This window comes from Xiphophorus maculatus, chromosome 5 (genome assembly GCF_002775205.1).
Source record: "Xiphophorus maculatus strain JP 163 A chromosome 5, X_maculatus-5.0-male, whole genome shotgun sequence".
Classification (NCBI taxonomy): domain Eukaryota; kingdom Metazoa; phylum Chordata; class Actinopteri; order Cyprinodontiformes; family Poeciliidae; genus Xiphophorus; species Xiphophorus maculatus.
Genome location: NC_036447.1, coordinates 10764679 through 10881582, shown reverse-complemented (window position 1 = coordinate 10881582; position 116904 = coordinate 10764679). Strand labels below are relative to the sequence as shown.

At 38.1% G+C, this 116904-nt stretch overlaps 4 protein-coding genes across 5 annotated transcripts; 1 reads left to right on the top strand and 3 right to left on the bottom strand.

The window, feature by feature from the left end:
• Window positions 1-39050: 39050 nt before the first annotated feature.
• Window positions 39051-43748, bottom strand: LOC102217046. The gene is made up of 4 exons (XM_005809085.2): window positions 43707-43748; window positions 41089-41701; window positions 39721-39857; window positions 39051-39495 (listed from the first exon to the last, which is right to left on the bottom strand). Exons 2-4 carry the CDS (start codon window positions 41691-41693, stop codon window positions 39320-39322), a joined length of 918 nt encoding a protein of 305 aa, XP_005809142.1. The 5' UTR covers window positions 41694-41701; window positions 43707-43748; the 3' UTR covers window positions 39051-39319.
• Window positions 43749-44471: 723 nt separating this feature from the next.
• Window positions 44472-72140, bottom strand: rab11fip4 (RAB11 family interacting protein 4). 2 transcript variants are annotated; one of them, XM_023334036.1, is made up of 14 exons: window positions 71654-72140; window positions 58445-58695; window positions 58033-58218; window positions 57042-57176; window positions 55556-55591; window positions 54420-54519; window positions 53849-53952; window positions 52675-52815; window positions 51837-51918; window positions 51297-51434; window positions 50980-51138; window positions 48827-48907; window positions 48298-48441; window positions 44472-47370 (listed from the first exon to the last, which is right to left on the bottom strand). In XM_023334036.1, the coding sequence occupies exons 1-14, from the start codon at window positions 71729-71731 to the stop codon at window positions 47254-47256; spliced, it is 1752 nt and encodes a 583-aa protein (XP_023189804.1). In that variant the 5' UTR covers window positions 71732-72140; the 3' UTR covers window positions 44472-47253. The 2 variants fall into 2 exon arrangements, with proteins under 2 accessions (XP_023189804.1, XP_005809124.1); XM_005809067.3 differs by lacking the exon at window positions 48827-48907 and having other exon boundaries at window positions 71654-72139.
• Window positions 72141-85984: 13844 nt separating this feature from the next.
• On the top strand, window positions 85985-94352 carry LOC111608521 (alpha-1B-glycoprotein-like). The gene is made up of 11 exons (XM_023333248.1): window positions 85985-86164; window positions 86451-86599; window positions 86716-86878; window positions 88470-88841; window positions 89252-89533; window positions 89617-89640; window positions 89782-89874; window positions 89975-90005; window positions 90226-90275; window positions 90464-90498; window positions 93283-94352. The coding sequence occupies exons 1-11, from the start codon at window positions 86038-86040 to the stop codon at window positions 93364-93366; spliced, it is 1410 nt and encodes a 469-aa protein (XP_023189016.1). The 5' UTR covers window positions 85985-86037; the 3' UTR covers window positions 93367-94352.
• Window positions 94353-96250: 1898 nt separating this feature from the next.
• Window positions 96251-112908, bottom strand: LOC111608504. The gene is made up of 4 exons (XM_023333093.1): window positions 112807-112908; window positions 106863-109252; window positions 104814-104887; window positions 96251-102812 (listed from the first exon to the last, which is right to left on the bottom strand). Exons 2-4 carry the CDS (start codon window positions 109180-109182, stop codon window positions 102717-102719), a joined length of 2490 nt encoding a protein of 829 aa, XP_023188861.1. The 5' UTR covers window positions 109183-109252; window positions 112807-112908; the 3' UTR covers window positions 96251-102716.
• Window positions 112909-116904: the final 3996 nt, after the last annotated feature.

The window sequence follows — 116904 nt, the reverse complement described above, 5'->3', positions numbered from 1 at the left end:
TCAGGGCAAAATGTTCTCCACCATTTTCATAACACAGTCTTTGATAAATGTATCTTCAGTAAAAGGGTTGCCATGTTTAGCTATTAACATGGCCACTTCGTAGCTTGCTTTGGTGGTATTTTCTTTTGACTCACAGGCCGGCGTGAAGAATCGCTGTTGTGATGCCAGTGCAGCTTGGAGCTGCTTCACTTTTTCAGCACGGTCACTTCCTGTTAGCTTGTTGTATGTGTTAGCATGTTTAGTCTGGTAGTGTCTCTTTACGTTGAAATCCTTAAACAAGGCAACCATCTCATTACAAATTAGACAAGCACAATTGCCTTGATTTTCAGTGAAGAAGTATTATAATTCCCATCTCTCTTGAAAGCGGCGGCCCTCACTGTAAACTTGTTTTCTTTGCAGTGGCCATGGCAGAAATGAGTGGAGAGGGGTTCGCTGCACGGAGGCAGAGACTGATAGTATTAAAGTGGTGCTGCCACCATTTGGTGAAAGGAGGAATTACAGTTTCAAGTTTTATGATTTATTTATTCTGTTTGACAGTGGAGGCGGGCCATAAATAATACATTATAAGACCGAAGCTGCGGGCCGTATGAAATCTGACCGCGGGCCGTGATTGGCCCTCGGGCCGGACTTTGGACATGCCTGACCTAAGCTGTGCCACTCTACAGCTACTCCAGAGTTACTTTGGCCTTCTTGGCTGCTTCTCTGATTAATGTTCTCCTTTCCCAGCCTGGAGGTTCGGCAGGATGGCCAACCTAACCCTGCTTGAAACTGCTCCATAAACTTTCTTCCTGACCTGTCTGCCTTGATCTTCATGATGCTGTTTTATCATTAATGTTTTCTAACAAACTGGGCTTATGCAGACCTTAAATAATACACAGATGGGCTCTATCGGTTACACTGGATTTTACTCAGGGTTAGAGTAAATGGAAGTGAATATAAGGTTTTTGTGTATCTATCAAAATTATGCATGTGTCTGAGTTTGTCGGTCACATAAAACCCCAATGAAATACATATAAACATGTGCTTGTTACAAGAGAAACTGTGGACAAGTTCAAGGGTTTTGATAAATTTCATACTGCACTGTAAGCACATGTCTGGCGAATTCAGAGAGAAAAAAATGGAGTAAAGCTTAATATCCAAACTGTCAATCATCCAGCTCATCCTTTTTTAAAAGCACTTGAAAAGCAATTTTGCTCGCTCCACCCAATGTCTTTCCATAAAACTGCGAGCCCAGCCTCGAGGCAGCATTTCCGACATGTGCCTGATCGAAGAGCTGCATCAGGAGGCCTGGTCGGACCGCCTGTGATCCACACCCTGGAGCTGCGCTGGAGGAACTGCCAAGAGTCCTGCAGGATTAGCTAGACCCTGCAAACATGCAGACATGCCTCGTCGCTGCTGTGTTTCTGCCAGATGCTGGACAGATACATAGATTAGTTCAGACAAACTCCTACCCACATGCATTTAACATACCTCCAACATTAGGCACAGCATTTTATGATAAATAAACACAATTAAAACATCTGCAATAACTTGTTTTTATCAACAGTAAACACACACAGCTGTGAGCATCCAGAGGAGCCAGTGAACAATGCTGGCAGCACTGCACCTCCAGCACAAGGGACACATTAACAATAAATAGCAGGAGGAACTGGCCCACGCTCTGCACACCAATCTATTTGTATTAATTGTGAAATGTCCCAACCCTGTGAGCAGGGTGAAAATCTTAGTTAGTCACATGGACTCTTAACATGCCAGCAAATTCTACAAGTGCAGCATTATTTTAGTTTAGATAGCCTAACTGTAACCCTATATTGTTCAGCAGTATAAAATCTCACTAAGTTCAGCTCAGGATTTTTGAAGAGAGGCTATTTTAAGAGGTTTTAAGCAGGTACCGTAATAACAGAGTTGAAAACCCTCTTTACCATTTAGCATCAATACAAATAAGAGGATGATGCTAATTGCCAGCCCACAACTAAGCAGACCTTTACCATCTTAACATAACTCCAGCCTCAAAAACGTCTTTGAGGTTTATGAGAATGCTATTTTGTGAACTTTTAAAACTAGTTAACGGCTATTTACAGAGAAGCTGTTGATTGCTCACAGGAGGTTGGTGGTGGTGTGTCAACACTGATCTTCCTGTGTGGAACATGAACTGAGAGAAAAATGGCTTATGGTCAAAATAACTGTCTGAAACCAAAATAAAGTTAGACAAAAAAGCAAAATAACATTGTAGTCAAGTAAATTAATGGTATTTAATAGACCTTTATACCACCATTTATAACACAATCAAGTAACTACATGTTACCTTCAGTTGTTATAAATATCAAATTTAACTTGAAAGAAATTTGACTTCATAATTTGACGCCTAGAAGGTGGCCTTTGTCTTTTCAAGAAGCTCACACTCTGATACTCGGCCTTCAGCATGTCATCACAACAATGCTTCTCCATTATGCATCGACAACTATTCTTAAGAGCGACTGAGAAGTATTTTGTATGATAAGCTCAGTAGACATGCAGTTCCACCAGGTGTTTGCTTATTGTTGCTGTCACTAGTCTGGAGGAGACTGCAGCTTCAAGGAGGAGCTTTGAGGAAATGGCCTTGCTTTGTGAGACCAAGCGTTTAGGCACCCAAATGGCTGCTGTGGGAGATTCAAGGCTTCCTCAAATACATGTCAATCAAAGCAACACTCCAGGTATGTTTTTGGTGAGGGAATAGCATTACAACATGATATAAAGCTAAAAAAGTTGATTTTACATAATGCCCTTGTCAAGCAAAGCCGTTTTGTTGTAACTAAGGCGTTTAATTCAATCAATCAGGACCTCCAAAGGGTCTTAAATATAAGCCACTGAAACCTGCAGAAACCCCTGGATTAGCCATTAGGTTAAACTTTCAGGACAAACTAATTTGGACATATTCTACATGAAGATGCTAAGAGAGTAATTTACTGCAAGTAAGATGTTAATTGCTAAGATCTTTCAACTCATTATAAAAACTTCAAAGAGTTGAAAAATCCCTTTTAAGTTGCATCAAGGTCATGGCTTTAGTGCTCTGGATTCAAAGGTTTCATGCATGGCAGCTTCTAACTTTCCCATCACACGTCCTCTTGCCTGCGTTGGTGAAGTCCCACTGAGAGAGATGATGTTTCAGGTGCAAACAGAGAACTGCACGCTCGCTTACTTACATGTTCCATTGCTCAAACCTGTTGATCAGGCTCTTCTCTTCCTCAGAGGTCCTGAATGCCTATTTCACTTTGGGCTATTTTCCTCAAAAGTGGCAACTCACACTGATAGCTTGTCTGCCAAGTGCTTGGAGCAAAACTTGCACATTTATGTAAAAATGTTCATAAAATGGACATCTTGCAAGTCACAAATACAAACTTTGTGTAAGCCTTAAAATTGCCTCCAGGAATGTGACATGACAGAAGCACAAGATTTACAAAACAGAAACTTTCGTAATGACATGGGTAAAAGGCCAAAGGGACTGAGAATAAACCTTAACGTCTGTCTTAGTTTTGCAAGACTGGGATATCTCGAGTTACAGCAGCAATCTCCCTCTGGCCTACAGCGACACATGACCCAACGCAGCACTAAGTCAGTATGGGTGGCTGTGAACACGCACAAGCACAGGAGGACCTTCTTCTTAACAAACCATCTTTTCCAATTCCCCAGTGCTTCTCAGCGAGAGCAGACTGTTTTACCATCCCTCTCCCAAAAATAACCGCCCATTAGCACAGCCAGGTCAGATGGTTTTGAAACATCTATGGCAAATGTTGCAGGAGGGAATGGACAAAGAGGGCAACAAGTGCATGGTCTCCTCCCGAAGAGTTTTGAGGTTAGTGGTCATGGGAGGGCCTGGAGCGAAGATTTACACTAAGGTGACAATGAATGTTAAGTAAGGTGGGATTCTGCAGACAACTGGAGGTTTTTGCAGCAGATGGAAAACATGATTCACATGGTTTGATGATAGATATACAATACCTTACAAAGTATTTACGCTTTCAAAACCTTTAGATGTTGTCAGGTTGCAACTTCACATCTAAAATGTGTATTCAGCCTCCTCACTCATGATAGGCCCAAAACAAAATCACGAAACAATTTATTTCCAGAAGTCACCTGATTAGTAAATAGAGTTCAGTAGCCAAATGCATAGTTTGTTTTAATATACCAAAAGTTCCTATCGTGCAATTCTGTGCTTGAGAAAAAAAAACTTCACATTTTGACTAAGACTCCTGAACGAGTTTTGGTAAAAACTTAGGGAAGTAAATAATCATTTCTATGCTTCTGCTCCAGAAATGAAACCAGAAACTGTGGTTTTCTGTGCAGCTCTGGGTGTAAGAGTTTGTCAAATGGGTGTTTTTCCTTCATTGTCACTTGAGACCTGCTTATCATTTGGCACTTCTACAGTAATTGTAATGAATATTATGTTATTAACGATGTGAGATGAACTCACAGTGTTCGTGAGTTTAATTGCTTTCAACACCCTGAGAAGTGTTTAAACTTTATCACTTGTAAACAAAAACAGACAAACAGCAGACTCCAGGCAACCAAGACAGTCATAAATACGGCTTCACAGAGAGCAAAAATTCAAATCAACAAAATTTTTGGAAGTCCCGAACACTATACTTTGATTTATGATGTTTTTAAATTCACCTAATTGAATAATCTGTGAAAGAATTTTCTTTTAGGATGAAACTTTTTGCCAAAGTCTAAAACATTCCTGATCCAAGCAATCCAAAAGAAGACTTCTAGTCATAAAATTAAAATAATGAACCTTTTAATTTCAGATGATCAACTCATGGCACATTAGCTAATCTAAACTCAGATTGTATATCCTGGGTGCTTCCATATGAATTGAGGGATCATTAATAAAATATGGTTATGCTGTGATCTGATGTGTGAGCAGCTTTATGTTGGAAGATGGTCTTTGAACTCTGAAGATTTCATGTGTTAAAAAGGGAAGATACCCGATTCTTCACTTGTAAAAATAAGGATATTATGATCTGATCCCATGTATCAGCTACTTATCGAGACTTTTAGGAAACGATTGTAATAGGAGTGCGTGATTATGTATATATTATGGACTTCTTTGTGTGATAGACCAAAATAAAGAAGAGTATAATTGTGAACTGAACGGAAAAGGATATATTGTTTTGAAATTTTATTACAAACAACAATCTGAAAAGTGTGGCATGCAGCTCCATAATTCAGTATTTGTATCTGTTGCTGCCTCTTGGCCAGGACTCCCTTGCTAAAGAGGTTTTTAATCTCAATAGGGTTTTATCCTGGTAAAATAAAGGGCAAATAAAGTGAAAATGAAATATGTTGCAGAAAAGCCTTTCAGTGCAATTACAGATGCAAGTATTTTAGAATGCATCTTCTAGTTTAATACACATAGAAATTAGAACACATTTCCCGATTCATATATTTTGTAAAGTTGAATTAGACAGAGTGAATATCTGCGATTTTTAAGCTTTGTCACAAATTCCCAACCAGATTTAGGTCTGGACCTAAGACTGAATAATGCAAGAAAGTGGAATAATGTCCTGTTGCCAAATTCTTCCATATGAGCTGTGGACCTTTGAAGAATCCAGAGTAACAATCTGTATGATTAATACCCATCAATTTAATTCTTGATGGGCTCTCACTTGCACCATTTTTCCATTTTCAGACGATGGTTTGAACAAACCAGATGTTCAAAGCTTGGAAACTGTTTTATAACCCACCTGCTTTAAACTTTTTACATATTTCTGCCTGACCTGTCTGCTGGTCTTCATGATTCCGTTTGTTCACTAATACTCTCTGAAGCCTTCACAGAACAGCTGGATTTATAATTTGTAGATTACGTGTCTTACAAAGGTGGTTGTATACTAGGTTTTAGGTAGTTGCATCGTTTACAGTGGAGGAAAACCAGCTGCAGTTCTTAGATTGTGTATCATGTAACATTATAGTTTATAAACACAAATCTGAAAATTTGTATCAACAGGTCACAGCTTCACAAAATCCACAGATAGGATTCTCATTGATCCATCTCTGATAGAATTTATTTAATAACTTGTCATCTTGTTCTCTAGTTTGTGCTGGCCTTGCTTTGAATGGGCAGTATTATGTAAAATTGACTTTTTGAGCTCTACATAATTCCTCATCAAAAAGATACAAGGAGTGATGCTTTGATTATTTCATGCATGTTTTAGAAATCTTAGTCTCCCGTGGCAACCATTCTGTGTGCAGAAACGCTTGCTGTCGCCAAGCACCGCCTTTTCCACGAAGCTTCTCTTCAGAGCTGCAATCTTCAAGCGGAGCTTATGTCTCATAGTGCAACCCTCCACCTCAACTGAGCTCCTTGAGACTAGTGGCAGCAGCAATTAGCAAACACCTGGTGGAAATAGGTATCTGCTGAGCTCATCACACGAACTACTTCGCAGTAAAATGCTGGTAAAAACTTTGTGATGACGTGTTGAAGGCAGAATGTCAGAAAGAGCAGGAGCTTCTTAAAAAGTCACAAGCCCAATTTCAAGGAGTTAAAAAATTTTTTAAGTCATGTTTGATATATACAGCATTTTTATAATAACTGAAAATATCAGTTACTTGATTGTGCTATTATGTGGCATGATGTGCCTGGAAAATACATTGTTTGATGTGAAACTTTAGAACCAAGAAGGTTCCACTTTTTACTATGACTGCGGATGCACTCTGATGCTCAGTGTGTGTGGACTACAGGCAGGCAGGGATTTAGCATATTGATTAATCAGAGCAGCAGGCCGAAGCTTGACATAGCAACAGAACAGGCAGTCTCCTAATGACTTAACCACATCAAGTCTCTCTGCTCCACGCTGTTCACCCTCCCTTCATCTCTCCCTTCAGGCACCAACCGTGGCTAGAACATGGTGAGTCACATTGGAACAAAAAGCTCCATTCAAAGCAAGCACACACACATTTAAAACACACACACTCCTGATCAAACTCTAGCCAGACTGCCTTTTAATAACAACTCCTTCTCCTCTTTAGCAACCTACCAGCTGCCCCCCTCTATCACCAGGCAGAAATTGATCAACCAGACCAGATCAAGCCAGTCCAACAGCTCAAGTCATCATGTTGGTGCCGCTTCTTAAAATACGACTGGAGCCAAACCTCCTGAGGTCTTCCCACCACATCACATGGTGTGCTGTTTGGGCACCTACATCTGAATACGAACAAATGAGGAGGAGAGCGTAAGAACAACAGGATTAAAGATAAAACCATACAAGCAAGCCAAAGATATTTTAAAGAAATATGACTTCCTTTCTGAATCAAGGCCTCGGTTGCTTTTTTAGTCCCACATGACACGCCATCATGATCACTCACTGGCTTTTTTCACAGGCCTACGCTCAGGTCAAAGGTGACATTCACTTTACAGGCTCCCTTTGAATTATTCTGCAGTGAAACTGCTTTTATCAGGCAGCCAAAAAGGCCCAGTTTACTGAAGTCTTTCTTTTTGGCAATATATGATTGTACATCATGAAAAACAATTTTAATATGTGGCTAGAGTTCCTTTCTGGATTAATCAGTCCCAGACAAACTCTCATTCAGGCACCCAGAAATCACCAAGCAGAAATAAGGTATTAGTATCACTTATTTGTTTTAAATTTTGATGTTCAGTGTAGTAGGAAATACAATTTTATAGTAAAACTGAAAGGTGAACTGAATCGGGTGATTTTCAGCCTGATCTACATAAAATCTATGATCAGCTAAGCTTTTGACATCAGTCAATGCACCTCACTAAGCTCTGCCATATTGTACAGACAACACTCATTGGTGTGAAAGTTGTTCCCGACAGAAGACTCAGTTAATTTAAGCCATTTTCAGAATCATTGACGTGTTTCAAACAAATGCACAAATTTAAACTGTGAAACTGAAGTTTATTCAACTTGTCGAGATGACTGGTTTATTCAGAAATCAGCTTCAAAACTCTGATGTGGGAAGAAACTTATTTTATGAAGAGGTTTCTGCTGAAAATTTCAGTGTATTGTCAAAGTTTTAGTGCTACATTTTTTGTCGTTGTATCAGCAAATATTGATGAATATTAATACCAATGTTAACTAGCTGTACAAGCGAAGTTGCTTGGCAACAATAACTTATTAAATTTCTTCATTATACATTTGAGAATCATGTATTTCTGACATCACACACCCATGAGCTGGGCGCTTTGCAACCAATAAAAAGTATAAGAAAAGGTCACAGAACTTCAGACAGCATACAATTAATAGAAAACTTTAATTTTCTATGTCATGTTTTGGAAAGGAATCAGCACAGAGTTATTTTATGAGGTGAATATCTAATGAAATTAAAAACAAAAGACAACAAGGGTAAATCCATAGGCAGAAAGGAGGTAAGCAAGATCATGATCCAACAGAGAATGACTGAAGGAGAGGAGACTAAATACTGGGAGTCCTGATTACTGCACAAGAAACAGATGGCTGATTGGAACTGGTTGCAGGTGAGAAGGAAGAGCAAACAGGTAGACTGAGGCTAAGAAACGAAGCTGAAAAAGAAGTATACAGTGACCAAAGGGAAAAGACTCAACACTAATAATGCACTCAAACACAAAGCGAAAACAAAGAAACTAAAGAAAAAATTAACTGGTAGGGCAAGATATAAAGTTAAGTAAATAAACAAGGACATAATCAAAATACGAACACCAGTGAAAACGTAGAAAAAGATTACCTTTAATCACAGCACTGTAGTATAACTAGAAGAAGAGAAATGACACACACACATGAGGAGAGGTGTAACAGGAACCCCTGAGAGAGAGAGATATCCCAGATTACTAGCTCGCTTATTGGCAAACATAGAAAGCTGTGGCCTATAATTGGGTCACAGCACAAGATGTACCAATGCTTGATGACACATCTTTTGATCTCTTTAGATTTTTTTTTTATGGGACTACAGTGGTCGTCTAACAGTGGCTGGACCCTGTGCCGTTTCAGAAGAGTTAAAGTGTCCATATATATATATATATATATATATATCATTAGGGTTGAATTATATTTAAATGTCTTTCTTTGGGAGTATTCATGTTTTCATGTCAGAATGGATTTCTCTTATTACCCTGTCTTCTTACATGTGAACGTATTTGTGAGTGGTTTTCAGTTTCATGTATATATTTCATGGACTGGTGACTTGGTTTCCAGGTTTCATATTGTGGGTCTTATGTAGTTGTTAAATTCTGACACATTACGCTGAAACCCTCTGGGTCTGGAGTCATAGCCCAGTTGTTAAAGGCAGACAAAAAATTATCATGCTCTACAAGTTTCCTGTAACAGGCAACAGAAACCCATGGATTTGCTTTATATCAAATGCTGAATCTAAAACTGTTTTCTTCTGATGTTGTAGCTGCAGGAGGAAAATACATATTTCATATCAGTTACAATGAAAGGATCATAAAAGTATAAAGCATCTTATAAAAAATCTTATAAAAGACACAGAGTACAATAGACACAACTTTGGTGGAGTGCTCAAGCCAATTTTCTTTGTTTCCAAGTTCACATAAGTACATTTATCTTTCAGTGTGCCACCCTTAAAACAATAATTATTTGTAAAAGTGAATTTCAAGCTCAGCAAAAAAAATCAGGGTAAAAAGATTGCATGAGTCACTTTGGTTTAATGACTCAGTTAGCCCCACGGATGTATTTTATTGGGAATAAAATATTTTCATTTCTTGTTAGGTCCTGCTCTTACCTACTCACCGTGTTGCTTCTAACCTGTGTAACGTGGTTGCAGTATAGAGTTTTGTAGGACTTAGGCCAGTATTCACACAGTGTGTGCCAAAGTAATGGCTTAAGAGTCTGAGTCACACATAAGTATGTTTCCCATGTTTATACTGCAATAATACGTTCATAATGAAACAGTTGATGCTTTGAATTTAACCATTATATCCATCCAAACTTTCAAAGTTCAAAGATTTCTAAGCAAATCTTCACAAACCACCTTTCAATTTAGGTTGGAAATCTGGAAGACAACTGCTGAAAGTTGATGAACTTATTTTTAAACAACTGTCTTTGTTGCTCAATTTAAAAGAGAATAATATCTTTGACAATGACACTTGGATGAAAAAAATGAAACAAGGCATAATGTAAAGGGAAGAGGTAGCTTGTGTTTCATCTAAAAGTTGAGATTATTTGCCTGGAAAATGTTTTTTCTGTGCATTAACATTGCCTTCAGGTGTGGAAAGGCTTACTATTCAAAAATCAAATTGATTATTCAGCATATTTGCCTTGATATTAGGAATCTGAATGCTTGAGGGCATGAATTATCCCCAAGGGAAACTGTCAACCCTCGATATCCTTGGCCATTATTCAAACATATCGACTCTCCATTAATGACATCCATTCCTGAAGGGGAAACTGTCTGTACATGCTCTCTTGCCTCACAATGACTAAAAAAAACATTCACAGTGATTTAAAACACTTTCATATCAACCAGAAACATCAAAGAGCTTCAAATGGGCTGCAGAGCATGTTCTCATTCACATGCATTAGCGCTGTGACTCAGAGCTATTTCAGAAATGTCCCTAACTCCATGAACAGTGGAGAAACAGTCGACTGTGTATTTACACAGGCTAATTTCCAGAAACATTATCATGATCTAGGGTTAAAAAGTTATAGACATAAATTACACTACTGTTTACTGTGAGTTTCTGACCTGGGGCGACTAACTTTTCACATTTTTCGCTCTTTCAGTAGAACTCACATCATAGTCATATCTCAGCTTAGTGCTGCGAATGGAAAAAGTGTGATGGGGAAATATATTGGAGATGTTCTTGCTTGCACTACATGCTGATTTATTCATCATAGCAGAACTTATAGAATAAAACTGATTAAAAGTCTTTAGTTTCATAATTTAATTCGATGACAACAGCCTTAAATGTTATATATTGAGCTGATGAGAAATCGGCATCTTGTGATCAGAAAATAAGTGGGAAGAATTGTCCTTAAAAACCCATCATGTCAACAGTGGATGTGCACACATCCACGGCTGCCTCTGTTGCTCCAGGAAAAGTACATACATTTTTTCTTTCATGAATTTTTATTGCTTTTTGATGGAAAACAGAATAACCTTTGATGCCACTTGAAAGATAATAGACGGCTTGTTCAAGGAAAAACTGCATGACCTACCGCTGAGGAAGCAGCCAACTAACCAACTTTACTGAGCTAAAATATGGGAAATGTGGTGAGTTTGAAGGCAGAGCTGGGCAGCAGAGCCATCATCATGCCAGAGGTTTTTTTTCAGCTCAGCTACAGCTGCAAATGTACTTGTATCATGAACATCTTTCACTTATGGGCTGCCCAACAATAGTCTGATAGAAAAGGTGTACAGACAGTGTTACAAACAACAACAAAAAGAGATCTGTGTGCGACTAATCCATCATATAGTTTTTAACTCGCAGCATATAACAAATATTTTAACACCTGTTTTTGAAATGGAAAAAAAAAATCTCCAACTTTCATTAATCCATACATTTATTGCTTATTTGAGATTAGGTTATTTGGGGTAAAATTTCCAAGAGATAAACCCAGAAATCCCGCAGCCCAGTGATAACATCCCCAGAATGTTCCCCGACAGGAAGGAATATTTTTATATACTGCATATATAGTCTCTCCAGGAAGTATCTGGTCCAGGATTCCCTCAGTTGAATGCACATGCAAATTCGTCTAAGGAAAATCTTCATTCTGTATCCAGATCAGATGCCCAAACCACCTCAATAGACTCCTTCCAATGCACAGAAGTATTTTTATCCCAAGAACCCCTGTTATGAATGGTGCTCCTCACCCTATATGCTGAGTTCAACTTCCCTACAGAATAAGTCTATTTTATCTACTTGTATCAGGGATCTTGTTCTTTTAGTCATGATATATAAATTTGATGACCATAAGTGAAGGTCGGAAAATAGACGGAACAGTAAATCTTCTGGCTCAGCTTTTTCCTCACCTCAACAGACTTAACACATGTCAATCTATCTAAGCATATCCTCCTGCTTCCTCCCACCACTCACGAACAAAACAGCAGTATACCTAAACTCCTAAGGTCAAGGCAGAGAATAAAATCTCAATCAGAGGGAGCAGCCCACATTTTTCTGACCCAGAACCACAGTTTTGGATTTAAAGAGGCCTACTCTCATATTCAAAACCAACTGCCATCCTTTCTATCACATACTGAAAGGTCATGACTTGAGATGGCAACAACTCCACATGATCAGAAATGAGAAGTTCCCAAATCAGACACCATCCTGTCTATGACTAGGTCTTGAGATCTTGTCCATGATCACCACAAACAGAATCAAGAACAAGGGACAACATTGGTCCAATTCAGTACAGAAGAAATAGACAGCCCTTAAGAACAACTGAGATACCCTTGTTGCAGCATCCCCCGCAAAAAGTCCTTTGAGAGACATGATCATCTATCTAGTCTTCTCCAGATGGACAAAACACATGTGGGCTAAACCGCCAAACATCAACAAACTCAGATTGGAATGACATATTGGTTTGATCACCATGGGTGAAAAAATGGATGGCAACATATTTCAGAATAAAATTCATGTTTTGGCTTCATTAGGTTCTATCATTCCATCATGTTTGGACCATCATACCAAAGTTTCTTTGTCAACATAAAAACTTTGGCTGTAATGTTCAGGCTGGAATTTTTAGGCTTCAATCAAAGGACCTGGCTGACTAACAAGCAGACATGGTGGCATTCCAAAATGATCATTTCCTGAGGTCCTGTCAGTAGCACTGCTCAAAAGATAACACAGCAAGCTGTAAAATAAGCCTATAGTTAGTACCACAGTCATACAGAGCTGCACAGTGGGTCAGTGCAGCTTTGACAATGAGCACCAGGCCCTTGGAGAGTTTAAATGTCTGACTCTACATAGTTTCAATGCGAGTTTCCTTGTGAAACCAGAAAGAATTGTCAGACCATTATGTTAGCTTATCTGTGGCAGCAGTTGCATCATGTGCAGTACTGGTCCCAGAGTGATGCAACCATCTTCCTCAGTGTGCAAAAATGATATAAATACAAGCTCAAAGAGCAGGGACACCGGAACTGTTTGAAAAGGGACAACAGCAAAGATATTATCCATTTTTCTTCAATATTTGTGAGTAATGTGTAAATCACTTCTTAGCGCCTAATTGGATCCTGACCCAGATTTAGAACCAGATGCCTGAAGACAACTGTGTAGACCTACAATACAGCGCAAAATGGCAGATTATTGTAAGAATAAGGTGCGGTGTGAACAGGAGCCATGACAAAAAATATGGAGCTCTTCAAAATCAAACATGACTCATTGCCGGACCTGTTGCACCACACCCTACCCCCCACTCTACCGACTCACCCATTCATTGACTCAGATGGGTTGAAGAAGCCTGTGAGGGGAGTTACAATTTCACCAAACCCAAGAGAATTGGCCCACACCAACTCTGAGTCACAGAGGAATTTCCCAGACTGGTTTTTCACCAAATACAGTAATTCTTTCTCTCAGCTTCCTGTTGGAGATTTGTTGAAATCAAGAAATCTAGGTCATGTGCAGAGAGGCCTGCAAGTTTTTGTGTCTCTACAGGCATGCCTTAAAACAACATGAATCATTTAGATGACAACAGTTTGTTTTGTCTTGTGTTAGAATAACTATAAGATGTAGTTTTTGAGTCAACAAACAATTAATCTTCATCTCCTGCCTGTATTAGATATTTATGGTCAAATCCACCAACAAGCCAGCAATCTGACAGACGAGACAACCTGTGAGAGTGTCTTGGAGGAGAACAGGACAGACGCTTTAAGCGGAGGAAGTGAAGACAAAAGCATATCTGCTTCTGGAGGTTTGCAAATTTTTTTTCGGCTGATGTGTGAAGGATATCAGAACAGGAGCGTGGGTTCCTGAATGCATCATAGAGGAAGTTAGAGTCTGAGCTGTATGAGCATTGTGAAACAGTGTGATTACAGGCTGCAGGGCAATGAGTTGAGGCAGTGTTTGATGCTAGTCTTAGTAGCAGGCTTCAAACAAACTGTCAGTCAGCTTCTGTTGAAGGCATGGAAGCACTCTAGAACGCACACACACATTTCTGCCCACCCGCAAACAGTACACACTCCGATGCACACACTGCTTCCTCAGTGTGGTCTGCTTTTCCAGCTCACACATGGAACCCTACCAATATTGACCACCAAATAAAAACTTCTGTAAGCTGAGACACACATGCTGACCAATACATTAAACACTTGTGCACATATGGAGCACTCAACAGTTACACTGAGCATGCAGACAACAGAAATGTCAAATAATTCAGCATGCACACAAAGACACACCCACAGGATGCACATACTACACTTGCCTGTAATCATAAGGAGAGCTGACTAAACGGATGTAACAAAGATATTTCCTTTTCCGCATGAAGAGTTTACCTCCAGCGTTACACACACCAGTATTTTTATTTGTGTTATTTCTAAGATTGACCAACTATCCGTTGGCGTTTCTGTCTCCTTTGGATTTAAGAGTACAATGTGAGTAAAAAATAACTGACAAAATAGCAAATTCAGAAAGATAAAACAAACATAAACGTAAAGCTGCAATCATCATTTTTAGAAGACTTTTCACACAGTCAAATTTGAAGCCAATACATACATACGTTAGGTAAAATATATCAGAACAGCGAAAGATATTTTCAATGACAATAAATACCACTTGCTATATATTCGATTGACCTCTAAAGCTCTAGCAGGCTCAGCAGATTTAAAATGACATAGAATAATGAAGTTTGCAAGTCTCACTATAAAAAACAGTAAATGTTTTTTTACTGTGTCTGGTGCACTTTTGGTTAAAATGTGCTTATTTTTTGTTAGTAACTTTAGGTGAATAGAGTCTCCAGAAAGTGATCTCAAGCAAGTAAGAGTTGAAGAACAGGGCAGTAAAATTATTCCTAGAAGTATTTATTTTCACAAAAAGGCATTCAAGTAACTAGTTACTTCTTCACCCACTTCTTCATCCACTTCTTGGGTCGCTTCAGAGAGGGAAGTGACCCAAGCTTTCTTTGGCAGTGTAGAGTGATGAAACACCATACCTCTCTCTTAGTGGTTGCTGTTCACTGCCAGTCAGTTATCTGAATATAAGCTTTATCCAAGCTAGAAGATACAAAAATGTGACTGTTTAGATGTGTTCCTGATCACTCAAAACGTGAACAATCAATATCTAAAAACCTAAAGGAACCAATCACCCCTACATGCATTATGTCTATAAAGTTGTTGAATGGCCTAAGCAATTTCATTAGAATGAAATATTATAATACTAGGCAGTTTTGTTTATACTTGAAAAAGCACTTTACAATTTAATTCAAATGCACCAAATACCCCAAGATTAATGGCTTAATTAAATAGTTTACAAATTTAGCGAGACAATAAAGCAAAAATGAAGATAATACATCAAATTGATGTAGATAAATTAAAGTAGTTATATAATCTATCCATACACTCATACGGCTTTGCATTCATGCTCTGATACTTATTTTCAGCTGTAATTAGGCAAGAAGCGAGGTAAGCCCTAGGTTTGCCAATCCATCGCAAGGCAATACTGAGAAACTTAACACATAAATTAAGAAATTTAAAGGATGACATCTAAAAGTAAAGAACACAGCAGATTATGTAAAATGTACAAGGGTCCAATGTTCTAACCTTGTGGAACTCCTCCAACTTTTTTCCTTTCTTGCACAACACACCAAACCCTCAGCCCACAACTCTCCCACTTGTAAATGGACTGAACTTATATAGCGCTTTTCCAGTCATTTTGACCAAAGCTCTTTACACTAGTCACATTCACCCAGTCGCACTCACAAACACACACACATTTATACACCGATACGCAGATCAGTAGGCAATTTGGGGTTAAGTGCCTTGCCCAGAGGCACATCGACATGTGGCAGGAGGAAGCTGGAATCGAACCTACAACCTTCTGATCACAAGACGACTACTCTACCATAGAGACACAGTCGCCCCTAAAAAAAATTTTTTTTTGTAAAAATAATCTAGACCATAATTTGATGGTTAGCCCAGTTGTCCTCCTCTGTCAGTGGCTGTGATTTTGCACATGTGCAATGCGATCTCTTTACAACTGAAACCCCCAACTGGGATCTTTGGTGTCACTCTTATGGGTGGAGGCCCTCCAGATTCAGAATGACTGTGTTAAACTACCCAGCACAGCAGTTTGACACCATTCAATCTAATGCTGTAATCTAACACACAGAGGCAGTGCCAAGTAACTCTACCAGCACTACATGAACGAGTAAGCCATTTCTGTTTGACCACACTTCTCATTTGCAATTATGAACTGATCAAGCCTTTGCATAAACTGTACAATGTGATGAGGGGGTAAAATTTCTGACAGTATGATCAGGAGTTTTTACGTGTTTTAAATGTTGTGTATGATCTCTTGTTGTCAAAGGTGTGTAACACAGGAGGACAAAGTCAGCTAGAATGTCCCACAAATATCTGTTTCTATGAGTAATATTAGCGACAGACAGCAGAACATTTGTAAGAGCTTCAGTCAAACAAAAATGGGAAAAAGGAGAAGGAAAAACAGCGATCCGGGTAAAGACAAATACAAATATTTCAAGTTACTGACAACAAACTATTATAGTATTATCCTCTGAGCAAAAGAGAAACACATTTGTTCAGAGGGCAGGACAGAAAAACAGAAGCTGCCTTTTTTTTAAGAGGCACAGATAACAAGAATAAAGAAGCAGCGAGGCTGATGCTTCATTTTGAAACTTTTCATCCAGTTTTCAGAGTAAGTTGTTTTGGACTTTGCCCTTTATTTTCTCTGCTAAACAAAAATACATTTGAACCAGGAGTGTCCTTAAAATTTATATTGCCTAAAATATGCTTTTGCATTCAGGGCTGTAAGTTTTTATTTACATTTTTAAAATATTCCTACATATAAAAAAGATAACATTTAAATATTTCCCAGTAAATATAAATTCAGCAAGATGTTTTAATTGATGATATATTGTTATTATGAGAACCTTAAATTTACCTTTATACCGAAAACACAACAAATTAGAAAACGGTAATAGAAACATACAAAATGTGTGTGTGCGTGTGTGTGCAGGCGTGCGGGGGTGTGTGTGTACAGACCGGTTAGGAGGTAATACGTTACTATTTATTTAACCGGGAAAGAGTCAGTGAGATTTAAAATTTTATCTACAAGAGTAATACACACTGTTTCCACTTTTTCTGACATTAAAACTGTCAGCATAAATAATGAATTAAAATAAAAACTAAATAAAATAAAAAAAACATCTACAATTATATTTAATGACCTTTTCAAATTTTTACATCATTAATTTCTGAAAAATACCCGTCTCGTTTTTTATCAGAAAAAAAATTGGTGAGGTGGTGTGTGGGTGGGCGTGTTGGCATGTGTGTGTGAGGGTGTGTGTTACAATCAGCTTAGAACAGCTTTGTTAAGTTACTAAGATTTTTGATTTTGTTTATTGTGAGTATTTCAGAAAATTTTCTCAAAAATATGACACAATGATACAAAGATAAATAATAATTTATCTTCTTTTTGATTTACATATACGTTTTATCTTGAATAAAATTTTTCTGAAAACTTTTTCGTTTTCTAAAACATCTGTTAACCACTAGCATGATTAAAATTTTAATCTAAATTATTTGCAGATAAAATTGTTATTAATTTATTGAAAATAAATAAGCTCAATGTCACTGGTTATGGCTGAGCTAAAGGAAAACTTTAGAACAGATGCATTCCAGACTTACGCAGTGTGTTGCACTGAAAATTAACAGCACAAATCAACATTATCCTGAAATAAATCTTTGTTTTCAACATATTTTCTTTTTATTAAACTGTTGCACTTTTCTTTTTTTACATTGCTTGGCAGAAACTCTGTGTTTGAAACTGATTCCAGCACAACGACACAGCACATGGTCATGTTTGGAGTTAGAAACATGGATCTGTTTGCTCTATCTTCAACTTATCTTTGTCTCTTATTGGACTTATCGGAGCTCACACATCTGAAAATGCTTACAGTCTTAATCCGGCCAAATTTTTCAAGAGGACTCCTCAGTCTACTTCACTCCGTTTTTATCAAACTAGGGCTTGAGCTTTGGCCACAGGGAATGGCGCCAAGCACATTTCTCTGAGTCATCCCGGAGGGGGAAGAGAGGGCGGAGGGGGAAGAGCAGAAAGAAGAAGAAGGAGGGGGAGGAGAGACAGGAGGTGGCAAGTCCAGAGTTTCCCTCTTGCTCTTGCAGGCAAAAGGCCTACGCTGAGCAGCAACAGGCTCAGAAAACCGTGCTCCATTGTTTCAGGGCCTCTGGCAACAAGAGCCTTCCTGAAACTCAGCAAAAAGCGATCACACACACACACATGGGAGAAATGCCAAAACACTGCTCAGTCACTCAGCTGCCAGGACGGTGGGGAGCTGTTGTGTGGGAAGTTTAGAACTTTAGGAGGAAATGTTGTTTCTCTGCCTAAAGGCAGAAAAATCACTGGTAAAGCATCCCTAGGAACATTTGAAGCTGCATAAAGTGTTTATAAAGCATAAACAATTTATGCTCTATCAAAGATTATGCAGAAGAACCTAGAATTATCAACAATCCCCCATACACTGATTCATGTGTCAACAAATGACATCCTTCACAAAGATTTTCTTTTCTCTAATACCCCTGAATAAAATCTAGTGAAACCAACTGCGTTCATCTATCCCTTTGTGTAAATTAATCATTAGAGAACAAACATGAACCTAAAGGACAGACCAGAAGCTGCAGAGATCCTCAGGTCACTTGGTAGAATCTGCTGACAGGACAACTGTAAGATGTGAAATACACACGTGACTGTTTGGAAAATTGGCAATAAGAAATGGACTGTTGAAGGAGAGGCATCCAATTTAAAGTGGAACATTTAACACTGCACATAAAGCTAAACACACCGTCCCCAAGGTGGAATGTGGGAGAGGCAGCATCACGCAGTCGAGAACCCTGCCTACCCTAGGGACTGATGGGTAGATTAATCATTCTGAATACACTGGAATCCTAATAGAAATCCTGTTGGAGGCCGCAAAAGACATGAAATAGGCAAGGAGGCTCATCTTTCAGCAGGACAACGTGTAGTTTGGTCCAGTCAAAGTCCAAACTGAGAAACAACGGCAAGGCTTCAAAACTGATGTACATAGATTCTCTCCATCCAGTCTGAAGGAGCTTCAGTCCAAAAAAAGAGTGGGCGCAAACATCAGTCTGTAGATGTGTTAAGTTGGTAGGAAAATAACACAAAAAAAGACTTGCATTCTGCAAATGATTGACTCAGGGGGGCTGAATAAAGATGCACGACTCACCTTTTTAGAACTTTATTTGCAAAAACTATTTCAAAACCTGTGTTTTATTCTTCTGCAACTTCACAATTATGCACTACTTTGTGTTGGTTTTTAAGATACTATGCTAATGAAATACATTAAAGTTTGTGATTATTCAAAAAGCTCATGGTTTAGGAACACTTCTGCAAAGGACTGTGAGTTATCTCAAGAAACACATGACAATGGAAGGAAGAAATTAGGAATAGCAACCTATAATTACATAATAATAACCTCCAGTACAGTGAATCACACAACAACAAAAAGAATGTGATGATCACATTTTCCTTCTTCATCTAAACTGTCAGATTTTAGCTCATATATGGGGAGGTGTCAGTGGGTTGGGCCCCTGAGACCCTGGAGCTAAAGGTGCTACCGAGAAACAATCCCATGTGGTTTCTAAGAAGCATCAAAGTCCTTTTGAAGAAACATCGTCGCTTATTTTAAAATCTATTTTCTAGTATCTAACATCTTAGAAAAAGCCATTAAATCAACTTGGCGCCTGTGAGAATCAGTGAGGATTGATGATTGATGAAGTTAAAGTCTGTCGAATGCAGATGTTGGTGTAAATGACAGATAACATGACCTGGGAGGAGATGGAGAATGGCTTAAAATGGAGAAGTGCAGCTTGCAAGGTCTCTTCACTCCTTGTCTTGGACTCTGTTCAAATATCCTGCAGGTTCTCATGACTTCCCCCCCACGGACCCTTCAGGCAGCTCCAATGTTTGTTTTCTACTTCAGCATGGGGACAGACTTGGACAAGGGTGACAGCAGGGTCTATTTTCTTCACCTGGAAGCTTTGGGTCAGAGGGGAGGGAAACTCAAAACTGGTTTTGCCCACTTCTTGGAAACACTCAAGCAAGTGGGAGGCCAGGGAAAGGGGCAAAGAGTGTGACAGGGAGCGCGCAGCGAGACCAAAGCCTCCAACCAGCAGATAAAGAAAATGTGTTAATGCATGGCTGGGCGTGTTTATGCTGTGGCCTGCGTTTGTTTACATGCATGCGACAGAGAGGATAATAGAATGGTAAAGAGCACGTGCTGGAGCCATAGGATTTGCTGATGCCCACGAAGATCTGTTTACACTGAATGCCCTCGATGACCCGCCCTCCCCAAGAGGATGCAGGAAGCAGTGCCAACACTCACACATACACACAAGCCCACAAGGACGAACACATCATCCCAGGCGCATATCTCAGCAGACATAGATACAGAGCGTCCACAGGCACCTGTTAGAAACGTATGGGGGGGGGTGCTCAATTTCACACACGGCGTGCATATACAGTACCTTGCAAAAAGTATTCCTATCCCTTGAACTTTTTCCCATTTCCTCACGTTACGGCTACAAACTCTGATGCAATTTAATAGGATTTTAAGTGCCAAACCAAGTCGACGAGGGCTCTCATGTTTTTACTAATAAAAAGCTCATCTGAGTCAGTTTGTTTTTAGGACCAAATTTTGCTGGAATTACAGCTTTTTATTAGCTTGTCAAGCAAAATATTAGCTTACTTAGCTTGTTTATCTCCACCTTCGGTGTCCCTGAGGAAGACAAACATCCCCAAAGCATGGTGCTGCCACCACCATGCTCTCTACCTTGGGGAGGATGCGTTCAAGAGGATAAGCAGTGTATATTTTCCATTACAGGGTATTTAGCCCCAAAACGTATGGCCCTGGTCAACCATAAATTTAAATTATTCTGGCTCATATGATTCCACTAACTGCTTCTGAAAACTGCTTATAAGAGAGGTTAAAGACATGAACGGACAGGTACAAGATGGGAAAAATCTTTTAGTTCCAATAAGAAACCCCTCAAAGATTATCAAAATCAAACATGTTAATAACTCCTTAGTGCCAACTCGGTTTAACACAATTTATAAATAATTAAATTTGTTCTACATAGACGTAGACATAACCTCCATCCTAATCAAGAAAATGAAATCGATCCATTCTGTTTAAAAAGCAAGTGTGCCTTTCTCTTTAGTGCGTCCAGTCAACTTAATCACATGCCAGCTGAGCACAGATCTGAGACCAACATTGTTTTTCTTCCCTGATGATATGTGACAGACTGCATTCAGCCAACCATGTTGAAAAACAATCATGCAACGCATATTTTACACGAATGCTCCACTTATTTCAGAATGTTGAATAATTTCTGGAAGTGTAACTTCTAATCATCAGAGCATTCTGCACTAAAACTTGTCTCAAGGCTGCTTTCTGCTTCAACAATTTGGACCTACTGGAGTATGAAAAGGGGGATTTATCCAATACAAAATACAAACCTTAGAAAAATTACAAGGAAGGAAGAATAAATGGATGGAGGAGAATGGATGACAAACCAAACCAGAAGATAGTTTCCATTTTTCTTTTTTTTTCCTTATCCAAACGAATAAAAACAAAATCAGATCAGGAGAAGTGTAGAGTTGCACTGGATTTTTGTAGGCCAACAGGAAGCTTATAACTGGTAACTCTGAGAAACTGTGACACCCTAAGAAAAAGTCAAGTGTGGAAGAGGTGAATGTGATGGTGGTGTTGTTCAAGGATAATAAGACAGTGGTGAGGTGTGCGGTGGGAACAATTGAGTGGGTTCACAGTGCTGGTGTGATTACATCAGGAACCAACTTGGAGCTCTTTTTTCTTCACTAAGTTGATTTATAGGTAAATAGACGACGTCAAAAGGTTCAAGGATGACATCATCATCTGAAGTAGAAGTGACAGCATGGAGAGGTGGTGGTACACTTTGAAGAGAATAAGAATGAAACTCAGTTGAAGTCAGATGTGTGTGAACCAGAGTAAGACTGGGGAAATAACAAAGATGGAAGGAGTAAAGCTACTAAAGGTGGGTGAGTTTATTAGTCGACGGGACAATAGTACAGGATCTGAATTTCTAATCTTGTAGGCAGACTAGTTGACATTTTAGCCATTAGAGACGTGAGACCTGAATTGGATTTAACTTCTCATTGACCTGAGACTTCAGAAAAATAATGTTAATATTTCAGACATAGGTAGAAGGGCGAAAGTGGCTATACTGAACAAAGAATGCTGAATATGTAGCTGCCAGGGAGGAGGAAATGAGGAGAACCACAGAAAGAGTTCATAGATGTACAAGAAGTCAATGCAACTATTTTTAGATAACAGTTGCACTGGAACTTTGATCAATTTAAACAAATCACCGACTAAGGGGAAGAGGAACAAATAAAAGAGGAACTGACTAAATAGGAAGTTGCACTAGTAAGTTAACTAAAATAAAGGTGGCTCTACCAGACATGAAACTGCACACACAAGAATGTGGGAGGCTCTGACTGCATCTCGTTTGTCAAGTGGGTGGACAAACTTGCCTTTTCACAGCTCTACACTTTAAATTTACGGCACTGCTTAGTTTGGTTCACCATCACACATGCACAAAACAAGCAATGGAAAACAAAAACGCACACACAAGAAGACATATAGCAGAGAGAAAAGAAAAAAGCTGCAAAGGACTATGGGACTGGGATGTTAACAAAATAGTTGTTCTCCAAAATAAACCATTTAAATCAAAGCAAAAGTAGCTCATTTTACCCGAGCATTTATTCCAATAGTCAAGTTATTACAAGACATGACTCACTGCATGGATACAGTACCATTATCGGTAAACATTAATGCCTCAATCAGCAAAAACAATGTGACACTTCCAATCTATTTACAGAGTAAAGCAGAACATCCACTCTTTCATTCAAACTGTTTGCTATTTTTGTTTTGTTTTGTTGCAGATTTGCAAAGACCAGTTCCATCCAGCCTACATTGCAACATTGTTCTGCTACTGTCACAATAAATGTAGGATCCTGTCGCTGAAAAGTTTGTGGGAACAGACTGAGCTCTGCTGCATCAAAGTGAGCATCATCCCAGCCCAAAGTCACCTATATTAGCAGATCTCTCCTGTTACAAGTCTTAGAGCTAAGAGGCGTGAAAGGGCTGCTATCTGTATCTTCACATTTAGCCTCCAGGCATGAAACCAATAGCCCGTCTCCTCAGTCTCAGCAGAAAGCTAACGAGTGCAGATCCTTTAGCTCATCCGCTCCCCACACATCAGCCCTGGTGCGGTCTCATGTCTGGACAGAAGGACTTTTTAGCTTGTCTGTTATTTTTCGGTCACAAATCATCTTCAGACACGTACAAGTCCACTGACTCACCAACATGCTCGTCTGGCACCGTGATTAGATGTGATCCACCTCTGGCGGCCATCATGGATAAATATAAACTCGTGGCCTCGTCGGATGAAAGAGAAAATACAGTGCCTTGCAAAAGTATTTACACTTCTAGAGTCTTTTGCATTTTCTCACATTACAGTAGAGCAATGATCAGAGCAGCAGCTGGAAGAATCATTGTAACTCTGGAGGAGCTGCAGAGGTCCACAGCTTGAATCTGCAGAAAGGACAGACATTAGTACAGTCCACAAATTCGATCTTTATGAGAGCATGATAAGGTAATCCTCTGTGAAAATAAAACTGCAAGCCATACGGGGGACATGGCAAACATGTGGAACGAGGTGTTCAGATTAACAGAAACTGAGATGAACTTTCTGGTCTACATCTGAGATGCTATATTTGGAGGAAAATCTAACACTGTGCATCATTCTAAACATGGTTTTAGAAAAATGTTTCTGCCACAGCTCTCTTACGGGTTAAAATAAACCCCCAGACAAATATTTGTCAAGAGCAATTAAATTTTTTTTCTGACTGCATAGAGCAGCTCTGCCCTCTCCCCTTCTTTACTGGTTTCAGTGGACTACCATCATTCACCTTTCTCTTGTTGACTAGGGTCTTGTTGACCTTTCGGCAGGACAACAGCATCATCTCACAGGTAGAAGTACATTGGAATGGATTAGAGGTGTTAGAATGGTCAAGTCAAAGTCCAGACATATCTATGTTAGAGTGGTTGGCAAGACTTGAAATGTACTTTTCATTTTGCTCTCACTGAACTTGACCTACTTTCCAAAGAAGCATGAGAAAATATATCTGAAGAATAAACCAAAAGACTTGAAGTAGCAATTGTAGTATAAGGTGATTCTACAAAGTATTGACTCAGAAGGGCAAAGAAAACATCACACTTTGCTTCCATTTCACAGTTACTATGTGTTGGTATAACACATAGCATTTCAATAAAGTTAAAGTTGGTGGTTGTAACAAAATGTGAAAAGGATCAAAAGTTGTGAGTGTGTTTACACTGTACACAAGATACACAGAATATGCAATATATAATATGTACACTAAACTGTAAGTATGAAGGGAGAGTTAAAGTCTGGCCTGATGACTACGCACAGAGGTGTGTTCTATTAATGGCAGATCAGGTTTGTTATTGAGCGTGCAGCCCCAAAATTAAAGAGGGAAGTGCAAGTGGGACAGACAGCATCAGAACAATGTTCATAACCAGCCTCATCTTCTCTCCTGCATTCTCCTCCCTTCAGTCTCCTCTGTCTTCTGCCACCCAGGGGAAGCGAAGGAGGTCACCCACACCTACAAGCACTCAATCAACTGGCAGGCGTCCTTGCTTGTCCTGAATATGGTGCCCGCTCCCCCGTTTGTCTGCCAAGTGTACTCCCAGCCCGCTGCCACCTCCCTGCACCTGGTGCCAGGTTACAGAGCCACAAGCACAGAGGTGGAGCTCCAAGAAAAACACAGCTCAGTCTGTCTCACAGCGAGCTTGACAAACATTTAATGTAGTTTTTCAGATGGTAATAATGTGGTAATAATGTGAATGTGCCTCATTGTCTTCTTTAACTATTCTGGGTTTTGATAATACAACCATGGAGGCATAATAAATGTTAGAAATCTGAGTTTTCATTGAAAATTCATTAAAAAAAATATTTCAAAGAATTTGGTAAAATTGAATCATTCATTAATTTGCCAACACTGTTGGTATTGCTCATCAGTTCAGTGGATTCTCCTATATATCCTAACTATTCGCACTAAATGATTTGTGAGAAGTCTGAATAGCAATAACAATATCAGAGAGTTTAGCAGAAAACCTAGGACCAATCAGGAACACCATCATCTGAAATGATGCACACAACTTAAAGTCAGCTTTTACCTGATAGTAATGTTAAAGTGTTGGAATCAAAAGTGAACAAAAAAATGACTGATGGAGACATTCTTTAAAATCCTTATTTGACACAAACACTAATCAAGCTGAAGCTGGTGGCTTGCAAGTACCAGATACTAAAGGGATGCAAGACAGCTCACAGGAACACAGATATCTCTATCAGCTGTGACAGTCGGGTCACATTCCTTTGTTATGTGCTGTTGTTACGACTCTGAAAGCAACAGCAGAGATGGCTCTGATGACCGCAGCTAGAAAAGGCTTGGACTCAGAACGCATGGGCTGAGGCAAATGAAGGAGGAAGATGGGTTAAAAAGGAAAAAAAGGCAAGTTTTTCTGAATGGATGGCAGACATGTTTTAAAATCTTGGACTTAATCATGTATTAGCCTGTTTCAGCTGGGAGACTGGCCGTGTGTGTCTGTGTGAGGGTGGGTGCGTTCATGTGGGGGTGTGTTTGAGAGAGAAAAAAAAGGGAGAGGCAGACAGAGACAAGAAAGTGAAAGTGATTCATCTTTAAAAGGGCAGATTCCTGGTTGATGTATGGTGTCTGAGTGTGTGTGTTGCACAAACAGGCGTAGGAGGTGTTAGCTGACTAGCTACAACTCATCTTACTTCTCCACAGAGAAATGTGGAGAAAGAGGATTCTAGATTCTGCCTGTTGATCAAAGACAGGGAGACGCTGATGCACAAACATCTCTCTTCCCTTCTAGCCCTTCCAAACAAACACACCAAAGTTTAACGTTAGGCTTATGCCAGTAGTGATCTCTCAATGGACCTCATATGGATCTTGGTGAGCTTAATAAAAATGTCAACTGTTTCTGAGAATGCAGTCTGAATCCAATGTACATCTGGATGCCAAGCATGTCTTGCCAAAGTAATGATGGTTTTCTGTCACCTAGCCAAATCTTATCAACATAAATGTCAAAAATAAAACAAACACCTGTCAGCAGCCATATGAACAGGAGATTAAAAACTGCTGATTAGACTAAGTATTCACTGAAACACTAAATGATTTAAATACTGATCCGCATATTGCATTTTAATTGAAAAGCTATTTACAATCAAATAAAGCAGGATGGATAATTAAAAAAACAAAAAACAAAAAATAAATCAAACTTTGACACAATCATTATCTGATACAAATGAATTGCAACTTGCAACTGAATAGCATAGATTAGTTTTGCCTCTGTGGCTCTACAACAGGCCCAGGACTGTGTCCTCCAAGGCAAGTTGGGGGAAGTTTGTGTATAATGCTAACACAAAAACCAGCTTGTTACCAGTGTTGGTTGACCTTTGCAAGAGCTGACCCTGGCCACTGATGTTGTGTGTGATGGTCATGGAAATCTAAAGGTGTATTTGTGGAGTGGAGATTGTCTGGTTTCGCTTCACAAAGATAAAGTCACTGGGTTTCTTCTCTGCTTTTTGCTGATGATGTGGTTCTATTTTGTATAAAAGTTGAATCCTGTGGCTCTCAACAGGGTTTTGTTTGTGCTGACTTAGCACCGGTTCTTTGTGTTTCCACAACCTCATGCTCTGGCAATGGTCAAGTGGTTGTTTCTTAGCATCAGTTCTGACCTGGCCAAGAGGAAAGAACAGGTTTTTTTTCCATAAGCTGGATGTGGGATGTGAAGACCAACAAAAATGTAAAATACTGTGGGCACCATGTTGTAAACTCTGCAGTAGGTTTGATGTGATCTGCCTTATGTAAGACAAAACAAAAATAATAACATTAATTAAAAAAATATATATATATTAAAAGATCAGATTATCCCTAATAACACGAGCTCACTGAATCTTATTGTCTGCATGTTTATTTTGATTGCATCCATCACAGAGCTTAAGGAAATCAATCATGAAGCTGTGTTTACAATCAGTATTTTCAACTCAATCAGTAACACCATTAGTCTACTATATTCATCAGGTTAACAAATCCTGCTGTAAAACATCTACCTGCTTCTACCGCTGGTGCTGAACAGATGTGTTGGTTGGGACTGTGACGAATTCACAACCATTGCTTATTTGATAGGATAAACTGGGTTTGCACAAAAATTCTGAATAAAAAGAGGAGACTATCACAGAGATCTAATGACATGGTTCAGCGTTGGCTCTACGGTTGTGGAAAACCAAACCAGAAGCAGATAGAACCGGCTCTATCATCAGCTGCTTTGGTGGAAAAAACCCTAAATAGGAATTTGGTGGACTGACTCAGCTGTTCAGGTATCTAGGTGTCTTGTTTTCCAGCGACGGTGAGATGGAGCGGATCAATTGGCAGATAGGCGCCTTGACTGTAGTAAAGCAATCACTCTCAATTTCTGTTTTAATGAATAAAGAACTGGGCAGAGAAGTCAAACTCTTGGTTAGGTCAGTCCACAAATGTAATTATAGTTTAACAAAATGTTTTAACCCAAACAGAATTTATGGCCTGAAACGCTGTGGGTTTTATTTCTTTTTTCTAAATTTCGTGGAAAAGTATAATTAAATGCCTGCTAATGCTTCACAGATTATCTGTCTCATAATGCACTACCAAGGCATAGTGGTGTGTTTTTTTTATATACATATAAAAGTTACATACTGCAGCTTTAAACTAACAATTAGTTGATTCCAAGATTCAATCTTTGTTTTAGAGAATTGGATTTAAAATAAACAAAGTCCAGCTGTTATAGTAAGGTGTGCTTCACCAGAAAGATACACTAGAAAAATTCCCAACTAACCTCTGCAAGGTGAGAGCAAATGCAGTGGAATGAGTTGACAGTCAAGCCCCTTCAGCTAATGCAGAACAGAGAAATTGCAACATAATTTGGACTCATCTGTCAACGGCCGGAAGGGTGTGCTTCAATTCAGCATAAATATATCATAAATATATCATAAATGCAAATTCAACTAGAGGAAGAAACGCCTGCAGGCAGATTCTCCTTTAAGGAGAACCCCACTCCCTCTATCTCTCTGTGAGAATTATGTCATCTAAAAGTCTCACCTTACACAAATCAGCTGCGTGTTTCTGACTGAAGCCCTTTACAGTTTCTCCTTCCTAACTCAGCTGTGACTCTCATCCCAGTATGACACCAGATAACTGCCTGAGAAGGTGTGAGAGGAGATGTCAGAGAGATAGCAGGAGAGAGCGCCTGTAGAGACCCTGGCAGAGTCACACTCCTGCTCCTCCAAAGACTAGCAGTACATCAACATGTTAATTCAATAAAACCCCAGCTACAGAGTGTAAGCCTCTTAATAAGCAGCGAAACTCTCCGATTCCCAGTCTCTTGTCACTCCACAGCTTCCACTCAGCCACCTATCCATCTGATTTAGCTCCTCTTTGCTATGCCAGGATGCCTCCCTTCCCAGGTTTACATATTTTCTCCTACCTTCCTATTTATCTCTCCTTCAGTCTCTCATGCCCGCCTCCTCCCTCCTCCTGTGTTAAGAAGAGAGGTACAGTATATATGGATGGTGTGAGAGCCTCTCTCACACCATCCATAGTCTCGTGTCTGCAGGGTGCTTGTTATCCAGCACCTATCCAGACATTCCTCGGCTGGAAAGCCAGACAGCCAGACACGCAGCCGTGCAGACAGACTGACAAAAAGGGGGCCAGAGAGGAGGAAGGACTGACAACCGGTCAGTTACCACAGCAGGACTGACAGGCAGAGAGGGAGGTGTGTAAGGGAAACAAAGCAGCAAGAAGGAAAATGTCTCAAGAGCCTGTAGGCTGCCCAGGTAGACAGGCAGGAAGTGTGTCTAAACAGTACTAAACATGAAGGATGATAGACACAGGCAGATGAGTAGGGGACAGACAGGTAGGCAGGCGGAATCGCCAGACAAGCAGGTCGTCACAAGCTGCTGGTGCGTTGCAGCCGGCTGAGCTACAAGCCCTGCATCCCAACAGGCCAGAGGGTCAGCAACTGTGTGGCTGATGAACACTGCCTCTGTCTGGGCCTGCTGCAGAACTGCAGGCATCAAATGGCTGCATATGAGTGAACTCGGCATTGGTCCATTTCCTGAGTAAAATATCACGGTTTCACATTGTTTGCAAAAACAAAAATCTAGAACATTAATTAATGTGTGAAATTCCTTTCCTGAAGTCTGGAAAGTGATTCCAGACTGGCACATTTTTAGATTAAGGCTGAAGGAGTGATTTGTAGTCATGGCTAACAGCTCCATGACTCTGTGGTGGGTTTTGTTCCATTGTGGTTTGTTTAAAGTTAATTTTAGAATTTATGTCATGCATGATATTTTATATTTTTATGTTTTTTTTTTTCTTTTAAACTGTTTTTGTTGTTAAAGCCCATCTGGGGACATGCATTGCAAATTAGCTAAGACTATAAATGTTAGTGTTTTGTATTTGTTTATGCTTAACACTTGTCGCAATGCAAATAAGCAATAAAGAAAGAAATATTTGACTGTTGTTAATTAACTCCCACTACTGCTAAAATTTCATTTTTTATGTTATCTACAACATGTACTGTTTTTTTGTATTCTGACACACACTAAAGCAAAAATAAAAACCAACTGAACTCTGTAATAGGTTTCAAGAACTGACCAGGCCAGTCTAGCTTTTTGCTTGCTTAGACAAGGCAAAGTTCGCAGCTAAATGAGAAAGGCTGTCTGCTGACTCCTTGACCAAATGCCAAATGTAGCTTTTGCAAATGTGTAAAAATCAATGCAAATCAATCATTTTAAATAGCACCAATATTTATTTCTTACAAAAAATTTGAGACTAGAGGAGGGAAGAAGAAATGTGCTGACGTTTCAGAAAGTCAGAGAGGCAGAGTGAAACACTAAGGACATGACAGTATTGTTCAGAACCAGAAGGACAAATTACTGCTTCATCAACAGAACAAATAAAAAGCCTTTTTATTGAACTAAACTTTACAGTCAGTTAACCTTCACAAATTTCTTCCATTGTTATCTTTTTCATGTGGGTATTAATCCCTTAATCTGTCTCAATCTGAGGGACATAAAGTAACAGCAAGTAATGATTCATGACACAACCATCATGTATGGATGGTTCTGAAAGCTCAGAAGTAAAAAAATAAAACAAAAAAAATGGCATTCAAGTTATGTCCAAGGAAAACCTTTTAAGCTACAAATTGCTTCCCTGCAGGGAGAGATTCTGGGAAAACCTTAGCGGTGGCACAGAGACAGAGGGCGAGAGACATTGAGCCAGAACAGCTGGTCAACACACCAGCACAGGGTGATGGTTATGAGGAGGAGGATGATAAGGGTTATTAAGCTCAGCTGGTTAAGGAAAATATTAGTCAGGGCAAGTTCACAGCCACAAAGAGGCAATGTCCTTTATACTTATACACAATCTTGGTAAGCATGCTAAAAAAACAGTTTTTGACTGCATTAATATGTCTCACACTGAAACATTTAGAAAAGTCCAGCTTTTACTTTAAAAACATTTACGCAGAAGGAAAAAAGTCCTACATTAAGAAATAGGGCATAACTCAATTTCAACAGAATCAACAATGTTCTTTTATTAATTGCTGTGACGACTTTGAAAACCCCCTTTTTATTTCCAACAGGACAGAAATTAGTCATCTCCTGTAACATTTTGCAAATTTGGAGCATACAGATCGTAGAGAGGGGGTCTTTGATCATTCCTCTGCAGATTCTTTTCAGCTTTTACAGATTTTAGTACAGTTTAGATCTGGGAGATGAGATAGTCATGGAAGAAAGCTCATTTGTTGAACTGTGTGTGTGTGGATTTTACCATATATATTTTGTTAAAAATATATAATTAGTTACACCATCCAGGGGTCTTTGGCAGAGGAATTGGCCCACAGCATCACAGATCCTTCGCCATACCCAGCAGCAGCCATTAGAAGCTTTTTTACATATACACCCCTTGTTTTATACCAGAAACTACCTGGTAGCTGAAAAACTCAAAGTATTGTCTGATCAAACAGGAACAGACAAAATCCCTGTAAAATTTAAAATCCACATATTTATGTTAGTCAAAGTGGGGCAGAAAAGGCACCTAAATAACCAACTTGCATATAAATAACATCTAATAGTTATGATTGGAACTCTGTGACCCCAAATTGTTGCGGTGTGAATAAAGTGTGACCTTATTGTAATTTTTCCACATCATGTAGCTAAAATCTTTTTAGTACTGCAGTGACTGTAGATGCGGGCAAGTTTAGGGAAGTAGAATCTTCTTAACCTAAATGACTAATCCTCTCGGCTTTGCAATGAAGAGAAAAGGGCGTCTGTACGTATAAATACCCGTCCAAATCAGACGTTACTCTACGCAATCTGATCAACATAAAAAAAAAGTGAAGTGCATAATGTTTTACAAAAATTATACAATTCCATTTCCTTCATTGGTATTTTTAGGAGTAGCACTAATTGTGATTTCCCCAAAAAAGAAAAAGCTAACAAAAAGTTATTTCCTAATGTGGGTATTTTTCCACACTGGGTAATGTGCTTAATTAAAAGGTGGAACTTTTTGCCCCTTTAGCGTGAAGGGGTTGTAATTGTAACCAGAGAAGGAGATTGCTTCCAGATCACTATTTCTTTGGTTTTGGAAAACACTAAACAGATCATTTTGAGTTTAGTGGAAGAAAATGTGAGAAACGAAAGAAAGAAAGACAAAAAATATTAATTCCTGTCCTAATGCTCTTCGTATAAAATTAACAATCAAATCTCCCATTCACTAGGACAACAACGTCTCTGGAGATACATTTTGACAACATTTAGACTAGAAACATTAAACTGATAACTAAAATATGCTAGAATATCAGTTAGCATATTTTAGCAGAGTACCAATGCATCATTTTAGTTAAACAGACATACAACCATGACTTTACAACATATATTTTTATTATACTCTAAATAGCTTTTAATATTTTTTTCTATAATCTAAATTTTTAGGCTGGTGGCGTAGACAAAATTTATTCTGTTGGCGTTTATTAATTTTATCAGAATAAAATATATACTAAATGCCAGTTTGAGATTCATTTAAATTTCAAGACTAAACCAGTTACTTAGAAATCTATTTTTAACTTTCTTTAGATATAAATACATTTTTTGCTTCTTAAAATATAAACACTTCTTTCTCTGTAGATTAGTGGTTCAATCTCTCGTGCGCTCTTAAAGTCACTTAAAAGGCACCATTGACTGAGTCACTAATCACATCTACTCTCTTTGTGTCTGTCCATTGACAGTACCTCTGGCTCTATATTTCCCTGTTTAGCTGTGTTTTATATAATTCCCTGTTTAGCTGTGTTTTAAATTCTGTCTAGATGTTTTTTGCACAATGTTAAAATGTTCCTAAGTTTAGATAGATCTAATTCACTCTAGCGAAAGAGGATTTACAGTCGTCACACATTCGAAAACGCATTGTCTGAACCACACAATAACCTATTTTCCCTTTCATCTCAGCTGTGAACATGAGCAATTTATGTGCTGCAGTTTGTTTGTCTTTATGAGACTGGAGATGGGTGTGTATAACTCAAGAGGACAGTCAAAGCGCAAGTTTTCTCAACGGTCCCATCATGTGAGTCATTCAGCAAAAACGTCCTGCAATAACATCACAGTGACAGCCAGGAAGTGAATTTACCAGTAAAAAGTGGGAGTGCAACATTTTCACCATATGGTGGAAACTTGACTCTGGGCAAACGTGTCTCGATTTCGATCACTCTGACTCAGCAGCCTTTCCTCTGCTCACCAGATGTGGCAATGATGCCTTTCAGAACAATCCACCGACAAACACCAACACATGAAGACATAACTGCGACAACCACCAATAAATATGAAAAACTACGGCTCGGGGATTAGGAGGTTTAATAAGGAGCAAGGGCCTCACGTGACCTCTACATTTCATCACAGTTAAGAAACAAATGGTTTGATCACAAGGCCATCATAACCTTTAGAGTACAGTCACTTCTGCCACCTATTTCCACAGCCTCTGTGAACTCTTCCCCCAAATATTTGAACTCTGTATGTTGACTCTTCTCCCATTAAGTCAAGGCAGTGACAGCAGAGTGCATCGTTTCTTCATTTGGAGAAACACAAATGAGTCTGAAGACAGCGGCATCCATTTGTTTTCAGTCCCCTGAATTTATACTTTATCACCTTTTGCTTACATCACTACAACGGCTTTCCTCTTGCCATGCTTCCATAAAGCTCACATTTGTTCAGTATATCACCAACAGGGTTTTCTGTTGATGGATTCTCCAACCTGAGCTGTGGATCTCTGCAGCTCCTCTAGAGTTACCATGGGCCTCTTACCTGATTTTTTGTTCAAAACTCTTTTCCCGGGCTGTCAGTTTAGCTCAGGAGTCCAATAAAGCAAACTAAAGAAATAAAGAACAAAGCATTTCCTTACTTTTTTAGCATTTTGTTCCCTAATATTCACCTCCATCTGAAGTCTTCAGTTGGATTTATATTGAGATGAAAACACACACAGAAGGACTTTATTTACTAATTAGGTAACTTGTTGAGGCAATTTATTGCAATTGATTTTTTTCTCTGATTTTCTGTGATATGGTTCTTCACATAAAATCCCAGTAAAATATATATTGATCTTGAAGGAAGTTTAAGCTCTAGGAATACATTTGCAATGGGCTGTTAAATAAACAGATGATCATACATTTGATCCCCAACAAAACAGCGCAAATATTTCCTGAAAGTGAGAAGAATTAAGAATTTCCCAGAAGTCGTTTAAAGTTGCCAACACTGAGCAAATAAAAAAAACCCAAATTAAATAAATCTGTCATGGGGGCAGGCTAATTGAGGCTTTCCAAAGCCCGGTGCAGTTTCCATCTTTACCAATTTTAACGACTAGACGTCTGCATGCTATGGTTCCAATTTACCAGAAACTTCAAAACAGGGCATTTATTTAGGTTTTTGTACTGGTTAGTTCTGACTATATGCAGCCCACCACAGATTTATTCTGTACTTGCCAACAAGCTGTTGCAAGATGAGTTAAAAAAGAAAGAAAAAAGGCAAAGAATAACTGTGCCGAAGACAAATGGAAAGGCAATGGCAGGAGGTGAGTCACAGAGCAAAGGAAAAACATAAAGTTGTTTTTCTGAACTGGTTGTACCATTTATCATGCACTGTGGGAGGTCATTTAAGGAATAGGGCAGGGATGCTATGATGAACACTGGATAGTCTTTATGGGCAAATGAGCGGGCACAAAGAGGTTTCCTGAACTGTGCATCAAAATGGCTATTTGTTTCAACTGGATTGACACAATGCCTGGCCACTATCAGTTAATACAGTTTTCCAAAGAACTTGGGAAAAGATGTTTCAATTATCTACGTTCAGAAAAATCTGAAGATTCTAGTTTAGGCATGATTTAAATAGAAACTAAACCATGCTAATAATTAACTAAAGATTAAAATGACACTCTACAACTAGGAATTTGGAAAAGTTCTCATGTGAAAATTGTGCTGGATTAAAACAAACTGGTTTGTAACTTATTGGCTGCTAAGAAATTGCTGTGTAAAAAGCTAGATGACGTAGTTCCCTATAAAAGCATTTTATCACATAAACAAAAGGGACAGATCAACACAAAGTAGTTGTGTTGATCTGTTCTTCCATCCCACAGCAGTGGGATGGAAGGAAAAATCAAACCTCTTTTTTTATTAAATAAAAAGTGTAGCTTCCATTTCTATTCAGTCTACTTAGTCGGTTCTTTGGAGAAGCCTCTGTCAGCTTTACACATGTCTAAAAAATTTTTTCATGCTCAGTCAGATTGGGCAGAGGTTTTCGAAAAGCAGTCTTCATTTAAGAAAAAGAACATAATGCTAACTAAAACATATACTGTAGGTGCTGGTATGATGGTCTGGGGCTGCTTTGCTGTAATTGGCGGAAACATAAATTCTGCTTTGGCAGAAAATCCTAAAGAACAATGTCAAGCCATCAGGTCATGACAATAAGATCAATCTCACTTGGGTTATGCTGCAGGACATTAATCTGAAGCACACAAAATGGTTTTTGATGAACGGTATAGTCAAAGTCCAGACTTAAAATAAGACTGAGATTCAGAGGCATGACTATAAACAAGCTGTTTATGCTTACAGACTCTTCAATGTGGCTGAATTTGAACTATTCATCAAAGATAATGTGCTGAAATTCCTCTGCCGCGATTTAAAACACTCATTGCAAATTTTCCCATTAAACTAAACCAAATCATTTGAAAATCCCACCTTGTTTTTGCTCAGGGTCTTTGATATTAAAATCTGTTTGATCTGAAATACTTGAGTATTTTTTGAAAAATGCAATAAGAGAGGTTTCACAGCACCATATAGGTTTATGGGCCTCTAGAGGTGAACTAACCACAATTTTAAGAACAAAGCGCACAAACGGAATAAGTGTGATTTGCTTAGCGACTGGAGTTTGAGCTGACCACAAACCTCCTTCCTGTTTCCAGAATCTCTTAATGTGCTGGACCAAACAGATCATTATGTTGCCAGGACAATAAATGAATAGTCACAGTTGAAACAGACAAAATTGGTGACTCACGTTTGGGAAATGAGGCTTTAAAATCTGGAACTGATTACCATCACCGCATGGGAAAACTTTACAACTACTACATAACCACAGTGCAGGTAGGTCAGAGCATTTTATATAAATAACTTGTCCAAGTCAGTCAGTGTAGTTGGGTTGTAATAAAAAGCTGCATAAGCAAAATGTGGCAGTGAGGATGCAGAGTGACCCTGCTAATTTCAGATCTCCGGTGCATCCGCTTATTTGTTCAAACACCGAACGTGATCTACTGGAATCATACAGGGGTGCTTTCACACGCCAAGATTAAAACATGTACAAGAGGTGGTGTTTCTCAACTCTGGAGTTCTGATACCACCCCCAACAATATGTGAAAGCAGAACTGCTCCAGCTACTTCCAGCACTCCGAGGGAAACCCTTTCGAACCCCAGGGAGATGCACTTTTGTTTTTTATTCTGAATGCCACTTATCAAGATTCATGAACCTAGAATAGTCTTGCAGAGCAAAAACTGAACTCGAGTGACAATCACTAACAGATGGGGTGTGTACAGCCTGAGTGTCCCTGGAGGGGGGTAAGTTAGGAGAGACATTTATGAGGAGAAGCTATAAAATAAAAACTTGTCACATGGATGTGAAAACAGCTGGAACTAACTTCACATCAAAGGAAAGAACATCTATGTCGCACTTTTAATGTATGATGTAGATTACACATTAATCTATATCACATGGATCCATCTTATTAGTTACAAACGTAGACTCTCCTTTAGAGGAGATTCTAATTTCAGGATGTGAAAGATTTGCAAAGTAGATCATCTACAGTAAAATGAAAAGCTCAGGTGGAACTCTGAAAACAAGAGACAGTACAATGTGCCAAAACAACAACAGCAGTCCATGGAGCATGAGAGTACCAACAGTGTACTGTATGTCGTCATCAACCAACAATTCCTACCAATATAAGAAATATGAGGAATAAATAAAAACAGAAACCAGCCAATCAACCCAGTCAGTGTTGATGGGAAGGTGGATGGAGCTAAATACAAAACAATCCTTGTTCTTGTAAACTTGTTAAAACAGGTGTGTCCAATTCAGTCTTCTAGGCATGCTGCATGTTTTAGTTTTCTCCCTGGTTCAGCACACTTCATGGCTCGCTAGCAGGCCTCTGCAGAGCATCGACATGCTAAGTTGGAACCATTTAAATCAGCTGTGTTGGATCAGAGTCATCCAAAACATCTACCGACCCTTGAGGACACTCCATGTTAGAGAAAGCAAAACAAAATTTAGACTGGGGAAAAGGATCACCTTACAGCAGGATGGAAAACCCTGAATAACAGTATTATGGTTTAGATCCAAGCATAATCTTGTGCTAGAATGACCAAGTAATAATTCAATAGAGAATTGACAGAACGACTTGAATACTTCAGAAGTACTGCATGGATGAGGAGTTAAGATGCTAAGACTATCCCAAAATGTGCTGGTTGTAGAGCACCCTCTACAGGGGTCTACTGCATGCTAAAACTGTTAATAGTGTCAGATCCCCTAGCAATTAGGCCACAAGTCAGCAGGCTACCCAAGGAAAAAGACTCTATACCCTAACGCAGAGACATCAAACAATAGGCTCTAAACTCGCTACACAGTACCTACACTACGACACTGACATGAGCAGCTCTGTGACAATTTGACCCCATCCTTACAGCCACCTCTGTGTGGGAGTATGCAAAGAATATAAAATCCATCTGTATCATTTTTATATCATTTCTACTCCTCTAGTCACACTTGCTTGTGACATCAACAATGGAAGCTATGTTAAAGGGTGGAGTAGATCAAAAGCAGTTGAGACTCTTTGATAATCACAGATCTGATGCTGCAGTCTATCTGTTCATACTTGAAACAGCACAGCTACTTAAAATTCTGAGTCTGAACAGAGTGAAGCAGAGAAAGCACAGTTTCAATCCAGTCGTGACATGGCGTCTGTGAAGGTTATTGATTAACAATCATGAGACTGCCTTGATCTGCTCAGGAGCAATCCCACTGTAAGCTGCGATGTGAATTAAAGAACAGGGGGGAAGCAGCATGCAAGTAAGAGCCTGTGCCTCTCAAGCCTTTAAGAGTGAACCCATTGAACTCCCCAAGGTGTGTGGAAGCTCTCAGAAAAATCTAGTCATGCACCGACAGCACCATCTAGCTGCTGGCAAATGCAATCGCTGGCAAATAAAGTGCTCATTTTTCAGAGAAAAATCTGAGGAGTTATTATTCAATTACAAGCTTTGAAATGGAAAGAATTTTTGCAAACATCACAGTTTCAGTTTCTTTGATGGCAACTTCAACTACGTTTAGGTGTATCTGACGAGTAGATGAATTTAATTGCGAATTCAATAAAATGTAGCTTAAATGAAAACAAAAAACTCATTTATGTTCCACCCCTGTCACAATATGACCTACTTAGCTGGTGTTTCTCTGTCATTCTGAATGAATGAGCCGACCTCCGAGCACTGCTAAGTCATGACCGGGTCACCAATCAAGATTTGCACCAGAATCTTATATCCAGTAAATCAAAAAGAAAGGTCAATGCTGTCATACTGCTGGTTTCCATAAACTACAAGCGTTTCTCAATAAAAGCATTTCAAAATAATTAAGTTCTGTACACTGCAGCAAAAAGAACTAAAAACTGAAGTTTGTGGAAAATCTACATTTCTGTCACAAAACTTGTGACTCCAACTGTGTACATCTCAAAAAGCATAATGTGGAGGCAAAAAAACTAGAACAGAAGTCTGAGGAAAATCTTTTATTCTAGCAAAGAAAATTAACAAGCTGATTAGTTGGTGTTACATAAACCATACTCCCACTTCGAAGCTTACTTTTTTGACTATTAAATTAAAAATTAAAATACAAACTACATGTTGTTGATGAACGTGCTATTTTATAAACAATCCTTTGAATTTTTTTCTTAAATGATCCACCATCAACATCCTCAACAGTCTTTTGGCCATTTAAAACAAAACTATTAAATTTATATTGAAAAATATAAAAACACAAGTATGGCAGAACAACAAAGTCTGGAAAACAACTAAAAACATTTAAGACCACAAAGGCAAAAGCTAAATGATTCATTTAAAAACAACAACAAATAAACAAACTAAAATCCTAAAACAAATGATCAGATAAAATATAACATGGAAGAAACTACATGCAACTTGTGCTATCTTATAATTTAAGACGACATATTTGATGTCGAAATTTAAGTAAATATTTACCTTTTAATTTATGAAAACTAAGCCATATTCATGGGAGAAACAAGACCATATGACAAATATTCTATTCACAGCTACTTTCCAGGATCCCCACATAGGGTCAACTGTAAAAAACGCTAAGCACCCACGTCTTATAAGATGTTGGTTACGATATGTGGCTAGCACCTGCCTCACTCCTCGGCGTCTGCAAACTGCTCTGATTGAATGGCAAAGCGGTAGCGGCGCCATCGTATCGGATGTGCGTGGTGCACAGCTGGACTGTAATTAGCCGCCACCGGTGCATCGGCCATGTTGTTTTGCCGAAGTGACAAATCCTGCAGAGAGAAGTGGAGCACATCCTCCGGACCTAGAGAAGGCACATGAAGCCAGTCAGGGCCTAAAAATAGCACTCTTCTGAAATTAATTAGAAATTTAGTTTCGTAATTTCAACTGAGTTTTCTACTTCCTGTGGCATATCTGTTCAGATCTGATACACGGTTACCGTCATAATATTATCACTGCTCTGTTTGTAGAGACTGTACTGTACATTGATGGACAAATGGATTCTAGAGTTAGTAAAAGTCTGTTTTACCATAAGGCACGGTCACTACATTCAACTCCACCCTCTTTTTGAGAGTGACATCTTGGATCTCTTTGTCCCAGTCTTCCTTCTCTTGCAAGGACATCAGGATTGGCTTATAAGCTTCTGGAAAGGTCATGTCCATACCTCTGTAAAAAAGACCCATGGTGTTGGATTCAATATCATTGTAGGTCCTCTTATGAGGTCTGAGTATGTAAACACATAAGTCTAAATGTATTTGTAGATGTTTTGAACAGCATGCACCTAAATGTCTTTAGGCAAGAAAAGGAAATTCACATTTTGGGGAAGATGCTGATCCTTGAGGCCAATTGAACAGAAATCTGTCAGAAGAAAAAAAAAAAAACTGGAAACGACGACAGCACAACATGATATAACTGGCTCAGTGCTTACGGGTCCTGCATTTTTTCCTGGATACGGTAAAGGATGCATTGTTGACATTACCAATGTGTACCGTTATAAATTCCATAGAAAGTAAAATTGCCTCGATGCTTTGATGTTTCGCTGTAATTCATTTCTGAGTTACTGCTGCTAGTGACCACGTCTGTTGTTTTTCTGTCCATTAGAAAGTACACCTGGCTGAGTCCTTTGGTTGAAAGAGACTGCAAAATCAAAAATCCAACAAAAACAGCCTGGACAAAAAAAGAATCAATAATATATATCATAATAAACACATGGTCAATATCAATAGATAATATGTCTGACAGAATCAACAATTTCACTGAACTCTGATCTAGAACCAAACAGCATTCTGGGGGATGTAGGCAGAGGAATGACTAACTGCATAGCCAGCTAAGCAAGGTTGCTGGAATCAACTAACTAACTCACTCACTCACTCACTCACTCACTCACTCACTCACTCTTTGGTTACCTAGTAACTTACTCATGCTTTGGTTACCTAGCAACTCACTCACTCTTTGGTTACCTAGCAAAAAATTGCTGTGTAATATGCAGAGCAGCAGTTTAAGACTTTGCCACTGTGCCTCATGACTGCTTAAAAATAAAAATAGAACGGGGTGAAAAGTGGATAAAACATGTAAAACTGTCATCAGTTTGGTTGTACTTCAGATATTTAAAACAAAAAAAACAAACAATTATCAATAGACTGATATGAAACAATAGTCTGATATGAAAATATTATATTGTGATACATTTTTCAGCCATATCATTCAGCCCTACTTTAACACTGTGTTGTAGTCTACCCACACCAGACACACAGGTGGCGCATCATATTAAAAGAGGCTGTACAATTGCCATGCAAAAGCTAACACTTATGTTGTGGAGATTTGCCTAAAAACGACAGCAGAACTGACTAAATGTGTTCCTCAGTTAACAATGCTGACAGAAGAAGTCTTGGCATACCTTTTCTTCTTGTTTCTGAAGCGGTTATTTCCTCTTCGTTTCTCCTCGGATGCAGAAAATCTGGGGTCTGGTGCTGCTTGTTCAGGCTTATAGTAATGAGTGACACCAAAACTGGCGGCGCAATTGGCCGTAGCATACTGCGGAACATCTGCAACTCTCCATCTTCCAGCTCTCGTACCATTAGTGACAGGTGAAAAAGCACCCTTTTGTTTCCGGGGGTTCTTCGGAAACACAACTTTAGTACTCCAGTCTCTGCGGTCCAGAGAGCCAGCATTCGTACTCTCGCTGGCTCCACGTTGGTGGCCATTGGCTGTAGTGTACCGAGGCACATCTGCAACTCTCCCTCTTCCAGCTGGCGTATCATTAGTGACAGGTGAAAAAGCACCCTTTTGTTTCCCGGGGTTCTTCGGAAACACAACTTTAGTACTCCAGTCTCTGCGGTCCAGAGAGCCAGCATTCGTACTCTCACTGGCTCCATGTCGACGCCTTGCCCTATTAACCCAACGTGCATCAGGAATGTGACCGTTGGGCAGATCGTTGGGCTTACAGTTGTTGTGCTGAACTCCCTTTCGTCCGGACTCGAATCTGAACTCACACTGAGGCATCACGTCACCTGTCACACAAGGTTAAAGGGTTCATTACACATCATAAATAATACATATTCTTTTTATTTCCTTCATTACAAAACCTAAAAATAAAGAGATGCAGGACATCTGCATTAAAATCAGAATCAGCTTCTGTTTGGGATTTTCTTAACATATTGGTATTGATAAGTAGAACTGCTCTGATATTAACAGAAAGTTTATTTGAATCTTGTTAGTGTTTCGGGAGAAGGATATGATCATGGCATATGTTTGGATGTGTGATAATAATGCAGCACAGGATTGTGGGATGTTTAACTGAAGCAGAGAGGCAATGTCAGCTGTGTTTTTCTAATGGTGTCAAAGAAGTAGAGAAATACATATAATAGCAGAAAATATCGGTTATCAGCCTTAAGAGCAGTATTGATATCAGCCCAAATTTTTATATTGGTGCATTCCTATATATTAAAAAAATGATAGAAAAAGTGATCATATCAATTATTGTGAATATCTGTAAAAATGCTCCAATGCAGAAAACTCTCAGAATCACCCTTTTGTGCATACTTAGCAGCTGAAGAGTCAGATCTTTTCATTTTTGGCTTCTTTTTGTTCTTTAAAAGCCTAATCTACTTTATGTTGTGAAACAAGTTTTGTTTAGGTGGTTTCTTGATTCTACAGAATGGGCAGTAGTCGAGGCTAGTGTTTAGATGGCTTGCTTCCCTTCATTTGCTTCCCATTTGAAAACTGCATTTTGTGTTTCATCTGGTTATCTTTTTCTGATATAGGAGTTTGATCATCTGACATTTAGAGTAGCAAAACAGCAGAAATTTGGAAGTGGCAAATAGTTTTTACAGGACTCTAGTATAAGTTCTGCTCAAAAACATCTTTTGAAAAGGTTCAATATTTTTGGTCGCTTAGTCATTTCAGCACACTCACCAGACCTAAATCTCATAGGGAATCTATTCAAGATGAAGATGAGAAAACCCAGACCCAACAACGCAGTTGACCTGAAGACAGCTACCAAAGCAACCTGGTTTTCCATTGCACCTCAGCAGAGCCACACCGTTCTGATGCAGTAAGTCAGAAGTATTCAAAGTCAGTCTTCAGCAGCAGGTATCCTGGATGTTTTAGGTCCCTCCCTGGTTCTAACACACCTGCATCAAATGATTGCTCGTTATCAGGACTCTGAGGAGGCAGACACTCATCTAAAGCTGTTAGGACACGTTTCCCTTGAGAACTGGACATCCATGTAGTAAATCATGCAAAAGGAGCCCCAACCTAGTACTGACTGCAGAAACCTAACACTCGTGTTTTAAAATGTCATTTTTCAATAGGCGTGGGACAACATCCTGCACGTTTTAGTTCTCTCCCTGGTGGTAGTAACAACCTTTTCAGCAACTCAATGTTCTTCTTAGGCCTCCTAACGAGCCATCATTTGATCCAGGTGCTTTAAACCAGGGAGAAAACTAAAACATGCAGGATGCCGGACCTCGAGGACCGACTCTGGGCACCCATGGATTAATGGTATTCTAATGTTCTGTTAAATTAAACTTAAAACTTGCAGGAAAAAAAAAAGACTGAAACTATTGAAATTCACTTTTTCTTAGGTACTGAGATTTAACATCTTAGAGCAAACTTTAACCTACTTTTTTTTGGTGAACTGAACTAGCTACTGTTTTCAATATGAGTTCCTCAGACTTTCTGCGTAGTTTATGTTTGGATGCAGATCAGTGTTAAATCGCGCTTAAAAGGTAAAACCCACTCAGATTCAGCTGGAGTCAGACCGCACCAGGATGGTCTTAATGTGCACAGAAGGTAATAAACTCCCCCCTGAGCTGACTTCAATGTAACCGCCTGGTGTCGGGACGCCTCCATTAGCTAACCGTAGCGCTGCGATTCACTGGCTCCTCGCTATAAAAGTTACCGCGGTAACTTTTATAGCGGTAGGTTAAGCGGCCGGGAAGCAAAAATGATCATTTTAAAATAAAAACGAGTTAGTTATCTTAACATCGGGCTTCATCAGAATATATTTCTTACCTGTAGTGAAGCTGCAGGCAGGCCTGACCCCCGCGAAGAACCAATCGCTCTCCTCCCACCCCAAAAAAAAGTTATTTAAACGAAGTGACAGATAGGTGGCGCCAAGCTACGGAGAAATACATTTACTTCCTTTTCTCAGCTTGACTGTTTCAATTTAGATGTAACCATTTTCTTTTCTTGAGCTTCAACACATCCCATTTTTATCTATGAATTTGTGTAGCATTTTTACTTTTCTTTTTTATTTATTTATTTTTGCTATTTTTGATTCTATGCTTTATTTATTTGCCTCAGCTGTAATAGACTGGTGACCTATTCAGGATGAACCTCTCCTTTCTCTCAATGGCCATTGAAAATAGGTATAGTGGAATAATAATTGTGCCAAAATCCCGACTCTGGATAGGTACCAGCTATAACTCTTATTTATCTACTTGCTTAGTCTTAAAACATTTGGTGCAAATTTAAATTAAACTTTTGTGTTGAAACTGGGCAGTTGACCAAAACATCTGCACTCTTTTAAAGCTATAGAAATATTGAAAGAGAAAATGCATAGCAACCCTTGGAACAGAATACAAAAAACATTTTAAGCATGTTTATCTAGTTATTAGCAAACCTGAGCTGGCCTTTCTTGCGATTTGAATCGAGAGCTATCAATGTGATAAGAATCTGATGAGGCATTATTACAGCCCAAACATCTTTATTGCCAAATCAATTATCTAGACTTCAATGAATAGCCCTTTAAAAGCAACAAGACTTCAGATTTACAACTTGATGTTGGGTTGGATTTTATTCAAATTGAGGATGGCACAAGCAGCTATTGAAAGAACCGATGAGCCAGTATTTGTATAAGTTAATATTGCTCATAATGCTCACAGTTGAAGTAGGAAGACGGTTTACAACCATACAAAAAGTCAGTTTTAAGCAATGTGAAAATTACTCATCTGACCATAGCTAACAAAAAGTTAAAACAAACGAAAGAAATAGAAACTAATTTTAAAGAAAAAAAAGAATTAATCACTATACAGACTAAACAGGAGCCAGTCTAAGTACCATACAAAGCATTGTGCTATACATCCAACAAAGCACCTAGGCAACAAGCTGGTTTCTCTTTGATAAAACTGTAAAAATAGTTTTTTTAGTACCAGTCTTAAAAAGAGTGGTAAGTGGCACATCAATACAAATGATTACTGTTCCAGTACAACATTTATAAGTCAGGAAAACAAGTCTGACAGACACAAAGTGTACCTTGAAAAATGTGTAAGTCTAGAGCAAGTTCATCTTGAAAAAATGTCCTCAGAAGGCACAGACAGAGAAAAATGTAAGCCATGCAAAAGAAAAGAAGATATTTTTTGTGCAAGGAAGCAAAACTCAAGTTTGTGAGAATTACATAATACAGCAGATTTTGATTGTTCCTCCTTTAATGGGATAGTTCAGGAAGTTTGACTTGAGTTCCTGAGTTAAAGGATTATAAGCAGTATTATTTTACCTGTAGTAACTCTGTTAGCATCTTCATTTGGTAAATATCCAGATTAGATGGTTCCTCCAGCTGCAGCTAAGGGCTAGCCTGAGGATGACCAAGACCATAGTGGATTGCAGGGGCTTTAAAATAAAGCCCAACTCAAAAATAATTTATGTCAATAGTATTTTATAAACCTTTAAGCTGTTGTTACATTTGCTTTAAGTGGTTATTTACAGAAAAAAATAATTATTTACACAAACAGAGATAGAAGGATGTGTACCACCAAAAATCGTCCTGTGTGAAACATGCTGGGAAATTATAGCATAGTATGGGTGTGTAAAAATAAATAAAAAAAACAGGCTAATTTAAATCAAAACAAAATATTTTTCTATTGCATTTTTTTGTTGTTTCTATTAGAGATTTAGTCTGAATGGAAATGCTTTACTGTACATATTCTGGTGTCAGTCTATGTTTCACAACGGAAGCTCTGTGGTGGCACACTGGGTCTGAACTCCATTGTCCATGTAAATAATTATATGTTTTTCTTTTTGTTAAAAACAAACAAACAAAAAAACACCCAATGGCAACTGAAGTCTCTACTACAATTTAGCATTATCCTCTGAGACCATCTAATATGGGTTTATACTAAATGTAGACACTCTAGACACCAAGAGACAGCTATTTGCTGCAGGTAAGAAATTAACCATTTGTAAGCTTTTGCCAGAATCTCACCTCAAAAATGTCAACCTATCCACTTAAAGTAACCCTCAATTGCAGTACTAAATACTGTACATGTGTATTAAAACATGTTTTAACCAATTACATTAAATTACAAATGCCTTTTGGCCACACAGGAAGTAAAACATTTAGTTCATTATATTTACAGCAGTTTATTAGTCACACAAAGTAAATCAGGGCTTCATGTAAATGCGTTGTTAGAAGGTGGCAATGAGATTGCTGATCCAAATGGTTTGTAAGTTGATCTCTCTGTGTTTATAGATGCGTCTAAATGGCCTGTTACAGACACCATCAATCACTCAGACGTAGCTACCCCACACATTCATATCAAAACGTTCCTGTGCAACATTGTTTGGGTATATTACTACCAGCTGCAAATCTCTTCCAGCTCAGGCTTCACTTTAGAGTTTAAAGACATTCCTTGGCTACAACTTCTGTCAATCAGTTCAACCCTTCTGAGCCAACTAAGGACGACCGCTCTGATTGACATAGATGCAAAGTTTTTTGGAAGACTATTCTTAAGATAAAAAAAAACATTAAAAAAACCCTTCAGTGTACCTTTCACTGATTTTACAAAGAAACTATTCTCCAGGATGTAGAGTCCAACATTCCAAAGCATTTCATTATTTGTTTCAACTTCCAAAAACATTCCTTCTGTCCTTTCTTTGAGCTTGCTCATTTCTTATTCTTTTCAAAATACATGCTTGTCCAAATTAATGATTACATGCATTCATCATCTCTTGTACACAGGTCAGGCAACATGGCTGCCTTCATGTCTGTCTGGAACAGGGTAACCATCTACTTGCCATCTTTTTTCTTTTTTTAATCTGACATACTGTTTTTCCAAAAATAGACCCTACCAGTCATTTATCGTTCAATAATACCGGAATTACTTTTTGAAGGTAAGACGCATTAGGCTGTTCCAGTATTTATGCCCTTTAGATTAATTCCAGTGCACTCCACTGACTGACTGCGTCAGTTTTAAAAGCAGGTTGGGCTCAGGTTATTCCTGCTTAGAAACTACCAGCTTGTAACATAAAAAAAGTCATAACAATATGAACAGAACAGAGCAGCAGAGTAAGAAAACAGTGCAGACTGAGACCAACAGTCACATTTGCATAACCATCAGTTGTTTAGCATTCGCTCACTGAGAAAAGTCCCTCACAATGTATCGCTGAATATTAGTCCATGGGGAGAAAATGTCCTCAGAACAAACAGCAGAGGGCAAAGCAGGTCCATTTACATAAACCAAGTCCACTCATCTTTGCCGTCCTCCTGTATAGATTCCCAGAACAGATAACTGGCAACCATTTGACATTAGGACTGATGATTTCCATCCCAGCTAGGCGTATGCTAGTTCTTTATCTCCAAAATGGAAGGGTTGTGGTCCAAGATGGACAGAATAACCTTGTCCATATACTGCCGCAGGCATAAATTGATGTCCTCCTGTTCCTTCAGGGCTTCCATCAACTGTGGAGAAACATGAACGTCAAACACATTTTATTATCAATACCATCTAAAATATTACCCAAAGATGTTTACTGGCCAATGGTCTCTTGATTTTATTTGGAAAATCACTTGTGTACCTATGATAGTACCCCTGACCATTATCAGGGGTACTATCATAGGTACACAAGTGTATATTTTTGCACTTTAATACCATAAATAAGGTCTTCTTTCTTAAACAGTCTCTGCTATTGTTGTCGTTCATGCTGTTTACCTCCTTCACCCTACCTGCTCTTGGTTGGTATGCTTGTTTAGTGACCATTTTTGTTTCATGTTAGTCACAATCCGTCTCATGTAATAATGTTACCTATACAACATGCCTGAAATGCGAGTACAGGACCAAAAGAAGAGAACCAAAGGTGTTCCTGACCAAACTACACTCCTGATGCATATCAGCAGATCAAAGTATAAATGCTGTGCATCATTTAGCTAATAGGTTTTTACTGATCTTTGGACTCTGTACAGGTAAATCTCTAATCTTAGAAGACTATTGTTAATGACTCATAAATCAAGCATTAAAACTGTCTCAGATGGTACTTCACTTTGAAATGAAAAATAACTATCATATCTCCAAATAAATCAAATTAAATTATAAAACATCATAAGTTTTTTTTTAGTTTACTGAATAATAAAACCCTAAAGAACTTGCCTTAAGATTACATGAAGTCATTTTAGGATGGGTATGCATTGTTGTTATTGCTATGCAGTTAGAAAATACATAAGATGTAGCCAATGAACCTGTCTACACTAGCTTAATGACTAATGTAACCTTTATCACACTGTCATCCTGTGATATGTCCTAGAAATACATGAGTTCTGACTACAGCATGAGAACAACCTAGAAGAAAGTCAGTAGTTAAAACAATAGAAAATGATGGATGGAAGTTTCACCTGATCTCTGGAGGCGCTGTCTATCTCAGCAGCTAAAGACTGAGCCTTGGTTTGGGTGGCAAACAGGTTCTTGGCTTCATGGAGGCTTAAGCTGAGAATCTGACCATTCAGGTCTTCATTCTGCTCCCTCAGCTTCTGGGTTTCCTAAAAATTTCAAATCATGGTGGGAGGTAAGGGAGAGAAAAACAGGATGAAAAGATAAGCGTGTAGAATAAGCTTTTAAAAGCAGAAACTACTCTATGTTAACACATACACCAAGAACACAACACCTGCTTGCTCATCAGGCTGCAAACACAGCTAATCAGGACATAGCACAGGTTATCTGTGTTAACGGTTTCCCTGCACAGCTTTATGATTTAGTTTGCTTAAAACTGCTGACAGGAAGCCAGTTTGCTGTTCCCTTGTTTTACCTTCAGCCATTAAACAAGGGAGCTGCAGCGCTGACCCCAATCACACTTGGCCGAGATTACTCTACTCCAGTGTTATTAGTTGTTAATCGGGACGTCAAAGGTCACAGAGGCAATTTTACCGTGAGTCCGGGGCAGCGCTGAGCCCCAGACAACACCAGGAGATGGAAGTCAGGGGGAAGAAAGTCCTGGGATGCACATTGCTGGACACACACATACACACATTTACAGAGGTGCACAGTTCAATGTGAGTGTCGGTCTTTCTCATGGATTACAGGAAGGGGGATTATTGGGTTTGATTTGGTACAAAGTTTCAGTCTCTGGCCCATCAGGTGTTTAAAAAGTTAAATCCCTAAATGTTTATTTAAATAAGAAAAAAAAAATTTGGGGGGCGCTTTGGGTTCTTAAAATGCAGAACATTATGTCTCATGAAGAATGAGACATTACAGTCATTACATCAGATTGTCCATCACACTGCTGGACTCTGTTCATTTTTATCTCCACCTTGTTAACTTTTTATGAGTGTGTTTTGTTGGTCATTTCTTTTTCTGCTGCTATTAAATATCTAATTCTCATTACTCAAGGCATATTGTAGTTTTCCATAAAAAAGGAATGAGATAATGAGGCTCTACTGGATCTTTGTGCAGTGTTTTATATCCTTACCAGACCACGTTTTATTATTTTTCCTCAATGGAGATAGAAAATAATAATTAACTTTCTACTTTGAGTTTATTATTAAATCATCAGTTCCAAGTGTCAGCCACTAAAAACATGAAGAAAGAGTAGGAAAATCGATAGACTCTAAAGCCAGTGTTTATGAAGTTATAATGCAATAAAAGAGAATTTAAGCTTGCATACTTCCAGCTGGCAGTTTAGTAACTTTAGATTTTTTTGTGGAGCTGTACAGTGATAACCTGAGATTCTATAAAACACAAGATAATGATCATTATTATAAGATTTTTATAAAGCTAGCATCTGCTAGCCTATGGTTGATGTATTATGTGTGTATAGGGGACTCAGGTTCAGCGGGCCTGACTCAATACTCTATAAAGATATCTGTTTAGAATAAAACAAGATAAACGTATGACCCTCGACGAGGTCCCATTGTTACTTGATGACAGTGATATACGTCTCCTATAAGGTGGAGGCAAGCATCATTATCTGATGTTACTGATTCTGATTCAATATACACAGACACGCTGTGCAAAGGAGCATTTGAGTCTTTCACAGTATCAATAATAAGTTATCTTAAGGACAGATTAATGCTGAAGATCAGGTTATGTCTTAGTCACTAATGTTTGAATATTGTGTCACCTGACCACCAGAAAGAGCTCCGCCTCTTTAACACTGTTGGGACCCTCAGAACTGAACTACACACAGAAAACAAAGAGAATCCCAGAATGCACTACGTTAACCCACTTTCAGTTTGTAGCAGGAGGAATAGTTTTCCAAACCAAACCAATTGGTTTTGTTTGGATATGACTAAATCAATACTTTGGTTTGGTCATATCCTATAGATTTCCAAACTTATATTGGAAACCTATTGGAAATAACAGGTTTCCAACAATTTAAGACTATTGTTAGACAACAACATTCAATATACATATCTGTGCACATCTATATAATAAGCAGAAACACAAAGGTACATTCATTAAAATATACTACTCTCAAATGTAGACTGTGACTTGTATTCTCATAAGAGCCAATACAACACTGTTCAGCCTGACTTAACTCTCTACTCCCAAGTCAAAATATCAGTAATTCATGCAGTGCAGGGCTGCAGTAAAGAAGGGATTTTAAAAGCTGCTAACAGGGGTCATTATGATTTGTTGTCATTCCTGCTGGTAAAACGGAACAGAAATGTACTATTTAACAGAGGAGAAGTGAGGAGTGTGGTCTCTGTAGTCATAAAAGCGCTGCAAGGGCCTTCACTGATTTATGAAAAGTTTGACATTTTACTTCTCTGGGAGCCCAGAAAGCACATTAATTTGGTGGAGAGCTTGCAAAAACACTGAACGGTGTGGAAATTCTCTGTAGAACACGACTACTAATTAAATATTATGATAATGGATAAAATATTTTTTGATGAAGGGAAAACAGAGGGTTTGGATACAGGTACATAAAGTATTCTCATGCTGTAAAATCCCCCAAAAATAATGGTTTGAAAATTTGTCAAAAAAAAAAGCTCATTCCTACACGCCAACACACATCAAGCAGCTGAAGCACTTAGAAATGAAACTGGATTAAAGGATTGTAAAAATGATTTTATCTGCACCTGCTTCAGTCTCTTAACTTCATGCTCGAGCTCCACCTCTCTGCTCCTGCTGTTAAAGTCTGAAAGTCCAGTCGAGGAGCTGCGGCTCCGACCAGGCTTCTCCGCCTCCAGTTTGTACAGCTGCAAATGCTCCAGCTCTCGACGCAGATCCTCTATTAACTACACAACACAGAATTGTCTGAATAACAAAATTATATCATGTTGGAAAGGCTTTTGTTGGCCTTTGAGCTCACAAGATTCTGCAGGAAGAGAAAAACAACACACAACTGATCGATCAGATGCTGAAATTTTAAAGGCTGTTTAGATAATCCTCCTACCTCCTGCATGGCATCTTTTTCTTTCTGGAACTGCTCTCTGTTTTGTTTCAGTTTTTCCATCATTTTCCTGTACAGGTCCATCTCATCCTTCAGCCGCAGACTGGTATCCTCCAGCTTGGCTGTCATCCTTTGCTTCTCCTGGTGATAGACGGACAAAGTTAAAATTTCTTTTTTTAAATTCATAATAAAATTTGGAATGTCTGTTTACATGTGCAATAAAACCTATTTTTAATTTAACATTGTTACATTAGATCATGTAATTAACAACAACAATTAAAAAGTAAACACTACGCCTAAATCCCAGTTCGGTCTAACAGTAAAAGGCAGAATTTGTGTGCAAACAGACACACTGCAAACACAGAAAAATAATTTATTAAATATTAACTAAGCAGTTCTCTACAAGCCATACATCACACTTTCTTAAAACAATCACTCGTCTGTTGTGACAGTGTTTTGACACTAGGTGGCAAGTGCTAAAAATCTAATGGCATTTGTTTTTTATATGGTAGTTTCTAACAAGGAAAAGTAAACTTGGCTCACCTCATCAAGCTTCTCTGTCTGAGATTTGAGTCGAAACATACTAACAGACATCTCAGTGTTCTCCTCTTCCAGATGCTTAATACTGAAAACACAGTTTGGCAAAAATACAGTTTAAAAATGATAAATATGTACAAAATACAAATAAATTGCCTGAAAAATAACCTTAAATACAGTTTTAAAAAGATACTCTTATTCACTCAGTGGTTATTTTTTCTCAGACTGCACAGTACCTCAAGTGAAAACAGGCTCTCTTACGCCAACATTTTGCAATTGTAATACCCAACAAGCATCTTACTGTGTCAAACACACATAGTGGATAGGTGCAGGTGAAAATGTCAGCTTTCTGGATGTTTAAGCTTTTCTTACAAATGGTAGGATAAAGAACACATATCAGATTCTTCATTCCACATAGAATGTACATCCAAGTAGCTGAAGCATGACAATAATAGAAAAACTTTGACGAGAACATTCAGCATAGCTTATTACTGCAGCTTCTCTGAACTGCAGCAAAAACTTTCATTGTATAGGTCCTAACTATAATTATCACTCAATTTTTTCAGACAAAACATCACTTTGGAGAAGGTTTCAAGGTTTCAAATACAATGGTATTATAGTCAAATTTGGTCATCATTTTCTAGGCATGGTATCATGTTTTTGTTACAAGTGAAATTAACTTCAATGCTTTTTCCGGTTTAAGACACATCTGGTTTTGTAACTGAAATAGAAACTGCATGTAAAGTTAATTTCTAACTTTAACATTATATGCAGTTATATAAACTGCATATAAAGTTAATGTCTAACGGTTGCTTTAGTGTGAGAGTGCCTGTGTGTTTCTTACCGGCTGGTCAGTAGCTCTATCTGTGTGTTTTTGTCTCTTTCCATTTTGCTGTAGGTTTCTCTGTGTCTTCTTAACTCCTCCTGGAAATTTTGCTCCGCACGAGTCTCTTGGTCCTTCAGCTGTTCCTCTAGCTCATTTACCCTGGCATGAAGAATTTGTCACAGAATATTACCTTTAAAGTAAAATTTGAATTGAGAGGGGTGTTTTTTTTGTTAAATGCTAAGGTCCACTTCTCATGAGATGAAGACTGATCCACAGTCTCCCTATACTATAAAAAATGGCATGTAAAATTTTATCACCATTTAACAAGAACCGTCTCATTTCCAACTTCAGACCCTGCTATGTGGTAGAATATCACACAACTGGACATCTCATTGAGCTTATCACAATTTATCTAAGTAGATATATGCATCCATCTATCACTGAGTTTAGCCTCCTGAATAATATTACCCCTGCAGCGCTCTTGAAGCATACCTTGGTGGGTGCAGTCACAAGAGATCATACACATCTGTGTGTTTTGAAATGATTACTGTGGTCACGCAGGAGTTGCAATGTCCACACACTCTGAAACTATTTAATTCTTTGGACACTTAAGCCGACTTATTTCTGCTTTTCTATAAATAAATATAAACATAAGCTAAATATGGTTGCAGGACTCTCCGTCTGACACATCCGAACTGCATTCTGACAGAAAAACGTTGCATTCCTCAGTCTCCCAGCAACCACCACAACTGGACCTGGACACAGTTTTCAACTTCTCCCCAGCTACTTCATGACACCTTTAAAGTGATAATCACAGTAGGGTAGCAATGCAATGCACATAACAGCCATGATGCAAAAGTGATACATTATTTGGAATGCTGTCTAGGAGTATGAAGATAATAGCTTGGGCATAAGGTCAGCTACATGAAGGTGCATGTGGGCACCGCAGAACAGACAAAACCACTGCTGTAACCATGGTTCCCCACACACCACCATGACAGTCTCACTTTTGGTTAGACTGTCATGTTTGGTTAGACCGTTCTTAAAACAGTCAGGGAACGCGAGTTCAAACACGAGTGACAGGAGTCCACTGGATCAAAAAAATCTATAAGATTCTTTAACAGAGTCTTCATTTGAAGTGAAGGGTCCTTAAATTACAACTAAAACCTAGAAAACAATAAGTGGACCTTACCTGTGTACAAGTTGTGTGTTCTCCTGCTTCAGTTTGGACTTCAGGTCACTATTCATCAGAATCTCATTCTCGAGTTCAGCTACCTTCTTCTCAAGAAAACTCACCTGGCAGAAACAGGTTCAGTATATTTTGAAAATATACATTCATGATTCAAATATTCAGGAGAATGACTTAAAACAATGTTTTACACAAAAATTAGAAAACTTGTGCAAAAAAAATAAACAATCAAATAAGACACAAATATGAAGCTATTTTTCCCCCAAAAATATGATATGCTGTTTATAATTAACTTAACAACACATACACAATAAACAACTCAGTTCAATTTTCTAATGGGTCCCGGGATCTATCAAAGATGAGGCACTTCACGGGCAAGTTGCCAAACTATCTAAAAAGCCTCCCCTTCCATATATTAAAGACTTGAGATATTCTTGTCCTTCCACTAGGCCATACATCCATAAGCAACATCCTTTCATTTCATTTTCTGGCATTTTAATGCTACATTTCAAGATGCCCAAGCACTACGTGTGCAAATCGCCGGGGGACACAGACGAAACAAATGAACTCTCACCTTCTCGTTGATGTCAATGTCACAGGAGTCGATGCTGTCTCTGAAAAGGTCTTCCGTACTGCCATTGCGGCTGCTGAGGTTGCTGTTCTGGAGCAGCTGCCTGCTCAGACACAAATACATGCACTTAGGGAACATGTAGAAGGCTGGTGAATACTTCAGTATATGCATTTGAGTTCGCCTGGCTGACATTCTGTTGTATGATGTTAACACAACGAAGCCCTTTTAAAAGAGATGGAATAGGTTCTGCTCCATTAGCAAGAGTAATGTAGAGATAGGTGAGAGGAGGAAAGAAAAAGAGAGAAAGAAGAGAGGGAAAACAGACGACAAGGAATAAGAGAATAGATGAAGAGAGCAGTAAAACAGTGGATGTAATCAAACTAGACATGTACAATAAAAAGAACAGGGAGATGGGGCCAAGCCTTATTGAGTACATATATCAGGTCTGACAGGCCATTTTCATTCTGTCACCATAATTCAGTTTGTGTCGCTACAGTTGGGACAATAGCTTCAAGAGAAGACATCTCATGTGCTATTGGTTACCTAGCGGTGGCCAAAAAAGCTCTTGCCCAGAAACCAAAGGCAAGATGGAATATTTCAGAGCCAGGAAACATAAATATATTACAAATATAAGACACAAATAATTGAGGTTAGCTTTTTCACAAATTTTTTAAAGCCTGATAAAATCAAGAACACACTAATAAAATAAGTTCAGAATCATTTCCACCCCATCTTGTCACAACCTGCTGCCAAACTTTTCGCCTCTGTCTGCATGCAAAACTATTGTGTGATTGGTCATAATTTCATGGGCATGTTTCTTTACACAGAAAAGCACTCGGGCAACTATTTTGTGCATTGTGCATCTCGATATCCATTTACCTCCTTGATTATGCTTGTATTTTTGTCTGGAAGCTTAGTTAGTGATTAACTGTTATTAGCAAACACATAAGTGATAAGGAAGCATTGAGTGGCCTTTTTCATCCATTTATTGGTGGCTATGTCAACAAACAGATCAAACACAAGCAGTGTGGAGCATAAAAAGCATAAACACACCACTGACTAACCTTTGGTTCAGACAAACAGCCATACATACTATAGCAATGAACACACAGACAAACATATACGGCAGATTGACCTACCTTCCAAAGGCAGTGCTGGAGATTTTTCGACTGGGACTATAAGATAAGAAAAACAAAAACAAAAAAATAAACATTTTTTAAAATACAAAAAAGTCATACATAATCTGAATAAAAAAGAAGAATTATAATACAGTGGCAGGAAAAACTGATATAAGTAATCTCATTATGCTTTTAGAGCTAAATTAACCTCTTTAGAACTGAGGATAACTGAGATATTTCTCAGTTATCTTCCTTTATGTTTCAGTTACTGTACATCTCTCCTTTATTCTTTCACTTCCATCCCTTCAAATGTAGACTTTTTCCTGTGTCTGATTTATTATTCACAAAATTAATGTAGCATTATCAAGACAGCCATTGTGGATTTCAAAAAGGGGAAAAAAACAACACAAAATAAGGAAGTAGTGACATTAACAACCATTATTCTGCTAATTTAACACTCTCTGATGATTTAAACGAGTTTATCAACTGTCAGTCTGTGCATTACTGCTTTCAGGTCAACAGTACAGATAAAATAAGTGACCATGGATTATATTTCCATAAATAGCTACCCTGTAAACAATGGCTGTTGAGGTAAGCACCAGAGAGACAGCTTTACAGAATAATCAATTAGTCTGTGTGTGTTTATGTACACGTGCAACAGCTGCTCTTTGAACACCTTTGTGACAATATGGCATCACTTTTATTATATTATGGTAAAGAAGCACTCAAACCAAACAGTGGAAATACGAGAGGAAGATAATTGGACATAGAAAAACCTGTAGAGTGCCTAAAATAGCTGGCAGCATCTGTTCCTGTTGACTTGGTGATATTAAGGTGGATGTTTGTTGTCATGCATGATCAAATTATTGTGTTTTATACACCACTGTCACTCTTCCAAATGGCAAAGAAAAACATCAAGATATTTCATAAAATATCAGTAATATCTGTCAGGGCGGCCTGACAGTAAAACTGCCAGTTAATTACATACATTTAAAAACTTTTATATAAGCTTCAGAAGAATCTTTGATAATATTAGAAAGCAAACAGCATCACGAAAACCAAGGAACACAGCAGACAGGTGAGGGAGAAAGCTGTGGGGGCGTTTAGAGCAGAATCAGATTATAAAACAATATCACAGCCTTTCGACATCTCAAAGAGCACCGTTTGAAAATGAAAAGTGGATGGCCCAACTGGAAACCTACCAGGACACAGCTGTCAATCAAAACTGAGAGAATGAGCAGTGAAATTTTTATCCAGAGAAGCAGTCAAGAGGGCCATGGTAGCTCTTTGTGAAAGCTGCAAGAAGACCACACTTCTCTTTGTTTTTCCATATCAAACACACATTTTTTTAATGATTACACTATTTTTTTAAAGTACTCAATACATTTGTACAGAACTACAACTACGATTTCCAACAATTTGGACCTGATAGTCTGCTGAATTAATTTGAGGTCAAAAAAAGCCCTCCTGGTTCCAGAGGTTAGTAATGCAACCTACTGTGTGTTACCTGTGAGCCCTGAGGTTTTTGAGCCGAGCCTCCAGGTCATTGAGCAGGTTGACCTTCTTGCTGCACTGGGAGCAGTAGACGTCCATGAGCTCGCCGGCGTACTGGTGACGTACCTTCCGAGGGGTCTGACCCGCACTGCAAACACAAACACAAAAACTATTGATTTTTCTGCAAAATCTAATTCAGGTGTTTTAACAAGTTAAAGGCATAACAATGAACGAGTGACAAGAAAATAAATGAGACTGACACAAGGAAGGATCTGTGTCTTTTTGGTTGTGTTTTTCTGGTGAAAACATGGTCCCCATTTTGAAATTTAATCCCAGTTCTGCAGTCTTTTGTCTGATTGGTATGTATGGAACGAGTGTGGAGTTGTACTGCCAGTCAATCAACTAAGAGGATTAGTCCTATTAACCATATTGATGAATATTAACACTGCCTGCAGGGCCTCAACTCCTGTTCCTCAGTCAAAACTCAGAAAGTATAACTCCAGTGCATATCCTGGAGATCAACAGCCTGCAGATTAAAATCTGCAAAAAAATTAATGGAGTTCAAGACCCAGAAACAAAACAGCACTTTATATTTTGCCTCATCACAAATTAGCCTTTGTAAACTACACAACACACAAAAACAAAAGAGGGGGCAAGTTACTGTGGCAACTTGGTGATCATGTTAAATATGGCTTTTGTTGGAAAAAAACACAAAGGGGTCGCATATTGATAATATTGATTTGTGAAGCAGTTTTCAAAAATTATTTTCTACACTTATTGTTTTTGTTTTTTATTTTCCCTCACCCTCTCAGCCCCGCCTTTTTCTTTGCACTTTTTACCACTATTATCCTTTGATGAATTGATGAATTATGCAAACAGGTGAAAAGGGAATATCATAATTAGACTAAAAGCCATTATGCCTCAGCAGACTGCAATATAAGAATGATCTCAAAATTAAAATCAAAACATATGACTAAACGTTTTCTTATTCAGGCCTCCATTACCTTGAGGGTACAGATGAGCCGAGGTCGGAGTAACCGTTAGTCCGAGTCTCGTCGTCTGGAGAGGGGCTGCTGGGAGTGTATTCTGGTTCCTCCCCTTCACCGTAGTCCTCAAATTGCTCTTCGTTCAATGAGGCGGAAGAACGTGTGGAAAGGTCGGAGGTTATAGAGATATTAGCCTGAGCACACCTGACAGAGGCAAAAAACATGAATGTTACCCTCTGATTACATAGCTAGCATGCCAATAAGAGAAGGCCAAAAGACAATGTCTATTACAGACAAGTAAAAACTGAAACAAAGCTTGTCAGAACAAACCAGAAGTTTCAATGAATCACTCAGACATTTCCCAGAATGACGACTACAGTGACATTACAGGAGATAAGACAAAGGTTAAAAAGGCTCTAACTGTGCTTACTTGTCCCCAGAGAAATAGAGCTCTCCCAGTGTGTCTTCCTTGTCCAAGTGTCTGGTGAGACCCTCTGGAGAGTCAGACCCCTGGGAGCTTTCCACAGCACTGTCTCTGTCTGACTCCCTCTCTTTGCCCTCTTCTGTTACCCCCTCCTCCGACTCCTCCAACTCGTCAGGGAACAACTGGCACTCGGGGACGGGGTCAGGAGAGGTCCGAGAGCACATGATGACCGGGAGGACCTGCTCCTCCTCGCCAGCCTGGAGAGAAATGAGAAAAAGGTAAAAATAGAGACATTCGCAGACTGAATATTATGTTGCAGTAGTTCTGGTAAGGCACTGTTGGGGTTATTCTGGGACAGTTGAATGCTAGAAGGTAGATTCCCAACATTCCTCCACTGATTAGTTATTCACTAACACAGCAGGTCCTTAAAGATATAGGATGGTAAGGACATTGGGTCAGAAGTCCCACTTTGTCTTATTTGTGTCACGTAAACTTGCCAAAATCTGATCTAATGCATCAGTGGACATCAGTCATCTCTGCATATAAAACCGTTAAAAGCCTCACTGAGCGTAGGGTTCATGATGGCAGAAGCTGCAATAGAAAGTAGAGGAAATAGATACATGAAAGTTGATGAATCTGATGGACAGGAATGAAGGTTATTACTCAGAAAATGAGTAGAACATCAGAAACAAAAAGCAGGTTGTGTGTGTATAAGGAAATGGGCTGTGAAGAAAACATTTATCTATCTGACCTTAGGTTATATTATACACTGATAAAAAACTGATCAAGATTGATGAGTTTATCTTTCAATTTTACATAAGTATGAGTTTCCAACTAAAAAAAAAAGCTTTGGTTAAACAGTTCCAATTAAAAAATGCAAACTAACTGAACTGCAGACAGATATTTCTACAGATGGGTGGATAGACAAACAGATGGAAATATTGATCAATTTGTTTATGGAAGAAAGGATCAATGAACAAAATGATAAATGTATGAATAGATGAATGGATGGTCAGGCTGCTGAATTACTGGACAGATGAGATGAACAGATACATGAAGAGAGAGACAACCAGATAGACAAGCTGATAGACGGACAGATGAATAAATGGCTTTGAGACTAATGAGTGAATGGATAGAGATAAAACGGTTGGTTGGACATATAAATAAACTGACTGACAAATGAAAGGCTGGACAGATTAACTAATAAATAGACATAATGACACATTGTTGGAGAATGAATTGATGAATAATGGACACAAAGGTGAGAAGGCTGAAGTTGGAAGGACCAGACTGACAAATATAACATTAAACAATGAAATGGAAAACAACGTAAGGTACATATTCCATCCCCAAAGTATTTTTAATTAAAAATCAACAGAAAAAACCCCCACTTAAATAATGTGAAGTCAGAACTCTGAAATAGTCATTTGAAGCATTTGTTTAGCTTAGAGCTGTGTGCAGTCTCATGCCATTACCAAGCAACTCAAACAGTCCCTGTAGAGCATTTTACATGCAACCGTCAGTGGTTGAACACAAATGGGGGCTGTGCTCTGTAACAAAGGGCTGGCCAGGGCTCTGAGTGTGAGTCACAGTGAACACAACAAAAAAAGAAGAAAAGTCTTTTACCGTGCCTTCCCTGTAGCTGAGAAGGACACACACTGTGTGATGAGGTAAAGAAGAAACCAGAGAACTGAACACAGACTTCAATGATGTCAGAAATGTTCAAGTTTAACAACATGTGCTGCATATACTACTGTAAGCACCAACATTAGTTCTGGTAATAATTTTAATGCATTAGATGGTATAGAGCAAACTTTAGTTTCCCACTAAATTCTAGATCTAAATCACAAATATTATTCTATGAATAATTAATCTGATCACGTAAAGCCTTTGAAATAATAGATAAACAAACATGCAGCAGAAGAGTTGCGCCAAAGCATGCAGATGATTCACATGCAGAGCTCAGAATCTTCTGACTGCAAGAACTAAGCGTACATAATTAGAACTGTTGATCATCTGGAGCCAATCTGGTTTCGACCTGAATTTGAGTCAGTCCTGCTGTTTTATATCAAATCACTATCTCACAGTTGTTCCAGGATCCTGGCTTACCTTATCTTATGGTCATTTTTATGACTAACTTTATCTGGATCACACTCCCCATTCATGTCGGAAGCTTTCAGCTGATCGCTGAGGTGTGCAGAACATGCATTAATATGATCTAGTAGGGACTGCAACTTTGCTCAAGCATACTATATTAAAGTGTTACAGCAGCCAATTAAAATTTTAAAGTAAACTGAAATTGATGGTTTGTGACATATGCATACATGTGCACTCTCCAAGCAGCACTGGGTCGGACTTATGAAAAAGCAAAGCAAATGTACATTCAGTATGTGTTTTGACAGCCTGACGCTTCAACTGCCACCACGAGTCTACAAGATGCTTCAAGTTGTTTAATATCCTTGAGCAGAAACACAGCTATCCACAGAGGCTTCACCTCTGTTACCATCTGCGCAGATTACTGTTGACCTCTGATCACACTGGAGCTGATTGGTGGCTTAGTTTTTAGAGCATTTTTCAATTCGGATTTCATTTAGGATTTTATGATTTTTGATTTTATGAATATCAGAAATTCTTCCAGCTAAGCAACTTGTTATTATCTGCACTTCTCCAATCAGCTTAAATCAAAGTAACGTTCTTCTGAAAAATGTCTGGAATTAATTATTCTACTCAGATTTTCAAAGTGACTGCTGTTCTTAAAAAAAGGGATACCTGTTTGATACTTGATACCGTCACCAGTCAATTATCATGGTAGGAATATAATTTCTAATAAAAACAGTCAATGAGCTGGTCAGAGATTTTGGGCTGCAGTTATTTTGAAGATAATTCTGTAAAGAATTTTGTTGAACAAATGCATCTAAACATAAGTACTCTCCACTGAATGTTTGGTTCAGTGCATGCATTTCCTTCTCCATTTACTCTATAAAAATAATGTTCTCTGTTGCTGCTGAGTCTGACCTAGTTAAAATACAAACTATCATTTCTATCCAACACTTCTTCCTGGTCCCCCAAGTGAGCTTAATACCACAGGAAAAAAAGATATAAAGACATTCAAGTTGCCTTTATTTTAATTCTACCTGCACAGTTATTGAATATATTTTATATGTACTGTAGATGTACTTGATTAAATTCTAACTCAATTCAAACTCAAAAATACTTTATTGATCCCCGAGGAAAATTTAATTATAAATTAGATTATACATTTATAAGACTGACATTTTTCAGGCATAATATCAGTAATTTTCAGTCTGTCTCAAAACATTCGAGCTAGTTTCTTCACTTGCCATGATCTATTAAATGCCTCCTGATACATGCCACATGTGTTATGAAACATGTAGAACTATTATTCAAGTGACAGCGGGGTCAAACACCTCTAGAGGTTTCCTTTTTGCACAGATGTTTTAGATGAGAAACATAATTTAAAATAAACAACAAAGCAAAAAGGAAAGAAGAAGGTCAGCTTACTGGGAGGGAGGATATGCAAAAACGTGCATTATTCACATCAGCGTAGTGACAGAAAAAGACTGAAAAGGACACAAAAACAATGTTCAGGGGACGGTTGTCAAAAAAAAAGTTCAAGACCCAGGACATGTGAAATATTGACAACAAGCTCAGTTTGTTTTTCTGGTTTGTTTTCAGTTGTGAATAAGTTAAATAATGTAAAAACATGAATGTTTGGCTGCCAATGAAACCCTGCAAAGCTCATCCTGAAACTTATCTTGTTGAGTCATGAAATTTTTATGCCTCAACAGTTGAGCAACATTCTGGAGGATTAGAGCAATGAAAACACTGACCTGTAGATGCTGTTGTACAGCTGCTACTACAGGGTTAGTTAACAGGTAGGTCAGCAAAACAGAGTTTTCTCAAAACAAGTGGATATGGCTGTTTAGCAGAGATACAGGCAAGTGTCAATAAATGGCAGTTAGACAGACTGGGTTCACTAACTGCAACTTTTTAGTAACAGGGTTTTACAGGGAATATTTTGCAACAGCTGCGGACAGTGTTGCAAGTCATCACTATACATAACCGTCTTCACCACAGTTACGCTGTGTGTAAAACAACAACAACAAAAATAATGAAAAAAACAAAGGTTGTGCTTTCATTTGTATAATCCAATTCAGTTTAATTCCTGATCTGAACCAAATCAACCCTGATTTGAGACAAATCAACAGAAAATGCATAATTGTACAGTTACAGAAAAACAATATTTGGTTTTCATATTAGTTTCACTAACAAAAATATGAAAAGCCTGCCATCTACATATAATCCCATCAACTCTAAAATGCCAAAGTAAAATCTAACACAACCAAATTAAGAAGTGGTCTAATAAATAGAGCCCACCTGTGTGTAATTTAATCTCAGTAAAAATTCAGCTGTCCTGTAAATGTGTCAGAGGTTTGTTAGAGAATATTAGTAACCAGACAACACAGCAGACAGGCCAGGAAGAAATGTTTGGAAAAGCTTAAACCAGGGTTAGATTACACACCATTATGCCAAGTTTCAACATCCCACTGAGCAATGTTCAATCTATCACCTGAAAACATTGCTTGGCACACCTTGAAACCTACAAAGATGTGGCCTTAAACTCGAAGGCCAAGCAAGAACAGCATTAATCAAAGAAGCATCAAATAGCTGCAGAGATTCACAGCCCACGTGGGAGAATCTGTTAACTAAAGCCAAGCACCTCAAAAATCCATTTTTGAAAGACTGGCAAGAAGACAGACAGTTGAAAGAAAACATAAAACGTAGGAGACACAGCAAACATGTGGTGCTCTGGTCAAACGACAACTTCTTGGTCTGCAATGCAACAGGGTATGGAAATCCAACATTGAACATGAGCCTGAACACACTATCCCCACAGTGGAAGTCGGTGTTGAAAGAAAGAAAAACTTTAAACTAGGGTGTTGGTTCACCTTACCAAAGGAACTCAATCCAAAACAACTGTCTGACAATCCAATAGTGCATTGGTTCAAAGGATGTTTATTTCATCATGACTCAGTCAAACTCTGCAGAAAAACGTAAAAAGTAACGTTCACAGAAACCCTTCATCCAATCTGAATGAGCTTAATTTTGTAAAGAAAAATGGGCATTGCAACTTCTAGATCCACAAAGATGGTAGAAAAATACCTCAAAGAACCTGTAGCTCTAATCACAGCAAAGGTTTGTTCTACCTCAGGCTTTTTCAGTTTTGAGTGGAAAAAACTGAACACCAAGTTAGTGAATGTTACAAAGCAAAATGTGAAACGGTTCAAAGGGTATGAATCCACTTGCAGGTTTGCATGTACCTCGCACAAGCTCTTCTTCTAAATTACAAACAACGTAAAGAGAGCATCATGAGACGTTTACTGGCTTCCTGACAAAATTAGGGGGCTTAGAAACCTGTTGAGCTGCAAACATTGATGGTGTGGCATCAATAGGATAAATACAAAGAGAAGGAAACTGAAGCAAAACCAGGAACCAGATCAATGAAACAGAACCGGTGGTAATCCTTTTTTTTTTTCTTGTTTTTTTTAATAAACCATAAATCTGTTTTGGTGATGAAACTTTTCTTGGAATTTTGGCAGCAGATAAGAAGAGAAGCAAATAAAGATGACAGCTGATTGATAGTGATTGCAGCTCAACAGAATGATAAAGCGTTTTTCAAGCAGGAATTCTACTTTTGTGCTTGAACCTTTTGTATGTTTACTTTGGTTCAGAGTGAGTAACCAAGAAACAATTGCTCCAGAAAGGACTTCAAGTTAAATTTTAGTAAACCTTTGTTCTTTCTTATCTGTTCCTCAACCAATGCTGCTTATGTTCTGGTACAGGAACACATGCTTCCAGGAACCATCCCTTTGTAATTAACAGATAAAATACCATGCACATTTTTGAACAGGCTGGACTCATCTTTTTTTCCACTGCTTTCCATGTGCCTTTAAAGGATAACCCCCAAAAGTCTGATATGCTATAAAATACTATAGCTATTAGATCCTAGATCATCTTGTGGTAACAAGGTCAACAGTACAATCTTCTATCGGCCTAATTAGAATGGTTCAATAGCAACTAAAAGTGTGATTTTGACATTTTTTCTTCAAAACTGTGATCTTTTTTGCGATTAACCCACATGAACCTCGGCTTTTTTCTCTCTCTTCCTCCATCAGAATGTTCCAACTTCACTTTGTGAGGTTCAGCATCTCAAAAACTAAAAATACACATCAGGTGTAGGAAGTGAGGGCAATAAAAAACCTTCCAGCCATCAATGACATGCAGAATTTCCCTGCATGTCAAAGTCACATGACTTTGAGACACTGTAAGTCTACAGGAAGGAGAGATTTCCAGGGAAAGCTGCAGCAGCCGTAAAAATCATACGCTACCAGGAAAAGCTTTAGCTGCTATTTGAATGGAGGTATTTGCTTCATGTGAAGTCAGTGCAGCCATCACTGTACTGTGGTGGTTTCACACCAAAATATTTAGCCAATCTCCCAAGGGGTCAAAGGTATAATTATGGCCCTTTAGTTCTCAGAAAGGATATTTGCCTTGAGTTTCAGATGAGATTAGATGTAGTTTAAAGTAAAGAACCCTCCAGTATTGCCTATTTATGCATCTCATACTGTAAAACACACAATTTATTCCCCAGCTAAGCCGGAGTGATTTTATTTTTAGCGATATAAAAAAGCTCTGTGGTAATGAGCATCACACATCTGAGACTCCACATAACGCTCATGCAACAAATGTTATACAAGTGCTCGTCAAATGTTGCAGCAATGACCACACTGCAACTTTACTTAATTAAATGTTGAGCTATGCAGATGTCCTGTCTGCACTAATGAAGATTCTGTAAAGTCATCATGCTGACCAAATGGAACAAATAGCACCGACAGCAGACTGACTTATTTTCTTTGGCTCTGATTGAAGTTTCATCCCAACATGTTCCAGATGGCCAATACGCGTAGATGACAGGCCCACTTGAAACTAATGCTAAATATGCTAAGGTAAAAAGCAAGACTAGACAAACTGTGACTGGAATTGTAAAGTTTGTTACAGCAAATAAAAGGATGTGAAAGTAAGTCTATGATTCCAACTTGGGCTAATATTTTAAACATAAGTTGCTAGAAACTGGACACAAAATCAGCAAAGGCATTTTTGCAGCACAGCAATCAAAGCATAAAACAATATGAGGGATTCAAGACAAACTCAAACAGGAAAACTAATCATTATTTGTAATATTTAACTAATATTTCAAGTTAGATATTAAAAGAAATGTTTGTGTCTCCTTCACTTAAACTACCCGTTTTGATCTGTTGATATGCTTTGATAAAAGCTCACATGCGCACGTCTGCTTGGAGTGACACAGGTTAATTACTGAAGGCTACCCAAGTTAATTTTACTATTCAATCAGCAAAGAAAAGTATTTTTCAAGCCAAACAACAAATTTAACGCATATGGCATCTGTTGTTAAATATACAGACACAAAAGTTGCTTCTGCTCACACCAGTTCAGTCTATGCTGAGTGCTGAGGATCAATATCATTTTAGAGCTGAACAACTCAATAACTTTAATATACTGTATATCACAGTATATATATATATATATATATATATATATATATATATATATATATATATATATATATATATATATATATGTAGCATCCATATTGAGTCTATATCAATAGAATCTCTGTTTTCTTTTCTAGAAAAGAAAACAATAACACAAAACTTTCCAGACCATAACTGCAACTTTGAGATTTCACTTATATGTTTATTAAGAATGTTATGCATATTGAACATTTGCAGTTTTTCTGTTACTCATAAATAACTTAAAAGCAGGGGGAAAAAACAGCAAAGTACAAGATTCAACCATTTTGTTTTAGGTTGATTTACACCAGATCTCTCATAAATAAGAGGTTTTGCTTTTCACCGGAGATACTGAAGTCTCTGAAGATGTTCAAAGAGCTGAGATCTGTTCTGAAAGCTGCCCTCAGAGAAGATTTCTGGAACATCTTTGTGGCATGTTTTCTGAGTATGTCTAGATTAAAAGGAATTATTTAGCTTGCAGAGCTTTTAAAGGCGTTTTTCCTGTTGCCTACCAGTTGCGCAAGTAGTTGGGATGGTAACTAGTCATTTTGTCATCCGGTCAAATGAACAGAGTGGTTAGCAAGAAAAACAGAAAGGACTTAACAAAGGATGAGAGCAACATCTCAGTGAAACATCAATGAATGGGAAAATAAACTTGCATAGGTTTATACTCACTGTGCTGGTGCTTTGAATTAGTCTGAGTCAGCAGGAAAAGGATTGAGCAGGAAAAAGAGACTGAAAAGGGTAGGATAAAAGAGAGAAAAGATGGAGGGATTGAGGAAACGACGGATTGATAGCAGCAGTATCTCCCTGCTTGTGTTTGTCAGGCAGAGTAGAGAGACGAGGTATTTCTCTGCAGAGGCGTTTCCTGCATCTCTCCCTCTTTGTTCGTTTATCCCCTCTTCTTTGCCATTCTTCTAAGCTCCTGAATTGCTGCCACAACAAAACTAACTTAAAAGGTGCAGCGTTTAACTTCTGCTTTGATACTCAGTGTTAAATCTGACTGCCTCAAAGTCCTGGATCCTGTCAGATGATAATAAGACGCGCCGGGACAGAGAAGCCTGTTAGGCTTTTCTGAACATTTAAACCCACTTTAAATCCAAAATCTACACAAGTGATTTATTTTTCCAAGTAAATATGCAAGCCATTTACACATTCCACTGTGTTTCTAAGTATTTAGTCACATGTTTAAATGACAAGCAAGCCTATAAGAGAAACTGAATAAGCTACAGTAAAAAAATTAAACACTCAAGTTCAAATCAAATGAACAAATAGTGTTTTGTGGGCCTTCAATTGGTATATAGAATAATCACATTAATATTTCTGTCATATTAATATCGAGTTAATTACATAAGATTCATTGCATAGTCTTACCCTGAAAAAAGTTTGAAAAATGCAGTTTTTACAATTATCCAGTAGATAAAAAAATCCCAGTTTTTGGTGTATTGTATAATCACAATTATTGGTTCCCCTTAGCAATTCCTTTGAAATTAAAGCAACTCAAACATTTTATAAATGTATACTTTTTTAAGTTGATATACTAAGACTAACTGTATTCACATGCTTTAGTTGGATGAGACTTGGACTAACACTCCAGGTTGGTTTGGCATGAAACAAAAAATCAATGTGTGGAAAAGCACTTCATGCCCAGTACTGGGTATGGTGGAGGATCTGTGATGCTGTGGGCATGTTTGTCATCCAAGAGCCCTTTGAATCTTCCATGGCCTTTTGAAATAACAGGACATGCCAATATAAAAGCATGAGGAACCGTACCACAAAACCGAAAATGGGTCAGCATTGAAATGCAAACGGCTGCCATGTTTGGTAAAAGGCAATTAAGCAAAACACTAACATAAGGGAATATAGCTATGACGCTGGTGATTTTGATTAAAGCTTCTACCTTTTAACCACAGGTATATACCCCACTTTTTAATTTAAAGATTGGAATTTTCTGGTATTTTAAATATAAGATTACACAACAGCATTTAAAGATGAATTTCTTTGAAGCCTTTCTTTCCACATCTACAACCGTCATTGTACCTCGACAATTATCTCCACTCTAGTTTTCCTAGACAGGCTGATACAGGACAGCTTGTGTTTTTGTGCATCTATCTCCCTTTGGATCCATATTATAATGCTCCTCTGCAAGGCAACGCTCTTCCTACGCACGAGCACACCAACACATTACACAAACGGGAAATAATGACTCATATTTCACTACCATCATGCCAAATACTAAGAAACTTCAATTCCAGCAAACGTCCGACATGACAACCGAACAGAAATGCACGACTAGGAAAATTGAGAGAACTTTTTTTTTTTTTTACATTCTGACTGAATGGTACATTACAGTAAGAGACCATGTGTACATCTGTTTCAGGAAGAGCAGCCAGGTAGCTGCTTAGATTACCAGGAATGCTGCAATGGACAAAGGGACAATGCAGGGAGGGACTGCTGAGGCCCAATGAAGGCTGAGTGGCGGTATTGTCAACGAAACCCAGTTCAGTTACAAGTGTGAAACCCCCAGCATGGGGAAGACTACGGACCACATTTAATGTTTCACTTTTGACTTGACTTAATGAGAAGGAAATGACTTCACCATCAGGTTGATGACAAAACTACAACAGTTAAAGTCAACAAACATGTTTGAATCCCAACGTTAGCTGATGTACCAGAGTGTACGTACATGCACGTTCTGATCTGCTTATAGTGTAGTTGCGTTAAACAAGGAGAACTTGAAATACATCCTCCTGATGAGTGATTTAAGTGTCACTGATGTATTGTTTGCTGTGTGTTTGTTAATGAGTGAAATCCAATGCCGAGGCTTGATTCCTGAATGCATGACTGGACATGTGAACAACATTCAGCTCTGTACTGCTTGTCTCAGTACCGACTGAATTTGTATTCCATCCGTCAAGACAGCTGAAAGGTGTTGTCTCTTTTTGTGTCATCACAGCTTTTAACAAACTGCGTTGACACTCTCTTGGGGGGGTGTCAAGCAGCACCCCACACCCTCACACCTCCGGTCTTCATTGATTGGAAGAATTTAGGAGGGTTGGACTATGTAGGTTTGGCAGACTCAGCAGACAGTGAAGCACTTGTCATTTTTCAGCTGTTACCTGTGAACTAAGAGAACAGCATGAACGTCTGCCGTTGTTCCCCATAAACTCAAAGTCAAAACCAATAGCTGTGTTAGTGGCTAGCAGTCCTCTGTTTAGTCTACAGATTGTAGTTTCTTTTTCCTCAATTCCAACATGTTAGAAACTAATGCACACTTTGTATTTGAGTCTTTGTTTTGCTTTGCTTACTGCAGATTAACCTCCCTCCACTCAGTACATCTTAGCACCGACTTAATCTAGTTATTCTGGTCCTTGTGGAACTACTGTACACTAACAAAGAAAACAGACTCTGCAGCAGTCCTGTTTAGGAAGACAAAATCAAATTATTTTCAAATCAATCACAGTAAGGAAGCATAGGAAATATATTTTGAAGGAAAGATGTCCGGGACAGTTTCAAGCCTGAAACAATCACCAGCAAATCTGCTCTGGTGAGGGAGTCCAATCCCATTATGTAATGTCCAGTCACAGACCTGCTGTATTCAAAATGATGGCGCTGTCTGACGTAACAGGTTGCTATTAACAATACAAATAAAGCTCGGCTTCACATATGAAAGGAAAACGTTTAAATGTTGTTGAAGAGAGAATAATATGTTGCTTTTACTGTTACTTATTCACATGATTTACTTTTTTTTTTTTTTTTTTACAGCAAGTAGTCTGAATTTTCTGTACAATCAACCAAATTTAATCAGATACACATTTTCAGCTTATTTGTTTTGCGGTTTTGTTGTTAGTTATTATAAAACATACCCTCCAAAACACACGCTTCCACACAAAACACACACACAGGGCCACTGATAACATCACATAAGGCATGGGGAAACTTTTGAGAGTCCTGTTAAAGATGTCAAATTGTACTTTTCTTGTTATTTGTTCATATTCTCATATTTTTAATCAAAGTTCTACTTCAAAATGTAAGCTTGCAATAGCCAGAACACCGGAAATGTGGCAATAACAAACATTTAAAAGGGATTTCAGGATTAAGAACACTTGAATGATTAACTTAAGATCTTTGGAATGATTTCAAATCAAGTAAATATAAAAACTATACAATCAGGTCATTCCTTAGATGATTTTCAGATACTAACAATGTTTTCTGCACGACTTCAGCACCACGTGATATTCTGATGATCCCCAGACAGAGTCTTATAATTAGCCAAGTCGCACAAAAACATTTACTCAAATGCCAAATATGCAAAGAAACAAATGAGGTAAAATCCAAACGGGAACATTAATAGGTTCAACAATTGTTTTCACTGTCACCGTGTGCTTCACCATCCACCATGGATGGAATTCATGAGAGTCAAATTGACGAAGACACAAAGTTGAAATACTAAAATTCATCTTAAATACCACACTGTCCATATTAAAGCCTATCAATTGTTACTGCTCCGACATTATGGCTTTTGGGCACCCTGTGATCTAATTTAAGCTAGATACATAAACCAAAGCAGAAATGCCAGGGTTTTACCGTTCGGTGCACTTGTTAAAATCTCTGCGCTTTGGCAAAACCCCACAGAACAAATCTCGAACGTCCTGACCAATCAGAGTTTTCATCATTAGTGGACAATTGTGGGTGACAAAATACACGACAGAGCAATATCTTTAACAAGACATGATATGGTCAGAGCTACTTCTTTGCAATTAGACTTTCAATACCTCTGACCGTCCAGCCACAAATAAATTTAACACATGAAAATATAAATGCAAAATTATATTTGAGGTCTGATATGCTATCCTTTCAGTATGAGCTTAGTAACAGCATTAATGCATCATTGGGATACTCTTACGGATGGACAAGTGGATGCATCTAAAAACGCTAAAATACATTTGAAAATAAATGCCAAAGGTTTTAAACCAGTGTGTCATATTAAGACGAAATGCATGGAATCCAAACTCACTACAAAAGCTCATTTATGTGCAGCATGATGTTTATAAAGTCAACAAACCTGTTATCCCATTTCCTCTCTAATCTTTCCTCCACAAATAATCTACCTGGATATGAAGTCCCAGACCTCTCACATTTCTTTCACTCACTTCTCATTATTTCCTGTTCTTCCCAGCAACCCTGATTTCCAATTAATCCCATTACCATCAGCAAAGATGTTGGACCACCAAATGAAACAGAACTGGGAAGGAAAAGAGAAAACCACAAGACTACAGAGAAAGAAGACACTGATGAAAAGTGAGTGGACTAAAGAGACATGTTAACAGAGGGATGAAACCCCAACAGCTGAGAAAGAAGGAGTGGCAGGCTGTGGGGCAGGGTCAACAATGTTTAACAACCACATTCAGACACAAACCGGGGCCACAATGGACCCACTGCTCCCCTTTAACTCCCCCAGCAACACAAGCAGTCACTGCTTTGGTCGTGTTTCCTCTAAAACTCCCTCTAATGACCTGATTCTATGTTTTGTTCTCATTCTGTCAAGTAATATTTCATCACCCCCACATTTCAGCAGGCTGGGTGCATTCAGGTCTCTTACCCCGTCAACTACGAAGGGGAGCCCATGTTCAGCAGTCTCCCTCTTTCCACCGACCAAACCCTCATCCACTGAAGTCATCCACCCGCCCTGCTCTCAGGGGCCAAGTCCGCGGAGTCTCCTCGCACTCTCTCTCTCGACACACACAGGTGTTCCCTTCAAAAGCAAGTGGAGAGGAAAGCCGTCGGAATAGTCCACAGAGTGAGTCCCCGGTAGTGGTTCAGTCCTGGGAGAGGCAGAGGAGGGTGCAGGATGTAAAGCACTGCACCGGCTGCCTGGCTTTCTTTCCTGCACCGACACAAAGTGCAACTGCCTTTCTCTTTCTCTCTCTCTCTCTCTCTCTTTCTCTCTCTCTCTCTCTCTCTCTCTCTCTCTCTCTCTCACACACACACACACATTAAACACACACTCTGCACCTATCACCCTCACACACTTCCTCTCGGTCGCTGACTGGCTCGCCGGCTTACTTGCATTCACACAGTGAGAGAGCTCAGATCAGGCAACAGTTGTTGAATTGATGGCCCCTCCCCTCCGCTGCCTCCCTCTTTGCAGGTGGTTGCTTAGCAACTGACCGATGTAGGCGGGGTTTGCGAGAGTTCTCACATTGCTGCACACTCTGCACAGGGGCTGCCGCCTACTCAGGCTATATTTGCATAGCAAGCCCTGCCTGCCCCGCTTTCTGTCTGGCTCCGACGGAGAAGAGGCCAGAGCCTGTGTGGGCCGGCTGGCGGGGGCTGGAGGTGATGGGAGCAAGAAACACAGAGTCTAAAGTGATGCAGCAGATTCCTCAGCATCGATCACACAAAATGGGAAAAAGATAGAAAAGGAGACAGGGAATAGGAAAAAAAAAAAAAAAAACTCAGCCTTTTTAAAAGTAGCATCAACTGAACTTTGTAATGTTTTGGCATGTTAGAACAACGCAACCTTGATGTATTTTGTTGGGATTTTACACAAATGGGTGCACAGTTGTACAGTATTTGTGTCATACCGGATTCCAGCTCTTAAATAAAATTATTTATAATTACTGATTTTGTGGAGCGCCTTGTAAAGGTTGTCATATCCCTTTTGTCATGTTTTTTTTGTTTTTTTACAGAAAGAAAACACAAAGTTGTGTGCAGTTGGTCAAATGATAAATATATTATACATATTTTGTTAAAAATCTGATAATTGTGGAGTGCATATATATTAATAAAGGGGATTGTGTTTAACAATTTGTAGAAATATTACAAACAATGCAAAATACACTTTAGACCTTCGTGTGTAAAATCTTGTAACTTTCCCAAGAATGAGAGCGTTGTAGAAAAGGATAGTTATTCATTTATTTAAAAGGAAATCTGGAATCCATTTGGGTTAATGTTTATATGTAAGGTTAGATAAAGTTTTACTGCTTGTTTTTTAAAAAAAATTATTATTATTATTTTAGTTACTGGACCCAGCAACCAGTGGCAGGAGCTAAAAGCAGCAAAAGTTAAAAGGAAATGTCAGGGATCTTATTATCTCACCATCTCCACCCTGAGATGTTTTAACTGTGAATTTCATGACTCATACTTTTCTCCTGTCTTTGATAGAGAAGCCTGAAGCTTGATGCCAGAAATCTCTTGGTAATAGAATGGTGAGGAAAACATGCTGAGAAGAAAGATATAGGAAAGCGATATGATACTAGCAAAGGCAATGAAACCTAATTATGTGGAAAGGAATGCACCCCTCCTACTGCCCATTTCTTCCTCTGTTGGGCTCTTTCGTCCTCATGTCTCAAAGATGTTGGCTGTGGCTCAGTCATTGGTTGTCTCTGTTTGTTTACTTGCAATTTGTAAGAGGGTTGGCCCCTTTCCTCCTTCCCAAAGAACCCGTTTACTATTCTGTTCATGCCTACCTGTCTCATTCAGATGAGAATACATAATTTTGGATGAGGCGGCTTGTTTTGACACATGCTTTCAGAAAGTGTCAACACTATGGACAGAAAGTACAATAAGAGGAGACAGTCCTGCTGCTGCAGTTCTCCATTCGTTTTGCAAATCCCTTCAAATAAGATGTTTGGTGAGAAACTTAATCCTATGTTTTTGGTAACACTGATTACTTCATAGAGGGGGGTGTCGCAGTGTTAGAGAGGCTCAGGAAACAGCCACGTTAACTCGCCGCTACCAAGCATCTTTCTCTCCAACGTGTGGATTGATTGCAACTGACAACCTCATCCGGGTTACTGCGGTTTACATAGCACCGGATGCTAACGCTAGCTCGGCCGTGGGACTCCTGCATGATACTATCAGCAACAACCAGAACAAGTACCCTGAGGCTGTTCACATCGTCTCTGGGGACTTTAATCACGCTGATCTGAAATCAGTTCTCCCCAAATTCCATCAACACGTAAAGTGCACAACCAGGGGTGATGAAACTCTGGACAAGCTGTACACAAACATCAGACAGGCATACAGGGCTAAACCATTAGCACACCTTGGCCAGTCTGATCACGTGTCCCTGCTACTGATCCCTGCTTACACCCCCCTGCGGAAACGTGTCCCAAGTACAACCCGGACTGTCACCATCTGGCCTGAGGATGCCTCTCACCAACTACAGGACTGCTTCCAGAGAACTGATTGGGAGGTTTTTGCACATCAGGACCTGGAGAACTACACCTCAGCAGTCCTGGACTACATCAGGTTCTGCACTGACAATGTCACCAGGAACAGACTCATGAGGATCTATCTGAATAGGAAACCCTGGATGACTAAGGAGGTCCGGGGCCTCTTGAAAGCCAGGAACGCTGCTTTCAGGTCTGGGGACAAAGCACTCTACAGTTCTGCCAGAGCCAACCTGAGAAGAGGCATCTGCCAAGCTAAGGCATCATACAGAGGGAGAATAGAGAAGCAGCTCAGGAGCAACAACACCAGGCAGGTGTGGCAGGGTGTTCAGTACATTACAAGCTACAGATCCAGCAACCAGCCATGCACGGAGGGAACCACTTCCCTGGCAGAGGAGATGAATATCTTCTTTGCCCGCTTTGAGGCGACACCTACCACAGTCTTTTTGTAAACATATAAACATAGTAAACAGCTAACCTTAAAGCTAGTAGGTCATGTTAACCAAAACACTCTTCGGTGTGGGACAAGGCTCAAAGTTATTGAACTATTTGCAGCATCGTTGAGGTATTAGGAACTCCATTGAGCTGAAAGTCACATGTAGGTCATCAGTATAACATAGAGCATGAAGCAACAACTCCACTCTCCTTTTGGAAAGTTTGTTGCTAAGTTTAAACCCTGTAGATCATCAGAACGTTTCACTGGGCGAGACTACTAGTGAAACTTTATAGTGTATAACATGACATACTAAGTTTTCAGATTCATCATGTTTTATAATGAAAAACTCTAAAGTTCCTGATCTGTCACACTTCTGAAGCAGTGTCAAAATTATATGTAAAAACACATTCACGAGGAAATCTAGCAAAAACCCACCTTCTCTGCTCATTCTGCTGGATTTAACACTGAAGCTCTACATGAAATGATGTAGCTGCCATTAAAAAGGAAGTCAGAGTGCAAAGTGATCAAGTCACACAACAAGTTATAGAAAGTGAAACGCAAAGGCTGAAACTGGAAGAGCATGTCTTTGGGTAAATTTTGAGCTTCATAGAAAATCTGAGATCAGAACAGGTATACATGATGAAGTAGGACCATCAACTTTAGTAAAACATTTAGAGAAATGGAAGAAATGAGAAAACATCAAACTTTACACGAGTCAGTATTTCCTCACAATATGACTGTTATATTATTGGTACTTCTGGTAAACGGTGCTACTGAACTCCTATAAGGGCAGATCACTTATAGGAAAAAGGGCAGATCACTCATAATAAGACAGAGAAAGCATGATAAAGCAGACAGTGCATACTTATTTATAGGGCTTTTAATGACTATAACAACAAACTTGTAATTGAAAATGGGGGTAGTACAAACTTCCTCAAACTTGTTTCCGCAGTTGTAATGCAACAAAGGCAAATGTGGGAAAACAGAACAGAGTGTTGCATTGGTCTGCGCAGTTTAATCTCTTGCTAGTTGATGAAATATGTCAGCTTGCAAATTTTTTCTGGTGTTGAAAAACAAGTAACAATGAACCCAGTTACACAGAATATATTCAGACCAAGTCCTACTGCTCATTTGTTAAATAATGGGTCATTTCCTGCAGCATGGCATATCAATTTATTGGCATCTGTTTGACTGTAATATGAGTTAAACCAAACTACTGGGTCAGTGCTGCCTGTAGGGAAAAGTCTCACAATGATGGATGTATCGATTTCTGCTCACATGGGGATGATTCACTTTTCAGAACATGCTGATGAGGCATGAATGGCCCAGAATAAATACTTTTATAAAAATTTGGATGATATAAAATAAAGGTAACAATTTTTTAAGCATTTATTCAAGTAACAGAGACAACCTCAGTCAGCAACAAGATTATGAACATTGTAACGTGGACTGTTTTTAATCCCTCAAATATTTTCAAAGACATTATAGCCCCTTGCATCAATTAGAAAACTGCACATCTAAAAAAAAAAACTGCTTTTTTTAGACATTTGTAGAACTTGCAGCTAAGCAAAGCATGTAGTTCAACACAGTGTAGTTTCACAAAGACACAATAAAATATCCTGTATCAAATTTTAAAGCTGGATTGAGTTCCAACATAGACCAAAACAACAACAAACGATAAGCAAAGCACAAATATTTAAACTCCCCAAAGGCTCTTTCTTTCTTAAACTCACACTTCTCATTTATGGTGAAAAAAGAATTGGTGCCATCTGTGAGGGTTTGGGATGTTATTGTGTCTCATCCTGTTTTGGTGAAACACCTGTTGAAACTGTTTACATAATCTTTAACTTCCTCCTCGAAGAGGAATTAGGTTTAGGTAATCTGTGAAATTAAGTGCTGCTAACTAAGTGTGTTATTAACTCATCTTCCTCCAAACAATTGGTTTATTTACAGCTGACCTTATGGGTACAAAAAAAAAAAGCCACAAGACATCAACTTGTGCCTGCCTTGGGGAAATCTTTTTGATTTAACAAATGGAAAGGTTGACCCTGCCATGAAATCAGTTGATAACACCAAGGTTAAGTACAGACATCTGGATTTGGAAATGTTGGCAGCCTTTTCTATAATCTCAAACTGCTCTAATCATGCTAAATCTGAGATCTGAAATTGGCCACAAAATCTCTGATCAGTGCATCTCCAGCCAGTACTCTATGTTCTCACAAAGAGGAATTAATCATGGCTCTATAACTGTGTGCACTAAGGACAAAGTTAAAAGCAGGGCTTGTAAATTAGCACATATATAAATAATAATGTGGACTTTTACAGCTCTGTAAATAAATGTCTAAAGGCTCGTGCTTCATGTCCAGATGTTCCTGGCAGGAGGTGACCTCTGTCCAGTGGCAGACCGCCTGCTTCAGTGGCCACATAAACATGGGGACAGAAAGACAAACTCAAAGTCTGCTCAAAGTCAGAATTAGGTTATAGTAACTTCCAGAAAAAAAAAAAAAAAAAAAAACTAGGTGAAGAGGAACAGCTGTAATAAATGCCATGCAACCATAATGTTTAGCTTCCTCTCAGGCTCCATTTGTGTTCTCCTGTTGAGAACAGTCCTCAAACCAAACACTCCCTCAAGCTACAGATGTAGTGACATGCAATAATCTCACATCAGCAATCAGATGTTTCCCTAAAACAGTTTAAAAAACAACCTTGTGACGTTCTGATCCACATAAACCAGAACACAACGTGGAACTGGGCAAATTAATCAAAAAGCAATGGAAAACAGATGTAGTAGATAGTGAATTGTGAATTATGTTATTCTATATCATGATGCCAAGAAATTGGCCCTTACAGTTTAAGGGGATAAAACATAGATGCATGCATATGAGGCAGTTGAAGCGGCAAAGAAAAAGGTGGAAGGGGAAAAAACATGATGAAATACATGTATATGATATATGTCAGGTACATTTGTGAAAATGCTCTGTAGAATTTGTGTGCAAGCCATATACAAGCATTACTTATGCACATCAGACAAAAATGGAAATAAAAACCCAGGGAGAGATGATCTGAGAGTAAGAGATCTTTCAGTTCATTAGTAGTCGTCCTTTACTGTTGGGCAGTTCCAGAATAATCATGTCAGCTGGATGCCACTGTGTCCTTGACTGTCATTGACGAGACTTCACAGCTTTGCTTTGATTTCACTTTGAGTGTGTGTGTGTGTGTGTTATGTTCTGTATATGAGAGGGTTGCTTCTGTTTACCAAATCAGCTCCACATGCTGGTGCAATAAATCTCCTTAGGAATTATTTAATACATGAAAAATCCAGAGAAAAGATGAAAAGGGAGACACTTAAAAAGGCGAGTATAAATTAAAGTTTCCAGCAGTGACATTGACATAAGTTTATATCTTATTTTTTCCTTTGCTTTTTTAAATAAGCTTTTAAATAGTTTATGCAATATTACAAAGACTAACATGAAAAATTCCTAATAAATGCTAAAGAAGTGGAAAAACAGACCAATGGAATCCAACAAGATACAGCCTATCAGCTGCATTAAAAAAAACATATAAAACACACCTACCTTCTTTTTCAGTTAGCTGGTTGATGACAAGATGCATTGATTCTTACAATATAGCTTGCTCTCTATAAAGAAGAGCTAAGTTAAATAAAAGGCTGAAATTAAATAAATAAACATCTGAAAAAGAACTTGGACATTACTTGACGCCACAAAATGGCACTGCCAGAATTTTTCTTTGATCTCAAAATTGATGGTAACTGTAAAGGACAGCTTGCCGTTTTGTTCCATCAAATCATATCATATTAGATGCTTCCCAGTGTGGCATCACATTATGTAAGATTTCCATGACTGTCATAGATGCTCTCAGTCAACCGTGTGATTTTATTTTGAGCAGTCAGAGGGTTTTTCAAGTCAACCGCAGGTTGTTCAGACATCTGATGCCCACAGATGCATATGAGCTGCACTAAGGCACCATGGCCAGACTTACAAAGAATTACACAAAACCTTTTTCACTTTAGATTATGCAGGCAGCTTTTCCCCATGAGGCATTATATCTGACGTAAATGGTTTGCTGCGGAGGATTTCCTGTTCCTCCACAGTTAGCTGCTGTAGAGTTCAATGTACAGTGGGCAAAAAACAAAATATGCATCACACTTTTTATTTTAAAACAAGATTGGAACCTCACCATAGCGTCTCATACTCCACAATAAGATTACACTTCTTTGTGTTTGGTCTGTCACATACAATTTGCAATAAAATAGATTGAAGCTTGTGGTTGTAACGTGAACAATTTTTCCAAATTTCAAAGGGTGAGAATTATTTTAGATATTGGCAAATGCAAACATGAATACGTTGAAATTAAGGGGATGTTGAACTTTAGACAAATGTCACACAGGAGCAAACACTTTGAGGAAGGTCAAAGAGGAAGTCCTTGTGTTGCTTCTGCAACATTGGCAGCAGCACAATGATTAACAACAAATGTGGCCTTTGTACTCCTTCTCTCTTTCTGTCTGGTTCCCTTTTCCACTCTGTTGTTGTTGTACTGTTGTTCCAGTTTTGTCTGATGTTATAGGCTTATATTTGCTCTCTTTTCTCTGTCTTGCTTCCTGTCTTCACTCACTTTTTTCATTAAACTTGAAAAGACTGTAGAGCAGACAACTCCATCTCTTCCTCATTAAATATCAGAGGAGTTTATGTGCAGGGAGACAGAAGGAAAATATGGACCAATTAAAGGGAGAGAAAGATCTACAAAGGGAGCCAAGGGGAATAAAAGAAATGCAGTGAGAAAATCAAAAGTAAAAAAAAAACCCAAGCTGAAATGGATGAGAGAAGCTAAAGAATGAGATGTGCTCTAAACATGTTTGTGTTGTGTTTGAAACATACAGTAGCAGAAAAATAGATTTCCATGGTGTCTTAAAGGCATATTTTTCAGTGTAGTTTATTATAAATAACACTCTGGCTGTTACATAACATTCAGATTAAACTCAGCTGATCCAACACTTCCGAAACTGATTTAGTCTTTAAGATTCAGTGTAGAACAGATGAAAAATTCTTGGAGAAATCAGTTTTCTGACAAACTTGGAAACTAAGAGAGAATAATGTCAAATCTCCACACAGTATGTGAAAAAAGAGGCATAAATTATTAATAATATTTCTGCATTTGCTTGGCAAATCCAGGCCACAAACATCTGTTATCTGTCTAATCTCTCTGTGGTCCCTTGCTGATTGGGAAATTCTGCAACTCACGAAGGTACGGCCTTATGTTTGGAGGACTTTACCTTTGTCTGATACAGCTGGTCAATATATTTTAGTATATATATACTAGTCTTTAGTATATATATACTAGTTTTTAGTATATATACTAAAAACATTTTAAAAACTAAAAACTAGAAGCGCTCATAAGTGTACATAGTATGGCGAAAATTTGTATTGTATTGTTTTTCAGAGGATATCAACAACAACCAAAAACGTTTTTCACTCATGGTCAGTTGTTGGGGGAAAAGAATCTATACAAATGACCTGATTTAAAAGTTTCTATACTGCAGTTTTATTGCAGCATATAAGAAGTGATTATAGGCAAACAGATTACAGGGGAGGGTGGCTACCTTTAGCATGCACACAAGTTGACACATGTTTGGGTCAACTTGTGTGACCAAAGTCACCAGGGTATATGAACATTTAACCAGGATCATTTGGGTAGTTTCCATTGTCATTACAATTTAAAAAGACTAAACATAGTTTGACAATATGCGGCTTCACCCAACCACTAAGTGTTAAAAAAAACATTTTTGTGTTGTCATCCCCGTGTTCTGAAAATGGCCATTAAACATGAATAAAAATTCCCACCGTAGTATGTAAAGTTATGTATGTTGGTTGGGGAAAGTTAACACATTTAGACAACATCACTTGACTACTTAGGATCCCTTGTGGTTGTCATGGCAGAGCTTTATATGTGATTTTAGGATGTTGTTTTAAAATTTTGTTCACCTTTTTGATCTGGACCTGATAGTGCTGCTTTTTAATCTAAGCTGTGATGTACAAAAATGTGCAGGTGAAAGATTCAGCAGCAGGTTCTGGAGTGAATTCTGGTTCGCTATGAAAAATAGACGATACTAGTGAGGATAAGCACCACGGATGATATTTTACATTGTCTACAACAGTGCATGTAGGAGTTCATGCTTTTAAGAAGACAAATAGCATGGGAGAGCAGAGTAATAAATCCTCTTCTACAACTCCTCTTACAATAATGAGACTCTTCTCATGTTTCCTCCTCCTCTTTTCCTAACCCTGACATGCACAAACACACCTCTTTAAACTCTCCAGGGGATCTCTGGCATACCTCAGTCTGTTTGCTACAGCAACACTTTGGCACTTTAGACAATTGCTTTTCACAAATGAAACCACTTGCTCTCATACAAGCTTGAATGCAACTTTGCAAAGATTCAACAAAGGAACCATGCAAATGTGAAAATCTGACGAAACATTTACATAAAGCTCGTACAAGTATTCATACTACATTAACGTGTTTTACATTTTATCACTTCAGAACCACAAACTGCAAGTATTACAAGGGAATTTAATGAGATAGACCAAGAAGAAGTTGCACATGGTTGTAAAGTGAAGCTGTTATATATTTTTTTCAATCGTTATGCAGCCAGGAGTCCCATGGTTACTCTGGAGGAGCAGCAGAGCTCAGGAAGAGAAATCTGTTTCCGAAAATGAACAACTGTCTGAACAACTTTCCGAAAATGGCCTCCGTAACCAATTGTTGCCTTTAACCATCAATTAAAGATTAATGATTGAAATTAATCTTTCATTAATTAATCCTACACTACTCTTAATCAGTTTAAAGCTAATTTAGCCTCAATCCAAATTTCTGAAAATAAACCTAGTTTTTGGCATAAATGTATAAACTGATATTACTGCATAACTTTATTTATTGGTTTTATTCTTAAATGTTTCTTTTTTACTATTTTATTTCCAAAGTTCATCAGTTTTTCCTTTTATTTAGCAGTTTACTCGAGCATTACCAGCTATGTAGAGGTTTGTTAATTAAGGTCAGGTTGAAGTACTTACTTTAATAATTCTGGAAACTTTGTGTTTATTCCGTTTGTACTCCAGGCTTGCCATTTAAGAAAATGAGTGTATAAACTTGAACCTATCATTATTTACTACCACACCTCATCTAGCAGGTATTCATGAAACAATTATTGAGCCTGAAAGCTATTTGAGTATGATTTCCTGATAATTAGGTGGTGCTTTAGTTGGTAAATTGATCTAAATTACAAATTTTGTTAATATTTGACTTTGGCACTTAATAATATCAATAAGTGCCACTAATAATAGTTATCCCATGGAATTTACTTACTTAGTATGATGATGTTTGAAACCTTTAAGAGCAAGCAGGAACTGAACTTGTAACAGAAAGTCTTACCTACCGTTTACTGAGCAGACAAACTGAAATGCAAAGCAATCATCAATGAAATTCCTCCTGCTGTCCAGGACTTGATGTTTGCGACAGAATATCATGTGATTAAGCAGGTCTGACAGGGAAGTACGGAGGGTTAAGAAAAGGAAGTGCTGTATTTTCAACTTGATAGCAACAGTATTGCATTTCACAGTGTGAATATTTTACGAGCGCTTCTCAGCTGACCTATTGAAACTTTTAACTGCCTCTTTTGCAGTGAAAATCAAAATGTGCAAAATACATTTCAAACACATGAATAAGAAGTCATTTCACAGCAAGATTAATTTACAGAAACACCAAGAAGTGAATTAAATTAGCTAAAGTCTAATAAGCTTATTTTTTTTGTCAGTGCTGAATAGACTTGATATAAAGTACCTATCAAGTATAACACATTTCCTTCTATTTTTCTATCTCAGTGACAAGTATTTCTGTCAACCCATGCTACAGTTTGAAATTGTGTCTAGCAAAACAGTAGAAAACATTAACATCTGCATGTAGTCCTGCAGATAAACATGTAGTCCTGAAGATAAACTCGTGTTTAATTACTGTAAACGTGAGTTAAACTCATCTGTCATTCAATCATCAGCAAATATTTCAGTGGATCTCTGATGCCAAAGTGAATATGTCTTGGTGTGCCTGTTTGGCGTCTGTAGCTGAACACTGCCACCAAGTGGAGAACTCAATGAAGCAGAAACTTAAAAAAGGATAAACTTATACTCATTCAGGAGAACTTTACTCATTCACAAACAAACTGGAGTAGATAATGACAAATGCTATCCCATGGTAGTTAGTAAGTTACTTAAAAAATTAACTAATGTGAGAGCAGCCAGTAATGACAACACTTTGGTTTAAATGAAGTGGTTTCTTTGCAAATAATTATTTTCTGCTATAAAATGGTGAATTTGGACAGTAAGTTGCAAATAAAATAAGTAATAACTTTCTATTAATTCCTCAATTTTCCTTTTTGATTATTATTTTTTCAAACTTCTTAAACTATTACTCTAATTTTGTTATTTCTGTCTAAAACCTACTTAACATTGAGACTGAACAATAAATTTACTCATCCATCCAATAGGCTGTCTGCTTCTTCTTATTTGTATTTTAATACCACCATAATTACAAAGAAAGAAACTACTTAGAAGTAGTGTCTAATTTTTTAAAAGGAAAATCTAATTTCTGTTCTTTAATTTATTTATCAAAGGTTATTATTTATTCTCCAAACAAGCTCATGAAAACACTTTTATGGTTTAAGCAGCAAATATTACTATTTGTTTTTCTTAAAAGCCATATGATTAAAAAAAGCAACAAATTTTAAAATACATTTTTCTACCCGTCCTTCTCTTAGAGGACAACAATTATTAATAGTAGGAGCATGTGTGTCATAGGGCAGTCACTGTAAATAGTTTTACACAGCTGACTGGAAGTCTGTGCAATGTCCAAGTAGGAATAGAAACACAAGCGTGTGTGTAGGCGTGGGCGGGGGGGTGTAGGCGTGTGTATCAGGGAGCAAGTAGTATAGCATGGAGGGTTTTTATTTACCCCCAAAACAAAAACCCATATTTTTCAAATATGTTTGAAAAATAGTTAACAAAACCAACACAGAAATGCCAATAAAAGAGGTGAACTCGTTACACTAGACGCAAAAAATCATAACTTACCAATCCAAGATAAATCTTTTAAACAGTCTATGTCAAAACTGATGAAAGATATACAAAAAAACTGCACAGTCCAGTGTAAATGTAGAATGTGTCATTATACTTTACAGGATCTGCCAGGATACATGTCTTTGAGTTATCATCTGCATTCACTTTCCGTTTCCCAGGTCAGTGAGACACTTCCCAGAGGAGCTAATCAGCGCCTCCACAATGTTCCTGCTGAAAAGCACCACCTCACTAGGGAGCCAATCAGGGAAACCGTTCAATTATGCTGACATGCTGAGAACCATGGCAACACACAGTAACAGATCAGGTCCATATGCACTGATAAAAACCATAGGAATCACATTGTAGGTATTTTAGGAATAAGACAAGCAGAGCCCTCACTTTATAGAAAACTGCATCTAATAATTCTGTACAAGCTTCGATTCTAGGACACTGAATTCTTGAACTAAAATTTGTAGAAACTCTGATGTAAAAAAAATGCTACACACTGATGGCGAAACAGGGAACTTGTGAAATTGTGGGGTTTTCAGAGCAAATAAAGAGTCAGATGACCGTCACTGAAAGAAAAACGGTGATAGAATTCACAAGACTTTAGGAGGAAACATTATTCTGAATAATTGAAGTTGATACACAAAATAACAATTACTAATGACAAAAACTAAAGATCCAAACCAAACTATTTAGATGTAGAGTGCCTTCACAAAAGCTTTGGTATTGTCATAATTGTCTTTACCACAACAGAACAAATGTAAATTAAAAGGAACAAGCCAAATCAACACATAATATTTCTATAACTTTGGACATTATTGCCAAAAAACAAATTTTCATTTTGAGTTTTTATTTACTTTTAATTTGATCAAATCTATATTAAGCAGACAAACATGCCACAACTCTGCTAAAAGCCATAAATAAACCTTCATGTTGCCCTGCAAATAAATATTTGCAAGGAGGGGTGAGTAACATACTGCAGTGCTGTTCTCTCTACTGGCTGGCTAACAACAATGTTTACAAGTAAATATGTTTACAATTGTTTCACGCTGTTGTGTTATAAGGAACAACAAAGGACAATAATCATAGTTGATTCCTGCTATGATAAACAGTCAAAAGGAAAATAATTCTTTTAATAATAGTCTAAAAATACCACCAAAATTTAATTTCTCTGCAAAACACTTCCAAAATGCTAACATCATCTTAAAAATTACTACATATTACAATACAACAATCTGGGTCATCAGGAAACAGCTGATCTGTCAGCTGATCAGTCAGCTCAGTTTTGTGTGTGTGATAACACCCCTTCATGTGTCCAGACAACAATACTAACATCCCTTAAATCACTTCAGATGAAATAGATTTGTATTTTTTTCCTAAAACCAGTGAACTGTGCATATCTTTTGGTCAAAAGTACACAAAATGTTAAAAGAAAAGATAATAGTGGCCTGAAACTAAGCTAAGAAACGAATCCAGGTGCAATTTCTCATTACAAGAAAGTTTCAGTGACAAATGTATCTCATTAAAAAAGTCTATTTCTCATTTTAATAAGATATAAATATATGTTTTTCTGGCATATTCAAACTTTTTAAAAAGGCATAAGGGCTCCCTGACTCTTTCTCCTCACTCTTGTTCTTATAGATGACATTCAAACATCCCACAAGATGTTACTGTTTCACTGATAAAATCGTTTTTGTATAAACAAGGCCTTGTCTTACTACATTACTGCAGCTTAGTGGTAAGACAAGCCTTTATGCCTGAAATAGTAGAGTACTCAACACATTTTAAAATTGGATAGAAATATCCTTTATTGTCATACAGAGGGAAAATTCCGGTCATCAAGTTGAAGTATGTATGTAGGTTAACAGATAAAAATAAAAACAGAAAGGAAGAATGACAGACTTTACACTAAGGGCAAATTTACAGCAGGAGGAAAAAATACTTTTCAGTTATTTATGTCTTTTGAGCGATATAAGCACAACTTTTACAGTAGTTGTGACGTTCGATGACTGGATTGTAAATCTCAGTGCTCTACTTCTTTATGTTGACACAGAGCTTTTCACATTTGGTTTGGTTCTGATTGAAGTAAAGACTGCTATTAATTCTCATCATACCACATATCCGCCCAGTGATCTCCAAAAAAGGAAGTGTGCTTACAGGTTTGACTTCCCCCATTGCTCCGTCTTCAAGAGGATGTCAGATGCATTAAGAAAACACAGAGAGAGGAAAACAGGGGAGAGAAAGAATGAAGCATATGTTTGGAGGTGCCTTATTTACTTCAGTCAGTCTTCTTTTTGGGTCAAGGATGCCGTGTGTCAGTGGTCGCTCACTCTGGCTTTATCCCCCTATACTCGCTTTCTTACAACTTTTGGGTAAGCATTTGAACAGAAATCTGTTTGAAATTTTATCTTTCAGTTTTTCATTGAAAAATTCTGTTTGTGGGAGAAAACTTATGTCAGTACTTATCTATTATCGAGTAACAATAAAATATATTATGTTAAAAAACAATTCTATGTTTTAGTGTTCTAATTTTCAACTGAAATCGTCTGTTTAGTCAACTTGAACATCTGATGAAGCAATCTTTTATTTCCATGTTTGAAGATGATGTTATTTCTTAGGGAAGTTGGGTAACTTGTATTTTATCTTTCCTTCATGCAGAAAGAGTGTCAGCCTCCACTTCCTCTCCCACTCTTCCGACTCCTACCTTGGACATCTACTCAAGGTCAGGAGACTCAGCGGTCCTGGTCTGCCGAGCTCCTAGGGGCCACAGTGGCGTTGTGTTCATGTTGTACAGTGACACCAAAAAAGTAAATTGAGTTTTTAAAAAAAAATTAAATTAAACAGTTAAACAGTTTCATTATGTAAAGCGCGTTTGACATATTCTGTGATTATATTCAGTGTACTATTTTCTCATTTTATTGAGATGGACTCGCGTGAACTGCCCTACGCAGTTCAGCAGGTTCACTTCACTGTCAGGATGGATGAACCAGATTCAGCCCAGCAGCATCTTTACTGCTGCTTATACAAGAACCAAGAGGGACAATACAGTCTGTTCAGCCCCTACTTGCAACTAAAGGAAAAAATAGGTAAGTTTTTACAACTTCCCCATTTGATCAAATGCTAGCAGCCCTAAAAATGAATTAAGCTCTAACTCAGCTTTTGTCATTTTTGAGAAAATGTTTTGGTGTCAAGTTAAGAAAGAATACATGTTTCTCTTCTTTATTTCAACCTACATGGTTTATTTCTGCGCCGTTAAAAATATCACTATTACCTGGTCAGCTATGAATTATATGGAGAATGAAACTGACTGTTAAGTAGAAATCCAAATGAGTCACATGGTTTGCAGGTTAAATCTGCAGCCGGTTGAGATTTCACACAGGGTATAAAATAAACACTCCCATCCGCTCTACAGTAACCCCAAAAACACACTTCTGTATGCAGCTGCTGTTTGTGGTCTCTTATTGTCCTCAGCTCTGTGGGTGTGGATAGCAGTGGTAACATCCTGCGCTTCATATAGAAACTACACACACCCACAGATACATGCACACACACAAACAAAAAGATCAAACAATGGTACTGGTTTAAACTACTCCCACTCACAAAGGGAAGTTTGGTTAGGAACTAGGAATATGGCAGTATTGTAGATATAACACACTTCATCCATGTATTGTCTCAGTTGCAGAGGGGGCTGGTGCCTATATCTCCAGCAGTGACTGGATGAGAGGTGGTGCTCATCCTGGACTGCTGGTTCCAAATACTGATATGTAAAATCAAGTATGTCACAAATAACTTGCCATTGTATTGACGGTCTAATCAATTCTCTGATGTCTGATTGTGTCCCAGATACCTTACAACATGCTGTAGTACAACTTTTATTTTAAATTAAACACTACCTTGATCACTCTGCTATTATTTTGATTTTTTTAACGGACAGTCTCTAAGCTCCATTTCTATTAAGAGTGCAGGGAACAGAGTTTTATAATAAGCAGTTACAGTGATTTCATAAGAATTTAATGGGTCACAATTTTGATCAAGTCTTGCCACAGCACAGAGCTTCCTTACCCTTAAGAAGCCAAAGAGATATTATAATTAGAATGATAATCTGTATGGTAAAGATCTACTAAATTCATTTTGACATCAATTGGCAACACACTCTGTCATAAACTTTAAAAGTTCTGCTCGATGATTAAAACAAACATTTTATTCTTAAAGCTCCATTTCAAAGTCCTATATTCCATCAATGAACTTTGGATATGCTTTGTTATATCTCACTTGGATTACAGCAATGTTCTGTATGCTGGTCCTCTTTTGAAAAAGCTAATAGTGCCCTCCTCCCCTGCTCCTGCATCCCAAAAACAGGCTCAGTAGTTCATGGTGATTCAATGTTCATACAGAAATGTGGGCTTAATAATAAACTTACACCTGCTCAAAAGATGCTACTTTCAAAAGGTAACCTTTACTTTCAAAAGGCATAGATAGATTTTATATTGTGTTTTATGCATTTTTTGTTTGTGTAGCACATTTCAACAGTATGGCAGTTCAGATTTTAGGACTCATGTTTTGCTAATTTATACATTGTGCAACAGTGGTGTTGTTTTGACTGTGCTTCAGAATTACACTTTGACTGGTCAAGATAACATTTCAGTGTTTCTGTTTTTTTTTTTTTTGTCAAAACAGCTGACACCCCGACTCCTCCCATTTCTTCGTGTCCCTCTCCGGTCTTATCCGTACAGCCCTCCGATGGTGTGGTGACACTGGGAGACACGCTCCACTTCCGATGTAGCGTCCCCATTCATTCAAACCAGTTACAGTCCCAGTCTAGCAAACCTGCAATGTTTCTTTTGCTGAGGGAGCAAACAGGGATAACATCTGCCATCCCGCTGCATCAGGCCAGTCAGGTGTCAAACCCTGATCCACAGCCAGGGGTCTTCAATGTGGGACCAGTAAGAGGAGGCGAGGAGGGACAGTATACCTGCCTCTACCAGATCAACAGTAAAAAGGGATTGGTTAATTCATCTGTCAGCAATGTGGTGCAGGTCACGATTAGAGGTGAGGATTTATTTTATTACTTCAGTAACCTATGTCTAGCCAATTCACAAGAGGTCTCAAAACGTTTTCCCTGAGGGCCAAAATCATGGTCTCAAGAGACAAGATATAAGGTTTGAATGACAGAGAGATAGAAATATTGACAGAGTTGAAGCTAAAAATTCAAGGACAAGATAATCAATTTTTATTTACACAGATTTAGAAAATGCTAAAATGCATTGTCTCTTTATGCCATGTCATGTTTTAGTTATAATGTAGAATTCCAAACTTTTAAAAACCTTACTTTTCACTCCTAAATATGACAGAAAATTATAAAAACCTGGATGAGGTTAACATAATTTATGAATAACCTCAAGTCTATCTGGTATGTAGTTTTACAGGTTTATTGTTGGTTGGCTGTTTGTTGCTCCTAGGTGTGCTTCCTGTGCCCTCCCTGGTTCTCCAGCAGCAGACAGACGTGTGGCATTTGCTCTGTACAGGATCCCCTGCATATCCTGGCTCTGTGTTTTTACTTTACGTTGCTGACAGCGAACGTCTTGTCGCAACTTACCGTGCAAAAGCTTTGCAACATCAAGTCACATTCCCTGTGCCTGTCCAGGATTCACCAGTGACCTTTTATCAGTGCCAGTACAGGACTCCGTTAGGAAGCACATGGAGCCTCTCGGAGAGAAGCTTCCCTCTGGCTTTAGCTACAGGTAGAGACCTGCTGTGCTACTACTGTATATGCAGTGTTTTAGATGCTTTAATTTTTGACAGTTTCTTTTCTTGCATTTTTCAGGAAATTCCCCTCCAACATTAAAAGGTAATTTCTCATTTGTTAAATCATTAAATGGGAAAGGATGGGGGAATCATTGCAGCCAGATATGAATATATAATTGTGCTTGTATTTAACATTTTATTTTTCTCCTTAATTTTTGGACAATGGACAATGCTTGTGTTCCAGGTGTGGACTGGCCTCTTGTACTGGGCTCCTTCTCTGCAGCCATATTATTCCTCTGCTCTGCGGTTTTTGTGGGTGTGCTGGTTAAGAGGAAAGGTAGATTCCACAAGAAACTCCTCTTCCTTACTTAAACTTGCTTTTCTTCATTTGCGGAAGTCGTAATGTCTCTTTTTCTCTCATTTTCACTTCTCCTAAGTAAAAGCAGCTGCCAAGGAAAAGAAGAGAAGGTAATGCATTCACAGCTCTGATGGATGCTGCAAAGAGCACGTAGTTTCTTCACAAAATGATTGTACATTTTTGCACCACAGGAACAATTGTGTTCCTCACACATACATTATTATGTATATCTTAAAATGAAAGCCAAATGCAAATGTGTTACATAAATTCATATTTTCATTGCTCATAGGTGTATTTATATTAAGTAGTGCCCTTATTGCTCTGTTTCAGACAACAAGCACAGTTCTGGACTAAAGTGCACGCTCGAGACCACGTTGTTGGTAAGTTCTCTTCTTCAGAATGTCATTTCCCCTTTACGATGCATGACTCAGAGCGTTTCTGCTCATTTTTCTGTCCATTTGCTTGTATAAGAATAAAAACGTAAAGTCCCAACTGCATGTGAACAACACATGCTAAAAGGGTTTCTTTTAAATGTATGTGATTATTTTTTGCTGTTGTTGTTTTTCAGATCTTACTCTCAGGCGTACAAGTTTTGATACCCAGGTATTTTTTTCTTTCTTTTAAATTAAAACAGGAAGTAGATAAAAATCTGAATAGTGTGACACAGATTTGTTTTTCAGCTTTATTACCATTACACCCCTAAATAAAATTCAGTGCAACAATTTACTTCCAGGCATCACATATTTATTAAATAGAGTCCACCTACTTTAATTTAGTCTCAGAATAAATAGTTTACTATAGAACGCTGATGAACACAGCAGCAGCAGCAAAGAGGAGTCTCATGTTGGTTCTAACTGTAGCGATCCACATCTTTGATTGGAGAATCAAATGACAGGACAACTACGTGTTCTACACAAATCAGGTTTTTATAGACAGTGACACAAAGAGAAAAGATGCTCACAGATGCTTTCCATCCAACATGGCTGATCATAAACTATTTTTCAAAGCTGGTAGAGATGTACTTCAATAGGCTTAAATTGATTTAAAGGGAAATTCAGTAAAATAGAGACTCAGAAGACTAAATACAAATACATACCAGATATTTAAGATTTTTTTGTTTTGTAGTTTTGAAAACCATAGTATTTAGCCTTTGACATCATAATATATTTTGGTCTATATGAAGAAAAACAAACAATAAAACATTTGAGATTGCAATACTTAATAGATTAATGTGTCTGATTTTGATGTTCAATAGAATTCATTTACAGGAAACCTGGTGAATCTTGTGATTTGTGAGAATTTTCTTTGGAATAGAATATTTCAGCACATTTTCACTGTAACAGAAAAGAGGAAGTTTCTCCACTTCTTCAGTTGGAATTTGTGGTATTTTTGGTGGACTCCATTTGTAGATTTTCCATACAAACAAGAGTAAACTTTCCCAATCTCTTTGCTGTAAACACACATTAATCATTACAAATCAACCAATCGCCCTTCCAAAACATATTTTAACTCAAACCTGGGCACACATCATTTTTCATTCGTGCTGTTGTGCACGGTTAGCACATTATTCTCATTAGGTGCAATTATTTTCATTAATTAGCTTGATGAAAGGCTCTCATCAGACTAAAGGCTCTGCCTCCCTTTGCAGAGCTCCTCATCAGGCATCATAAACAACTGAGTGCAGTCGCCAGCTGGGTTTCCCTCATGCTAGAGAACAGGAATGTTTTCAGCAGAACAAAAATTATTTGTAGGTGTATACTTTATGTCTTGCATTAATGTGGGGTTGTTGAATAAACCAATAATGTGTTTGGATTTCCATGATGTTAATTAAACTAATTAGGAATAGTCATTCTCAGGGCTGTTGCTATGAACGCAGAGACAGAATGACAAAGAAGTTTCTTTCAATGTAAACAAAACACAGTTAAATATTTTTCCCTTAAAAGCCCCACAGACCGTAAAACTGTCTGTTTTTTACTGTGGAATATAATTTGGAGTGATTTACGTGAACACAGGCTCCCTTAAGAACATTAAATGATTTGATTACTTTAAAATGTTTGATGACATGTCCTGGCTTTCAAAGTCCCTCACATTTCCTTCAATTTTCATGTTACTGGCATTTTCTATTATAGACCAACAGAAAGCAGAACAAAATTGTAAAATAAACCAAAACTACACATGCTTGAAAAATATATATAAAACATAACAAAAGAAAACAAAACAAAACAAAGAACTACATCTTTAGCAGCTTTGACAAATAATTTAAGCCCAGCCAGATTGGATAAGAAGGATCTGTCTGTAAACTAAATATTTACATGTTGAAGTAAAACTAAAAACTATACTACAAATTCATTTTTTTATTAAATTAAAAATCTGAAATTGATTGCCTTTGCCTTGCCCTGAGTCAATACTTTGTATAGAATCTCCTTTGGTTGCCATTACAGATACAATATTTTTAGAGTAAATTTACCGGTTTTGTATTCTAAGCCCATTCTTTAAAAAAAAACAAAGACAAAAAAAAAATTCCCCACATCATGGTGCAGCCACTCTCATGTTTCACTGAGGGGATATTGTGTTCACAGTACAGAATTAGTACATGGTGTACAAAACTGGTTTCTGCTGCTAGGTTTCCTACATGCCTCACGACAAACCTTAAAATAAGACTTCCTTTTAATCATGTCTTCTTGCCACTCCTCCATAAAGGCCATTGTGTGGCATTCAAGCGAATAGTTGTGCAGGTGAGGATCTTTGCATGAAATCAATGCCTGGCCTGAGAGTTTAGGAGGATGACTATGTCTTGGTAGGTTTGTAGTTGTGTCAAACTCATGAGATGCTGAAAACACTTCTAAAACACTTAAAGCCTAAACCTACATTAACCTTCTCCACAACTTTATCTCTTATCTGTTTGCTATATTTCTTGGTCTGCATGATGCTGATGCTGATGCTGATACTGAGATTACTTTACAAACAGACAGGCTGTTTACTGATTAAGTGGTGATTGGAAGCAGTGGATTTCCTTTAGAAGTATGAAAATAAAGAAGGCGGCATTGGATGAAGCTTTCTTTAGTACGTACTTATTGACTTCAGGAAATCTTAGTGATAATTTCCTTCCAGACCAAAACTAGATTTGATGTTGGACTAAAATGTAGCATTCCAGCCTGAGAATAAAACAGTCATTTTGAACAGACATTGATATTTTAACACTTAAATATGTTGAATTTTAGTGTTTTACTTCTGTTGTTCTTCGTTACTCTGAAAGCATCACAAACTTAGCTGCAGAAAATGAGCGAACATATTTAGCTACGAAAGTAGTGGTGAGATATGAACGCTGCCACAGGAAGTGACATACACACCTTGATAGGCTGTCTTAACATGTTTGTTTCTTTACAGGAATGGGCCTGTGGGGAAACAGAGACGCCCTCTAGATCTTCTCTCTGGAACCCCCTCTCTACTTTCACAACTCCAATGCATTAGAAATGTTTATTTCATATCTACCTGTGTGCAGGGGTGTGTGCGTGGGGGTGTGTTTAATCATGGTTTATCAATGTAGCAGTAGTTGGCATTACACAGCATGACATGAAGGGGACATTTCTTCCTTTTTCATTTATGTGTAGGAGATTATTTCTTCTTATATGTTTGTTTGTTGTTACTAAGACTATGAAATTAAATGGAGATTTTATTATCTTTTTTATAATGTTTACTGTAAATTGTGTATTTTTCTCTATGACTCTAAAGATACATTCATTAACAAATTAGTCTATATGTTGCATTTGCTAGGAAGTATAAGTGTATTTAGAATTGGACTGATAAGAGTTTTGTAGCCAACTTCCGATCACCAGTTTCTGTAAAGTTTCTATATGTAACTCTTTCTCTTTCAACAATTTTTCTAGTCTTCTGGCCAGGAGTCAGTATCAATTATTTATGTTAACCAATGTGTGTGTGATAGCCATTAGTTTAAAACAGTGTTTACTATTATTGGAGAAAAAATACATTTTCAGCAGTCTTTAGCATCATATATTAGCACAATTAGCATGGTTAGCATGGTTAGCATTACTTTTTAACATTGGTTAAAAGTAATGCTAAATGAAATGCGAAATGTGTGCATTTCGTAGACAATCTCCTTATGTTGATTTCCAAAAGTGGCAATATTTGCAAATCCTATTTTTTTCATCACAGACAACTCAAAATGATAAATCCTTTTATCTGCCAGTGTCAGTTCATTAACCAACCTGCCTTCCACACCTTTGTTCTCCATAACTTTGAGTTACTTTTCTTTAACATAAACAACTTCCACACAGAATATTGTCATTGTTAGCATAAGTTGCTTCTGGTCATCAGTCGATTTCCTGCTGCATCTTTAAAACAAAAATAAACCTGATTGAGGTTTTGCAGTAAATGTGCCACACTTACTGAGAACTTAATCCTATACTTGCCTACACACGATTCAGTATTTGTGGATTTTTCTGTGGAACGTACCTCCAAACTATTCATGGAAAATTCACCTATTCAATTATTGTTACTTTTTCGTAGTGCATATCTAAAATAATTGCAAAATGCAGTTTGGGGAGCTTAAATACCTGGCTACTTGATGTAGCCAAACAAGGATTCCTTTTCCTTGGTGACGATTGGCCCAAAAGTGCAGATAAGGAAGATTGTAGTTACTTTTCAGTTAGACAAGATGGTTTCTACATATAGTACTGCATTTTAAGGTATTTTTGGTGTTTCAGTTATTGAATTAAGCTGTTATAAAAATGCTTCTGTTTAATAGGAGAAGTTTCAGAAGACAAACTACTCTAAAGAGAGCACTATTCAAAATCACAGTTAAGGCTAAGAAATTAAGATGCATTACACATCCAAGAGTAAAATGATGCATTATTGAGATGCTGGGTTTCTGATGAATATCCTGCAGAGGGCACTGTTTCTTTACAGTTTTGATGTTATAAAGACCTTGCAGAACAACTTAATTACTTTCATTTATCAAGCTGGTGTCCTTGATAGTGAATAACAGATCCAGTGGAACATTGTGACCATGACATGCATGAAGCCAAACAATCCTATAAGTATCATCCTATTACAACATAATATGATTACCTGGCTTTCTTTTTATTATGTGATAATAAGAGATTATACTGTCTTACAACACAGTGTTTATATATGTTCCAGAATATATGAGCTATGAGTGATATATTAAAAGGATGTAGAAGTGAGATGCATGGCCCACCTGTTTGTAACTTTTTCATGTTGTGCAGTAACTGGGCAGAGAACGGCTCTCTTTCAGCATAAGAAAGGCAGGTCCATGTTTTTGTCATTTATCACATTTCCTGAACCGCGCAGCTGCGCAAACCTGCCAGTCACTTCCTGAAAGGTGAAAATATTTGCAGAAGACTGTTGAGTATGCTCTGCACACCTGAGTCATATGCCTCCTGTATGGTCATTAACACATGTGTTGTTGAGATATTCAGCTATGTGAATAGGCTCATCTATCAGAGAGTTATAGCAGTGATAAAAAGGCAACAGGAATGTGAGTTTGATACGTTTGTAGCAATATACCACTAGCCTGAATACTAGCCTGCAGCATTCTGTGAGTTAAGGATATACAATATTTTATAAATCACCCTCTAATCGTTTGACATGTATTTGTTTCAGTTTGTTTGTATAGCTTCAATTCACAACAAATATTATTTTGAGGTCCTTTGAAAAAAAAAGAAGGGTAAATCCAATCATGTCAAACATGTAGATTTAAAGTCAGCTACATGCATTCCAATTTAAAACTAGCTATGAAATAATAAAGTTTACTGACTTGCAGAAATCTAAAAGTATTAAATAAAAACATAAATTAAGTACTGAATAACTAATTAGACCATCTGATTTAGTATTGAAAAAAATTGACAATCAAAAACAAAACAAACGTTATGTGCAAATTCTGGTATTTTAAAGAATAAGACAATGAAGTAATACATTTACCAAATAAATTTAGGAAGAAGAAACACTTTCCTAAATAAAATTTCTTTAACATAAAACTTAGGAAACCAATACTCTCCCTGGGCAATGTTTATATGTTAAAACAGATCTAGGTAATTTCAGTGACAATATTTATTCTTTATTATCACTTGACCTCCAAATGGTACAACAGGCTCAGCAGATAGAAAATAACAGAGTTTGTGAACAAACAAGAAGTCTTGCTTTAATATAAAATGTTGGTATGTGTCTCTGTTGCGCATTTATGGATAAAACAGGCTTGTTCTTCATTCAGTGAAGTTACTTGCAGTGGCTCATGTATCAAAAAATTAGACCAATAAAAAACTTTGTTCACACATAAATGTAGACTCAATAAACTTTTATTAAATACCTTAAAGATTAGGATTTCCAAATACAATGTTTAATGTAGCAAACCACTTGAACACATATTGTATTATTATAATTACTTCATTTTCTGAACCCAAGGCGTGCACAACTTTGTTATTAAAAATAATAGCACAAGAAAGAGCAGTTTAGAATTGTATGGGCTGTATCATTTGTTTTCAGTGTAATATGTTTCACCTGGCTTTACGAAATATGTTTCACTTGGGGTATTTTAGTGTGGCTTTAATATGCTCCCAAGTAATTCATCACATCACCCGGAGCTAAAAGTAGACTTGCATGCAGCCATCTTTAAATACATACCTACTGTATAATAACTGAGTTACTGTACTGTGCAGAGCTTTTAAGCCATAGCTGAAAAAACAAATAGAATCAATAGTTCTCTCGGTTTTCTGAAGGTGTTCAGGGTTTTTCTTTTGATTGATTTTATACCTATTTTCTCTCCCAGCTTCGTATCTGACATGATTATCTATTGTACACAGAAAATGGAAGGATACCAAAAACTATTTGTTGCACATAATAGCTATGTGAAAACATAGCTTTCACATAGCTATTAGGCATCACATAGCTGTGAGGAATCTTTCAGGTTGGGTTTTACCCTGTTATGCTAAAACACAATGTTTAACTTATTATCCAGCTAAGTGCTCAGCTAATCGCTGTTTGAAAATTATTTTGTTAATGTATACCTCTTTAAAGTCTGAATGAAAATTGACTTAAACGAAAATTATGTCATTTAAAACAACTTGGTAATGAACTGAAAATGATTTAAAAGCAAGAAGGCATTTGAAATTATTTGAATGAGCCAAAAGAGGTATTGTATTGAAAATAATACAATAATGTTGGGCTCCCTAGAAACAAAATACAAGTAAAAGAGAGATGACTCATTCGAGTCTGTACTGTTTCCAGTGTGATTGTTCTGGATAACAATAAAACAGAAAGTTTGTTTTGGTTCTATCAGCACCTCCCTCCTTCATTACTGCTGGGTGGTGCGTTTCCGTGAGATCCACACAGAAAGTCAACAAAAAAAGCAAGTTGACATGAATTGTCTGGTTAATCTCTTTGTTATGGCAAACCTGCTTAAGTAGAAAGTTATGCCCTCCTGTCCTTTAGTCTTTGTTAGGTGTTAGTCATATAATTGCATTCATTCAGATAAATGTGTGTGTAAACATTTCATAGACTAGGTTTGTTCCATAGTGAAGTTGCTTAGTGTTTGTGGCCCTTTCAGTCTGAGTGATTTAAACTTTAACTGTGTTAGCAGAGTGTAATTGCAGTGGGGTGTGTCACGAGGATGGGTGTGATGCTCCAAAGAATCACTCCTCTGACATTTACTGAAACTTATGCTTCATATTACAGGTGTTCAACACCGAGTTTAAGTTTTTCAAAACTGCGTTGGGCTTTTTCTTCTGTTGTGCTTCCACCATATGCTGTGTACTTTAATATGACAGGACTAATGCCTGTTTAAATTATTCTAATCAAATCCTTGCACTAACGTTATGCAACCCGTCACTATCAATAAGATTGTGATCATAAATTACTGAGATGGCTGCGTTTAATCTTGGTAGATTGTGGTTAATTTGTAGCATTTAATGTAATAATAACGGAAAACCATTATTAATGGTTTTAATAATGGAATGGTTATGATGTGCTTTCCATAATAATAGTAATAATAATGATACACTATGAACATACATTTTTTACAAAGTACAATTGTGCTTTAGATTTTTTACTCTAAAAAATCTATTTTACACTTTGTTCTTTTTAAGGTTTACTTAGATTTTGTGGCTCTAAACTAATTTTATTTAGTAACAATACAGACAAAAAAGTTTCTTTGAATTGTGAAGGTTTCAGACCCTCAGGTTTACATCCATGACCTGGAAAGGGGCTGTCAAACTAAAATATAGTGGATCCCCAGTAGTCAGAGGAGATGTGGACCAGAGCCACCTGCAAATGGCTCAAATTTGTGAATACTTGACCCTGTCTAAGAACTTTTACTTATGAAACATTTAATATAAATGCATGTCACAAAAAACTGAAAACCACAAAAAAAGTCAGTTCCACTTTGATATTATGATTGGGGAAAGAACATTTTTAGAGTTGGCAGGTAAGGCAGAACAGGCTTGTTAGCCTTTTGTTAATGTCGCTATAAGACTCTTTAAAGTGACTAAAATATTAAATCTTAAAAAACATTTTAAACCCGATTTCTAAAACATTTTAGAACATAATATTCTGCCACACTGTTAGATCCTGCACTATGACTCATTAACAGGCACTATTCTGTCTTATATGTTTTAGCAGTGAATTGAATTGGTCCACTCCCCCACTCCACACAATGACAGAAATCAGGTGTGTTAAAGTTCATTTTTAGTGACTCAGCTCAGCTATTTAATCCAACCTTTCACAAAATTCAAAGCAAAAAGCCACACCCACACACTAAGCATTGCTAGACATAGAGAACAACTTCCACTTGAAGGGAAATCAAAAGAAGAATCTCTTTCATTGTCTTGTGACAGCACACACACACACACACAATACAAAGTGACTGAAAACTGAAGCCATCTGTGCATGAAATGCCGGGTATTATCACTGTGGCTTCATTTACTGTGAAACTGACTCATTGGCACTCATAATAATGGATAATATCTCATCACCCTTATTTTTTTGCATTTTGTTGTGCTTTGATTTTATTGTGATACTAGTGTTCAACATGAGTTTGTATTGTTTGTAGTGTATTTAATTGTGGTGTCAGCTTTGTTTAGAGCACAATATCCAATAATTTTTTTTCCTATGGGGACAATAAAGTATACATCAACCTATCATCTATTTAATATTTTGATCACATGATGTCACCTCTTTCTCTAATTGGTCGGTTGAAGTTCGGGTTGTTTTGCACCCAGAAATTGTCGAACAATTTGTAACAGCTTGGGCAAACTGATGGTTTTAAAGTAATTTTTAAAAATCTCTTCTTGTTTGCTGAAGGTAAATGTGGTCATGCGAATATTTGTCACTAGGAGGCCACATGAGTTTTTTTTTGGTTTGATCACATCAGATGTCATACGGATATCTTAAATGACACAGACTTACAGCTAGTAGCAAAAAGCATAATATAAAAATCTTAAAAAAATAATATACATTTAAATTTAAACTAAATTACATTGAATATTTTAACATTTTTATTATTATCTGTTCAGGCAATTCATCAAACCTAGTCTGAAACTCAGAGGATGTCAGACCATTTCAGTGACGGCTCCCAAACTTTGAACAAAGTGTCCTGTAAGTTAAAAATAGCAGAAGGCTTTAAATACAACCATTATGCATATTGATTTTGAAAAACATTAGAATATGAGCTCTTTTCTCAAATCTTCATTGTGGTAAGATCATGTAAGTTTTACTTATATCAATGAAAACTCAACATTATGTATCGCCTGTTAGCTCAGCTGGTCAGAGTGTGGTGCTTAAAACGCCAAGATTATTGGTTCAATCCCCACAATGTCTATTTGAAACATTAAGTCTTTCAGAAAATCAACGCTTCAAAATAGCAGGAGGCATTAAATTAAACCATTATGCATGTTGCTTTTGGAAAACATTAAAATTTCACTGTTTTTTTACTGGCCAATTAAAAGGTAGTAAGGTTAAGGAAGTTAATTAAGGTATCTTCATGTCCTGGTTTAAATACATATAGTTTAAAGTCTGTCTGAAAACCCGAAGTGCACCAGTATCCTTCAGGGCAGAGAGTTGGTATACTCATTTAGTTCAGTTGTACATCTGCTTTATGTCCCAGTTTTTAAATTTTTTTTTAATCATTTTCATTTTATTTAACAACACTTTCATTAAAGGTGTTTCAAATAAGATTTTTAATAAACTGGACTTAGAAAATACAAATAAATCAAACTAATATACATTTTCTTAAGGATATCGGTAATGAATGGTTTGCTATAAAATTGAGTACACAAATGAAGTAGGAGAGGGCAAAATGGGATCACAAATTGCTGATAGCAGGACATGTAGAATTAAGAATAGATAAATCTAACTTTCCAATAAACAAATTTAAAAGCGATTTTTTTTCCAGAGGAGGGGTTTGGAACCAAGCCGGTATAAGACAATTTAAATTTCCACCCCAGTGTTTGTGCTACCAGAAATTGTCTTGTTGGAAACACATAGCTTGTCCCATGAATAAAGAATTAACCTTGGATATTAATATATAAGTTCTTCCTGTCCTTCATAAAATTACTGGCATGTGAACAATAAACTACAAATTGTGGTGCAGTCTTCATAAAATTTTCACTCCCTCTTGGCAAAGATATATTGTTGCATCAGAGGCTCAGGATTGACTCTCACACAATGTTGCTCCAATGACTTTATACCAGCAGGCATTTGGAATTCAGTGATAGTGGTGATAATTAAATATCATGGAAATGAGCTGAGCAGAAGATAGGTGCGTGCATTTATTTTGGGGCTGGAAAGCTGCCAGATTAGATACCAAATGCAGCGATAAGATGGCTAGGTTGCAAATTCAGAAGAAAATTATCTTTGATGGTGAACTGGCATTGTTTTGGTGTAACCTAACAATAAACATGTTGAGCTTTGAACATTGATGAGTTTCTCTCCAAGGCTTTCGCTGCTGTTTCTTTTTGAATGTATTCATCATAGCTGTGCAAGAGCCTCAGAAAGAGGTTTGTTTCTGTAGATGCTTTGGTGCCACCATAAAACTTTACAGGAAATATCACTGGGCTGTGTCCAGTCCGAATGAGGGCATGAATTATTCACAGGACACTGGGAGGTCACAAAAGCATGCCCTCGTCTCGTCTTCATGCAAACGTAAACAAAGAAAGGCCCAGCGGGGGTTTCCACCAAAACTGTACCGACGGTGACACATCTTTGACCACAGTGAAACCCAGCATAAAGCACACAGCTCTGCAGAGGGTGTTTCTCATTTCTGTTGTGGACAAAGATTTCCTGACCTCCGTGGTAACTCTGTTGATAGAAGATATATCCGAAGAGAGCTGGACTGATACAGTTTCACTTCAGCTTTAGCTTCATTCCAAAACATAACACATATATGCTACAGCTGTGCTCATTTTACAAGCAAAATGTGATCCGTTTCATAACAAGTCTGGTGCCATTTCAACTTCACTATTACAGCATGTAAAAAAATTACTTTCATCTGGAAACAGCAATAAGGTTTGGTTTGTTTCAACCCAAAATTTATTTGGTTTGGTTTGAAACCAGTTGGATAATCACTGGCTGTATTATCCAACCAGTGTTTACATGTCAGATGTGATGTCTCATAAATAATTGTGGCTGTTGATCCTCTTCCCACCACATGCACCAAAGATGTTCAAATATGTATATACACCCTCAACACAAAGGCATTGGTTAATACTCCATAGAGGCTGAAAATTATAAATATGGATTCATCTTCTATGCAACGATGACCCAGACCTAACCTGATCCTCTATCAAACAATTTTAATGTCCTCTCATATACTATGTGCTTAAACCTAAATACACAATGAAATTGTGAGAAACAGAAGAAGTAAGCTGCTAAATCAAAGGAAACAAAAAGTAGACCTTATCCTGCTCAATACACGTATGAGGAGCTTTTTGTTCAATCAGAGGTGAATAATAATAAAGCTGAAGCATTGTTTGTGTTTTCTATGGTGTCGACTGTTTTGTAAAGACACTTGCAGCTCTGATGAAAAGGCGGTAATTGTTGTTTAGGGAATAGGAACGGAAGGAGTTGGTTATCTCCATATTGATGTCCTCTTTTCCTCTTTTTTTTGATCCGCTCAAAGAGCGACACCAAACAAGCATGCACCCATTATACTGGAAGACATATTCCCGATTTGTTTTGTTAGATGATAAAAACAAATAGTTTCTTTTAACAGAGAAAAGAAGAAGCATGAAAAAAGCATTTGTTTCATTTTTTAAGTATTTCCATGGAATTTGTTATAAATACAGTTTCCCTGTACATTATTCAGAAAATTAACAATTCTAACTTTTCAAACCAAAATGTTATACTTTATTATTACTTAAGAAAATCAAAATAAAAAGAACTTCAGCATGATTTAACATTTGCTTTCTTAGAATTTGTTTGGTCTCTATTGCATTATTTGTCATCTTCATTTTTCCTTGATGATATTCTTTTGTCTTTTGTCTTTGCAGCATCATAAGCAGGCCAGCAGGCAACACAGTGGCCTGTCTCACAGTCTTTCTTCTCTCCTCTCATCTGAAGAAAAAGGCAGCGTTTTCCTTCTACTGCCATTTGTCTTGCTCCCAGTCTGCCTGGCCCCGTTTTCTTGCCTTAATCCTCAACGTCTTTCTGATTTGCTTTATGTTACTTCTTTTTCATCATTGATGCTGCTGCCTCCTGTTTCATGTTTTCTCCGTCTTCACACTGATCATTTCTGTTTTGATTTCACCCCATAATTAAAGAAAATGTAGGTCTCTGTAAACCCTCCCTGATCCTCAGTCGTCTTCCAGGTTGTAGTTGTTGATCAGGCCTGACTCCCACAGCTGCACTAGAGGATTCTTTTGTCTTGGAGTTCTGGGACTCTTGCGAATCTGGGTGGAAAACAGATTAAGATAAACAAAGAAGCTGCGGTCCAGCAAAACATGAGGCATTAATGTTAAGTGAAAGGAAAAGAAGATGGGGTTTCCTAAAATCTTTTACTAATAGAAACCTAAAACCCTGTTGCTTACAGTTGTATTCAGCTCCCTATACTATGGTACTCCAAAATGTCAGTCAACTCCATTTGAAAGATTACTAATTAGTAAATAGAGTCCCTCTGTATCAATATTTGAAGCTCTGACCATCATATAGACCACAATCCTTCATCTACAGAGAGAATATGGCATAACAGCAATCCAAACAAAATATGACTATTAACCTAAACTAAGGGATCAGACCAAAACAGCATTAATCAGAGAGGCTCATGATAACTCTGGAGGATGAAGCCACAGTACAGATGTGAGAATCCACTGTCAAGACAACAACTAGCCTTGTTTTGTGAACGGGTGCAAAAAAAATGCCCTAGTTGAAAAAAATCCAAAAGAAGTTTCACTTAAAATTTGCTAAAAGCACAGACACAGCATTGGGCAGATGAATCTTTATTGAACCTTATGGCCAATATGAGTGGAAGAACAATCTCCACAGTGAAACATAGTACTACATCCTCATAGTTTGGAGATGCTTTTCTTCAGCAGTGACAGGAAAATTGGTCAGAGTTGACACAAAGATGGATGGAACTATATACAGGGCAATGCTGGAGGAAAACTGTGGTGGCTGCAAAAGATACAGCGGGGGATTTTATCTTCCAGCAGGACACTAATCATACAGCTGCAATAGAATTGTTAATATCAAACCATATCCATATGTTAAAATGTCCCAGTACATGACAGGTTTTGAGGATTAAATCCAAGTGACAGTGTGTGGCAAGACAAAACCTTTGGTATTCACACAGTCAAAAAGAAAGAAACCAAATTTTCTAGATTTTAAAAATCTATCACTGGATGTGCAAAAATGGTGCCACACTTTTCAAATGTTTATCTCTGCAACTCAAAATCTCAATAATTGGAATAATATGACAAAATATGGGAAATATGGGAAAATACTGAAGGGCTTGAACACTTTTGCAAGGCACTGTAAAGGTAATAACAGAATGAAGTTGCTTCTTCTACAGCCCATCATTCTGTAACAATACAACACTGAACAGGAGTTAATGTAACTTTGATCCTAGGCCATGTTCAGTATGACTAAGTCAACAATTAGGGCCAGTCTCTCCTGCAGAATCCTGACTTAATCCTCAAATTTATATCAGACGAAAGCCATATGCATTAAGCAAATAGGGAAGGAGAGTCAGAAGAAGAAAAAGAGAGTAAAATGCTCATGCTGATGTCAGATCAAACCATCCAGCCAGAGCTACACACCTTAATGCCTCGCCAAATTAAACAGCAGTACTCAGGTGTAATCACAGACACATTCGTTTCAGAGAGATTTAGAGCCCACGAGACACGTTACAAAAGTCAATCATTACAAAACGACTCCCCTTTTTTCCTTTTGGAGTTGAACACACGCGCACACACACGTGCAAACACCCGCAATCCCACTTTCCACACTTCATGTTTCTTTCCCTCTCTGTCTTAGTCATAGGGCTGCTTGCCTTCTTCCCTTATCTACAAAGATAAGTGCCTTGCTGTGTGTTCAGGACCTTATCAGATATTTGTGTCCCATATTTGCCGCAAAAGAAACGCTGACATCTTCCCAAGAGGTTTTTAAACGTGATAATTATATATTAAAGTCCAGAGCAGTTACAGAAATGTTCATAATCATGCTGCTAGGAGACAGCTTTAACCCCCAATGAATAGTTTTAATTAACACATAAACACAGAGTTAGAAAAGCTTTATTTTGTTTTTCTATGCAGCAATCAAGAGAGAGGCTGGAAGATGATTTGCCTACATTTTCATGTTCTTAGCAGAGTGCCTCAGCCATTTATAAAGTGGAAAAGCCCTTATAAACAGAAGCAAGCAGTAGTGGAAGGAAGGAAACTAAAATGCCAACACACCTCTGGGTTGAAAATCTTTTCCTCTTCACTCTGGACAGGCGGTCGCACAGACACCTGGTCTGCTGTCTGTCTTCCTGCAAGACACAGAAGCAATTATTATAAACAAAAAGTGTGGCACAATGGTTCCTATCAGTCTGTCTCTGCTTACAGTACTGCTTAATGAGGAGGCAGTAAAAGTAAAGAGTGACTATCATGAGAAGAATTTCACTGACCACCAATATAATAGAAACCAAGAATTGCAGTAGATAAGGAGCATAAAAAGGTTGTACAGTTAAGCAATGTTATGTAATGTGCACTGTGTCATGGTCATATAATTACACCGTGGCACACCCTGCTCATTTTCTGCCACCTTCTATTGAAATTGAAATGACTGCTGTCTTCTTTTATTCATTAACCTTTTATTCCAGAAATGCAGTCAAACATAAAATGCAGCTGTGGCTTCCAGCCCTCAGTTTCACATCAGATCAGCACTCAGAACATGTTTTAAAATGGCTCTCATTTCATTTAACTATTACAGTGGACACTGGGGAAAAGGCTAGGGTTTCAGTACCCCAAGAGTTCCTCGGAAACTGAAACCTGAAAATGTCTCCAATAAAAGGAACATCTGCTTATAACCACTTCACCCCTCAGTCTGTCACATTCTTTCAATTCCACCCTCAACCCCATTTTGTCTCATCTCTCTTCCTTCTCTTCCTTCACTTCCTTGTCTCATTCACAACCTGCAGTCTTCTTTGTTTCACATTCCATCTTGGAGTTAGACTCAGAAAAAAGTCAATGTTCAGAAGACTGGGCCCCTACTCTGAGCCTTCATCAGCAAGTCTCCTCAGGTGAGCCTTCATCTCACCCTGTCCATTCATAACATCCTCTTCATTCAATAAAACTTTAACTCATACCTTTGTGGTGTTGTCCTTCCAAATGAACTGCTATTTAGTTTCTATTGCTATACACCTTTTTGGTGAACAAATGTATTATTACCAACCCTGGATTTGAATACAAGTGCTTAACACTAAACACCCTGAATTTATGACCCATTTTGTTGACAGTGTAGCCTATTAAACATGTTTTCAGGCTGGGTGAGAACACTTCATTTAATTTTATTAGCATTATGTAGTGTAGCAGCATTTTGACCAAAAACATAACAGATTAATTTAACTGTTTAAAGTTTTCTTGTTTTTGTCTTGTTGCATTAGTTTAACCTTTTTATTGGTATTGCTGTAAATTTTTTGAGCCGTTCGAGATGCGTTATCTTTTTCTTATTAGTCTCGATTTGAAATCCATCCATCAGCTTGTATCATCCCACTTAACTTTAGTTTAAGCTTCATATTGTCAGGAGCTGTAAAGAACCAATCAATCAGCTCAAGTATCAGAAGTTTCCTGAAATTCACCCAAATGCAGCCTTTTTAGTGTTCGTTACAGATATTATTTAAGATTCAGTCAAATAACTACCAAACTAAGTCAATAATTCTATTTTTGAGTAACTTTTTACTTACTAGCATGACTGAGTGTATAATCCTAATTTACACACTTCAACATATAAGTACTGACATATAACAAAGACAAAGGGAGAAAAGTCAACAAAAGACTACATCTTAACAGCGGGAATAATTTATGTACTAATACTTTGATCAAACCTGGTGATCCTAAGATCAATAATTTTATTGTTTACTGGCCTGATCGAAGATCAAAGGATGATCTTGGAAGAAGATCCAAGACTGTTCAGTGTTGTTTCTTTTCTTTTTGTCAACCCTAATTCTTTACTGAGTTACAGATAAGACTCTGTCTTTACTTATTAATTAATTAAAACTTTAGATAGAGACTTTTTTTCAACAAACTTCACTGCTTTCATACACAATCAAACTGTATGACTCATGATTTTCCCTTTCACAGCTTCTGATATTAGCTTGACAGGCCAGAATGCTAACCCTTGTTTGCAAATCTTTGATATTTTCCACTGATGTCAAAGGAATAAAGTAAAGTGGTTACAAAAACAGTTGCAGAGTTTTCCCTGACACATGTATAATTAGTTTTTACAACAATTGATCCACTAACCTTCATATAATCCACTGCTACCATTGGGAAGTGGACTGGGAGCTGGGATTTCTTTTTTTGAGGAGGATTCGGTACCATTGATTCCCCCATACAGGCTGAGCCGCAAGGTGTGAAGCTCCTTCTCCCTGTCTTTGGTCTCTTGGATATCCTGCCTCACTTTATCTAAATTAGCTGAGGAACGGAGCTTGAAAAAAGGGTTCTCCTTGGACGCTGAGATCTCTTTCTCCTCCTGTTCCTTCTTTGCCTTCATCAACCCGTCATAGCTTCTTGTCTTTTCTGTTGAGTTGAAATCCTTTCCAGTTTCAAGAGCTGGACTGGCCTTTGCCTCTGCTTTGGCTTTGGAGTGTTTCTGTGCTGGAATGCTTCGGCTATTTTCTATGATGATGATTTGACAGCCAGTCCCCTCTGAGAGCTTTGGTCCTCTGAGACCAGAGCAATCTAAACCTTTGGCAGATGTTTGGTTCTGTGAGGTATTGACCGTAATGGGTTTTCTCTCCATGTAGGTGGTATGTTCTGGGGTGGATGTCCCAGATTCATCTTGACTCTCCAAAATTAAGTTCAAATCGTCACTGCTACCAGATGACCAGGATGGGGTCTTACTTTTAGGTGAGACTGTCAATGGCGATTCTGGACATATCTGCAGGGTCTCAAAGAGTTGCTTCCTCTCTTTTATTTGGCGAACTGTGCCTTTGTCATAGAAGCCAGGAATTTTCCCAATCTTGACCAGGTCTTGCTCCCTCCGAGTCTCTTCGTGAATCTCGTGCTGCATCTTTTTGCCTGCAAATTCCCTGTCCTTGTTCTGGGACCACTTGGGAGTGGAGGACACGCTAAGACTTTTTCTGGAAGGAACTTCTACGTATTCTGGAGAGGTGCGTTGGTTTGGAAGTCCTCTGGATCTTCTCAGGCTTTGCTCGCGCTCTATTGCCCGTCTGATCTCCCTCTCGATGGGGGTCTCTGAGGAGACAGGGCCCGGAGAGTCTGCAGACATGCTGGTGCTGCTGTTCCGTGTTATGTCTGAGTGGGAGTCTGCTGACACTCCGCTGTCACTCTGGCTATCCTCATACGTGTCAGTCCTCATCCTGGTGTCTCTGTTGGCTTTAGAAGATATACCACAGCTGTTTTCCTCCTTAGACTCTTGTGTTTGGACTGCCTGGAGATACCTGAACAGCCCTCTGCTCTGTGACCTCACAGCCGTCTTGCTCTTTTCAACTCTACTCTTATTCTGCCCTTTCACTCCACCTGTTAGCTCATTTTCACCCTCTGTCCTCTCCCACACCCTGCTGCTCCTTTCTCTTGCAGCTGCAACGCAACTATGGCCTTGAGAGGCTTCCCCTCCCTGATTGGCCAGCTCCATGGCAACAGCCGAACCAGGTGGAGATCCCTGGCCAAACACCTCTTGTGCAGCTTCCTGGTTTAATCTCCTGGGACAGAGCTCAGACTGACTTTGTGGCAACACTGCCTCCTCCTGTCTGACTGAATCATTTGCAGGCAGGACTGAGTCTGTTTCTTCATGATTTAAACATGAAGGTTGGAAACCCACGCAGCTCATCTCACGTGGAGCAGATTGGTGCTGAGTTGTTACATCTCCACCTGTTCCCTCTTCTTCTTCACTTTCATCAGCAAAAGGAGGAGAGTTCAGAGTGTTTCTGTCATCTGAGCTGTTCATGTCAGAAAGACAGCGCCGGGCAGACTGAGATCCAGAAGTTTCAGTTTTATTGCTTCTAATGTCACCTGCATTCATTAGTGCTGTTGAATTCAACTGTGATGTTATGTCTGCATCCTGATGAGCTGGCTCAAGAAGTTTGGGTGTTTTTGCGCATTCTTGAGTGACTTCTGTTGGTTCAGCTTCACTGATCCACTCCCCCACCTCACCCTCCAGGCTGGAAACCCCTTCTTTCTCACCACACTCTGCTGCTGATAAGGCACTGAGCGGCAGTGGAGGCGGGAAATCCTTCTCACAGAAATTATCTTCTTCTTTAGGTTCCTCCTGTGCCTCTGAGAACTTTTTAGGCCTTCCTTCCAATTCTGTCATGGCTTCTTGTGTCTCTCTCATAGGCCACTGAGTAATATCTGTGGATTTCTGATTTTCAATTTTGATTACATCAACCATTTCTATTATCTTGATTCTCTGACATTCCAGCGGAGCTTCAAGTTTGACTCCAAGCTCCGGGGCTTCTAAGTCCTCCTCAGGCATTGCCTTGGGGGCTTTTCTCTCTTGTAGAGAAACATTGTGGCCCACGCTTGTGCCCTCTTCACCCTGCATCTCAACTAGAGAAGTGAAAAGACCTTGCTCCTGCCAGGTTGTGGGCTTTGTTTCCATGGCAGCACGACTGCTGATGTAAAATGTTCTGAGCAATCAGGTTGTTGGGCCCCCAGCCAGTCAGTCAACCCTAAAAGCATGGGGAGCACAGAGGGGAGAGCGGAACAGCATGGTGATTAGCAGAGTTTAACAACAGAACATTGTCAGCCACTTTTAATGCTATTATTGCAGTGCCTGCACCACTGAATGAATCATCATCTGTTTTCAGTGTGACATTTATTGTGCAGAAATCCTGACATGCTGAATGCTATCTCTCATTTGCACTTTAATATATCACATGGTCTAAGCTGATCACAGAGGAACACACAGTTAAAGAAAAAAAAGGGTTTCAATCTCACAGGGATTTTATCCTGGTAAAATAAAGGTGAAATAAAAATAATAATAAAATAAAAATCCAGATGTCAAACGTAAAACCTTCAGTATATATCTGGCATTTTAATAACATACCTCACATTGAATGTTATCAGGGGCTGAACTGATGTTTTGGTGCAAACAACTTGTTCCTTGTGTACCTAATTTCAATAAATACATTTCAACAAGCAAACAGTTGCTAAATAGTTAGTATGTAAACGAGGATTAATCAGATGTCATTACCTCAGAACTAAGTCGTGCTGTGGAAGTTGCTTTGTTGACTGTCAGATTTGTAATTATGCACAGCAACTAATAAATCAAATGTTATGTAGACTCCTCTGTGCCTGAATTGCTATGTTGATAACGACTTCTCAACATGATTTCTTTTTATCTCATTGGTGTTGTGAATCGATTGATTGCAATGGTTTGTGTGTTTATTCTCATGTGTTTGGTTGTTTCTGAACTACTGGGGACTACAAATATAAAGTAATCTTTTTACTAATTTGAGCATGGCATTGTACCATTTAAAATTATGAGCTTACGATCTTTCGACTACAGCTCAGTTGTAGCTCTTTTAATCATCATCTGACTGACTTTTAAGGGCAATGAACTCAGTAGAGATTCACAAACAAACTGTTCGTCTTTGCACTGGACTTGAGCATATAAACCATGGTTATGTCTTCTTTTCACAGCAGAAAGAGCGCTCCCGCTTGACAAGAGAGTTGCAGTAACACTTCACAAGGTTTTGGCTTCAAGGCAGCGAATAAAGTTTTTTGCTGAGCACACCTTTCTGTAATCATCTTACAGGCTGGGGAATAGCTCAGGATAACACACATGCACCCACCCACCCTCCCCCCTGTTTCTTTAACATACACACACACACACTTGCCATTTTATTGTCCTTAAACTCATCCCTTATGATGAATTGTGCTTAGACACATGTAGACTTAAAGTTGGCATCCTAACAAATTCCCACAAACGATAATACTTGCAAAGTCAGTCAGACAAGTCTGGATTCTATCTGGTGCCAGGACTGATCATTAGGGGACATGTAGATCACAGCTTTTGGGACAAGGACTTGATGAATTGGGACGATGGACAAATAACATACTGTCCTTTGAGTGGAGATAATGAATTGGGACGATGGACAAATAACATACAGCCCTTTGAATGGCGATAATAAGGCCCAACATAGGGGCGGGAGACAGGAAGAATGGAGAACAGTGAGGCAACAATAATAACAGCAGAAGCAGATCCACAACAGAGCGATGCACCACTCACCAGCTGCAGAGTGTGTTTAAAGTGTGTGCAGTTTCTGGACAATTGGTGATGAAATTGAGCACTCTACTTCCTGCTGTGGCAGACACAGCACTCCACCATCATTTCAAGGTTGGTTTCCAGTCTTGAAACCGAAGTCCAACTTCCTGGAGTCCTTTTATATGACAGGCATTTTTGTTGTTTTGGAAATGAGAAGGACCAGAAGCAGCTTATTATGTGCACAGAGTGCTCCATTCAGAGCCCATTATGAAATGTACACTGGCTGGTTTCAGACTCAGGAGGAAGGGGAAACATTGGGCTCTTGTCACTCATGTTCAGTCTAAAGGAAACTATTGTCTGATTCCTAGTATAATTTCAATAAGACATGTAATTTTCAGTGATTTCGGTAGTTGACATATGTTGTGGTACTAGATCAATGTCTGCTTCTGAATTACAGTTTTCAACATAAAATGTTATGAAACAGATATATATCTTCATGAGAAGGCAACAGGTTTTGAGTTTAAATTTTATGCAATTTGAACTCGGTCCAATATATAGAAATCATGTATACACATCAATTTTCAGGGCTAACCATAGATTATAAATTGAATTTATGTTTGTACCTGGTTTGGACAATTGTAACATGCACCTGAGCTTTGATCTAAATCATTGCATTGTACCACTGGCTGTATGTTTAGGACTGATTGCTGTTTGAAGTCACATCACAAGTTCAAATCTTTTACAGCCTCAGTATTTCTTTCTTCCAGGATTACTGTATTCAGCTTGACTCATGTTCTCTCCATCTTCCAGCCTGACCCTGCTTCTAACATGTTTCATCATGCGGTCTGAATGTTCATGGCGATGTGCAGTGTTAGTTTTTAGCCACACATGACATTTTGCGTCTAGTCCAAAAAATTCAAGTTGGCATTGTTTTGGTTTGTTCTCTTCACAGATTTTCTCTTGGTTGATTCTGATATTAAAATGCTCTCCTTGCCCAAACAGCGTTGGTAGGTTTGAAAGCTTAATCTGCCTGCTGTGTTGCTTTTCATGATGCAGTTGACTTGGTAACCATTTCCAAAAAATCTCTGAGTCCTTTATAGAGCGGCTGGATTAACACTGAGATAAAACTCACGTGAGGTGAGTGTGAAAGCAGTTTGTTGCATGGGATTCTGTTATTTAGTTTTAAATGAAATAAATTTCACAATCGTGGAAAACTTTGTTTTAGTATGTCCGATAAAATCCAAATAAAAATAAAATGCAAAATGTATTCACATTTTGTTCATGCACAAAGGGTATAACTAGTTTTGTAAACACTAGTACTCAGATCCTGCAGGGTTACAGCAGCAGAACAAACTGCCTGTTATTATAGACCCATGATAATGATAATCTCCCTGCTTTGGAGTGTGAAAGCTTTGCATGTTGTAATGAGTCATTTCCCTTCTTCTCATTTGCTTTAAGAAACAAAAGGCATTATACACCTGGTGAGATGCACAATTTGGTTTCATTTCCTACAAAGGAAGCTGGGGGTTGGAGGTTCTCAAAAACTCTCGTTTGTAGAGTTGCAGAATGTCAGTGGATTAGAGCTCTTTTACATAATGAGCCCATGTTTTCCTCATTATCTGCAACAAGAGCCACTGTTTCAAAAGAACAGCAAAATCACGTTCATTATTAATAACACAGCCGCAAGAAGCCCCTCAGAAATAAACATGGTCACAGTTTTTTGTGGTGAGCTGTGTCCAAATGCAGTTTACTATCTAAGGCCATTCAGTAAAAAGAAAAATCTATTTAGTTTGTCCCTTGCTAGAGTTTTGCTATGGAATAGTTTTAATCAATTCTATGTATAATTCATTGTCTTTCTATTCATTTTAGCTACTGTAAAACAAAACACACTGGTCTCATTCGACTTAAGTTCCAGTTCTACAGTACATTTTTCTGGCAGTCATAAATTAGATCTGTGTTCAGTAATTTCCTATTAGACCAAAGCAAAGAAGAATACTAGATTTCAGTTGCACATACCTGTCAGCAAACTGCCCTCCAGCTGCCTCTATCTGACAGAAACAAGCGCTTGAAACTCTTCGCTTGCTTCAGGTCATCAGCACAAATCGAATCTTTGTGCTCACAACTCTGTTCTCCGGCGCTTGTATTCCCTACCATTGTGTGTGTACCTTCTTTGCACCCCCTGCATGCACATCCACTAATACTCAGAAAAGAAAGGGAGTGTGTGTTCGCAGGAACACGTGCACTCAAGGCTTATGGGGATTTGAAAATGTAAAGTACTAATCCAATTAGTGCGTAACAATATCAGAGCGTGTAAGTAAATGAAACAATACGTTAGAGAGAAGTGAAGATTTCACATCTGGGAGGAAAAGAGGAGGTAGTTAGTGTTTTACTGGTGATCCTTAAAAAAAAAAAATCTATGAGGTGAGCTATGACAACATCCACCCATCCATTTACTATGCCCGTCTGTCCATGCAGGGTGATGGGGGAGAATTCTATCTCCAGTGGTCATTGGGAAGGAGGTGGGATACACACATAAACTAGTGGGTTAAAGAAATCCGACTAGGTTGTTTACAATGTGCTGTATCCAGGCTTATTCATAGAAAGTTAAGTGGAAGGAAAAAATGGGATAAGATAAGGTTTATCAACCATAGGTATTGCCAAAGTAAGCACATCAACAGCTACTACTCACCAGTGAATCCTTCAAATGGGCTACAAATGTCACCTTCCTCCAGTGAAGCAGAGAAATAGAACTGGACGGTTGAAATAAAAACTTTAAATATTTAACTCTATGTCCAACAGATGTTTGAAATATATACGTTTCACTTTCTGAAGTGAGTGACACAAAATATTAAACTTTACAACATTGTATTTCTTTAGATGGACCCATATTTTATCCATGTTTTGTGATTGAATCATGACAAAATGGAGAACAAGTTGAAAGAATTATTATTTATTATTATAAATTATTTTAGTAACTTTATTTAAATTCAAAAGGGGAAATACACAGTTTTAACTCCACATATGAATGTGCTCTGAAACCTTTTGATAGACCATCATCTCATGTTGTTGTTGATCAGCACTCAGGCTGCTCTGGACAAAGCTCCTCACCCGGATCCATCACAACAGGCACAGGCAGCTGAAAACATTTCAGCTGAGCTCTGAACTCCTCCATCTCCCTCAGGTCCACCTCCCTCCTCCTGCTCAGCAGGTACAGATCTACAGAATGCCTCTTATTGGACTTTACTACCCAGCGCATCACCAGACAGTCTGGACACGACGTATAGTAGAGACTTCCGTTGAGGTCGAAACGATTCCCCACATCGAAGGAGAAGGAGCTGCCGTCCACTGAGATGTTGTAGTGAAGGTGCTGGCATCGATCTCCGAAGCGGTTGATCTGGGTGTAGGAGACAGTGGAAGGGTCCCTGGAGTTGGAGAAGTACATGGTGATGCTGTCCCTTAATCTCAAGGCACCCATCGATTGTGAATGGTTGAGACTGCCAGCAACTAAAGCCCATCTGCCCTCTAAATGACGCGGAGCAAAAGCCTCCAGAGGCTGGACCAACTTTTCACAGAGCAGAGGAGTTGAATGGCTCACAGAGACCAAGCACAAAATGGTGACGGCACACACAGCAAACATGTCAGATTCTTTTGCTTTTCAGCTCAGTGTTTTTTTTTCTTCTCTGTTTTTCATCAAAAGTGGAGAGCAGTTAGAAAATCTGTGGTTTTATTCCTCAGCCTGCCTGAAAAAATCCATTGTTGCAACACAGGACCAGATCTTAAGCTCTTATCTGGAGTGGGAATTCTACCATTGTGAAATCAAAGTAAACTCGACAATTTATTGGTTTTAAATCATTCATTTAAATGTTTTCTGGTAAGTCATTTTCTTTCCTGGAATAAACCTACTTTACACAGGAATCTCCCAAACAACTTGCTACATACACCACTTTGGGCAAATAAATCAATCTACAATGTTTATTGAGTTTATCAAAGGGGAAAAAAAACAGCAATTTAATTTAATCTAGGAGTCAAACTGTTTGTATTCTTATGTAAATCTCTTGAAAGAAATATTTTCTGAAACTTTAATAGTTGTAATGCTGAAATCATTACATATGTTTTATGTAGTATAACAACAAGTGAATACTAATCCAAGAGGATTCATTATAAATGAATGGCCTGTTAATTTATTAGAAAATTACCAGGCTACATAAAGAAGGATTCAAACAATGTGTAATTTTGGTCAGACTTAGGAATCTGCCTTATATGCTGCTTTAAAGAAACAATAAGCTGAATTAATTTGCATAAAATTCTAAAATATAGGTTGCTGTTTAGGAAAATGTTGGGAAATGTAAAAAATAAATAAAAAAATAAGGGAAAATAACAGACTTCATGTGGTCCAGGACATAAACTGAAGAGGCAGAGACAATTTTGGAGAGACAAAAATTATACGAACCTTTAATAGATTAGTCAGACAATTTGAGTCAGAATTTGGTTGCGTTCTTCCTAAAGAATTGAAAATGTTGAACTTATTTCCTGCTGAGCAAAGCTACAATGTAAAGATTTAGACATGAAGAAAATATTCTTTTCCCCATGTGACAGTCCAACAAAACTCACTCTAGACCAGGGGTGTCAAACTCCAGCCCTCAAGGACTGCTGTCCTGCAACTTTTAGATGTGCCTCTGCTGCACCACATCTGAATAGAACAATTAGGTCATTAGCAAGGCTCTGGAGAATTGATCTACACAAGGAGGAGGTAATTAAGCCATTTCACTCCAATCTTTTGTACCTATGGCACATCTAAAAACGGCAGGACACCGGCCCCCTCTTGACAAAGTTCCCGTGTGTGATCCAGCAGAGCAGGTGGAAGCTTTTTCAGACACTCTGCCTGAGCTTTGAACTCCTCCAGCTGCTCCGTGTTCACTTCCCTTCTCCTGCTGAACAGCCACAAGCACTCTGTTTTCTTTGACTTGTTGTCAAAGCGCATCACCAGGCAGTCTGGACAGGATGTATAAATAAAAGTCACAGTGAGGTTCAGCTGATCCCCTGCATTAAAGCAGAGGATGCTTCCTTCCACAGTGACGCTGTAGGTGCGATGCTTGCATTGTTTATCCAAACGATTTCTCTTTGAATATGACATATTGAAATGTTGAAGAAGTTAATGCCGAAGCTGAGGTTTAAACGACTTGATATGTGCTGAATTATTAAAAGTGCCTTCAAGCCAAAGCCCATTTGCCCGGCAGGTGAGAAGGGTCCAACTGATCCAAAGGTTCTGTGCAGGCTGCTTCACAGACAGCAAACAGAGCAGAGAGATAGACAGCACAACAAACATGTCTGTAAAGTTCAAACTCACCAGAAACAGGACTTGTTTGAAATGTGGAAACACTGGACTTCTATGACATGATAAGTACAAACTGATGAGACCTTGGTATGCCCCATTATCCCACAATCTGTTCAAAAAGGAGAATGATCACTATAAACTGCTTTGATCTCAGCAATAAACTTTATGTTGGGGAACAAGAAGTCTAGAGAATAACAAAAGTATTCAAAAGCCTTGACCTTTCACACATCTTGTCACATCAGAGCCAGAAACGTCTGTGCATCTGATTGGCATTTGATGCAACACATCCAAACTTTGTGAAAGGGATTAAAGAATAAATAAATAAATAAAAACAATAAAAAAATCAGGCATCCATTCACGTTCTATTTTTGTGTGTAAAAGAATAAAAAGCATGTATAATTTTCCCTTTTTTGCTACATCTGTTTTATTAAGAAACATCTAAAGTGTGAATGTGTTCATACTCAGGCTATGTACATGTGAGGCTGTGAGTTTTTCTCAGTACAGTCAAGGAAGAAAATACCTAAATCCTCTGTTCTCTTAGCTTATTTGTTTATTTATAAATAGCAACACATTTAAAGTCCTGGTAGCTTTTTCATAAACTCTCAAAAACCTCCAAATTAATTTGGTGGAATCTGTAGAGGGAGGTTGAGATAGATTATTAGTTGTAGTAATGCTTGAGAAATTGCTAAATGTCATGTTTGAATTGTGCTTTTTGACCCACATGCAGAGAAGACACTGATTAATTTAAATTGGTGTTTTAATGACTTATCACTGGTAAT

Excerpts from the sequence above, each read along its gene's own strand:
- LOC102217046 (XM_005809085.2), bottom strand. The coding sequence starts at position 41,693 with ATGCCTCAGTGTGAGTTCAGATTCGAGTCCGGACGAAAGGGAGTTCAG. Across the intron at positions 39,858-41,088 it reads TTCAGAAACAAGAAGAAAAG|AGGTATGGACATGACCTTTC; the intron begins GTATGCCAAGAC and ends TCTTTTTTACAG. Across the intron at positions 39,496-39,720 it reads TGTAGTGACCGTGCCTTATG|GTCCGGAGGATGTGCTCCAC; the intron begins GTAAAACAGACT and ends TGCCTTCTCTAG.
- rab11fip4 (XM_023334036.1), bottom strand. The coding sequence starts at position 71,731 with ATGACTTCAGTGGATGAGGGTTTGGTCGGTGGAAAGAGGGAGACTGCT. Across the intron at positions 55,592-57,041 it reads AAAAACCTCAGGGCTCACAG|TCCCAGTCGAAAAATCTCCA; the intron begins GTAACACACAGT and ends CTTATCTTATAG. Across the intron at positions 51,919-52,674 it reads ATAGAGCTACTGACCAGCCG|TATTAAGCATCTGGAAGAGG; the intron begins GTAAGAAACACA and ends CTGTGTTTTCAG.
- LOC111608521 (XM_023333248.1), top strand. The coding sequence starts at position 86,038 with ATGAAGCATATGTTTGGAGGTGCCTTATTTACTTCAGTCAGTCTTCTT. Across the intron at positions 86,600-86,715 it reads TGTACAGTGACACCAAAAAA|ATGGACTCGCGTGAACTGCC; the intron begins GTAAATTGAGTT and ends CATTTTATTGAG. Across the intron at positions 88,842-89,251 it reads GGTGCAGGTCACGATTAGAG|GTGTGCTTCCTGTGCCCTCC; the intron begins GTGAGGATTTAT and ends TGTTGCTCCTAG.
- LOC111608504 (XM_023333093.1), bottom strand. The coding sequence starts at position 109,182 with ATGGAAACAAAGCCCACAACCTGGCAGGAGCAAGGTCTTTTCACTTCT. Across the intron at positions 104,888-106,862 it reads TAGCAGTGGATTATATGAAG|GAAGACAGACAGCAGACCAG; the intron begins GTTAGTGGATCA and ends TGTGTCTTGCAG. Across the intron at positions 102,813-104,813 it reads AAAAGATTTTCAACCCAGAG|ATTCGCAAGAGTCCCAGAAC; the intron begins GTGTGTTGGCAT and ends TTTTCCACCCAG.